Below are 144,179 nucleotides of genomic sequence, written 5' to 3'. Positions count from 1 at the left end.
ACCGAGCACTAAATAAGGTAACAATAAAAAATCGTTTTCCCCTTCCTCACATAGATGATCTTTTAGATCAATTGAAGGAAGCTATTTATTTCACCAAGTTGGATTTGCATAGTGGATACCATTAGGTCAGAGTTGCAGATCAAGATGCATGGAACACTGCTTTCAAAAAAAAGTAGGGATTGTATGAATGGTTGGTTATGCCTTTTGGCTTAACTAATGCTCCTGCTACTTTCATGAGATTAATGAATGAGGTACTCAGACCTTTTCTTGATGATTTTGTTATTGTCTATCTGGATGACATTCTAATTTTTAGTAAAACGTGGGAAGAACATTTAAAGCATGTTAAGCAGACATTAGATGTTCTGAAAAGATAAAAACTTTATGTTAAACTTCAAAATGTGAATTTGGAAAAACATCTCTAAACTACTTGGGTCATATAGTAGGGGGAGGTGAATTGAAAATAGATCCCTCTAAAGTGGCAGTCATTGTGAACTGGCCTAAACCCAGGTCTGCTATAGAAGTGAGAAGCTTCTTAGGAGTAGCACAGTATTGGAGGAAGTTCATTTCTAACTTCTCCTCGATTGCATCTCCCTTACATGCTATAATAGGATTGAAGAAGGTGTTTCAGTGGGGAGGCAAACATCAGAAAACCTTCGACACCTTGAAAGAGAAAATTAGTACAACACTTGTACTAGCACTACCAGATTTACAAAGACCATTTGAGATCCAAACTGATGCCAGTGACTATGCAAGATTTACAAAGACCATTTGAGATCCAAACTGATGCCAGTGACTATGCCATGGGAGCAGTGTTGACACAACATGGTAAACCCATATGTTATCTTTCTGAGACTTTTAATTCTACAGTAGTTAATTATCCTACATATGATAAAGAATTGTATGCATTAGTTCAGAGTGTGAAAAAGTGGAAACATTATTTAATGGGTAAAGGGACAGTAATACATACTGATCATCAGCCACTTCAATATCTACACTCCCAAACTAAGTTGCAGCAATCAAGACATTATAGGTGGATGGGTTTTCTACAATAGTTTCACTTAGTCATCGGATATAAAAAGGGCATACATAACAAGGTTGTAGACATGTTATCTAGACCCATTATAAATGCATCTACCTTACTTAAGCATAATTCAGTGCTACATGAAAGCTACATTGAATAATATGCTCAGGATGTGGACTTTAAAGATGTATATGCAACTTTGAGTCAAGGAAAAAGAGTAGAAGAATTGGACTATCACATGAAGGACCGAATCTTGTATCATTATGGGAAACTATACATTCCACAAATTGAGAGGATAAAGATAATTAGGGAAGCACACACTTCTCTGATATTAGGTCACTTTGGGGTAAGTGAAACAGTTGCACAGCTGCAAAGGTTCTGCTATTGGTCGAAAATGAATGAGACAGTTTCTAGATATGTAAGAGGGTGTGCCATGTGTGCTAAAAGCAAGCTTAGCAATAGAAAGCTAGGCTTGTACACTCCATTGCCAGTTCCTTCTCACCCTTGGGAAAGTGTTTCCATGGATTTTGTTGGAGGATTGCTTAAATCTAGGAAAGGTCATGATTATCTATATGTTGTTGTGGATAGGTTCAACAAAATGAGTATTATGATACCTTGTAGTAAACAGATTACAACTGAACAGACTACAAAATTTTTCTTTGAACATGTATGGGTTCATTTTGGATTACCCACTTCCATTGTATCTGATCGACACACCCGGTTTGTGGGGAAGTTTTGGTCTAGTCTGTGGGAATTGATGGACACCAAACTGAAGAAAAGAACAACTTTTCATCCACAAACAGATGGCCAGATAGAAGTAGTAAACAGGACAGTGATCCAGTTACTGAGAGATTATTGCAGCAAACATCCTAAGCTTTGAGATGAACACTTGTGTTATGTGCAGCATGCTTACAACAGAGCCAAACACTCTTTTACACAGAGATCTCCTTTTGAGACCTATTTTGGTTTCATACCAAGGTCTCCTTTGGATTTTGTCTTTGGTAAAGATACCATGGTTGATTGACACAGTGATGTGGACAAGGCAACTAGGTTCATTAAACAGATCTAGGAGATCGACTAGGCAGTACAGGAACAACTAGAAAAGAGTCAGGCCAAGTACAAGGATAGGCATGAAAAGCATCGGATGGAGCATAGTTTTCAAGTTGGAGACCAATTCTGGCTGTATATCAGCAAGGACAAGATGCAAGGTGAAGGTAAAAAGCTAAAGCCTATCAGGTATGGACCCTTCAGGATACTTGAGAAGATTGGTGAAAATGCTTTTCACCTTGATCTACCAGCTTACATGCACATCTACTCAGTCGTAAATGTAGATTGCTTGAGATTGTTTGAACTTTCAATGATTGAGGACCTTGAAGAGCAAAGTCAATTTCCTTCTATTGATGACCTACTACCTGAATATCTTAACGAGTTGCAGGAAGACACAGTGTTGGACAAGAAGGTGAGGATGATGCATAGGGGAGATGTTGAGTACCTCAGGATTGGGCTAAAAGGTTCGAAGCCAAGCAGTGCAAAGTGGATTGAGATTGGATAGGTGATAAACTAGTACCCTCACTTATTCGATGCTTGAAAACCAACTTTTGGTGGTCCAAAAGCTTTTTCAGTGGGGAGGCCGTGATCTGAATTAGATCCATAGAAGACTGTCAAAGAACCATGACTGTATCAGGTCGAAAAATCTCTAAAGAAATCCAAAACAACGATAAAAAACACCCTGAACTAGTGGAAATGGCATCCAATGTGGAACGACGAGGACCTCGGTCAAAGCGCACTGACTGAGGCCCATGTAGACTGCGTAGGAGGCCGAATTAGCCCCTGGGAGCCCTGGATCGGGGAATAGAGGTGATTTTTGATGCGCGATTAGTGCTAGGTACTAATCGCACATCGCTGGGCTAACAGGGCCATAATGGGAAAGCCCGAGCACTCGATCGCGTGGGGGAACGAAGGACCGTGGGAGGAAAAGGGAAAAAGCGCTAATCGTACAAGGCGGGACCTGAGCTCTCGAAACTGGCGGTTTTGATCGGGGCGCCCTTAAACGGTAAGAGGTTTTGGATGAGAGCGGAGCGATTCCATACATCGATCTACACGTGGCAAGTGAAGGTGAGAGAAAATCATCATTGATCATGTGCCATCAGTTGAACAAGTCAATCGCGTGAAACGTGTGTATGGCGTTGGATCTGGAAGGCCCAGATCAGATGGCTGAGATCGCACCCGATGGGAAGAAGCGGAATCGACAGGGAATTAAGCCACATTTTAAAGGGATTTGGAATCTGTTTGACCACCACGGTGGAGGAAGAACGCATCCATGATGTAACTGAAGAAATGAACCGACGAAGCATGCTAGTGCTATTTAGAGGAAGACAAGTGGCCACTCCCTGAGCATCCATGATGACGCCGAATAGAGAACTCCAAGCACAGTTGTAGAAGGTGAATCGATAGAGGCAGAAGAGGAACAGAATAGGAATAGGGATCAAATGGCTAAAGCCATGAACAGAGACAGTGGAATGAGAGGGGGAAAAGGTCGAAGAAGAGAGACAGAGAAAGGAACTAGAATCCTGTGAGGAGGACGGAACATAGAGAACAATAAAGCCAAGCAGAAGAGATAGAGGGTCGAGCTGACCAAAGGCAACATCAAGCACTAGATATCTTGAAGATTCAAGCCATCCCATAAAGGAATCTGTCCGGACTGAGCATCACATTTGGCTCTTTCCACTGTAGACCAGAAGGTCACAGAGCTGGTAGGAAGAAGAAGAGTCTGTGTACTCCAGTGGCTTAGGAAATCCAAGAACCACCCTGCCAAGCAAAACCTACTTCAGGTGAACTCACATTGAGTCCATGTATTGTAATTTCTCTGCTTAAAGACACAATAAAACAAGGCCACCACTGAAAGCTGGACCGGAGATGTAGGCCTGGAGAATAGGGTGAAATCCTTATTAATTTTTTTTGTGTCTTTGTGTTGCTTATTGTATTTCTCTGTTGTCTTTCCATTTTATTGTTTGTGTATTGGCAATCTGATCGATCCGTTGCTTCAATAACACAGAAGACACACCAGCACATGAGTCTGTAATACCTTAGTTTAATAAATCTTTAACTGATGTCACTCATAGGCTGAATATTAGATCATCTTCCTGTATTAATTAAGCCCCTTCACCTACTTAATTGTCTTATGTTATACTTAACAATACAAAACATTCATATAGGTTCGCATAGTAAATAAACAATATACTTGCAAATTATATCAATCATGCATTAAATCGGGAAAAGATACACAAAATTATAGCAAGTGTCTCTTTATTGATTCTTCCAACGGTTACAGACTTGACCTGCCCTATGCACTTAGTTGCAGGGGTCCACGCACTTAGCTGCGGACTACTAGGCCTCTGCGCACACAGCTGCAGAGCCTTCTCCTACTCTATGACCCACAAACACACTTTACACCTCGACTCAATCACTTAGACTTCTCATTCTTCTATAAGTTTCTTCTTTTTCCTATATGCTTAGAGCCTTGCTTTATTTATACAATCCCATGGTTTGCAGACCATGGGGGGGTCTATCCATCCGACATTACATTACAAAAACTAGAGTGGACAACCCTGTGAATCTATTATACTTTTGCGCCCCGCACCCACAATTCACAGAACTTTTACAACAAGATTCGGTCAAACTTGGGCTTTGAGCCCCAAAGCATGCCTTGCGGGGATTTCGTGCCCAACAGGCCCCCAACACAAACATTGTGACTTGCCCTTGAGTCACTCTATTGGTGTGGAGATCTTTGCGCGAAGTCCCTCCAACTACTCTCGAGCTGCGACAAGGTTAGTAGCACACTGAGCTACTGCTTTCTGGATCTGTTGCATACGTTGTTCCAAGAGCACTGTGTCAAAAGCACTTCTCTGCATCAGTGCGTGCATCCCCTACATTTATGCGAGCTTGCCTTCAATTTCTCTTGTGATGGTGAAGGCCTCGTCAATCCAAGGCTGAACGCGCACCTTCAGGACTGCTTCCTTGTGTCATGCTGCGTCCACCTATTCTTTCAGCGCTTTAGCCTGTTTCATCCATGCAAGCCTCTGAGTGAGGGCCACCATCTGCACAGTTCCTTTGATGTTGTCATACTGCTATTGGAGTTCTCGCGCCTCTGTCTCTAAGCGCTGGATGTTGGGGTCCTCCTACAGATTTGTGAGAACCTCAAATGATTCTTCCAACATGTTGGTGCAGTCTCGCACTACATTGCCAATTTCCTCCAGTCTTGTTGTGATAGCGCTAGCACGCTGTTCTCTGACTTCTGGGGGGTGGACAGTTGCGCCTTTAACCGCAGCTCGACGATCTGAGGGTTTAGCTCTAGCTGAACCTTTGTCATATCTTCCCTTTCCTCACGTACCCTTGCTATTAACCTGTGGATCCATGCCTCTACTGGCATGTCTACTGGGATGGATAGCTCGAGGATGCTTTGGCAAGTGTCGTCTATTACCTGTACTAGCTGTTGATTCTGTGACACCACTTCATTGAGTTGCAAGCTCAATTGTTTCATATTGATTTTCTGCTCGCTGAGGATTGCAGTGCACGGCTCTCCCTAGCTCGTAGCTCAGTCGTTATCCCATCTTGTAAAACATATAAGGTCTCTCACGGGAATGTAGCTATGTAAACCCTTTAGCGTGCTAACCGTAGGCCTGTCGGCCTCATTTGTTGTCACTAGTGCCCCTTCTGGCAGCAATATGGTATTCATCATGCGTGTGCACAACATCTGTTCTGCTGCCATTGAGCTGACCGCGAGGCTGGTTGAAAGGGTACCAGCCTGAGGAGGTTGCACCTGCAACTCCTGTAGCAGCGCTTTAAGGACTCCCAACACAATCTGGTTTGTAGGTTTTAACCCTGTACAGAAATTACTTGCATACGAATTCTAAAACACAGAAAATAAATAATGCAAGAGCAGAACACATAAAACACATATACACAGAGATTTTCCCCTGGATCCCAAAACCGGGACTACCATCTTGATATTTTTCATTATGTTTCTTTCAATGTTACAGTACATATTTATACATGTCGAAGCATGCAATACCATAGACCGAAAACTATCATGTCCAAAAAACATGTGCGAAAATCATGCACAAAACCATAGGTGGGTCCACCCAACCTAACATAGGGTCCAAAACCAAAATTTTCTGGGGCGTTGCCATGGACCCCATAAAGTGGGGTTACGGGTGCCCCTAAAACCCCTTGTTAACTACGTGGAAAGAATACAACACAACCCAACATTCTCGCACTTGTTGTTTTCTTTCCATAGGGGGCCACAAGAGAGCTTAGTCATTTTTCCATCACTGAAATGCCCATTGTCTCTCTACACCAAGAGAACTTCTTAGAGCTCACAGATTTTGTCAATGCATCTGCAGTATTCTTCAAAGTGTCCACCTTTACCAGCAAAACCTTTTTGTCTTCTATCATATCCCTCACAAAGTGATACTAAACATCAATGTGCTTTATCTTTGAATGATATGTAGGGTTATTTTCCAAGAAAATTGCACTTTGGTTGTCACAGTCAATCTGTATAGCTTCCTGTACTAACCCCATACTTGAACACAATCTCTGCAACCAAACTGCTTCCTTGCTTGCATGAGTGTCTGCCATGTATTCTTCCTCTGTAGTTGACAGTGCCACTACAGATTGTTTCTTAGTCATCCAACTAACTGCACCTCCAAATAGGTTAAACACATACCCACTTGTATATCTTCTTTGATCCAGATCTCCAGTCCAATCTGCATCAACAAAGCCATGAATATCTAACACTCTGTCCAATCCTGGTCTTCCTTGGTAGCACAAACCATAATCACTAGTGCCACGCAAATACCTGAAAACTCGTTTCATTGCTATCCAGTGCTCCTTCCCTGGTTTTGACATAAACCTGCTCAATACTCCCACTGCATGTGCAATGTCTGGTCTAGTACAGGCCATTGCGTACATCAGGCTACCGATTGCACTTGCATATGGAACACGGGACATGTCCTCTTCCTCTTCTTGTGTCTTGGGACACTGTTTAGCAGATAACCTCACACCTACAGGAATAGGAACCTTCATCAGTTTACTATCCTGCATATTAAACTTCTGCAATATTGTCTCGACATACTTCCTCTGGTTTAACCAAAGCTTCCTCTTTGCCTGATCTCTTTTAATTTCCATGCCCAAGATATAGTTTGCAGCACCAAGATCTTTCATGTCGAACTTGGAGGACAATTGGGTCTTCAAATCCTGAATAACTTCTTTGTCATTTCCAACCAACAACATATCATCCACATACAAGACCAGATACATAACACGGTCACCAATTAATTTAAAATACACATAGTGGTCTGCTTTGCTTCTGGTGAAGCCAAGTCCTCGTATACATGTATCAAATTTCTGATACCACATCCTTGGTGACTGTTTTAATCCATATAGAGACTTCTTTAACTTACATACCAGTTCTTTCTTACCCTTCACCACAAAGCCTTCAGGTTGCTTCGTGTAGATATCCTCTTCCAGATCCCCGTGAAGAAATGTTGTCTTCACATCCATCTGTTCTACCTCAAATTCAAAAGCAGTAGCAAAAGATAAAAGTAATCTAATAGAAAACTTGCCAACAAGAGAAAAATATCACCAAAATCAATTCCCGACACCTGGGAATAACCTTTTGCTACCAACTGAGCTTTGTATTTCACCACTTTTCCTTCTGCATTTGTCTTCTTGTTGAACACTCATTTGCTGCCAATGGGTTTCCTTCCAGCTGGCAACTCCACCAGATCCCAAGCCTCATTTTTGTGCAAAGATGCCATTTCAACAACCATGGCCTCTTTCCAGAGTTTTCCATCCTCTGAATCCACTGCTTCCTTCACAGTTCTGGGATCATCATCAGTAATAGAGAAAGCAAAATTTGAATAGAAAGCAGATGGACTATACCTTTCTGGCTGCCTTCTTTCTCGAACTGATCTTCTCATAGCCGGAGTTTGTGGCTCTTCATCTTCTGATTCCTCCTCTACTGTAGAGTCTGATTCTTCCTCCTTTAGCTGAAACTCTATCTTCTCAGGTTCCTTTGGCTGGACTTCGTGTTTAATAACATCTTTCACCTCTCTGAACACCACATCTCGGCTGTACATAACCTTCCTTGTTATTGGGTTCCAAAGCTTATAACCCTTTAAACCATCCTTATACCCAATAAAGATGCACTTTTCAGATTTACTATCCAACTTTGTTCTTTTCTCCTTTGGAACATGTACATATGCATCACATCCAAATACACTCAGATGTGAAAGAGAGGGTTTCTTACCAGTCCATACCTCTTGTGGAGTCTTATCCTCTAACGCTGATGAAGGTGACCTGTTGACCAGGTAACATGCAGTATCCACTGCCTCTGCCTAGAATTCCTACTGTAACCCAGCACCACTGAGCATGCTTCTTGACCTTTCCATGAACGTCTTGTTCATTCTTTTTGCAACTCCATTTAGCTGAGGTGTATATGGAGTAGTCTTCTACCATGCTATACCACACTTCTTGCAGAATTCTTCAAATTCCTTACCGCAAAACTCTCCACCATTATCTGTCCTCAACACCTTTATCTTCTTCTTTGTCCGGTTGTCCACTAGAGCCTTAAATTCTTTAAACCTATCAAAGACTTAAGATTTCTTCTTAAGGAAATATATCCATGTATTCCTTGAGAAGTCATCTATAAATGATACATAGTACACAGACTTACCCAGTGATGGAACCTTCACAGGTCCAAACACATCATTGTGCACCAGCTCTAATATATGTTTCGCCCTCTTACCACCAAAGGGGAAACTCACCTGATTCTGCTTTCCATATACACAAATTTCACAGAAATCAAATTCTAGAGAGCTATTACTCATACTTTCTACCATAACTTTACCATGAAGTATTCAAAGACCCTTCTCTCCAATATGTCCAAGCCTTTGATGCCACATCATGGTCTTTTCTCCAGAGACCACTAGATTTTCTGCTCCACTTTCAGGAACCACGGAACTGTTGTACCCATAAAAAACAATGCTACCTTGCAGCTTGTACATAGTTCGAATTTGAACTCCCCACATCAATACCAGTGCTCCCCGAACCATCTTGCAGGTATCCTTCTCGAACACTATTTTTGCACCTGCATCATCCAGCTTACTAACAGAAATCAGATTTCTGTCTAATGCAGGAATATGTAGAACACCCTGAAGTGTTCTAACCCTTCCACCTTGCAGCTTCAACTTTACTTTTCCACGACCAATGATTCTAGCCTTCCTATCATCCCCCAAGAATACATCACCACTATCATATTTGTCATACTCACAGAACCACTTTCTATGGGGAGTGAAGTGAAAGGATGCACCTGAGTCAATCAACCATGCCTCATGATCTACATGTGTACTTGAAGAAGCCAAGTACACATCCCCACCTTCATCTGAGGTGGTTTTCGCCTCTACAAAATGAGCCTCATCAGATCCCTTTCCTTTGTTAGGAGCTTTAGATTTACAGTCCCTTTTGAAGTGGCCTTCCTTTCTGCATTTCCAGCACACCACCTTTACAGGTTTTCCTAGAGATTTAGATCTCCCACTCGATAACTTATTTTTGTTTTTGTTCTGGGACCGTCCTCGTACAAACAAGGCATCACAATTTTGGCTCTTCATATTTTTCCGTCTCATCTCCTCCGTCAGCAAGGCTGAGACTATTTCATCAAACTGCAAGGAAGTTGCATTACTACCTATTGCAATAACCAGACTATCCCACAAATGTAGTAGAGAACACAACAAACTGATGCACTTATCTTCATCTGAAATTTTAATATCAATAGATGCTAACTGACTTACCACAGTATTAAATGCATTCAGATGCTCTGTCATCAAGTCTCCATCTTTCATCCTCAGGTTATACAGCTTTTTCCGTAGGAACAGTTTATTCACCAGAGACCTAGACTGATACAAAGTCCCTAACTTGTCTCACAAAGCCTTTGTTGTAGCTTCCCCTGATACATTTAGCAGTACTGAATCTGAGACACACAATCATATTGTGCTCTTTTCCTTCTAATCCAACTTCTTCCATTCTTCATCAGACACTCCCGTTGGTTTAGTACCCAAATCTACCATGATCCATTGATATTTATCCACCAACAGATCCTCCATCTTGAGTTTCCAAAACTCAAAAATATGACCATTAAATTTCTCGATCTCTATCTTTCCACTGCTTGCCATCTTCTTTCACCACTAGAATCGATCTCGTAGATCTCCCGCTGAATAGGGTCTACCACAGGCCCGAGTGAAACCCCTCAGCAACAAAGGCATCCCGTTGAAGCCAAGTCTGCTTTGATACCAAATGTAGGTTTTAACCCCATACAAAAATTACCTGCATACAAATTCTAAAACACAGAAAATAAATAGTGCGAGAGCAGAACACATAAAACACATATACATAGAGATTTTCCCCTGGATCCCAAAACCGGGACTACCAGCTTGATTTTTTTCATTATGTTTCTTTCAATGTTACAATACATATTTATACATGTCGAAGCATCCAATACCATGGACTGAAAACCATCGCGTCCAATACCATGGACCAAAAACCATTGCGTGCAAAAAACATGTGCAAAAATCATGCACAAAACCATAGGTGGGTCTGCCTAACCTAACATAGGGTCCAAAACCAAAATTTTCCGGGGCGCTGCCCCGGATCCCATAAAGTGGGGTTACGAGTGCCCCTCAAACCCCCTGTTAACTATGTGGAAAGAATATAACACAACCCAACATGGTTCTCCTGCATGAAATTCTTGAGGGCCTTGGAGGTGACATCACGCACTGTCTCGCCGATGTCGTGCAGATCACCCTCAGTTAGGGTGATCGGGTCAATCGACAGATTTAATTCCTTGATCTTTTTACACAACCTTGCCCGCTTAGCTGGGTGCTCGGGCTTTAACTGTGTTGATGTGGTTTGTGGGTCTATGCCTTCCTCTTCTTCCCTTGCTTCCTGCCCATGCGAAGGTGACGGTTGGCCCTCGCACACCTTCGCGACTACCTCCTGCGCTGCTGCTGCTACTGCTGTGGCTTGTTCCTGCTCAAGTGCTATCTGTGTAGCGTCTTGCGCCACACACACTTCTGCTATTGCTGCTTCGTCGCTTCGTTTTTCAGTGAACTGTGCGATGCGCAGCTTAGCCTCATCTTTCTTTCTTTGTGCCGCCAACTTCTCTATCTCCATGATGTCTGGGGCGCGTCACTCCGACGGCCATATCTCCAGTACGTTAAAAATGATGTTGTCTGTGGCTACAAAGGGTAGCTATTTCCATTGTTTGGTTAGGTCCTTGCGCACTCTGATGTAAATGTTATGGATGTCTACTTTGAATTCCACAAAATCTGCAGGCTGTTGTAGACAGTGGGTGACAACCACGGCTTGCGGTTGATCTCCATTCTGAGGTTCATCTCCATGAACACAGACAATATTTTACTCTCGTAGATCTTGTTGGCATCCTTTATGGCCCACAGCGAAGAATACTTCGCGGCCTCTAGCAAGTCCCTATCAATTATGGGGAATTGACTATCCTCTAGTAATTCCCCTGCCACGAGAACTATGGACAACAGAAGCCATGCATAGTAGAAAATTTTTCCTTGTTCCTGATCTTCGTGGAAATTCTCTAAAAAATCCTTATAGAGGAACTCAAACCAGTTAAACTAGACCCCCTCCACACACTGCTCAACTAGTGCGACCACTAGCGTGGGTACTTCATCTGTGCGGCACTTGCGCATAACCTTACTAGCCAGTATTTGGGTTGCCACTTTCACTGCTTTGTCACTGATGCTGGATATGGCATAGCCCCTTTTCTTCTTCGCTAACTTGTATTTTTTCTTCATGGCCTCCGCGATGGCCAAGTCACTTCTCTTCCCCTCCGAGATGTCCGTGGGGTCCTATCCTTTGCATGGAAGCCGGGAGATGGGGTGAATCAAGTTTGATATGATGGGGATGGGCTCCTCTAGCCACAAACACCCATCATGCACCAGGCAAAGCAGTTGCCTGATGATGAAAATGGTTATGGGGGCATCATAAAAATTGGACACCTACATCAGGTTCAGTAGTCCATCCTTTCCTACTCCGCACAACCACTTTCATGGCTCTAATTCTATAACCCCTGCCATGGTGTTCTGCTTGGGCTTCATGAGGTGTCTGGTCTCAAGGTGAGGGAACTTCTCATGGTCAGCAAGGTCCCAATCTTTGAATTTTAGGCTTGGCACCCATCCCAGGTGCGTGCCCTCAAAAATAATGTTGTTTGGGAGGAGCGGGGTCTGGAGCAAGCTCTTGGTCTCGTCCAGGTCCTTGGGCACTTTAGCCTTCCCTTTTCGCGGGGGGACATAGGCAGGCAACTTTGTTGGGGGGTGCACAGGCTGAGTTTCCTCCTCCATGCCTTCATCCTTGTCTTCTGTGATGATTAGGTCCTCCAGGTCTTCCTCTTCTTCATCGGTCTCTATGGTGATGACTTTCCCCTTCTCCTCCATTGATAGCTTGGTGCGCAGCGGGTTCCGCGGGGACACACGTATGGGAACCATTACTTGTTTGTCCTTCTTGGGTCTTGGCATGCGCGATGATTTTAGGATTTCTGCCACAATCCCGGTACCTTCCAAAGCATCCCCCACAGTCAAGGCGTGTGTGGCCTCCTTGGTGGTCATTTTTGTTATCTCCATAACATCTTCAACTATTGCCATCACATCTGTCTAAAAATATAGCACTCGCAAACTCAATGGCTCAATCAATGCTCGACACACAACAATCAGGGCTCTGCTCAATAGCTCAATTTGAAGATGACCAAGTGTTATTTGCTGGGAAGCCCTTTGTAATTTATAGCACTTTTTGAATTTAAATTTGACCGTTCGCCCCAAATCTGGTTCATTAATGCTCCCTTGGCGGCAGATTTTCCCAAATCTTTCCCATAAATAGTGTCTTAAATGCCTGCCACCCCTCCATTTGGTCTCAAGTCGAGCATCGCATCATGAATAGTGACTTCAACAGTCACTTCCTAGTCAACCCATATAGCAGTGCAGCCCCCCATGTGCGGTCGCGAACCTTGTGACTCTTTGCTTCTGCATGTAGATTCAACATCGCGCAGCTCCTGGGCAGAATAGTTTATAGTCCCGTGCTCCCTTTCAACTACCTGGAGCACTAAGACTTTTCTTCCTTCCACTAGTCAGGTGGTCGCACCACCTGTGAAAAGTTTCATCTTGTCATCCATCATGTTTCCTAGAGAATACCCCCCTTTTATTGTTATGGTCGGCATCGCGCACTTTACCATCTGCAATGCCCTACCCTGGTCATACGCTTAGTAATGTGTTGTCTAAGCGAAGGCATTAGACTTATCAATCTGCGACGATAGGCCTTAAACCCGTCATCGCGATTGTACGCATTTGGCTTTATCACCCTAGTTTTTCCCAGAAAATCTTCCTTTATCTCATCCTCTAGCTTCTTGACTTCCGCATCCACCAGAGCACTTTTCTTCCTTAATCGTATCCTTTCTTCTTCAAGTTCTTGGAGTTTGAGATTTCCCTGTTGGATTTCTGCTTCCAAGGTTCCGTGAACCGTCATATCTATTGGTGCTATCATGTGCGTTCTAAGTTCTCCAAGTATTATAGGGCTTACTGTGGTTACTTCATACTCTAGCCTTGGTAGTGCCTATGTGATCAGGTTTTTGCACGCGGCCCTATAAGCCCAGAGAACTTTTGTACATGTAGGTCCCAGTTAGTCCGCTTCAAATTGTGGACCTTGTTCAGTGCTTCGCGTACTTTGCTAAAAGCTTCTGCATGGATATTCTTCTGCGCACTTGGTCTTTCCATACTTTGTGGTCCCAATTGGAGGGTTCGTTCGCACCATTACCTTACTGGCACTTGCTTACCGATTGTGTCTCCTACCACGAGGTTGGTGTGCATTTGTACAGGTTTCGCGCCATATGCCTGTATATGCCTAGATAGGTGGGTGTGCGGGCCGGTTCATCTATCATACTTGTCTTTCAATTGCATCTAAGGCTTCCCAAACTGTATGCACATCATCCTTCAGCATTCGCGCCAGTCCTCAAAACTTATTTGGTGCCTCCCCCACCATTTTGTGGGTGTAGCTCACAGTACCCATTTTAAAGCGTCGAAAGACTATTGTTTAGGTACTTCTTTTTCAAATTTGTTAAGGAATTCATCCACCTCACTCAACCCATCATCCGTAGGTAGATCTCTTACCTCTGTTGCCATGTAGTGCAACAACCTTGTCATCATATTACAGTTGAGCGTGGTTTCCTCGTGTAACCGGTTCTTCCATCATTCTATCTCCTCGTCAGAATCTGATGTGCAGGAGCTTTCACGCTCCCAAGAGATGTCTACTATCCGTGGTTGGATTTACCTAGTCCTACTTCCCCATGGTTATTTTGTAGATATAGTCAAAGTCATCGTCGCTTTCATAGTTGCGCACTACCTCTGGGTAGCGCGATCCTTCTGCAGGGTCTAAAGGTACCACTATGTGTAGAGACTTTTTCTCAAAGATCATCTTGCACTTCTTTATATTTATCACTCCATTCATGTCAGTGGCCCAATCTATTTCCAATAGTGTGGGGTAGGGATTGATGTCATCAACAATCTCTATTACTTTGAAATATGCTAGTGCGCTTGCTCCTTTGATGTCTACTGTGATTCCCTACAACCTTCCCATAGGTAGGATCTTTTGTTGGTTCGCCATTCGCAGTTGGATAAGAGACCATTGTAGTGCAAGCCTACCCATGCGATCCCATGTCTGCTTTGGCAGGATGTTCACATCCGATCCTAGATCCAAAATCACTTGGTCCATCTCTTATTCCCTGATCTGCATGGTCAACCTCATCTCCCTTCCTGTTTGGATCGTGTGCTTCCCGAGCTTTCGGATTACGCACGATTCTCCTGGTGTGGTCCTAACACATCTAGTTATGAGTTCTTGCAATCCCTTTATAGCCTTGCTGTCGCGTAGCAGCTTCATGCATGTCTCCAAGAATGTAGTGAGCATCGATGGGTCCATTTCTGGCTCCAGTCTATCTTTACTTCCTGAAGTGGAGGCATTTAAAAATCTCCTCTTAGCTTCCATGAAGGTCTCCTTAGCATGCTCCAAATCAAATTCTGGTTCCTTCGTTGGGGCCTTACGAGCTTAGGTACTTTCTCCAGGCTACTTGCTTTTGTCATCCCCTGCCGTAATACCACTTCGAAGCATGATATTTACATTAGGGTCTTCCTTGCGTGGCTTAGACCTCATCATTTGTAGGTTCTGAGTCGAGGGAGGTTGGAGTGCTCCTTTATCACGCAACCTCACTATCAGTGTTGGACAATTCTCTATCTCATGATCAAACAATGTACAATCTAAGCATGATGGTCGCATTGGATTTGACAGTCGCGGGAATAATGTCTTGGCCCCCCGTAATTGTAGCATGTAAGTTGTCCGCGACCTCTTCCTAGTCCCCCTCCACCTTAGCCTCATCTGCGCCCCTGAAATAGGTGCGCACCATTCCTCTGTTTTGATCGAGGGCTTGTATTTTGGCCTAAACTATGTAGGTAGGAGTTTGATCCATCATCAATTCATAACTTCTATAGGTGCACTCATCATGTCCGACTGACCTATAGAAATTATAGAACAACTGCTGGGAATTCTACGTATACTTCTGTAATAGATGGCATTTATCTGTAGCATGCTTTCCTCCTATCTGAAAAATCGCGCGCCATAATGCAAGCATCGCACATGGTCCTGCTTGTGCCTCTAGTCTTAGTGGCATTGGCCCTCCTCCCGTAAGGTAATTCGTGAACACTGGGTAGTGGTCCTTGTCGTGCCCCTAGAACTTGCATTTTACACACCATACCTCATCGTGCACTTCTAGGTGAGTTGTCCTGTCTTGTTTCAAACTCTGCATCTCAAGGCACAAGTTTTTCAACTGCGTGTGAATCTGTTGAACTCCCAGGTTAGGATATTGTATCGGAGTCTCGTGCAATCTCATTGCGACCTCCAAAGCCTCAGCCTGAGTGGTTAGCCTTTGTTGCAATAGTGCATTTCGTATATGTGGTGTTAACGATGATACAAACCATTTGTGATGTTTCCCATCTATTAATGTCATGTTTGCTTCGCGAATTGTGCACTTCAGTCTTTGATCCAACTCCCACAGGGTTTCACCTGGTAGCATTGTGATTTCCTTGAATCCAATAATCGACTGTGCCTCCAATTTTGGCCTGCTAAATTCTTTGTTTAGCGTAGCTTGGATATCTACTATCCCTGCATTTAGATTGTCATTGGAATGCTTAATTTACTAGGTCAGCGCGCGATCCTGCAGAGCGCTGATCAACACTGCCTTCTTTATATTGTCGTCCTTGACACCCTGTGCTTCCCATACAACTTTTATCACAAACCAAAACTGGTCTGGATCTTCATTCCCTACTCCCTTGAAAACTGGTATCTTTATTGCACTGGCCATACTGCTTCGTGGTGGTGGCGGAGGTGGTATGGGTGAAGTCGGGGTTGAAGATGGTGAAATTGGTGGTGGTGTGGGTGGGGGTGGTATGTGCGGAATTCTCTTCCTTATCATATTGATCGCACTTCTTGGTGAAACCTTCGTGAGCTCTTCTTCTCCCCCTAACAGAGGTGAAATCAAGGGGCTAGTTTCTAGTTCTGTGCTACCTTCGTTTCTATATATTATCCCACTTTGTGTAGCCCCAAACATCAATTTATTCGCATAACCCTTTTTTCACACAGTAGCATTTTAATCCAAGTGTTCAAAGATTTAACATGCTTACCTCATGGTCCCTTGAGGAAGTGTTGTCTTGCCTCACTATAGCTGACTGAAGTATGTACCGCGAAATCAGTGATGAATCCTCCTATGATTCGATCGAGCCAGTGATCGACAGTGCGTGTGATCTTATCTTCTAATTCTTCCATTATGCGCACCAATTCTGGATTCCACATAATAGGTTTTTCGAGTTTACACCTTCCATGACTATCTACTAGCTTCACAATCCATTTGTACAAATCAGTAGGGAAGGATGCAAAGAAAATTGTGTGGATCTCTGTATACAAGTAGCAATATAACCACTCTTTCTTTGATAGTCGTGGATTTCTATTTTCCTGTGCCACAAACTTGTGAATCATTTTGTCCAACCACTCTTCAATTCCTTTCTTTATTAGATTCCAGTGATACGACATCAGACATCTCTATGTAGATCCCGGTCCCGACAACGGAACCATTTTTTTGGCTTGTTGGGGCCTAACCCAGGTTTGGAGTTAATTAGCCAAACAAATGCCTCTACTACTGGCCCTTTTGGCAACAGTCCGCGGAGCGCAGACTGAGGTCTCACCCGAATTAGTATGGGAGGGTGCTAGAACTAGGTTTTCTCACCCTTGAGATGTCTGAGAGGTTCGACTAGTCCTTTTTTTGTTCTTGCGCGCAGGTGGCTTCGCGCACCTTTTGTTCCTTGCGGCCTGATACCCTGCCTTCGCGTAGCCCTAACCAGGGGTTGTGCCATGCTTTGCGCTATTACCTGAGATCTTATTTGTCTTCCAATATTAATTAAGCCCCTTCGCCTACTTAATTGTCTTAAGTTATACTTAACAATACAAAACATTCATATAGGTTTGCACAATAAATAAACGGTATACTTGCAAATTATATCAATCATGCATTAAACCGGGAAAAGATACACAGAATTATAGCAGAGCTTCTCTTTATTGATTTTTTCAATGGTTCAGACTCGACCTGCCCTGCACACTCAGCTGCAGGGGTCCGCGGACTTAGCTGTAGACTACTAGGCCTCTGCGTACTCAGTTGCAGAGCCTTCTCCTACTCTATGACCCACAAACACACTTTACACCTCGATTCAATCACTTAGACTTCTCATTCTTCTATAAGTTTCTTATTTTTCCTCTATGCTTAGAGCCTCGCTCTATTTATACAATCCCATGGTCCACGGACCATGGGTAGGTCTATTCAACTGAAATTACATTACAAAAACTAGGGTGAACAACCCTGTGACTCTATTATACTTTCGCGCCCCGCGCCCGCAAATCGTGGAGCTTTTACAACAAGATTTGGTAAAAAATTGGGCTTTAAGCCCCAAAAGATTCCTTAGGGGGATTCCATGCCCAACATGAACTACTCCACCATCGGTAATCTCCTTGATGACATATGGCCCTAGCCAGTGCATCCTAAATTTCCCTAGAAATTTATCAAAATTACTGTCATATAACAAGACCAGATCATTTACCTTTAAGGTGCATAGTTTGATGTGTCGATCGTGCCACACCCTTTCGTGCTCCTTTTGAACATGTTGATGAATTCCAACTAGAAATTGGTCCTCCTCAAGCTTTTCTAGCTGTGCGAGCCTCTCTTCTAGGGCTCCACGATCCACCATTCCTGTGAGTGCCGCTATGCGCAAACTAGGTATAATTTATTCCATTGGCATCACAGATTCTATGCCATACACGAGTCTGAAAGGCATTTTCCCAATCAGCTTCTTGTAAGTCATTCTATAGGCCCATAGCACCATGGGTACATGCACATCCCAGTCATTTCTCTAAGCATTGCAGACCTTTTTCAGAGCCTCTCCAGTATCTTATTGAATGCTTCCACCGTCCCATTAGCTTGCAGATGATAAGGCATACTTTTCGTATGATACACCTGAAATTCTTCTGTCAACGCGCTGATTGTTTCGTTAAGAAAGTGCGTACCATGATCTCTCATTAGGATCTTTGGACAGCCAATTCTTATCAACACATATTCAAAAATAAAATTTGTTGTTGTTATGCTTATACAGTCCTTCACAGGTTGCGCCTCTACCCACTTGGTCAAGTACTCAGTTGCGGTGATGATGTATTACGCACCTGTCTTCTTTCCTTGAGGCTGAATTGGACACACAAAGTCAATTGTCCATTTCTTGAATGGTTGTAACATCGCCTACGGCATCAGAGGTATCTCATCCCTTCATGATGGTCTGCTAGTCCTTTGACATGCGTCACATGCCCTACAATATGCTTTCGAATCCTTATGCATGGTTGGCGACCACAACCCAACACGTAGAATCTTCTGCGCGGTTGATTTCTCTGCATAATGTCCTCCCACAGATCCTCCATGAGCTTCATCGAGGATGCTACTTTGTTCAAAGTTGGGCACATAACATCACAATATTTCGTCTGACCCCATTTTGTACAAGTGCCCTGCAATGATAGAAAATTATGTCGCACGCACTACCAGTTCCTTCTTCTATTGACTTGTATAACCTTCTGGAGCCGATCCTGTCATCAGGAAGTGGATAATATCTTCAAAGTGACTTTCTGTGACACACACCACAAAGAGCTGTGTGTCAGGTAGTCCTTCCTCCAAATTAGTAGGTTCCTCTCCAGTTTCCATGCACAATAGATGATCAAGTCCTGTGTTCAGTCATCTTGGCTTCACAATAAATTCAAAGTCATACTCCTGGAACAACAACAACCACCTACATATTTCCCCCCCCAACACAAGCTTGTTGACTAGGTACTTCAACGCAGAATGATTTGTATACATCTTAAAGTGTTCACCCAACAAATAGTGCTTGAACTTCTGGAGCGCGTACACCATATCTAATCCTTTGCGCTCTGTCATGGAATGTTTTTTCTCTTCTTTAGATAACTTCCTACTTACGAACGCTATAGGGTGATTCAATTCTCCCTCACCAACCTGTGTCAGCATGGCCCCCAGCACAACACATGATGCATCCACGTGCACATGAAATTCCTTCTTCTAGTCCAGGAAGACTAGGATCGGTGCAATGAGCATTTTCTATTTTATCATATCCAAGCTCTTTTTACATTCATCATTCCAACAGAACGTAGCATCCTTTTTCAACAATTTCTCCATAGGCGCAGTGATCTGGGCATATCTCTTGATGAACTTCCTATAGTATCCGGTATGCCCTAGAGTTGCGTGCAATTGTTTCACATTCCTCGACACCTCCAAGTTGATTATCACTGCAATCTTCACGGGGTCTACCATCAATCCTTGTCTGCATACCACATGACCCAGCAGGATCCCAAAAGGGACACAAAACAGACACTTCTTCAGATTAAGCGCGATCTGGTATCTCCTACATGTATCTAGCATCAAGTGCATATTCGCCACATGGTGCTTGACTAATCCAAAGACTGTCCAATCGTCAAAGTATACCTCCAGAAATTTATGAATGAAGTATTTGAATGCCGCAATGACTATGTGCGAAAAGATCACTGGCACATTCTTTAGCCCAAAAGGCATTACAGTGTACTGAAAACATCCCCATTTAGTGACAAAGGTTGTCTTGCTTCTATCCTCAAGTGCGATTTTGATATGATGGTACCTAGAGAACCCATCAGTGAAAGCGTATTCTTCTTGGCCGCCTACACTATCTAGGACCTCGTCAGTGAACGGGGTCAGGAAAGAATCATGCACACAATAGTCATTCAATTTTCGGAGATCTACACATATTCTTATTTCTTCCTTCTCTTTCTTTTCCTGAACCACTATTGGACTTACCCAATCAGATTCTTCCACTGGTTCAATAATACCTGCCGCGAGCATCTTATCTAACTTAGCGCAGACCTTTTCCTTATACTTCGAATAAAGGAAGAAGGGTCTTTGTTTCATAGGTTTCGCGTCCGGTTTCAGGGTGATCTTCATGAAACCTAGGTCTCCTATTATTCCCTTTAGATCAGAAAACTTTGTGGGGAACAAATCCTGATATTCGTAGAGGAGCTCAGTGACCTTATCTACTGTCATGTCGTCGCAATAGTCATGAATATTTGCAAATTTCGGCTCTACCTTTATGCCAATGTTGAATTGTCTAGTTTTCAGTGGTGTAGTTGTGTTTGGATCCTCTATTTGCGGTCCTTCAACCTCACGGTGACCCTCGATTTCCGTAATATTAATATTTCTGGGATCCTCGTCTTCTTCTTCAGTAGTGACGTTATAGCATTCCACCACATGGCTCATCTGGGTAGTCTAATTAGGTTGAATCAGGTTCAAAGGATCCTGTGATATCCTAAAGATCGCTTCTTTAACCTCTTGTAGTGTTGCGTTAATACAGTCAAACCCATCCTCAATGTTGAACGTCATTAAAAAATCCTGGCGCAAGATGTCTCATTCTTCGGTGCCATGGCGGAGCTCTATTTCCATGTACCAATTCATTGGTATGACATCCAGGGTATGACAAAACATATGTACCCATTCAGGCTAGGGCTCCGCTCCATAAGCCTTAATCCATTTGGTGAGGTGATCACGTGAATCATCCCTTCCATCATACTTATCTGTCATCCGTACTTTCGGTTGTCCAAAATGTATTCTCATCATTCTCCTATATTCGCACCAATCATCGAAATTATCCTTGTGCATACCCCACCATCTTGCGAGCATAGCGTGTAGTGCCCAATCCAAGGCTTGGAAGCAATGCTTCTCCGGTACTTCTCTTTCAAATGCATCCAAAAAGTGATCAATGTCAATTAGCCCATCATAGTGAGGTATATTCCTTACCTTTGATGATACACAGCGTAATGACTTCGTCACCATATTACAACGCAACATAGATACTTCATGTAGTTGGTTCTGCTAGTGTGCTAGTTCTTCTTTCTAATCTGATGTGCAGGAGCTCTCACGGTCCCATGCAATACATCTGTCTGCTGTTGGATTTACCCAATCCTAGTCTTGCACCGTTATCTTTTAAATCTGGTCCAAATCATCATCACTTTCATAATCACGGACCGGTTCTGTATAGAGTGGTCATTCTGCAGGATCCAGTGGCACCACTACATGGAGCGATTTCTTTTCAAATATCATCTTCCGCTTCTTCAGGTTGATTGCCCCATTCATGTTAGTGGCCCAATCTATCCCAAGGAGTATAGGGTAGGGATTGCTATCATCCACAATCTCTATTACTTCAAAAATCCACCAATGTGTTCGTGCCTTCGATGTCAACTATTACCCCATACAGCCTCCCCATTGGGATAATTTTCTGTTGATTTGCCATCCTTAACTAGATCGAAGACCACTGGAGTGTAGGTATCCCCATTCTTTCCCATGTTTTCTTTGGAAAAGCATTCGCGTCGGACCCTAGATCGAAGATAACTTGGCCGATTTCATATTCCCTATTTTCGTAGTGAGTCTCATCTCATGTCCAGTCCTTGCCTTATGCTTACCAAGATTTCTGACTACGTGTGGTTCGCCAGTAGCGTCATCCTTGTAGTGCACCGATTGATAAGTTCTTGTAGTCCCTTCACAACCTTACTATCGCGGAGCAGTTTCATGCAGGTCTCTAAGAACGTGGTCACCATGGATGGATCCATTTCTTCAACTGGTTTCTCCTGACCTCCTGAGGTAAAGGCCTTAGCGAATATTTTCTTTGCTTCCATAAATTTTTCTTTTGCGTGCTCCAAATCAAACCCAATCTCCTTTTCTGGTGCTTTGTGGACCCATTCACCTTCTACTAGCTGCTTTCCTCTATCCTCCATAGTCATCATTCCACTCTGTAGCATAATGTTTATCTTAGGGCCTTCCTCGCGAGGCTCAGCCCTCGTCATCTGGATGTTCTGCGGAGGCTGCAGCCCCTTTTCACGAATCTTAGCCAATAATATAGGGCAATCCTCAGTTGCATGGTCAAATTGAGTACAATAGTGACATGACAGTCGTGTCATATTCAGACAGTCTCTCGCATAGTGACCTGGTCCTCCACAATTGTAACAAATCAGCTGCCCTCGTCCTCTACCAAGCCCCCCTCCACCTCGGCCTTGGCCGTGCCCCTAATACTCACCTCGTGCTCCCCCAGCACCTTGGTCCGGAGGCCGTGTTTCTGCCTGCACCTAGTATGCAGGTGTCCTGTCCATCATTAATTCGTAACTATAGAAATTTCACTTGTCATGACCTACTGATAGATAGAAATTGTAGAAGAGTTGTTGTGGTGTTTGTACGAATTTCTGTAGTGAATGGTAGTTGCCGATTGCATGTTTCCTAGCTACTTGGCATATGGCACACCATAGCATGGGCCCTGTACTTGGCCCTACTGCAACCTTCGGCCATAGAGGCATTGGTCCCTCTATTGCAACATAGTTCGCAAATACGGGACAGTGATCCTTGTCATGCCCCCACCTTTGCATTTCAGGCACTAGACTTCTTTGCACACCTTCGGCCAAGCTATTATGTTGTTCTTCAGACTTTGCATTTCGAGTCAAAGCATCTACAACTGCACATGAATCTATTGAAACCCTAGATTAGCATCTTGCATTGGTGTCTCATGCAGTCTCATCATGATTTCCAATGCTTCTGCCTAGGTCCCAATCTTCTGTTGTGATAGTGCAACCCTTAGGTGGGGCAGGAGCAAGGCCACGAACCATTCTAAGTGTTGCCCATAAGTTAGGTTCATGTTGGCTTCACGGATCATACACTTCAATCTTTGATCCAAATCACAGGGCGTCTCCCCAGGATTCATCATTTTCTCCTTGAATCCCACAATTGATTGCGCTTGATACTTAGGTCTACTAAATTCTCTATTTAGCGTAGTCTAGATATGTGCCAATGCAGACGTTGAATTATCAATATTGTACTTAATGTACCACGTTAATGCACAATCCTGCAAATCACTAACTAGCATGGATTTCTTCATTTGGTCATCCGTGATACCCTGAGCTTCCCATACAGCCTTCGCGATGAACCAAAACTAGTCCGGATCTTCATTTCCTACGCCCTTGAATACAGGTAGCTTTATGGAGTTCACCATATTGAACAGTGGTGGAGGTGGCAGTGGTGTGGGCAATGGTGTGAGTGGTGGGGGTGAGGATGGAGGTGGTGTGGATGGATGGGACAAGTATGGAGGCGGTGTAGGTATTCACAGGTACCCTTGTCTTATCAACTGAATAGTGCTTAGTGGAGAAGACTACACTGCTCCTTCGTTGTCACTCAAAGGAGGTTCAATCAGCGGCTATACTCAAGAACTTTTCTTCCTCTGTCCCTGAAAGACCTTCCACTTCACATAGCTCCAAACATCAAGGTAACTGCATGACCTACTTTTCACACAAGAACATCTTAATCCAAGTATTTAGTGACTTCAAATACTTACCTCACGTCCTTTGAAGAAGCAGCACTCTGCTTTGCTGTAACTGACATAAGTGTTGACCATGAACTCTGTCATAAACCCTTCTATGATGCGATCGATCCAATGGTCGACAGCGCGTGCAATCTTATCTTCAGAGGCTTCTAATCTCCACATTAACTTCGGTGTCCAAACAATCAGATTGTCAAGCCTCCACCTCCCTTGGCCATCTGCCAACTTCGCGATCCACTCGTATAACTCAACCGAGAAGGAACAAAAGAAGATTTCATGTATTTCTGTGTATAAATATTTGTCCAACCACTCTTCTTTAGTCAATTGCGGATTCCTGTTTTCTTGCGCCATGAATTCATGGATCTTTCTATCCAACCAGTGTTCGATGTCTTTCTTAGTTGGATTCCAATGATGCAACATCACACATCTTGTTATGTAGCTACTGGTCCCGACAACGAAACCATTTGTTGGCTTCATGGGCCCCAACCCAGGTTCAGTGTTAGTTAGCCAAGCAAATCCCTACACTACTGGCCCTTTCAGCATAAGTCCACGGAGTGCAGATCGAAGTCTCACCCAAAGCAGTATGGGGGGATCCAGAAACCAAGTTTCTGCACCCTGAGATGGTCATGATGTCGACTTTATACCTTAAACCCTTCCTTCACACAGATCGATAAGCCTTTAGGGCTTATCGATGTGCTTTCTGTTTCATCTCTTAGAACTTCTGTGAAGGTATACCATCATCCTTCGCACAACCCTACATGATGATTCAGGTACTTACACGCCTCTGTAAGTATTTTATTGTATAGGTTCACAAATTATCTTCAGTGTTCGCCAAATTTACCATGTAGTTAAGATTATCTTCGTGTAGACATATATCATTATTTACATTCATATAATAGATAGGAACATATACATTCGCAAATCAAATTAGCATTATAACATAAACCCATAACTTAACATAACATAATCATATGCAATCCACAGAGGAAAAATACACAGTAATTTCAGAATACTTCTCTTTATTGATGTCTCAGATTCTCAATACAGACTCTATCATCCCTGCGCACACAGATGCAGGGGTCCATGCACTCAGCCGCAGACTTCTACCCTAGGCCTCTGCGCACTCAGCTGCAGAGCCTCTTCCTACGCTAAGACTCTCACTCTTAGCTCCTTACAAACTCTTCACGTACTTCTTGTTGGAAATAATACTGAGAGGGGGGGGGGGTGAATCAGTATTATCAGAACTATAAAACTTTTTCAATGCTCAGAAACATATACGCTACTTTCGTTAAGTGAACCAGCGTGTACATGCAACTATGAATAAAGAAAACAGCGTATAAATAGAAATCTTATAATTCAGTCAGTTTATCTTCAGTTAAGTGCATGAGGACATTATTCACCATATTAAGAGTAAACAGATGCAGTAGAACAGATCACACAGAAACCACACACATGAACACCAAGATATAAGGTGGAAACCCAATGTGGGTGAAAACCACCTGCTGCAAGTCATCTCTATCTTTCTTTAATATGAAACTTCAGTTTACAATCTTTTTGTACTGGTGCAGCCTTATACCAGTACGCAGGCTACAACCTGCAGAAGGCTACAACCTTCTCTCGTTCTCCAAACTTCCTTGGAAGGGAGCTCCAACCCCCTTTGCTCTTGTACTAGCTAAGATACTAGTACGTAGGTGCTGACCTACAATCTTCTTTCTTTCAGGTACCACCTTTCATACATTTTCAGACTGGATATTCCTGAAGCACAACATTACAATCTGTAGACCACAATTCATTCAACTTTCACAACAGATCATTGAAGCATAAAACAACCAATACTAGCATCATCAAACTTTGAATCACTGAACCACTGAACCCTGTCAATCACCAGTTACCAGAACACAGAGCAGACTACAGAACTCTGCAATAACAGTCAGACCCAACTGTAACTCAAAAATCAAGCTCCAAAATATATACGCTACTTCAATGAGAGAAACCCGCGTATACACGCGCTTTTACCAAAGCCAACCTGCGTACAGATCTAAAAATAAATTCTATCAACTTGCAGCTGTACCAGACATCAGTTAGACCCAGAACATAACATTGCGTCAGTATGCAGATCTAGAAATACGCATAATCAACCATATCATAATAGTGCATTTCAAATCATTAGATCCCGATCTATCCTTTAGATCTAGTCTTTCATCAACCGAAGTGATCTCTCCTTAGCTTAGATCAAGCAACCCAGAACCTGCATACCAGATCTCTTTCTTCTTCAGATATTCAAGCCTTTACAAGATGATTTGCCTAATGATCTTCTCCTCCTTATATAGCCTTAGGCCTTGCTCAATACCAAGGGCCAAACCATAGAAATCCAATACCATCAACTTAGAAACTAGGGATCAACACGTCTGTCGAGATACTTTGGTCCAAATACATAGGCTCAAGTACCGAGGACTAACTACCATGGACCAAAGGGAAGCTTCCCGACATATACGCACTTTTCTGTTCATATATCTGCGTGCATACGCGCCTCCGTATATATATAACCTGCGTATACGCGACTTAGTATGCATATAGACTGCGTGTATACGCAACTTGGACTTGATTAACCGGCGTATATTAGATTTCTCTTTATTCTGTAGTCTGAACGGAGATCTGTCATCAAAGAGAGTTGCCATCAAGGACAACACCTGTATCAAAGCGCCACACCTGTGCCAAAATGCCAACAATCTCCCCCTTTGGACTTGATGGCAACCTCAAGATCCTTAGAATCATTCTCCCCCTTTGTCATCAAGGGCAAAGGGCTATGCTCCCCCTGAGTACATGCTGATACCTCTGCTTGGCTGTGCTGAATCATGCTCCCCCTGACTGTAGGCCAGATCTGCAAAAGATGTTCTTCAACAAGAACCAAGACTTCTACACCATAAGGAACCTTCCTATCACCAAAAGACTCAATACATACATCCATACTCCCTACCAAGAGGGGACACATCAGAAACAACCAATTATATTACATCAATCATCCCAGGCATAGTGGGGAAACCAACATAGGCCGTTACATGACCTTGACATCATAAAAGAGATATCACAAAAGAGATACATGACATAGAGACAACAGATCTAGACCAAGACTTATGAAAGTCACCAGCAGCATCTGATAAACATCTTTTAGATCAGCAACCAGGATTTCTTTCTGAGCTCCTTCTCCTGAAACCAATAACCAAAACATCTAAATGCCAACAATGATTTATGAGACTTTTAAGCTGCTCCCCCTGAACCTGTGCCTGCTGCACCTCCTGAAACTGTGTCTGAAGGATTCTGACATACCCATCTTAGACCTTTTCAAACCAGAGTTTGCCCTTGCTGCTCAGAACTCCATATACGCGATTTATCCTGCACAAAACAACGTATGGACGCGGATATACTCTTTGAAACAAGCGTACACCATACACGCGACTTTCCCAGCATAAATCCGCGTGTATACGCGTATATACCTTTCGTAACTTGCGTATACCAACTTTTCTGTAGAACAGACAAGCTTCAACAGCAGGATGAAGCATCAACTACTCCCAGCTTTTGTCTGAGATATTCAAAAGTTTCCCTGGGCAGTGGTTTTGTGAGAATATCAGTAACTTGTTCCTTAGAAGGAACATACTCCAACTTGACCTTCTGCTCAAGCACTTGTTCCCGGAGAAAATGGTACTTGATTGGTATGTGCTTGGTCTTTGAGTGCATGACTGGATTCTTTGAAATGTTGATTGCACTAGTATTATCACATAAGATAGAAACTGGTGGAGTGCAAGTGATTTGAAAGTCCTGCAAGGTCTGCATCATCCAAAGAAGTTGTGTGCAACAAGATGCCGCAGCCACATATTCTGCTTCAGCTGTAGATAAGGCAATCGAACTTTGTTTCTTGCTGAACCAAGATACTAATCTGGAACCCATGAAGAAAGCACCACCACTTGTGCTTTTCCTATCATCCACACTTCCAGCCCAATCTGCATCTGTGTAAGCATGAAGAGTGAGATCTGTATTTCTAGGATACCATAAGCCATAGTTTTGGGTCCCTTGAAGATACTTGAAGATTCTTTTGACTGCCTGAAGATGAGTTTCCTTTGGGTTGGCTTGAAATCTTCCAACAATTCCTACTGCATGTGTAATATCTGGTCGGGTACCTGTCAAATAGAGCAAACTCCCAATCATGGATCTATAAGTGGGTTGGTGAACTGCTGCTGATTCATCATTTGCACTGAGGCTGCATCCTGTAACCATGGGAGTACATACTGGCTTTGACTCTTCCATGCCATACTTCTTCAAGATCTGCTTGAGGTATTTGGTTTGAGACAAGAAGATACCTCCTTCATTTTGTTGAATTTGCAATCCAAGAAAATATGTCAATTCTCCAAGTAGTGACATTTCGAATTCTTTCTGCATAACTGAGGCAAAGTTTTGACTCATAGTCTCTTCATTGCTGCCAAAGATAATATCATCTACATAAACAACAAGAATTAGCAATTTGTTATTTTCAACTTTTATATAGAGATTGCTATCTGCTGATCCTTTTGAAAAGCCTTGTTGGTGAAGATATTTGTCCAACCGATAGTACCAAGCCCTTGGAGCTTGTTTGAGTCCATAGAGAGCCTTTTTCAATCTGCATACAAGGTTTGGATCATTCCCAAGAATGAAACCATCTGGCTGCTCAATATATACTTCTTCTTCTAAGTCTCCATTCAGAAAAGCTGATTTCACATCCATTTGAAATACCTTGAAGTTTTGAAAGCTTGAGAGAGCAAGGAACATTCGGATAGCCTCAAGTCTTGCCACAGGAGCAAAGGTCTCTTCAAAATCTATTCCTTCTTGCTGTGCATACCCTTTACAAACAAGTCTGGCCTTGTTCCTAATTACTTCTCCATTTTCATTCAATTTATTCTTGAAGACCCATTTTGTTCCTATTATATTTTTATCTTTTGGTCTAGGAACTAATTCCCAAGTGTTGTTCTTTTCGATCTGCTCAAGTTCTTCATCCATTTCTTTGACCCAACATTCATCCTTGCATGCCTCTTTCACATTTTGTGGTTCAGTGGAGGAGAGTAATGCCAAATAGCTTGAAGCTTCTGCAAGTGTCCTTCTTGTTTGTACTCCTGCTTCTTTCTGCCCCACAATCTGAGATTCTGGATGATTCTTTTGAACATATCTGGATGGAGTCTTCTCTTCTATTCTTGTCTGCTCCTCTGGTTCTTCTTGAGGTTCTTCTTCTTCATCATTCCGCCTTTGGGGGTAGCCTTCATCTTCTTCAATGTCTTCATGATGAACTTGCCTAGGAATATATCCCTTCTCATCAACCACTACATCAATGCTGTCAACAATTCTGCCAAGTCTTTTATTGTAGCACTTGTATGCTTTGCTATGTGGAGAATAACCAAGAAGAATGCCCTCATCTGCTCTTGGTTCAAGTTTGCCAAGTTGCTCATCAGTATTCTTGATATAACATTTGCTCCCAAAGATTTTGAAGTGCTTCACCGAAGGAGTCTTACCACTCCAGAGCTCATGAGGTGTTTGAGTGCTGTTTACTCGGACATTTGTTTTGTTAAGAATAATAACAGCAGCATGTGCAGCTTCACCCCAGAAGGTTGCGGGAGTACCTGATTCATCAAGCATAGCACGAGCCATTTGTTGGATAGTTCTGTTCATTCTTTCCACAACCCCATTTTGCTGAGGAGTTCTAGCTGTAGAGAATTCGCTTCTTATCCCATGTTCATCACAGAAATCGAAAAATTCATTTGAGGTGAACTCCCCACCTCTGTCAGATCTGAGGCACTTAATTTTGTGTCCTGATTCATTTTCAACCAAGGCTTTGAAGGATTTGAATTTTTCGAATGCTTCATCTTTGTGCTTCATGAGCCCTAACCAAACAAATCTGGAGAAATCATCAATGAATAATATCAGATATTCTTCTCCTCGAGGTGTCCTCTTCCTAAATGGACCACATACATCTGTATGTACTAGCTCGAGAGGCATGCTAGTTGATCCTTCCTTCTCTGGAAAGTTAGTTCTGGTTTGCTTTCCAAACTGACAAGATTTGCATATGGTATTGTCTGGAATTTTGATATCTGGAAGACCACGAACTGCCTGATATTTGCATGCTTTCCTTATTTGTGAAAAGCTTAGATGCCCCAACCTTCGATGCCATAGCCAATGTTCATCATCCTTGCTTAAGTAGCATTGTTGTCCTTCCTCAAAGATATATAGATTATTTGGAGTCCTTCTTCCTTTGATCACTGTTTTACCTGTATCAAGATCGCGAACACAACATCTATTTGATCTAAATATTACCTCGGTTCCTTGATCGCACATCTGACTGACACTTAGAAGATTATGCTTCAATCCATCAACATATAACACATTTCCTGCTTTGACCTTCTCTTTCAACAGAGCAACACCTTTTCCTTTAATGGCTGCAGAGATATCGTTCCCAAAAGAAACTTTCTTCCCTTTTTCTAATGCGGTATATGACTCAAGATTTTCTTTGTCCCCTGTCATATGCTTCGAACATCCGCTGTCAATGTACCATAGACTTTCTTGACCTTCTGCATAAAAGGCTATCCCACATCTTTCTGGTTGTGATTCTTTTATTCTCCATGTTCTAACATTTGAGGTTTGTTCCTTCTGAGTTGTCTTCCGGAATCTGCTCCTGCATTCAGAGTCTTCATGACCAAAGTTATTACAAATAGAGCATTCAACTTCATTTTCAAGAACCGAAAAATTGTTATAAGTCCTTTTCATGGTTCCAGTCATTCTCCCTTGCTTTTGAGCTTCTCTAGTCATGATTGTTTTGTAGGCAACACATTGAGCTGCTTTGTGACCGAAGTTATGGCAAGAAAAGCATTGGCCATTAAAGAAACTTCTGCGATAATCAGATCTATCATCCAACCGATTGTAGCTTCTATTCATTCTTGGAGTAAATTGGGAAGATTTTACTTGTGGCTGATTGTAGCTTCTGTTTGTCCTTAAGGCTGTTTGTCCCTGAATTTCTTGATGGTCTTTATTTGTTCTTGAGGTAAACTGTCTCTGATTCACCTGATGACTTTTACTTGGCCTTTGCTCGCTTCTCCTTGCTGCATCAAGATAACTTTTAGAGGTAGAGGCTTGCGATGTTTCTCCATTATATCCAAGGCCTGTCTTGATCAGAGGAGATCGCTGCACATTGATAATCTCATCCAAGGTTTCAGATCCTTTAACAAACTTAAGATTAATTGCTTTGGTTTTCTCAATCTCCTTTCTAAGACAAACAATCTCACATTCCAATTTTTCAAGATGTTTTTCCTTTTCAGCTAGTTGACATTGTAGAGAATCAATAATAGCACTCTTCTCTTCTAAACAAACTTTGAGATCTTTCATTTCGTCATAAAAGCCTTCTACATCTATAGCATCCATGTAGTCATCATCTTCAAAAGCCATTAAAAGTTTATATCTATTTCCTTGTTCATCTTCATCACTATTTGAAAATCCATCACTATCTTCATGAGTGTAGTAGCTTTTCTTCTTTTCATATTGTTTCTTGTTCCATTTAACAGGTTCCTTTCCCTTGTCATTCTTATCTTTGTGAGGACATTTGGCAGCATAATGACCTACTCTTCCACAAGCAAAACATTTAAAAGGTAACTTACCTCTGAACCTTCCAGAACCCCTTTGAAGATTTCTGACAAAATTTGATTCTTCTTCTTCATCTTCTGGCACATGATTTGCTTCATAATAATCTTCTTTGCCTGAAGCTTTGAAGGCAGCTTCTCTTCTGTCTGATGGACCTCCCTTTCTCATTTCATAAGCGGTTAGAATTCCATGAAGCTGAGACATAGTGAGAATTCGGAGATTTTCCTTTTCTTCTATTGCAGATACTTTAGATTCAAACTTGGGAGACAATGATCTTAGAATCTTTTCAACAACTATAGCCTCTTTTATTTCTTCACCCAAATTTTTCATACAATTAACAATCTCATCTACTCGAAGAAAATAATTAGCCACACTTTCATCATTATACATCTTGAGAGTCTCATACTGAATCCTGAGAGTTTGAAGTTTAGCACGCTTTACCTGTTCATCTCCTTCATAGCTTGTGACCATTTTGTCCCATATCTCTTTTGCGGATTTGAAGTGCATTACCTTCATGAATTCCGTTTGGGATATACTTCCTAATAGAGTACTGACTGCTTTTGCATTTGTTTCATACTTCTTTTTCTCAGCTGGATCTGTAGGAGTAGCTGAAGGAAAAGCATAGCCTGTTTCTACAATGTCCCAAACTTCTGTACCAAGAGATTGAAGATATGCAGTAACTCTTACCTTCCAATAATTGAAGTTTGTCCCATCGAAAACGGGTGGCCGGATTGATGCTTCTCTCTCGTAGTTGCTCATGATGAACGATCTACCTTCAAGCGATCAAGCTTCTCTGAAGGACCTGCTCTGATCCCAATTGTTGGAAATAATACTGAGAGGGGGGGGGGGTGAATCAGTATTATCAGAACTATAAAACTTTTTCAATGCTCAGAAACATATACGCTACTTTCGTTAAGTGAACCAGCGTGTACACGCAACTGTGAATAAAGAAAACAGCGTATAACTAGAAATCTTATAATTCAGTCAGTTTATCTTCAGTTAAGTGCATGAGGACATTATTCACCATATTAAGAGTAAACAGATGCAGTAGAACAGATCACACAGAAACCACACACATGAACACCAAGATATAAGGTGGAAACCCAATGTGGGTGAAAACCACATGCTGCAAGTCGTCTCTATCTTTCTTTAATATGAAACTTCAGTTTACAATCTTTTTGTACTGGTGCAGCCTTATACCAGTACGCAGGCTACAACCTGCAGAAGGCTACAACCTTCTCTCGTTCTCCAAACTTCCTTGGAAGGGAGCTCCAACCCCCTTTGCTCTTGTACTAGCTAAGATACTAGTACGTAGGTGCTGACCTACAATCTTCTTTCTTTCAGGTACCACCTTTCATACATTTTCAAACTGGATATTCCTGAAGCACAACATTACAATCTGTAGACCACAATTCATTCAACTTTCACAACAGATCATTGAAGAATAAAACAACCAATACTAGCATCATCAAACTTTGAATCACTGAACCACTGAACCCTGTCAATCACCAGTTACCAGAACACAAAGCAGACTACAGAACTCTGCAATAACAGTCAGACCCAACTGTAACTCAAAAATCAAGCTCCAAAATATATACGCTACTTCAATGAGAGAAACCCGCGTATACACGCGCTTTTACCGAAGCCAACCTGCGTACAGATCTAAAAATAAATTCTATCAACTTGCAGCTGTACCAGACATCAGGTAGACCCAGAACATAACATTGCGTCAGTATGCAGATCTAGAAATACGCATAATCAACCATATCATAATAGTGCATTTCAAATCATTAGATCCCGATCTATCCTTTAGATCTAGTCTTTGATCAACCGAAGTGATCTCTCCTTAGCTTAGATCAAGCAACCTAGAACCTGCATACCAGATCTCTTTCTTCTTCAGATATTCAAGCCTTTACCAGATGATTTGCCTAATGATCTTCTCCTCCTTATATAGCCTTAGGCCTTGCTCAATACCAAGGGCCAAACCATAGAAATCCAATACCATCAACTTAGAAACTAGGGATCAACACGTCTGTCGAGATACTTTGGTCCAAATACATAGGCTCAAGTACCGAGGACTAACTACCATGGACCAAAGGGAAGCTTCCCGACATATACACACTTTTCTGTTCATATATCTGCGTGCATACGCGCCTCCGTATATATATAACCTGCGTATACGTGACTTAGTATGCATATAGACTGCGTGTATACGCAACTTGGACTTGATTAACTGGCGTATATTAGATTTCTCTTTATTCTGTAGTCTGAACGGAGATCTGTCATCAAAGAGAGTTGCCATCAAGGACAACACCTGTATCAAAGCACCACACCTGTGCCAAAATGCCAACACTTCTACTTTCTCTCTTTCTCCCTTAGAATCCTCTAATACCTCCTTTTTATACAATCCCATGGTCCGCGAACCAAGGGCAGATCTCTAAGACCGAAACAACCTATCTAGATTAAGGGCGGAAAACCCTTTTTGACTTTAGATGTCTTCATGCACCGCGACCAAAAAATGCAGGGACTTTACATTTCTTTATACAAACTTTGGGCCTTTTTCCCAAAAACTTGGTTTTTCAACCCGAAAATTGACTCGCGGGGACCCATTCCCAACACATATTCTAATATTCAAGTTTGATTTAAGATTTTATTAATGTTTATAAGCTTTCACGAAAACCCTGTTACATTATTTGGGTTTGTACCTGCACTCATTTATTGGCCTTAATATTGCATATATTAGAAGAATTCCCTGAGTTAAAATCATTGTTTGTATAACGTTGCAGATATAATTCAATCAATAGATAGTCATCCTAGGAAAGAGCTTGCTGATTTTTTAATTCAAAGTAGTTTCCAAGTGAGATGATTTCTTATTCCAATAGAAATTTCCTTTGGCTATGAAAGAATTTTTTATTTCCAAGCATGAGATTAGTTAATGGTTTTTTTTCTTACAGAAGTTCATTTTACAATTATGTTTTCACGTTGCATTCATTTTCCTTAGTTAACATGATTTTATTGCTTGCAACTAATTTGGAAACCAAGTACAAGAACTCTGGTTTCCTACAGGAACCTCTGTTCTAGTACAGGAACAAAGTACTCTAGTACAAAGGCTCAGAGCTCTTGTATGCAGGTTCAAATATTGAGTAAGGGCCCAATATACATACTTCCAGTATAGAAGCTTCGCTCTAGTACAGGAAGAACATTCTGGTACAGGAACCTTGTTGCGGTATAGGAACAACAACTTGGTGTAGGAAGGAAAACATGTATGTTGATTAGTTGGATTATTCTTCTTTCTTACACCCATACTGAAGAGGATCTCAAATAAACAATGTAAACTTTGAAACGGGAACTGATACTGTTACCCGTTTCGTAGAGATAGCAAAAAAGTGACCTGATTTTGAAAAGTGAGTATTCTGCATCACCCCCTTTTTTTAAAAGACCTGTTTTTTGGCTTTAAATTTTCTAATGTATAAATGTAAATAATTATTTTGTAAATTTGATCATTTTTGAAGTGGTCGTTTTCTTCACATTTTCTTGTTTTTTATTTTAATTTTAACTTTTTTTTTAGTGAGGTTTTTATTGTTTTGCATTTTTAAATTAGAAGATCGATATTTAGAATTTTCAATATTCTACATATTTATACATCCTTAATTAATTTTTCAATCCACATGAAATAATTGTTTCTAAAAAACAATATTTTTTAACAATGGACATAAAAATGACATTTTTTAACATAAATATAACTAAAAAACTAAACGTTTTGATAATTTTTTGCTAGAATTGACATGTCAAAATCACAATTTTTATACGATAATTTTAACTAAAAATGGTTAAATAATAGCTTTTTTATGAATTTCATGTCAAAAAAATAATAATAATCACTTTTTTTTCAAAAACTAATGATTAACTTAAAAATCAATGCAAAAATCACATATTACAAATATTGAACGGATAACAACCCTAATTGAGTGTTTATTCTTCTCATAAAATGTCAAAGTCAAAACATTGCAAAGCTTGATTTACAAGCATAACTTAAATTTAATCAACAATGTCATGTAATCCAAACTCTTCGTCCTCTAGAGTTTCATCATTGTCTTCTTCCACAATATTTTCTGCTTCCTTTTGCTCATTTTCCTCTTCTAATGGATCTTTGATGTCTGCAAATCTCCCAATATATGTCTTTCCAATCATTCCATGTAATGGTGGTTAGGGTTCCTTTGCCTTTTTTGCCACACGTGATTCACTAAAGTCCCCTTTCTTCAACCCAATTTCTTGCATTGGATCTGGGAGAAATTGAAGAGCATTAATTCTTTGTTGAATGAAATTTCACTGTAGTGGATCTTTTTCAATTGCAATGCAAAATCTTCCTTTTGAAGGCAACATGCTAGTGTTGTACCTAATTATCAAGCACAAAAGAAATAATGAACTAAATTTGTACAATGACATATTAATTAAAAAATAACATATTGAAATTCAATTCCATATAATAAAACTTACCTGAGCCAAAAAATAAATCCAAAACCCAATCTCCATTTGAACAAATGTCTATAAGATAGTTAATCAATAATTGTGGTTTTTGATAAATGTTAACTATCTCTCCTTTTGCTTCTTTGTCTTCATATGTTAGTTTTCTCACAACAACATCATAAGTCAGTATTTGGCTATGACTATTTCTGTCTACCCGATTAAAAATCATAGACATATGGCTATCATCTTTTGCCCAACTATTAATATAAATGAACTCATAATCATTTATAAATTGTTGATCTTCATTGTTAAGAAGATTTGACTTTTGCTTGTAACATGAAATATTAAAAGTTCAATTAACTTATACATAAATGAATTTTTCAACATTAATCAAATATACATTTTAAACGTCTTACCATGTAAGCTGCAGCTTTGAATTTGTTTTCCCCTTGAAGCTTGACAATATCATTGCCAATTGTGTGTCTGAATGAAATGTCACAAATCTCCATAATGGTGATGACGTGACTTCTACAAATCCCGCAACCACTTTACTAAGAGCTTGATAAGTATAAGGGTCACTATCATAGTCAATGTTTGGAATATTGAAACCATGGGGAATATCTGCAATGACCACCTGCCATCGCCCACGCCCGCCCCACCCGCTCATTCGCCCCCTCACCCGCCCTCGCCCACGCCCTCGCCCGCCCCACCCCTCACCCACCCTCGCCCCCCCCCCCACCCCCTCACTCGCCCCCTCACCCGCCCTCTCGCCGACCCCCTCACACACCCACCCACCCCCTCACCCACCATTGTCGTCGCCCTCTCCCACCCCTTCACCCGCCCTCACCCACGGCCACGCCTGCCACACCCCCTCAGCCGCCCTCGCCCGCACCCTCACCCGCCCTCGCCCACGTCCTCGCCCGCGCCACCCCCTCACCCGCCCTCGCCCGCCCCACCCCCTCACCCGCCCTTGCCCATGCCCACGCCCACCCTACCCCCTCACCCGCCCATGCCCACGGCTGGGGCGCGCCACCTCGGCGGCCTACCCACCCGCCCGGCAGGTCACTGGGCGATTCTGGGAATCGCCCGGCTGGTGGCTGGGTGATTCTCGGAATCACCCAGCCACCAGCCACTTGCTCAACTGGTGGCTAGGTGATTCCTGGAATCACCCAGCCACCAGCCACCCGAGGCTGGCGGTTGGTGGCTGGGTCTTTCCACTGCTCGCCATCTTCTTTAGCCACCAAAATTGATCTTGCAGATCTCCCACTGAACAGGGTTTACCACAGGCCCGAGCGAAACCCCTCAGCAACAAAGGCATCCCCTTGAAGCCAAATCTGCTCTGATTCCAAATGTAGGTTTTAGCCCCGTACAGAAATTACCTGCATACGAATTCTAAAACATAGAAAATAAACAATGCGAGAGCATAACACATATACACAGAGATTTTCCCCTCGATCCCAAAACCGGGATTACCGGCTTGATTTGTCATTATGTTCCTTTCAATGTTATAATACATATTTATACATGCTGAAGCATCCAATACCATGGACCGAAAACCATCGCGTCCAATACCATGGACCGAAAACCATCGCATCCAAAAAACATGTGCGAAAATCATGCACAAAACCATAGGTGGGTCTGCCCAACCTAACATAGGGTCCAAAACCAAAATTTTTTGGGGCCCTGCCTCGGACCCCATAAAGTGGGGTTACGGGTGCCCCTCAAACCCCCTGTTAACTACGTGGAAAGAATATAACACAACCCAACGTGAGTCATATGATTCTCTCGATCAAGCTTAATCTGATTTGGCTTTCCTTTATAGGGCAGCTACATGTGAGACCAATCGGTAGAAATGTAACCATGAAGTTTCTCAGACCAGTCTTTACTTAAAATTAAACCATAGAACTTAGGAATATCAGCAATTAATATGTCAATTCTCTGAACCACTCTAGGATCAGGTGATAACCTGATGGTAGCCGAGTTGATTTCTCCTAATACTTGGACCTTAGTTCTATCCAACTGGACAATATGCACTGCAGACTTTTGGGGTTCAATATTCAGTTTAGAACAAACCAAAGCTGGCATTATATTGGATGAGGCCCCTGAGTTTATCAAGCAATTGTGTAGATTTCTATTATAAATCTCGTAGGTCAAGAGAAAAGGAGGAGTATGGGAATTTGATCTATCTCCAATTAGAACAGTATCAGTGGCTTCCACTCTACCAGCTGGTGGTTTACTTGTATCATTAGCAGCTTTGGACAATACAACATTCGGAAGGGGAGAAGAAGGTACTGCATCTAATTCCTTGAGCAACAATTTTTGTTGATGTTTGAGTTTACTAAGCTCAAACATAGTGATATTTGCTTTCATTTTCTTCATGTCTTCAATGATGTTGTAATCCATAGAGTCTGTAACTACTAATGTTTTAGATGATGAAGGTGGATTGGAAGCTGATGGATGATTTTGAGTAGGAGTGATTGTAGACTTCTTTGTGGGGTCTTTTCCTTAGTAGTAGTACCCATGTTCTTTTTCTTCTAAGTTACTTGAATAGGTTTTGGAGTGCCTTTACTCCTGGTACTTACTGGGAAAGCTTCCTGTTCATTTTCAGTATCAGAATTGGGCAAAATGAAGTCCCACATCCCATGACATTCTACAGTTACCTCATCTTCAGCTTCTTCTGATGATAAGACTGTATCTTCTTCTTCATCATCCTTGAGGTCTGACTCTATGTTAAGTATAGCATTAGGGGGTTTTGATTCTAGTTTTTTAAAGTTTCTAAATGGCTTTTTAGTTGAAGTCTCTGCTACTTGTTTCTTGATTTCTATCATTTCATTTGACATAGTCTTTAGAACCTTTTGGAGACCTTCCATATCGTATGGATCTTTAGCTATTTTCTTTTTTGAATCATCTTTGAAGGAGAATTTTTTAGATTTTCTATCTTCAAGAGTAGCTTTCTTTTCTAAGGCGATGATACATTTTTCCATAGCAATTGCCTCTTTCATATTTTTTGCTAGAGTAGGTTTTCCAGCTTTATCTACAAAGATAGCTATGTTTGAAGGTAAAGCTATTATGTACCATTCACTTTTAACTTATTCAGTAGGTTTAGAGGCAGTAGGAATCTTATTTAAGAGTTTATTAAATCGTGAATTGAACTCTTTAATAGGTTCTCTAGATTCTACTTTAAGATTTGGAAGATCATTGATTAACATTGCTACAGATCTGTCATCACCGTATTTAGTTAAGAACTTTTATTGGAAAATATCCCAACTAGTAGTGGATCCTGTGTTGGCATTATGATTCAAGTGTTGTCCTTGATGGCAACTCACTCAGAGGTTGGTACAGGTGCTCAGAGACTGGTACAGGTGATGACAACTTAACTAATAGACAGATCTCAGTACAGCAGGACAAGAAAGAGATATACGCATGTTCAGCAAGGCGAATCAGCGTATACACGCATGTTGGCTTCAGCAAAAGCGCGTGTATGTGGAAACGTACCTTTGGTCCATGGCGGTTAGTCCTTGGAAGTTGTGCCTATGGTTTCGGACCATTGTGTCTCGACGGGCGTGTCGATCCCTAGTATTGAAGTTGATGGTATTGTGTTACTATGGTTTTGGCTCTTGGCATTGAGCAAGGCCTAAGGCTATATAAGGAAAAGATCACTAGGCCAAAAGGGTGCAAGAGTGAGAGAGTGTATGAGTGATGAAGATCTGAGGAAGTGTGTGAGCCAAGTGCTGGTTATGGGTTGGTGATCTGAACCAAGGTTTCACCCATGTGGAGGATGATGAATGATGGAACGAGATCTCAAGGCTTGGAATGATTATCTTCATATGGTTTGACTGTGGATAGATCAGATCTACTGACGCATGTTTATTATTATGATCTGGGTATGTTTTGATGTCTGATATAGCTGCAGAGCTATAAGTTAGAATTTGCAGATCTGTACGCGGGTTGGCTTTGGTAAAAGAGCGTATACACGCAGGTTGGGTTCATCCAAGTAGCGTATACAATGTGAAGTATGATATTTGAAGATGGAGTTGGATCTGGTTGTTGTTATGTTGTCTGGTTGTTGTTGACAGGGTTACAGTGATTCAGAATTGGGTGTTTCAGTGATTGATGATGCAGGTTGTACTACAATGATGATTGTCTTATGGATCTAGTATGAAAATGTATGAAACATGGTCCCGGGTAGATCGTAGGCCGGCACCTACGTATTGGTAAACATATCAGCCAGTACAAGAGCCAGGGGGGTTGTAGCTCCCTTCCAGGAGCAGCTGGAAAACGAGTGAAGGTTGTAGCCTTCTGTAGGGTTGGCACCTACGTACTAGTAAATGGATCGGCTAGTACAAAAGCTATGAGGGTTGTAGCCCTCTGCAGGTTGCAGCCTGCGTGCTGGTAAATGACTGCACCAGTGCATTGTAAAAGAAGTTTCTTATTAAAGAAGAAAGAGACGAATTGCAGCAGGTGGTTTTCACCCACATTGGGTTTCCACCTTATATCATGGTGTTCATGTGTGTGGCTCTTGTGTGATGTTCTGTTCTGTTATTCTGCACCTGTTTACTGTTAATATGCTTAATAATGATCTGATGCATTTACTGAAGATTAAGATAACTGAATTATAAGATCTCTGGATATACGCGGGTTTCATTAGACACAGTAGCGTGTACACGCGGGTTCACTTAATTGAAGTAGCGTATATGTTTCTGAGTATGAAATAGAAAAGTTTGATTGATCTGATAATACTGATTCACCCCCCCTCTCAGTATTATTTCCAACAATTGGAATCAGAGCAGGTCCTTCAGAGAAGCTTGATCGCTTGAAGGAGATTCGTAGAACAATGGGGAAGAAAGCACGTCAGAAGAAGAAGACAGCTCAAAAGAACAATGACAACCTGTCGTTGTGTGGAAGCAAGTATTCAGATCCAGAAGCACCTCAGATTGAAGATGGACAAGCAAATGAAGCGTCAGATCAAATCATAGATCAACAAGATCTACCTAGCAAAAGGGAGAATGCCCTCAAAGAAGAAATCATCAGATTAGAAGAACAGTTGGAATGTGCCTTCAAAGTTCGAGAAATGCTGCTAGCACTGAATAAAGAGCAAGAAAACGAGATCCTCAAACTAAGGCATCAGTTGGATGAAGAAAGGAAAGTTGGAGAGACCTTGAAGAAGCAATGTCTTGAAAAAGAAGAACAACATCAAGTTGAGGTAAATATCTTGAAAAGCAAATTAGAAGAAAAGGATAAGCTTTTACGATTTCAAGATAGCTCTAAAGTCTTGGATGATATTCTTAGTAGTCAAAGATCTCCTGCTATCAAGACTGGTCTTGGTTTTCATGAATATGTTGAAGGTGAATCTAGTTCACAAGGTGAGGCAAGAAACTCTAATGAGAAATCTGAAATGCCCAAAAAGGAACAACCAAGGAAAGAAATTCCTCAAGGAAGATTCTCTACTCCTAACTATGGACGTGATAGACGATTATTTCCTCCACTGAATAATGTTGAATGTTATGTGTGTCATAATCTTGGACATGTTGCAGCCATATGTAGAAGAAGACGGTTTCAAGACCATCATGCAGAAAGATCATCACATTCAAGATACTTTAATGGATATTGCTTTTCTTGCAATATGTTTGGCCACAAAGCTGCTGATTGCTACAAGAGGAATATGAAACATGTAAGATGCTATGCATGTAACAAGTTTGGACATAAAGCAAGAGATTGCAGGAACAAAGCTCATGATAAGAAGAAATCATCAACATGCGTGAAGATATGGAAGAAGAAGGAAGTTCAGTCAGAAAGATGTGGCACAGCACAGGGTACTCAGCACAGCACAGACATAACAGACTCAGGGGGAGCTGAAGGTATAGAACTTCAGTGTTCTGATTCTCATACGCAAGTTTCATGAAGACAAGTCGCGTATATACGCGAGTTACAGGCTGCAAAGTCGCGTATATGGAGAAAGGGCAGCAGAACAGACTCAGGAAATGGTTCAGACATGGTTGGCTCACACTCAGGGGGAGAATATTCTTCGAATAATGCATTGTTGGCATTATGGTTAGAAGGTGTTGATAAAGTCTATGAAGCTAAATGATACATCTTACTGTTTAGGAATGGTATTGCAGGCTGATGCTTATGGTACAGATCATGATGCTGTTGGTGGCTTTCATAAGTCTTGGTCTAGATATTTCATCACTATGTCATGTATCTCTTTTATGATGTCAAGGTCATGTAACGGCCTATGTTGGTTTCCCCACTATGCCTGGGATGAATGATGAAATGTTCATGTATTATCATGGTTAGGTGAATGAGTCAATATTGGGATATCCCCACTAGGTTGGGTGATGAATGTATGTTGAGTCTTTTGGTGATAGGAAGGTCTTCTATGATGTATAAGTCTTTGTTCTTCTGGTAGAACATCTTTTACAGATCTTGCCTACAGTCAAGGGGAGCATGAACAGCACAATTCAGCAAGAGCAGGATGGATAGATTGGTACACTTTGGCATACACAAAGGGGGAGCACATTTGGAGATTTCAGCATGTACTCAGGGGGAGTATGGACAGCAGTATGGACAGCAGAAGGTATACCAAGGAAGAGAATATCTTGGTCCACCCTTTGCCCTTGATGTCAAAGGGGGAGAGTGACTTGGTGTGGTGGTTGCCATCAAGTCCAAAGGGGGAGATTGTTGGCATTATGATTCAAGTGTTGTCCTTGATGGCAACTCACTCAGAGGTTGGTACAGGTGCTCAGAGACTGGTACAGGTGATGACAACTTAACTAATAGACAGATCTCAGTACAGCAGGACAAGAAAGAGATATACGCATGTTCAGCAAGGCGAATCAGCGTATACACGCATGTTGGCTTCAGCAAAAGCGCGTGTATGTGGAAACGTACCTTTGGTCCATGGCGGTTAGTCCTTGGAAGTTGTGCCTATGGTTTCGGACCATTGTGTCTCGACGGGCGTGTCGATCCCTAGTATTGAAGTTGATGGTATTGTGTTACTATGGTTTTGGCTCTTGGCATTGAGCAAGGCCTAAGGCTATATAAGGAAAAGATCACTAGGCCAAAAGGGTGCAAGAGTGAGAGAGTGTATGAGTGATGAAGATCTGAGGAAGTGTGTGAGCCAAGTGCTGGTTATGGGTTGGTGATCTGAACCAAGGTTTCACCCATGTGGAGGATGATGAATGATGGAACGAGATCTCAAGGCTTGGAATGATTATCTTCATATGGTTTGACTGTGGATAGATCAGATCTACTGACGCATGTTTATTATTATGATCTGGGTATGTTTTGATGTCTGATATAGCTGCAGAGCTATAAGTTAGAATTTGCAGATCTGTACGCGGGTTGGCTTTGGTAAAAGAGCGTATACACGCAGGTTGGGTTCATCCAAGTAGCGTATACAATGTGAAGTATGATATTTGAAGATGGAGTTGGATCTGGTTGTTGTTATGTTGTCTGGTTGTTGTTGACAGGGTTACAGTGATTCAGAATTGGGTGTTTCAGTGATTGATGATGCAGGTTGTACTACAATGATGATTGTCTTATGGATCTAGTATGAAAATGTATGAAACATGGTCCCGGGTAGATTGTAGGCCGACACCTACGTATTGGTAAACATATCAGCCAGTACAAGAGCCAGGGGGGTTGTAGCTCCCTTCCAGGAGCAGCTGGAAAACGAGTGAAGGTTGTAGCCTTCTGTAGGGTTGGCACCTACGTACTAGTAAATGGATCGGCTAGTACAAAAGCTATGAGGGTTGTAGCCCTCTGCAGGTTGCAGCCTGCGTGCTGGTAAATGACTGCACCAGTGCATTGTAAAAGAAGTTTCTTATTAAAGAAGAAAGAGACGAATTGCAGCAGGTGGTTTTCACCCACATTGGGTTTCCACCTTATATCATGGTGTTCATGTGTGTGGCTCTTGTGTGATGTTCTGTTCTGTTATTCTGCACCTGTTTACTGTTAATATGCTTAATAATGATCTGATGCATTTACTGAAGATTAAGATAACTGAATTATAAGATCTCTGGATATACGCGGGTTGCATTAGACACAGTAGCGTGTACACGCGGGTTCACTTAATTGAAGTAGTGTATATGTTTCTGAGTATGAAATAGAAAAGTTTGATTGATCTGATAATACTGATTCACCCCCCTCTCAGTATTATTTCCAACATCCTGATGGTAAGGAAAAGTACCAAGACCCTTCTGATCCTTGTAGGGTATAAGGGAAAAGTCTAACAACCATATCTTCCTCAGTAACTCCTTTTAAGTTGACTGACAACATAAAATTGTTTATGTGTTCGTCTGCCTGTATGCCTGCATTTGGATTAAATTTTGGTAACCATTTTTCAGGATGAGCTGGCAATGTGTTTAAAGGTGCAGGCATGGCAAATGCACCATGACTTCTCCATGGGTTCTGTGCCATTGTCGAGCTACTAATGGATGATAGCGCAGATGAAGTTCTAGATGGTTGGGAAATAGATGTTGAAGTTTGAGATGGCTAGGAAATAGATGTTGAAGTTGCAATTCCCTGTTGAACGACAATCTGGAGTGGAGGAGTGGATGGTTGACTTCGCAATGGAGAAGATGAAATGGATGATGATGATGAGAAAGTTTCACTATCAGATCCTTCAGTAGTCTTCCTTGCTCTTTTCCTTTTAGGCAAAGGTAACTCAGTAGGTTCAATACCAAGCTTTTCACTCTGAAGTCTGGTGAGGGGGTGAGAAGGAATGAATTGCGAAGTCACACTGCCTTGTGATGACTCAGATTTCTGTGGTGATATGGAGAATCCTTGAAGTTTGTGGATTAGAGACTGTACTTCAGGAGATTCTAGAGTTGATTTATCTGAGATGTTTTGGGATTGAGCAGTGGTTGTTGTTTCCTCAACTTCTCGCTTGAACACTGGAGTTTTAGCATGCAAGGGAGAAGTCGGAGGTGAGGTGGAGGGAGATTTACTCTTAGAATAGATTGTAGATTTGGATTTTCTCGCCATTCACAGTTAAGGCCCTCCTTCTAGAGCCAAAAATGTTGATGCCTCAAAAATCGCTGCATTAACATCGAGGAAAACCACCCAGTCCAGACCTTAAAAGCAGTTCCTTTTTCGTTTGATGTGGTGGCTCCGACTGGATATAATGGGACCAGTTTCCCAATGATTTATAAATGGGTTGGATAAGTGATCGATCTTCTAATATATAATGGGAATGATGGATGATTTATTCTAATATGCAACAATATAAATAACTAATCTATTCCATGAAGTCTTTCTCTTAGTGCAATTTTTGATGATTCTTATTGACAAGTAGGCATATAGATGACTCTACTTATAAACAAAAATATTCATTCATATGATAATTACTTTGCTCAAGTAGTTGAACAAAGTAATAATTAAAACTTTATCACACTAATCTTTATATATTATTAATACATATACATATAAAAAATAACATTTCTTAAACATTCAATAGTGATAAGTGAAAGAATTACTGTAAGAGCATATACATATATCAATAATAGAAAAATTAAATAAATGCTAGTTCACACAAAAGCATGAAACAAAAACATAGATAATAGTACCATATGTGTTTGAGTCTCTTCCAATATGAATTTCATTCAGATCCCTCCTTTCAACTTGGAAACACTTTCACAAGAAGCAATAGTGCATATCACATAAAAGTGTTCTTCATCAAAACTCAGAATTCAAGTCCAGTTTTCATAAAAATAAATATATTGGAAGTACAATAGTGCAACTTCCAATCCAAGTCTTAATACAAAAATTTGAGGACCCTTTCTAAAACATGAAAGTGTCTATAAATACTATCTAAACTAACAAACTATGAAATAAAAATGCTATGTGCTGGTATAACCAAATCACAGAAATTGTGACAATCTTCTTAAAATAGGCATGCTATAGTTGGTCAGAGTGGTTCACTATTTTGGCTGACTATCTTGTGGCTTGAGCTGGAAAATGGCGAGCATCGGTTGCAGTTCTGGTGGATGACTCATGCGCAAATGTAACTGGGCAGTGTATGTAGCATCAGTAATTTCGGGAATCATATAACTGATTGCATCGGTGAGGCATTTCATTGCTGTTCACTGACTATGTGGTTTAACAAGGAAGAACCAAAGGGTTTCCCATGTCAAAGTTTGAATGCCTGCGATTAATCTTTCCCTCTGCTCCAGCTCCTATTTCCATGTCTGTTCTAATGCTTTCACCGATGGAAGTTTCCCTGGAGAACACTCTGAAATTAAATTTGATAAATAAAGAGTATCATTAATCAATTCAACCAGATTACTTGTTGCCAATCTGCATCTTGATGTCGCCCTTTCTGCTTTCATTAGTTGAGATTGCCATTCAAGGAATAGGATTTCTTTATGCGATTCCAGAATTTGGGGTAGATTTGCAGCTTTTCCTTCTTTGGTTTCTTGCCAAGAGAGAAACTCTATTAATCTTTCATCTGCTTGCTCCAATTTCTGTCTCGCATCAACTGACTTATCAATCATAGATGACGAAATTTCACATAGGGGAAGAACGAGAGAGATATTATGACATAATAAGCTCAACTAATTAGATAATGCTTTGGTAATTTGGAGAGATTTCGATCTAAATTCTCCCACTTGGGGATATTCTTTGAATCTTTCTATTTGCAGTGATAGTTGAGCGATCTGTTCTTCTTTTGATTTGCTCAACTGTTCATTTAATGATCGCAACTTTCTCAATGCTTGGGATAGCTCTTGTTGCTTCTGAATTGCATGTTGATCAATCCTTTGTTTTTCTTTGAGAAATTGCTCGTTCAATTGATCATTTGACTATCTCTGGGCTGCTAACTGTTGTTCCAACTACTCTATCTTCTACTACTTCTCTTGTACCTGTGTTTCCAGCAAAACAATTGCTTGGTCCTTTTCTTTAAGCAAGTTGCTTACCTCCGATGCTTTTTCCATTGTAGCTGTTGTGTATGCTCTAGCATACTGAGAGAGTTTAGTGAGATCTTTAGAAGGGTTGACTTCTTCTCTCCATACCACGTTTGTTATCTCCATTTGTGAAGTCAAAAGAGGAGATTGATCAATTTTCCTCTTTTTCCTTTGTCTTTTGATCACAACCCTATGCTTAGGGCTATAGAAGACATCCAAGGGTGGTATTTCTTCTACATGTAAAACAATTTCATCAGTTGGATTCTCGGGAATTATTTCTACATCCTTTTGAGTTATGGGTGGGCCGGTTGTTCCTTCAGTCAGAACTGTATTGAATGCTGATTTCTGACCAGTTGTCACCTCAGGTGTGTTGAATCCTTGTAGACTTTCAGTATTGCTGATGATAGAATCAAATTGTTGCCATTCTTTGAGCAGTTTGGGATCAACATAAACACTTGAATCAATGAGTTCACTACTTTTTCCTTGTCCCTGCTCCTACTCTGGCAATTTTTCTTTTTCAGGAATCTTTTCCACTACAGGAGTTTTGTCGGCAGCTATCTATTTAGTTTGACTTGGTGGCTGAACTGTAGGGGTTGTAGCTAATAGGTCCAAAGGCAGAGTTAACAACCTCTAGGCTCTGAGCCTATTGAATGTTTCTAACTCTTCTTCTCCATATTTGATCGTAGCCAATCCGTTAACCTGAAAAAATGTATTGGCCGAAGCAAATAAATCATCAAAGTCATTCACTTCATGATCGAATTTGGCAAGTTTAGCTTGAGAGGTAACGTTATAGGAAACCTTCCTTGGGTCATATTGCCTATTCGGAATGGTGGCAAGATTCAGCATCTGAATCTTCTCTGCTTCTTTCTCTGCATGCTTGTAATCATGCAAGGTAAAAATGCCACATCGTAGGGGGAATATAGGCCACATTTGTTTCTTGGAATCCTTAAGGGTTCTTGATGTTCCTGAAATTGTTATCTGATATGCCAATTCTCGGGCTAACAATTTATCAAGGACATATAGAGGAAGAACATGAGGATTAGTGAGATTGCTAAAAAGCCTCACATAGGTAAATTTCTCCTCTCTGAACCAGCTGCCTACTACTGTCAGATCAGTTGTTGCATCCTAGGATATCCTGGGAGTAGGCTTATTGAAAATAGAATAATATACAGGTGAAACAAAACCATTGCAAATTCTGTATAGGTGATTTTTATAGTGTGCCTTCCACAACTGCTTGTGATAAATATGAATCGGGTTGGGATCTTGGGAAGTCCACTTCCATCTGAGTATCGGGAATTCAGAATTAAAACAAATAATGTCCATGATATATGCATTGTAGTAGAAAGGGGGAACGATCCAGGTAGTTGTATATGCTTTTCTTCTGTATTCTAATATCTCAGTGGCTAGTCTATCAGACAAAATATTTTCCCAATCCATAACATAACCATTAATCGCTGCTTCCATTAACGCGACCATCTCTATAGAAAATTTGGCATAATCATGTTGTCCCCACAGTCTACACATCATAGCCCCAGCATAGCAATAAGGAGAAGCTAGTGATTCGATAGAATACTTACCCAATGAATCATGCTTATGCTTTTCTAGGAAATGTCTCCATTGCTTGATCGGGTCCAATTCCAAGTCATTTTCCTTTGCAAATGTGTTATGAAACCAGCTCAAGAAAAGATAGAAAAGATAGATCAACGCCTTAGAATTCAGCCTCTTCGACGACGCAACCTCCTTTACATTACATGAATGAACAATTCTTGGATGATACAAATGACAAAACCTCCTTTCTATATATAGGAGTCTAAGGAGTCACAATATAATCTAGCCGACCTAACAATAATAATATAAGCCACAAAAATAACAATAGAGGGATTCTATGGGGCACAGAAATAACAATATGGGGGTAATAGGGGCACAACAATATAAATAAGGGTATAACTACAATAGTAATGGGGTAATCACTAGTATTATAGGGACCCAACATGCCCCTCTCCTTCAAAAAAGTGTTGTCCTCAACGCTTGAGTAGTTCTGGATACTTCTGCATAAAATTCTCATCCTCCCATGTGGAATCTTCAGCGGATAAGTTCTTCCACTTGATAAGATACTCTGAAATTGATCGATTTCGTAGCTGTCGAGTTCTTGTTTCTGTGACTGCTTTCGGTTCCAATATAATTTTTCCTTCCTCGTCAAGTTCTGGCAATATTGTTTGAACTGGGAGCTTGTCGCCTATAACCTTCTTTAAACATGAAACATGGAAAACTGGGTGCAATCGAGAAGCTGCAGGAAGCTCCAATTTGTATGCCATAGTACCAATCTTTTGCAACACCTTGTACGGACCATAATACTTTGGTGATAATTTATTATCCTTCTTAGCTTGCTTTAGGGACATTTGCTTATATGGTTGTAGCCGTAGGAATACCCAATCACCTACATCAAAACTTCTTTCACTGCGATGTTGATCTGCCTGTTGTTTCATTCTATTTTGTGCCAACACGAGGTTATCCTTTAAGAGTTGGAGGACTTGTTGTTGATGTTCGATGTGATGTTCCACTGCCTGAACCTTAGAATTTTCTCTTAAATATGATGTGATGGATGGTGGTTGATACCCATAAAGTGCCATAAATGGGGTCATTTTTGTTGCTGTATGGAAGGAAGTGTTATACCACCATTCAGCCAGAGGCAACCATTTGACCCATTGTGTCTGTTTATCAGATACAAAGCAACGAAGATATCCTTCCAAACATTTGTTTACTATCTCAGTTTGCCCATCAGATTGAGGATGATAAGATGAGCTATGAGCTAACTGAGTACCAAGACAAGAAAATAATTCTGTCCAAAAATTTCCAGTGAAAATGGGATCTCTGTCACTTACAATAATCTTTGGGTTTCCATGTAGCTTTTGAACTGTTTCCATAAATGCAGTAGAAACTGTACTGGCTTTAAATGGATGTGATAATGCACAAAAGTGTGCATACTTGGTAAGTCTGTCAACTACCACCATGATGACACTCTTTCCCTCAGACTTGGGTAAACCTGTGATAAAATCCATTGAAACCTCCTCCCAACGTTGGCTTGGAATGGATAAAGGTTGTAATAGACCCGGTGTCTTAATTGTTTCAACTTTATTTTGTTGGCAAACCAAACATTCCGCCACAAACTTTTGAATATCTGATTTAAGGCCATCCCAAAAAAATTCCTTCTTAACCCTGTGGTAAGTTTTTAAAAATCCTGAGTGCCCTCCTAAGGGAGAAGTGTGCAATTCCATAAGAATCTTTTGTTTTAGCTGGGAATTCTTACAGAGGTATAAGCGATCTTTGTACCATAACGAATCATTTTGCCAGCTAAATGTATCAGAAGTACTGGAATCTTGTTGTAGCTTTCGAATAAGTGCCCACACTTCTTCGTCATTCTTCCATTCCTCCCTTGCTTCGTTTATCCAATCTGGTTGGATAATAGAAATGGCACACAACAATGCTTCCACATCCTCATCCTTTCTTGAGAGTGCATCTGCCACCACATTTTGCTTCCCTTTTTTGTAGATGATTTCAAAGTCATAACCCAACATCTTTGTGACCCACTTTTGTTGCTCTTCAGAGGATAATCTTTGTTCTAAAAAGTATTTAAGGCTATCATGATCCGTTTTTACCTTGAAGTGTCTTCCCATTAGGTAGGGTCGCCATTTCTTAAGTGCATGGAGTATTGCCAACATTTCCTTCTCATAAATAGCTTTGCTTAAAAACTTTCCCTTGATTGGACGACTTTCAAAAGCAATGGGTCTTTCATCTTGCATTAGAACAACACCAATTCCATTTCCTGAAGCATCACATTCCACAATAAAGGTTTTTGTGAAGTCCGGTGTAGCTAAGACCGGTGCTTGGCACATTGCCTCTTTAAGATGTTCAAAGGCCTTTGTTGCTTTCGGAGTCCATGAAAATGAATCTTTCTTCAATAATGTTGTTAGAGGTGCTGCTATTCTCCCATAATTCTTAACAAACTTGCGATAATACCCTGTCAACCCAAGAAATCCTCGCAGATGCTTTATGGATGTGGGGATTTTCCATTCCTTAATGGCTTTAATTTTGCTAGGGTCTACCTTAACTCCTTCATGAGATACAATATGACCCAAATATTCCACCTCCTGGACTCCAAAGAAACATTTGGATCTTTTTGCATATAATTGTTTCTCCTCCAATAGTTGTAGCACCCTGTCAACATGTTCAACATGATCCTTCCAAGACTTGCTGTAGATTAGTATATCATCAAAAAATACTAACACAAATTTTCTAAGGAATGGTTTGAAAATTGAATTCATCAAACCTTGAAATGTTGAAGGTGCATTGGTAAGGCCAAAAGGCATGACCAAAAATTCATAATGACCCTCATGAGTTCTAAATGCCGTTTTCGGAATGTCTTCAATCTTCATTCTGATTTGATGATATCCCGAACGAAGATCCAACTTGGTGAAGTAAATTGATCCATGCAATTCATCCAGTAATTCATCAATGACAGGAATGGGGAACTTATCTTTAATAGTGAGCTTGTTGAGCTCCCTATAATCTGGACACATGCGCCATGATCCATCCTTCTTGTGCACCAATACTACTGGAGCTGAGAAAGAACTTTGACTCGGTTGAATTATACCAGCCTCTAGCATTTCTGCAACCATACGTTCAATTTCACTTTTTTGGACATAGGGATATCTGTACGGCCTGATGTTTGGAGGAACACTTCCTGGAATCAGATGAATAGCATGATCATGATCACGCATAGGTGGGAGACCTTTGGGAGTCTCAAATACCTTGGAATGATTGTCCAGGACTTTTTGGAGATCTGGAGAAATAGATGATTCCAATGTGGAAACATCTAGCGAACATAATTGTGCAATTACACCTCTTTGCTCCTTTTTTAGAAGCTTTGTCATGCCATTAGAGCTGATTATCTTTCCTGGTTTCCCTGCAATACCCCTTAATTCAACTTCCTTTCCTTCCACAGAAAATTTCATGAAAAGTTCTTGAAAATTAAAAGCTATTGTACCCAAGGATTGTAGCCATTGGACTCCTAGTACAACATCAGCACCTCCCATTGGAATGGAAAGCATTGGGCTAGTCAATACATATTCTCCCATGGATAGCTTGATATTATGGCACTTTCCAGAACAATTTATTGTTCCTCCATTTGCAATCATCACTTGACACTCTGGTGCTGGATATAGGAAGCAATTCAATTCTTTTGCTACCCTACAATGAATAAAATTGTGGGTGCTTCCTGAATCAATCAACACTATTACCTTTTTCTTCTTGATTTGTCCTTCTATCTTGATGGTTTGAGGAGTGGTAATTCCCGCCAATGCATTACAAGATATGGTCGGATTTATTTGTTCTTCATCTAGGCTTTGTTCCTGGAATATATCCTCTTCTTTTGACCTTTCTTGCTCCTTTTCTTCTTCCTCTTCACAATCTATGTAGAATAATTTCTTCTCAGCACACTTATGACCTTTTGTGTATTTGCTATCACAATTGTAACAAAGCCCTTTTGCTCTTTTTTCTTCCAATTGTTGTGGTGTCAACCTTGTAGGTTGTGGAAGACTATGGGCAACAACACTTCCGTCTTTATAGTTGTGAATGGTATGCTTCCTAGTTGCCATAATTTTGCTTTCCATTTTTCTTGCTAACCTGAATGCCTTCTCTAATGAATCAGGTTCCCAAAGGCGCACATCATGTTGGATATTATCCTTTAAAGACCCTATGAACACATCAATCCTATGCTCCTCTGGAATATCTTTTACCCTTATGTTCAATTTTTGGAACTCCTCAATGTGCTCCATTATTGAACCCTTTTGTTTGAGACTTATCAATTGGCTAAAAAAAGTGTTGCTTTTTGTATCCTCATAATGTGCTATCAATTCTTCCGTAAAAATTGCCCAAGTGATAAATTGTTTACGAGAACAAAGCCATTGATACCATACAAACTGATTTGGTTCCAAATATAAAGTTGCCATACGTACCTTTTGTGTGTTTTGCACATTATTGAGATCGAAGAATTGCTCCATCTGTAATATCCATGTGGCGGGATCCTTGCCATCAAACTTCCTCATATCGATTTTTGGAACATGGTGAGTCTTCGATCCAACATTAGCGTCTATGGTATCATGATTAACATTTCTTTTGTTCTCATCATGAGTTTCCTTTACTACCTTTTCACCATTAGTGACCCTTTCTTGTAGCAACTTCTTCAATTCTTCCATATCTGTCTTCAAATCTGCCATGTCTCTCTTCAAATCTGTCTTCGAATCATCCATCTTAGCTTCCATGCCCTTTATCTTAGATTCCACGCCACTTATCTTAGCTTCTGTTAGCTTTTGTGAGCGTGACATTTGTTGCACTTGTTCTTGTAATTTTGATATATCATGTAGCATTTCTTCTTCTTCTTCATGAGTCATGCTAGAGCTTTCAGGTTCCTTACTAGGTGTTTGCATTTTCTTTCCTCGGGGCATCAGTTACCGATAATAATGCTTTACTATGCCCTTTGAATTCCGTTAAACCAAGCTTACACAAAAATTTAAAAAAAAACTACACACCTTTTTTCACTTTATAGAAGCCTGATATTGAATCTGATGTATCTCTGTAATTTCGGATCATCCAGTTCTAAAATTGCTACCTGTAGTAGCCTCCTGCGTCCTCTTTCCAATGCCACAAGTCTGAGCCAAATTGGATTCTCCAAGGAAGAGTTATGTGAAATCTCCCACAGTGACTTTCTTTTAGACTGGTTCAGTAGAGCGAACTTGTACGACGTGCCACGAGTCACTGTTTAAACTTTTGAATTTTAAACACACGTAAAATAAACTAAAGTCCGTTCTCTTTCTGTAACCTTTTACGAAATTTCAATCCGATCCTCAGAGAGAGAGTTATGACGAATTTTCCCCAGGTCACCTGTTTTGAATGTAATTCAGGAGTCTGCAAAAATGCCAACTTCCTCAGATCATATCTCCGAAAATATCGCGCGAAACGCTCTGAATTTCGGACCCAAGGTTCAGCACCAATTCTTCTCAAATGGGTTTTTTTTGTGACTTCTGAAACGTCACAGAAAAAAAGTTATAGCGAAAATGCGACGATGACCTGTTTGGAGCAGCGAAACCCTAGAATCCAAAGCTCTGATACCAAATGTTATGAAACCAGCTCAAGAAAAGATAGAAAAGATAGATCAACGCCTTAGAATTCAGCCTCTTCGAGGGGGTAACCTCCTTTACATTACATAAATGAACAATTCTTGGATGATACAAATGATAAAACCTCCTTTCTATATATAGGAGTCTAAGGAGTCACAATATAATCCAGCCGACCTAACAATAATAATATAAGCCACAAAAATAGCAATAGAGGGATTCTATGGGGCACAGAAATAACAATATGGGGGTAATAGGGGCACAACAATATAAATAAGGGTATAACTACAATAGTAATGGGGTAATCCACTAGTATTATAGGGACCCAACAAAATGCTTCTAGGAATGCCTTGTTGTAGTACTTCTCGGGCTCTGGTAGATGGTACATTTGCCTGAGATCTTCAGGTTTGAATGACACGAATATCCTTCCATCGGGTGTGAAAAATGTTCTATCTGCAGTTGGGATTTTCTCAACAAACTATCTAACCACATCAGTGTATGGCAAAACTTTGGCCTGTGCTGTTATTCTATGAAGGTATGAACAGGCCAATTCTTTGAGAGTCCCTTCTGACTTATTGCTTGAATTAGTTGTGGCTTCCTTTGATAATTCTTCGGGCTCCTCTACTTCTATCAAATTATAAATGCTTTCCTAGCTAGTATTTCCCAGACCGAGACATGTTGTATCTGATATTAGTCCTTTCTTGCTCGGTCCTAGTTCCTTGGCTGTAGGAGTTGCTGTGGGCTTCTTTGATTTCTTCCCCATTTTCTCTGGATTTATGGATTCGGAGAGACTCTGCACAGACAATTGCAAACCGTAACACAAAGATTTCGCCGCTGAAAGCCAATATGACAATGAACAGAATTACGGTGATTGACATATGATAAATCAAATGCAGTTAAGAATTACCATGAATGAAATCTTTTTGAAGGACTTATTCTTAACTGTCAAATTTAATAGCCGTTCGAACCACCAATCGTGGTGAATTAATACCATAAATACCCATCTCGTCGATCGTATACCGAATGATTATTTCAAGCGTGTTTCAGATTTCCTCGATCGGCGATCGGCGATAAATCGCAAATCGCAATCGGGAGTTTCAAAGGGAGAGGCTTAGTGACTTGCAATGAATATCTCTGATTGCTGAAAAGTAATATTATAATGGAGTGGAGTATTATGCATGCAAACTGTTTTATCGTATGTTTACCTTTTGAGATGCGCGCCCAATTGATTGATCGCAAATCGAGGTTTGTATTACGCTTTATCCCTTTGTCATTTGATATAGTTGATTTTCGACTGCGATATCGGATTGGAGGATTGGATGAGGTCTTTTGTGTGTGTACCTTTGCCATTTGATTTCTCCAATTGCCAATTGCGGTTTCTTTATTGGATAGGGAGATTGGATGAGGTCTTTGTTTGTGAATGTTCCTTTGTTGTTGCGATATGCAATCTCCGATTACTTTATCGCAATGTAAAATTTCTTATAATATTTAAAAGGAACACTTTTATCAAAGGTTTTATAAAATGATTTATTGACCTCGGGCCTTTTAATAGAGATTTTTCTTGCAATGAGTTCAATACCATTTTTATTCATCAATTCACAAATCTAACTAAGTTTGTTTAAAAAGGGACCAATTTCTTATTAAAAATTTTGTGTAAAAGGTTTTTAGAAATGGGGGGTTGTTGTACAACACAACAGAGCCACACTAGCTAGTTCGAAATGCATCAGAAAAATTTCGTCCTTTGTGATTTCTACCAAAAAGACTCTTCTTAATAATTGAGATTTTAGATTTTTGTGCCATACCTTGTATTTTGTAGTAGTGAGGACAACCATTCCAAAAAAAAATCATTTTTTTGCCAACAAACCCTAGACCTACTCTCCAACGATCAAGCTTCAACCAAGAGCCCCGCTCCGATACCAATTGTTGGAAACCTTTGAGCACTAGTGAGAGGATGGGGTGAATCAATAGTGTGATATATATATGATTTTTACCAATTTAAACTTCAATTACTGAATCACACATATGTTAACAAAAAAATAATAAACATCATAGCATGTGCATCACATAAACATAACTGAAAACAATAAGCAACTACAAACAATAAACATGCACAACATATCAATCATACATGAGACACAAGATTTTTGGTGGAAACCCTTCCACGAGAAAAACCATCCTTTCTATTGTTGCTCTCTTTGAACTTCTATTATGTCAAGCAATTGGTCTTTTACATAGCTTACTGACTCCCATCAGCATGGAGACTTGACCTCGTATACAAATTCCAACACCGATCATCTAGAAGACTTGATACTACTGATCAGCTCGGAAGCCTTTGTTCTCTATGGATCTATGGACTACCACTCACTGAAAGCCTCCTTGATTAATTGATCCTCTCCCAACTCCGATTGGACTGTCTAACTACCATTGGATGAGAAATTGTTCTTTATGCTGAAGCTTTGATATCACTACTCATCTCTCATGAAGTCACTGCTCCTCTTCCATTATGTGGGCCTCCTTTCATCTATTTTCAAACTAGATCTAAGATGCTTTTCTCAACAAGAACTCAACTCTACATACATGCTCTTAGCAACAAGTTGTCATCATCAAATCAGATATAAACAAGACAAGAAGTATGCTCTCCAAAATAGCAAAATAATGGCCACAATAAATTTGGTACCAACATATATCAAACATTCACATTAGAATATATTTGTTGCATACTATAGTTAGCAACATACAACACCAAGGCTATGCGACAAATGTAATAGCAACTCCTGAAAAAACAAATGTGAGAGGGTCAATAACATATACTCCAATAGCATACAAAACTCTCCAAATCAATGTCTACTACAGTAGCCTCAAATATGATCTGAATACTGATGTACTGCTTCAAAAATCTACTCCACAAATTGCCATTACACTCACTTACTGAAGCATCTATGTTCTCCAATAGGTCTGAAGCATACTCACTCTATGTAGCCTTCCCTTGCTCACTCATACTCACAATCAATAGCCACAAAACTCCAATATATAAAATATAAAAAATGTAGGGCGAAATTGAGCTAGGGGCTAGGATCAAGGTTGCACAAATTGGACCAAATCACTCCACTAAGACCACTACTTGTGCACTAAATGTGTTCACATCATTGGATGACCTTTTTGAAACATTTCTGAGATTTTCAACTAATTCTGGAAGCCTCTAGGAATTTCCAAGTTAATTTCCTTCCGAACAGTGCAAGGAATGTAAAGAAAATCCCATGAAATGCCTAAGTCGCATGCATGAGAATGGCTCCATGCAAATCGAATCTACAGGCGCTCTCATAGGCCTATCTCCATGCGACTAGGACTTTTCAGTTGCTCTCATGAGCTTGTAAGGGAGCGATTAGGGAAGAGCATAGGGGAAAACCATAAACTCTCAGCTTTGAACCTATGCCACCTATTGGGTCATCTTCTCCATCTCCTATACAAGCCTCCAAACCTATGACATAGCCTCTAACACATTTGCAAGTGGATCAAGCATGTCTCCCAAGTGTCACTACCAAATTGACCTTGAAGGCCAACAAACAAGGTTGGAAAGAGTGCCAACAAGTCCTCCACTCTCCACCAATCATCACCATAAGATGCAACACATATGAATAGACCTACAATACTCTATAGAACCATCATCAAGACAACACATCACTCTAACAAGTCATCATCATAAGAATAGACTTGAAGACATAATTGACAACTCAACTAGTGTGCCATCAATCATATCCATCACATGTAGATTTGCATAAACCAAACCAATTCCATCATATGACCAACATGAGTGTGCCATCATCATAGGATCAATCATCAATGCCAACACATAACGACACACACCAACTGCTCCATTAATCTACATCATCAAGAGGTTGACATAAGTGCATGACCTCATAAGGTTTACATCAATGCTAATACAATCATCCCAATGTCAACAAAACTAGCTGCAACCATGATACAATGAATGGAATCTATACATAAGCTAGGATACAATGGTTGACATCATTGTCAACATGAGCTATCTACCATCATGAAACAATGTCAACATCATCTTGTTGGATCCATGCACACCATAATACCAAAAGTCTCCCCATGGATGCTAACAAAGAGAGTATGTTAACTTGATTATAGCAGGATAATATGTCCATGAATGAAAAATTTCATTCCCAACACAATCATCAAATATTTGGTCAATATAAGGGGTTGGATAGTTATCTTTCAAGAAATACCTATTAACATCCCTTTAAACAAATCATACTCGAATAGTTCCTTGCTTCTTGGTAACTAGAACAATGTTGGAAACCCAGCTAGTCAAAGGAACAAGATAGATAAAACCAATTGTTAGAAGTATTCAACTTTAGATTTGATGGCTACATTAGGGTATGTCTCAATTTCATGAACAACAATACTTGGATTGATTCTAGGAATTTCTTCGTATGTCCAAGAAAATATATCTTATAATTCTTGGAATAGGGCCTTGTAAGTTCAAAATTTTTCAAGATAACACAAGGCACATATATGAACGTTTTCCGTGATTCCAAGTTTCACTGAGATATTGATTGGAACAGTCGTATATATATTCCCTAAATTCTTTTCAGACGTAGATTCATAAATCAATATATGGGATTTAGGGTTAAACTATCCAAGTTGAAAACATAATACTAAAGTTATTCTCAATGGTATCGAGGATGAGAAGAAAATAATAAAGATGATGATAATCATCCCAAGGAATTTTTTCAAACGTCATAACCTCAATAATGCTCTCATCTATAAGAAACACATCATTGAAAGGGTCAAGGGATGAAATAGATGTCAACCGGGATGATTGTGAATACTCATCCATGAAAAAGTTTACTAGGTCATTTGTTTTAAAAACAGGTTCAGAGGCCAAGTGGAGAACTTCATATGCTGATTCAATTGGACTCAATTGCATTTGGTCACTATAGGTTGTCAAGTTTGATTAAGTAGGCACTATCCAAGGATCATATGATTCACAAAATTTTGAAATGCTTGGTGAAATCATATTCACTTGAGAAACCACATGAGAAATATTGGGTGGAGGGAGAGGAAAGGTTCCCATCAATGATGAATATTTAAGTATACTAACACCAACACTGTCGTAAGAAACAAGTGTTTTACCTATAAAGGGTACAATACGAGTGGTATGTGAATCATAATAATAAAAGGCCAACTAGTCTACTATAACTATTTTCCCTTGATGAGGAAATCATATCACATGAAAGAGTGAAGAAACCACTACAGACATGGTGTAATTCCAACTTCGACCTAGTAAAAGGTTATTGTATAGTTGCACATCGATGAATTCTAGTTTGAAAATAACCATTTTACTTTCTAATTCCATGAATAATTCATTTAAAACGCCGTAGGGTTTGAATTATCTTTCACCAAACGCTTTCAGAGTGGTAGGTGACTGGTTAATTGGAGGAGAGCCTAAAGATTTTCAACAAGATACAAACATGATACATGTATAAGCTCACTCATCTATCACAGTGTGAAAAACATTTTTTCCACATACAACAGCTTGAATGTGAAATGCAAGTTTATTTGAGAGTTTGGGTACGTGATTTTCAAGATTAAATACTATAAGATTTGAATCCTATGGATAATCACCACCAATGGATGATTACAATGATTTCCGTTGTGCTGGGAAACTTTGAAGCACTTCGAGTGCTGACATTGTTGAAGCAACCTAATCTAAGTCTTCAATAATATTATAACTTTGAACCTCTCTAGCATGCAGAATAGAACAAGACTTTCAAATGACACCTTTAGGAGGAGGTCAAATCATTGTTTCAGAAGGTGATCACTCGATCTGTAGAGGATTAGAAGGAGGTGGGACCGATGTGGAAGGTTGATCTATAATACTCCCATTTGAAGGATTTGGAGAACCATAATATTGATTTCTTGTACCTACCATAACTTGAGTAGGATCAACACACATCATAATTATATCCGCAAAATTTTGGGAAGAAGAAGATGGATTTTGGGGAACCATTTTGGTCTCTTTAGAGGGAAGGGTTTATTAAGACAACAGGTGTAGAGGAACCTTTTATAAATTCATAACCTCTTCAATATGCAAAAATTCCTTAGTATAATGATCTTCATTGTAGATAAGACAAGGATATTGCAATTTCTGTTTCTCTTCAGGAGACTGGGTTTTCATTGGCTTTTCCCATTGAGGGGGATTTTGATTTTATTTTCCTTTGCCCTTATTTTTATCTCCAGGTTGATGAGGTTTACCAATTAATGATTAAACTACATTAACCTTAGAAGTATTAATGAGAGAAGTAGTAACAAGAGGTGAATTTTGAATAACAACAATAGGAGTAGACTTGGAATTAGAATAACTGAAAGGTTTACTTGTAGATTTTTGACTGACAAAACCAATCACACCATCAAGAATGTGAGATCCTATAGAAGCTAAGGGAATCGTGTTCGATGGTTGAGGACCATCTGTAAATTTTTTGGTACAACATGCTAGATTGTGAATAAATTAGATCTAATTACTGAGCACAAGCAATAACTTTCTCTTCTGTAACAACTCCTCCTTTGGAAACATATTTAGTTATATAAAGAAGAAATGATTTGAAAAACCATTTAGCTAATAATTGATCTCGAATATAAGATTTTACTAAATGACGGTAAGGTCTACACTCATGTATATGATCAGAGATGTGGGTAGAATCCGTCTGCTTTAAAGAAGTCAAAATCTCAGTACTAGTTTCATATCGAATAAATAATTGAAAGTGTGTCAAAAATGTTGTTGCTAAGGCATTAAAGTTATGGAAGGATGCAAATGGTAACTCAATGCACCATTTAGCTACAAGACTAGTTAAAGTTTACTGGAAAAGAAGAAACTGAATGGAATCATCATTTAGGGAGTTTGATGAACACCATAAATGATAATTCATCACATAATTAATTGGATTTTCTCAAGGTTTGCAGTCGGTATGTCACTTGGTAACATTACAGGAATAACTTTCCAAAAAGGATAATGATAAATCATGTCATTAGTAAGTCGAGACAAGTTTGGTAAATCTAACATTACAATGAAGGGTAACTTCTTGTTGAAATCCTGTTGAGGATAATGATAACCTTGAGGATAAAGTCCAACTGTAGGAGGTGATATCCAAGATATCCTGGAATAGGCTATGCCATTGGTATTTACATTGCACTAGGATAACTAGAGTAACACATACCAGGTTGAGTTGTAAATGGAAATCCTTGAAAAGGTTTTCCTTGGAAGGGTTGACCTTGGAAAGGTTGGCCTTGGAAAGGTTGACCTTGGAAAGGTTGACCTTGATATGGCATTTGGGGTACACTTGGGACAGGTTGACCAGAAGGAATATACGAGATAGAATAGATAGTTGGACCTATAGGGACTTGAGGTATAGTGTAAATAGGTTGATAAACATATGCTTGAGGTATAGTTTGCAAATGTTATTGAATTGGTATCTGAGGTATATTTTGGAAAATATTTTATTGTGCAGTATGAATAGGTGCTTATGGTGTACTTGGAACGAGTTGTTGGAAAAGAGTTTGGGGTGTACTCTGAATGAGTTGTTGAATATATGTCTCGGGTTTAGTCTGAATAGTCGTTTGAATAGGTTGATAAGCATACACTTGAGGAGTAGTTTGAACAACTTGACCAGAGGATAACTAGGGTACACCACCAGAATTAGGTTCCAAATAATACCTCCCATTCTTGGGAATGGATCACTAATAAAAGGTTGAGATAAAACATGTTAACTCGAGGCTATTTGAGGTATTTGACCAGAGGTTGGATAAGTTCCACCAACAGACTGTCCCATGTATGGAGGAGTAAGTTCTTCCAAGAGGTTTCCCTCCTAGTGGAAAATATGGAGCATACAAAGGCTACCCTAGCCAAAAAGTAGGATCCATCTAGAGTTTGTTGAGGGATACCTACACCATTAGATAAAAAATTTAAATGCTAGTCAAATACTAATCGCATTTCAGACATATAAATTTGTGAAAATGCCATGGTTTTGGAAGTTGGTTCTAAATTAACTGATGATAAACTAGATGGGATTCCAGAAGACCAAGTGGAAATATAAGAAGAAGGAAGATCAGGTGCAACTCATAAAAAAATTCTGCTGAGTGACTAATACCCAATAGGTACGAAGGGTCCACCATATATAAATGATTATGGATGTCCTGTAAACACGAAAGTCATACTTATTTGGCTAGGTCTACTCTCAAGAGGAGATGAAGTTTTACTTTTAGTTGAATGTTTCATCATAGTTTTCCTAGGTAAGAAAGATAAAAGAGTGTGTAATCGAGGAGTTCTCCTAGGTAAATAAAATAAAGGAGTTGTATATTAAGATTATGGTAAAGAAGGGGATGGAATTTCAAAAACTACAAATGGCCCTGTAGTAAGAGGAAGATTTGTAAGAAGTTGTTGTTCAGTAATATCTTCAATGCTTAATAGGTGAGGTGATAAATCACTTGAAGTTACAAATTATTGAGACATAACCAATATAGGAGTAGAAACTAGACCAAGCGAAGGTGAAACATAAATTTCAAAAGTTACTGGTTCAGTGAACCGCTCTTCAGGTATATTAGGTTTTGAAATTTTAGACTCAATTACATAAGTTTCAAGTTCAACTATTTCTGGTTCTAAAATTTCAGTTACTTTAGGCTCAACTTGAATTATTTTCTGTTCTAAAGTTTCTGTTACTTCAGGTTCTACTGTTTTCATTTGAACTGTCTCAAATTTTGTTAATTTAGTTTGTGTAATAGTATGTCTCGTAGTAATGGATGATTCATGTGTAATTTTAGGGGCTAAACCTTGAATCCTATGAGAGCATCAAGGTGGATCTGCCACATTCAATTTTAATTAAGAATTTTAACAAGATTAATTAATCAAATTCACAATTTACACCTAAGTTATCACTAAAAAGTAAAAAAAAACAATATATGACACACAGTAAAAAATCTATGGAGTCAAAACCATGCAAACAAACTTTCCACAGTGAAATCACTAGTTGGATATGAAACCCAACATTGTAGACATCAGTGTGAAAAGTGGCTAAGGATCGAGCGGGTGGAAGCGGTTATGATGACAACCTGCTTAATGATCATGACTTAGTGCAAGTAATTTCACATATACCATCTCATATGAAGTACCCTCAAACAAGGCCCAAGTCAGTCTAGTCAATGTCTGTTCCAGGTACAAAAGGGACTTCCCGCACACCATTACCTTGGGTAAAAGCCCTAAGATTATGGTTGTTGAGGTTACCATGTACAACAACTTGACTTGGGGGGACAGTCATAAATTAGATGTGCACACAAGGGAAGAGTAACAAAGTTCAATCCCCTTGAAATATTCCTCTTAATGAGGTAGACCTTTTAAGTGATTCCCAATCACCTTTCGATATCGTTTGTAATGCATGAAAATCACACTGCTATAACCAATGAAGCAAGGTCAACTAATTCACTAGGCCTGATATAATCTTGTGCTTAACCCTTGTGTAAGAAGAGCTTCCCAGAGCAAAACTATAGTAAATGGATTTACTCCCTATTGCAAGATACTATTGCATGTTTGCAACTTTGGAAAGTTAACTCGCACTCCTATTCCAAAGCCCTACAACTAATCTAATGTAGGTGTAATGATCCCTAGAAATATAAAAAGTCTAATTTAATTTATTAGCATTGCTTCTAAGCATGTTTTTACTCAAAAGATGGATGAAGATGAAACTGATGATATTTCTATAACCCAAGTGCTAATGCAACAAATATGATAATTCAAACTCTTTTATTCAATGAACTCCTATTTATGGGAAGGAGAAATCTCTCTTTCAATTTTCAACATTGCAAATATCCTATCTTCAACAATTTTCTTTGAACCAAAATCAAATGATTCTAAAAGAACTCTTTCAAAACAAACAACACATTTTTTGTAATGTAAGAATCAATTTGTAAGAGAAAACACAACGAAACTCTGATGATCAAATTTTTCAGAATGAAAAAATCGATGCAAATCAATCCAAGTACAATTTTTTTTTTCTTCTTGTGAATTTTTATTTGATTTTATGTAATGTAATAAAACCCTTCCAAGGCATGAACAAGAAGATTTTGAAGATGATCGCTGTAGATAGAGATAGAAAGTTCCAACATACCTAATCATCTACAACATTGACTCTTTCCTTCAAAGTCAATGAAGTAATCAAATAAAAAAAATATAACAATGGAAAATTTCACAATGAAGCAATCAAATGAAACCAAAGCTAAAAATTTCATTTACCACAGTCTGACAATTAATCTAGAAATCAAACTGATCCTCTGGTTGAATATCAAACAAACAAATACTTGGAGGGATTTCAAATTTTCATTGATTATCGCAGGTCAATAGTAGACACCAAAGCAATGGTCACATTTTTTTAGAAGAAAAGCATGATGTGTTGGAAATAATGCTAAGAGGGGGGTGAATCAGTATTAGTCAAGTCAATACAATTTTTCTTTTTGTACTCAATTTCGTATACGCTACTTCAATGAAGGTAACTCGTGCACGCAACTGTGTTTAAGGAAACAAGTGTATATCCAACAAACTAATGATTTAGTTAATTCATCATATGTTGATCTTTAATCTGTGCATCAATACTTTATTAAACATTAAACAGTAACCATATGCAGTTAATAACAGAAAGAACGATCTCACATAAGCAACACACATGAACACCAAGATTTAAGGTGGAAACCCAATGCGGGTAAAAATCACCTGCTACTGTCATCTCTGTCTTCTTTTAATACTAAGAAATCTGTTTACAACACTGTACTAGTGCAGACTCATACCAGTATGCAGGCTTCTACCTGCAAAAGGTTACTACCTTCTCACATTCTCCAACTTCTACAGGAAGGGAGCTACAACCCCCTAGCTCTTGTACTAGCCGATATGTTTACTAGCACGTAGGTGCCAACCTACAAAAGGCTACAACCTTCTCTCTTCCTCCAGGTACCACGTTTCATAAATTTCCATATTGGATACTCCTGGAACACAACACCATAATCTGAAGGCCACGTTTCATCCAATTTTCATACTGGACCCATCAACAACATTGAAGCTCAAAATCAATCACCACTGTAATACAACCATCAAATACATCTGCATCAACTAATCACTAAAACTCAATCATCACTTTCTGAATCAACCACAGCTGAATCAATCAATCCATGAATCTCTGACACAACTGAATCAAACATTCATTCATACTTTAATCAACTTCAACAAATCAATTGGAACAAAGAGATCATTGTAACCAGTACGTAGATTTGTATCCAGACCACTGCATCATCATTCAGAACTAGCTGTAACCTCAAAACCATGCATCTGAGTGCGTAACATGGAAGAGCCGAACCAACGTGTATACACAACTTCATCAATTCGAACAAGCATATAGATATGAAAATACTTACTTATAACTTCGCTACTCTTCCCAACTTCAGACATACCCAAATCATCACATATAAAGGATAAAACATGTGTTAACAATAGGATCTAGCCCATTATATCACATAATGATAAGTCATTATGATCCTGCTCCATCATTAGATCTCATCCATCATCACTGAAGCAAATCACACTCAGTCAATCTCAACACTGTCACCAGAATGCAGTCACCAGAACATAAAGCAAAACCCAGAACTTTGCATTAATAACTAGAACCAACTATAACTTCCAACATCATAGTTTATAAGGTATACACTACTTCGATGTGTCGAACTTGCGTGTATACGCGTTTTTACCAAAGTCAACCAGCATATACATCTGTAAATATTCATTCATAATTTTGCAGCCATTCTAGACTTCAGTTATACCCAGATCATAACATTTACAGAGTAATACATGCGTCAGTGTTCAGATCTAGATTATACATGATCAAACCTTATAAAGATAGTTCATTTCAAGCCTTAAGATCTCGATCCATCATTAGATCTTATCCTCCATCAACTGCTAAGGTTCCTCCTTGGTTCAGATCAAGCCAAGCATCATAAACCCATAACCTACATACTGGATCTCACACTTTATCAAATATTCAATGCTTATCTACCTTGGCCTAATGATCTTCTCCTCCTTATATAGTTTTAGGCCTTTCTCAATACCATGGACCAAAACCACTTAGGACCAATACCTTGGATCAAATACCTAGGGTCAATACCTCAGACCAAATACCATGGACCAATACCATGGATCAAAATACCATGGACCAAATACTTCAGACCAAAACTTAGTTTTCCAAGGTATACGCGCTTTTCTTTCTGTGAAAGTGCGTGTGTACATTATACGCTCCTTTTGTTCTGTTAACCTATGTGTATACGCGGCTTGGTCAATGGTGAACCTGTGTATACCTCTCTTTCTTCATTCTGTGAAGACTAATCTGTAATTCTTTATTGTTTGCCTGCTATACTTTGATTCCTTGAAGCTACCCTGCATTGCATTTTGTCATATCTGATATCTCTTCTGCAAATTCATCTAGTTACCATATACAAGTGATTTGTTCTGCTACAAGAGGGTTTCCATCATGTACAACAAATACATCATAATGCCAACATGATGTCAATACACTGTCTCTCACAACAAGGCATGAAGGGTAAAAAAACCAAGAAAAACAATTCTCAAGAAATTTGACAATCCTAGGTTTTCATAATTAATGAAGGTTGACCAAAGACTCAGAACAGAGTTAAAATTTTCAAAAACAAGGGAAATTGAAGAACATATTTCTCCCAAGTGGAGTCTCCAATTTGTTTGGCAGACAAATCTCCCTAGACTCAAAAACCAAATCTAGAGACAAACAAACAAACACATGAAATCATTCCCTAATTTATCATTAAATCACATATGTAAATAGGAAATCAAATCTTATACCTTTTTCGGAAATGCTTGATGATGATCCTTGTTGCTATCCTATGTCGCTTTCAACCTTTCTTGCTTGAAGCTCTAAGAAGAGACTTACAAAGATAGAGAGAAAGAAGTGATCAACACATATAACACAACAATGATTCAACCATAAACTATGTAAGTGATCAAGGAATCTTACAATAAACATCATAACAAATGTATATGGGAAAGAAACATGTATTTGTATTAATAATGAAGAAAATGAGAATTACAACTAGGCCTTGATGTTGGAAGCCTCCTTGCAATGATCCTCAATCCAAACCCTTGCAATCAAAAGAACTCCAATGGATATTTGGGCAACATGTAAGTATAGTTCAAAAGTCTAAAATGGAAACCCAACTCTCTTTGAGTGCATTGTACTTATAGGAAGGAGTGGAGGTTAAGAGATCCATGAAGGAAGGAGAGAGATCCACAATGAATGTAATGGATCCACTATGGTAGGAAGGAGTTCTAGGATAAATGGAGCTCAAGCCCAATCTCAACCACTTCAGATTAGATACCAACCACAAGGATTATAGAAGAGGAAGATTTGTTTACTTTTTATTTTGTACCTATATAAAAATACCATCATGACCTTAACACAGGTAGACTGCAATGACATTTCTCCATGTTTATTCTACAACATGCATCATCGTAGGTTGTAAACTGACTATCAACGATGACTAAAATTAGGGCTTTTTAGGCATTTAATCCATGATTATTATACACCATAGAGATGTATTTATTCCATCTTTGAAAGGGATTTATGACAATGGTTCATCAGATAGCGAAAGATCTGGATTTGACATCATTTTCATAAGTATGCCAAATTGATGTGTAACAAAAAGCCACACAACAAGTGTGGAAATACCAACATAATGAGTTTAAATTTGACTACGTAATTAGAAAATGTAAGTAAACATACAATATTGACCTTGCATCAGAAGTCAACAATGTCTGTCAATTTATATTGACGTTAAATTTGAAAAACCATAGTTTTGTACAATTTGAAAACCATAGTTTTGTGGAGTTTGAAAACCCTAGTAATGTTGAATTTGATATTACTAGTTTTGGAATTTGAAAAGCATAGTTAGTGGCTAAGGTTTCTTATTTTGGTGGATGCCATGTCAAGGGTTTAAAGAGTCACTTTTTCCAACTTGTATCAAGCTATGGTGGCAAAGGCTACATGGAAAACCTAGTTGATGGCTAAGGTGAAGCGTGGATAACCTCATATTGTTCTGAGAGGTCAACACAAACTTTCTCTTTATGCACTTTCCTTGGTGGTGTTATCTTTGTTCATTATATTTATGATTATTATGAAGCCATGAAATGTTATATGGATGAAATTTTGTTGTTTACACCATTATGGCTAATTTATACCCAACACACCATAAGAGACTCCCATAAGTGATACACTTAAGCAACACATATATAAGTGGAATAATTTTAAGTGATGCCCCATAAGCAATGCACATATAAGTGATACTCTTTAAAGTGAGACACATAGTTAAAATTCCATGTAAGATACATACTATAAGTGAAAAAGTTAAGCATTAGTGCAATGAAGCAAAAAACACAATTTCATGATACACAAATTAATAGTCACATATATTTACATTCAATTTTTTCCAACCAAACCTTTTCATACAAAATGGAATCATGTTTCTAACATACATAATGGAATTCCATGCCCAAGAATGAGGGAATCGAAACTAGTGCCCTAGACACAAATTGAAATCCCATTCCAAAGATTCCACATCATGGCCAATGCAGATAATTGTCTAGTCAATTTAATGTCTTAAATTGCTCTACATAAATTATCAATCCGGATATCTTAAACTGATGAAGTGTGGTGCACTATATGTGCTTAGTTAACCTTTCTCTTACTTCGTTGTTTTATAGTTTATGTTGTTTTTTTGGGGTTTCGTTCTTGTTGGTTTTCTAAAGTGTTTAATGCAAATGGAAATCCTATTCTAAGGTCTTAAGAATACTTTTAAAGGACAAGTATGGATAAAGATTTCAAGACAAGGCCTATGTCCCTAATGGTAATTTCCAAAACTTAGTACTTCAAAAGAACTTAAAACATGTTATTGATGTAGTTAGTATTTAAACAAAAGTGTAAATATACAACTAGTTCAATCAAAATAAAATGCAATAACCAAATAATGAGCTAATGACTATGAGACCCAGTATCCTTGCTGCTTCAGCAAAAGGACAAGATGATTCTATCACGTCATTAGTTCATTAAAAGGCTATGTGCATCACTAATCTACAACCAACTTGAAAGCAATTTATGTACAGCTAATATACATGAGAAAAATTTAAAACAACAGTAATCAAAACAACTTGTTATGTACAGCTAATATACATGAGAAAAATGTAAAACAACAGTAATCAAAACAACTTGTTATGTACAGCTATTATACATGAGAAAAATGTAAAACAACAGTAATCAAAAAAACTTTGTTATGTACAGCTAATATACATGGTGAAATAAAATGCAAAATTAAATGACAACTATACAAGGCAGGGGCCCTCTACCACCTATGAAATCAAAGCAAAATTAAACACACTTGCATGAATTAAAATTGCATGAATGAAAAATCTAATCTACCTTACATTCTACAAAGCAATATTTACAAAATGAAATCTACTCTACCTTACATTCTACAAAGCAATATTTACAAAATGAAATCTACTCTACCTTGCATCCTAATATGCTCCAGGACATCTACTTCACATCTCCTTCCATGTTGAGAACATCAAAGCTTTATTCAATTTCTTCAAAAGTACAAAGTACAACAAATTTCTCCAAAGCTTTCAAAAGCCATCAAGGAAGAACTACAAACTTAAGTATTAGGGACTAAAAAGACTAACTAATGAAGGATAGAGATCTCCTATTTATACAAAAAGATGAGAGCCATCTCATTAATGATAATCCATGAATCTCTCCCTCTACCTCTAGAGTCCTAATCAAAATAGGAACTGATAAGACATATGTCTTTTTAGAGTTACAATACAATTAGGAGATGTGACACATATCCTCATGATCCCATGATTCTTTCCACTCAAATTCGAATTTGGCCTTGGGGTGCCACATAAGGGTCTTCTAGAAGTCTCCTTTCAACCTACACATGTCAACAACCTCAACCCATTTGTTAGGTATAAGCATATGCACATTATTTTCTAATTTTTAACCACAAATTCACTTAAAAGACTTAGAAATAATAAAGATTGGAAAAACATAAAGGTAGCCCAATGATAATGAAAGTGGGATGAATGTGGTGACATAGTAATGAAATGGAGGTGAAATGGAGGTGATATAATGGACATAATAGTGAAAGTGTAATGGAAATGAATGACATTTTCAAGACTCAACATACCCCCCAACTGAAGCTATTGCATGTCCTCATGCAATATATATTACATTAACTCTTTTGATCCTTGAGCTTTGGCTTACCTTTGCATGATATCATTTGATAACTTCATATTTCTGCAAAGTGTTTCACTTGAATTGCAACATGGTTGGTTCTTGTGTTACAACCAATTTTTTTTTTTATTGTTGCCTTCTATTTTGATCTTTGAACTTTGCATAATGATATTTTGATTATTGTTGCAAAGTATTTCTTTATTGGATTGCATGATGGTTGGTTCTTGTGTGACAACCATGATTTTGTTTGTATCCAATTTATCCTTTAAGCACATTTTTCAAAAGCCATTGTATGCTCATAATAGCAATGTAATAATTAATATATGTTGGAAGTATGTGAGATCTTGAATATGATATGGACATGGAAAGATATGAATATGAATGTATTCCCCCCCCAACTGATGGTATTGGCAATTTTATGAAATGAGGAAGAGAAATGTTTTTCCAACAATTATCATTCTAGCTTTTTATGGAATTCTATGGTCAAAAGTTAGAAAATGACATACCTTCACTTACCCTTTGGAATGGATGAGTTGTATGTGTGGTGGCTGAAAAATTCTGATCATATTCTTCTTCAAGTGGCTGAACAAGAGGAGTCATGGATAGAGAGATAAGATGACTTTTATTGCTTCTATTAAAACTTGCTAAATCTGCTCCAAAATGCTGAAAATAATAGTCTTCATGTCTTCAAAACTCATTGGCACAATTCCTACTATGTGAAAAGATGTTCTGATGTCGAACATAGTAGGAAATTGTTGGCTTAGTGGCCATTAATGGATGCCACTAGTCAACACGAGAACTCTCACCATTAATGACAATGAGAGTCAAGATGCCCAAACACATCTTGCTAGGTACGAATGAATTTGCTGAAGTCGAGTCACCTAGAAGATCTGACGAACAAGGGACATTAATGTATTCCCATTGTTTGTCAGCATGAGGACTTGCCATTAAGGCATGCAAGCCTCAAGGTGTTTTTACAAAGAACTTAGACTCAAAGGACTATGGACTCAATAATTTGCATTGAAGCAGGGCTTATTTGCTGAATGAAAATGACAGGAAATGGAAGATGAAAATGGAAGATGGCAATGGAGAGTAGAAATGACAATGGGCAATAAGCATATGAATGAGCCTCTTGCTTTTATTTGTGGGTTATGAATGGACAAAAAGAGATGGAAAGTGTATGTGAATGTAAATGGAAAATATGGAGGAAAATGAGATGAATGGTTTATTATGAAGTATGGATGTGATGGATGGATGTGATGGAGACAATAATATCTGAAATGTTTTCAAGTGTTTGGATCTGATTTTGCATCAGCATATTTCCTCTTTGTTGCTGATCATCCTCTTATGAAACAAATTGGTCTCTTAGAGAGACACCATTCTCTTGTAGTCATTTGTCCTTCCTCCTGGAACCTGCAAAAAAACTAATACTTCTTCTGCAATGGAATGTAAGATTATCAAAGGAGAGAGATGGCCAATCCCTCTAGTTATGATGTTTACACACAAAACTAAGAATTTGTATTAATGAAACAAGTTCTCAAAGGAAAAATCAAAAGAATTTATACGTGCTTTGGAATTAGTACCTCAAGTTGATGTTGCTTCTTTTCAGCAATTTATTTCATTATTTTCCATTTCAAACTCAAAGGATGGATTTCTCATTGTGTAGATCTTGTTGAGATCTTTCCAATGGTACTTAAATCATCAAAATCTGATTTTGTATGAAAAATTTAGGCTGATTTGAACAATGAGGTTTTTCTGGCTGCGGAATTGGAGAACAGCTGCGGAATTGGACTTTAGCTGCGGAATGTGCACGGTTCTGTAGCTAAAAATATTGGATACAAAGTTAGCCATTCATCTTTCATCATCAGTCCAAAATTAATCAATACCTTCATAAAAGTGAGCAAATAACTTATTCATTTCATTGATTCAAAATTATTATTTTTTCTTGACATGTAGCGACTTAGTGTGGCGACTCAGTGTGGCGACTTTGTGATAACACTCAACTTGACTTCCCTTTGACCGGGGTCTTTTTCATCAAATTTGACCGAATGAATAGGACACCATCCATGTACTGACATTCCCCTAGCTACCCATGTGGCTTGTTTTGCTTGATGACACCTGCAACCTAGAGTTTAACAAAACAGCTGCGGAAAGTTGGGCTAGCTGCGGAAAGTGGCTGAAACAGTCAACCATCAGTTTTACGCATATTTTGGATACTTTTTTTTTCATGCATAGCTTTTTATCTCTTCCGCACTTTCCTGTGGAGTTTCTGTAACCTTAAAAGTGAGTGATTCATCTTTAAAACAGAGGTTTTTAGTCGAAACAAAACCAACCAAAAAGATATTGATCCCTTCTCTAATTGAAAATGCCAGTGTTACTACACAATAAGCCCCAGGCTTCTTATACAGACAACAGATAAAATCTGATGAATAGTCAATGATACTAAGGTCGTGCTCAATAATAACATAATTGTTTGGCCTGAGCAGGGATTGGACTATTTGTGCAGCTTTATGTTGCAATAATACGTTGTTTTGAATCCAAGTATGTAATTGTAGCCCGCTGTAATTTTCCACTAGAACGGTTTGTATGACACATTGGTTTCGGGATTTTCTACATCTGCATTGTCTACAAGATCTGGTTTCAGCATGCGTATAAACATTGTCTTCTGGCTATAGGCTCTAGCCCCTCCCTGGATATCTTTGCATATGATCCTCAAAATGTATATCGACATATGTAACAAGCAAACAGCTGTTGTAAATCTTTCTTGTTGTGATGGTATCGCTAGTCTCATCTCGTCTGGCGGACTTATTTATTTCGTTAACTGGCAGTGCGGACTTATCTATCGTTTGGTGGAAACTTTGTCAACATCGATATCTCATTCGGTGTTTTGATGGATGAAATCGCTTGGGATGCCGGGTGAAACTAAGTAAACATAGTGTGCTAACTGTTGGTCACATGGGGCTATTGGTAAACGGACTGTTGGTAACATGTTCCTTCGGTTCACTGCTTTTGATGAACTGTGTTTTGGCTCTTCACTGATAAAAAAGATTCAATTTATAAGTTGCTCCACTTCTATTCCATTTTCTCCCAACATTTAACCGGAAGTATCGAAACATGTACAGATGGGTGGCAGCGACTTCATGGGATTTAATGACAGAGAGTCGTGTTCAATTGGAATACGTCTCTAAACAGGTTTGAGTTTAATAAGATGGAAGGCGTGTAATCAGGTTTTAGATGCCAGCATGCAGTTGATTCCCAATTAGAATTCCTTTCCTCAGGCACGTGGAATTGAATCACGCATTCAAACTATTAGTTAATTAACTCAAATACTGTTTTTCTTCACGCGGCGGCAAAAAAGAGGCTCCAAAGAACCGAAGATTTCTCCCAGACCGCCACAAATTTATTCAAACGGCTTCTGGGTTATCTAATTGACCCACCTGGAAAAAAAACCCATGTTTTAGTTTTTCTAAATTCATCTCCATTTGGGCAAATCGAACGTTTTAAATTTGACATTTTTCTGCTGTTTACGCATTTTTCCTGAGTTAATTTTTTTCTTTCTATATTGTTCTGCGTTCAGCCTGTGAAATTTTGGAATTAGTGGTAAGATAGTACGCCATTGTTTGATGGTGGTAGTTTCACACTGTTGATCCTTATCAGAGATCTATGTGGGAGACAAGAAATTCCAATCCAACCACAGGAAAGACACACCAATAAAGAACACACTATTTGAAGATTCACGAAGCCATTTCATAAAGAAGAGTGAGGAATCGCTGAAAGAAAACATGACTGAGTGCATTCAAGAATGGATTTTCCAGGAATTGGGTGGTCTCCCTGTTATGATCATTAGATTTCTGCCGATTTTTGTCTACACAACAAACAAACCAAAAAAACGCATGCACAGGGATAAACAGTACGCAATGTTGTTGCATACCGCTGCTCTCTCTCTAATTTCAGAGCCTACACAGAGATGAAAGAATTGATTTGATGCTGCTGTTTACAAGAGACATGAAAACAACTAAAGGAGACGTAATGCTTTTGTAGGTTCGTTTTAAGGCCAAAGCTTGATCAGGGAGGCAGATTTTTTTATTTATTGAAGCCACAATGAAAACTAGGAATGGAGATAGCCATAGATTGTTTTTCTCTTTTTTCTCTGAAATTGTGAATTTTTATATTGCTTAGTCATACCTGCATTTTCATTTTATTGAACTAACGTCTTTTTTGTAAATTTGAAAAACAGAGTGGTGGCTGCGGAAACTGATTACAGCTGCGGAAACTGATTTCAGCTGCGGAAACTTGGCACAGCAACCACTTAGCTAAATAGAGATAGTTAGGCAATCTTAATGGAAATGATCATGGGGAAATAATTTTTATTGATGAAATGGATGACATGGAGTGAAAATGGAAATGAAATGAAGTTTATTTTGTCTCTTTTTTTTTTTTTTTTTGAATCAATTGAAGTGATGAAGTTTATTTTGTCTCCTATTTTTTCTTAACAATTCTTTTTCTGATCCTCTAGATCACACAAAGTGCAGGAGGAGAGCATACTCAAGAATTATTATTTTTCTTTTTTTTTTTTTACTTAACAATCCTTTTTCTGATCCTCTAGATCACACAAAGTGCAAGAGGAGAGCATACTCAAGAATTATTAACTTTTTTTTCCAGATGTAAGAAATAAGGTCTCCTAATTACACTTCCCGGCAACGGCGCCAAAATGTCTAGTCAATTTAATGTCTTAAATTGCTCTACATAAATTATCAATCCGGGTATCGTAAACTGATGAAGTGTGGTGCACTATATGTGCTTAGTTAACCTTTCTCTTACTTCGTTGTTTTATAGTTTATGTTGTTTTTTTGGGGTTTCGTTCTTGTTGGTTTTCTAAAGTGTTTAATGCAAATGGAAATCCTATTCTAAGGTCTTAAGAATACTTTTAAAGGACAAGTATGGATAAAGATTTCAAGACAAGGCCTATGTCCCTAATGGTAATTTCCAAAACTTAGTACTTCAAAAGAACTTAAAACATGTTATTGATGGAGTTAGTATTTAAACAAAAGTGTAAATATACAACTAGTTCAGTCAAAATAAAATTCAATAACCAAATAATGAGCTAATGACTATGAGACCCAGTATCCTTGCTGCTTCAGCAAAAGGACAAGATGATTCTATCACGTCATTAGTTCATTAAAAGGCTATGTGTATCACTAATCTACAATCAACTTGAAAGCAATTTATGTACAGCTAATATACATGAGAAAAATTTAAAACAACAGTAATCAAAACAACTTGTTATGTACAACTAATATACATGAGAAAAATGTAAAACAACAGTAATCAAAACAACTTGTTATGTACAGCTATTATACATGAGAAAAATGTAAAACAACAGTAATAAAAAAAACTTTGTTATGTACAGCTAATATACATGGTGAAATAAAATGCAAAATTAAATGACAACTATACAAGGCAGGGGCCCTCTACCACCTATGAAATCAAAGCAAAATTAAACACACTTGCATGAATTAAAATTGCATGAATGAAAAATCTAATCTACCTTACATTCTACAATGCAATATTTACAAAATGAAATCTACTCTACCTTACATTCTACAAAGCAATATTTACAAAATGAAATCTACTCTACCTTACATCCTAATATGCTCCATGACATCTACTTCACATCTCCTTCCATGTTGAGAACATCAAAGCTTTATTCAATTTCTTCAAAAGTACAAAGTACAACAAAGTTCTCCAAATCTTTCAAAAGCCATCAAGGAAGAACTACAAACTTAAGAATTAGGGACTAAAAAGACTAACTAATGAAGGAGAGAGATCTCCTATTTATACAAAAAGATGAGAGCCATCTCATTAATGATAATCCATGAATCTCTCCCTCTACCTCTAGAGTCCTAATCAAAATAGGAACGGATAAGACATATGTCTTTTTAGAGTTACAATACAATTAGGAGATGTGACACATATCCTCATGATCCCATGATTCTTTCCACTCAAATTCGAATTTGGCCTTGGGGTGCCACATAAGGGTCTTCTAGAAGTCTCCTTTCAACCTACACATGTCAACAACCTCAACCCATTTGTTAGGTATAAGCATATGCACATTATTTTCTAATTTTTAACCACAAATTCACTTAAAAGACTTAGAAATAATAAAGATTGGAAAAACATAAAGGTGGCCCAATGATAATGAAAGTGGGATGAATGTGGTGACATAGTAATGAAATGGAGGTGAAATGGAGGTGATATAATGGACATAATAGTGAAAGTGTAATGGAAATGAATGACATTTTCAAGACTCAACAATAATCTCTACCTCAATCACCATTTCCACCCTTGGAACTCCTATATGAATCTCCAAAATTGATCATCCTTGTCTTCAAGATGGATGAACCTTGAGCCTTTTTTGTCTTAGAGTACTATGCCTCTCCAAGCTATGAAAAGGAAGGAACAACATATTAGTTCATTTTCCCATAATTCAATTAGTTATGACACTTAACAAATACAATTAAAATTCGCATAAAAAATCACCTTATACATGAATGTAAATGATCGAGGGGTTGTCCTGATTTCTATTCCAAACCTCTCAACACAGCTTCTCGACAATAATTACAATAATAAATTAATTGAAACACATAAATGTGTGTAAAAAATCAATTTAAATCATGTGTTTGATAATATTTTGATCAAATAATTAGTTTCACCATGAAGATCTAAGGAAATGTAGATAATTTCCCTTCTTAGCTCAAAGGTGAAGTACTTGGATAGAAAACTTGCTTCAAGGAAATGATGGGGGTTAGGGAGGATGTAGTTATGACAACATGAAACCACTATAGATGTAAGTACATTAGACACGATACTTGTTGTTACAACAAGGGACGCACTAATAATAGGTGGAGAACTAGGCTGGACAACCTACTCGAAGGAAATGATGAGGGTTGGGAGGATGTAGTTACAACAACTATAGATCCAACCACTGCAAGTGAAGCTATAGTAGATGCAATAATAGTTGTTTCAACAATAGATGTAGTGAGAAGAGGGGTTCAACAATGGAGTGATGTAGGGTGAATGTCTATAGTCATGGTGGAAGGGTGTAAAGGAAAATGTACAGGGCGTTAGAGGCAATATGCCCCCACTGGTTGTGTTAGATCCTAGATTTGCCTCAGGCTGAAAAGATAAGGTTGTAGGTCCACATCAAACCACGCTCAGCCTCGTAGCTAGCCCTATGAGGACAGGTGAGGGCTCTCTCCAGGTCGATCTTGGCAAAAGACAAGCGATGGGGCTCGAGATGACTGATTTAACAACTGATTTTAGGCTAGGTATTAAGTGCACAGGATTTGATTTGGGTTTTTGAGGGTTTTGTGTTGGAAAGAGGGAAAGGCAAATTGGGCTCAGGGATGAGGCATAGTTTCTGCAGAGTTCTGATTGGGGCAAGGAAGGCAATCGTTTTGATGCTTTAAATTGAGTGAATGAATAGATCGGACTAGTGAGGAGCTAAGGAGAGCAAGAGAGTCTCAAGAATTCTCCTTAAACAGATGAAAAATGGAAATTTAAACAAATTCAAAGGCAGAGCATAACAGTTAATGGATTCCACCTTAATCACTCATTTGTTTAAATTCAGAAGAAAAGAGAGGAAAATGATACACATAAAAATAATGAACTTACAATTACTTAGAGAAGCACACCATCAAAACATAAAGCGACATGGATCCCAAACAGTGCTGCAAAACCCTCGTCTTTCCTTAGCCAAAAATGCAGAGATAGAATGTACAATGATACGCCAAAGCAATCCCAAGTGTCCAACCCTGAAATTGACTTAGGAATTACATGATATAGACTAGCCCAACCCATTCCGTTACCTCTAGGGGTCGAGCTCATCATTCTAGGAGCTGTTTGAACTAATTCCAAACAAGGAACTGAAATCTAGGTAGTCAAACAACTTACCCCTATATGCTAGGAAACTGATTCATTCATTAAATTTTCACTTTTTAGTGAATGAATCCTCTAGAACAAGTAAATAAGTGCCAAAATTACATCATGTTTATCCAATTACATCAAGATAGATAAAAAATTACATCACAAAGCAAAACTAGTCAAACTGGCCGAATTTCTGAGCTCGAAGGTGAAAAATTGAGCAAAAATCCTCTATGCGCTGCGCCAAAATCTGTATGCGTCGCGCCACTTTGAGGCTGAGTTTGAGGCACTTCCTGAAGTCCAAATTGAGCCCAAGTGTGCTTGTTGGAAAGCCCTGTCTGTCTACTTTCCAACCTAAGAGGAATTTATGAATTTGGTGCCCATTTTTCCCTCCAAAAATTCAATCTCCCAAGACTGCTTCCTGTGTGTCAAAATAGGGGCAGTGAGGTCATTTTTTGAGTGTTTTTGACCTCCTGGGGACTCAAAACTTGCCCAAACTTCTTGGCCATGCACCAATAGTCATGATTTTTCATGAAAAATCCAAAAATATAAACTTTTTTCAGTTTGGAGCTCCCTAGAAAAAGTGCGTGCCAGGTGGCGCGGCGCGCAGGGAAGGCGCAGCGCATTGGGCTTGAGGCACGGCGCATAGAGCCTGTACGTAACACTTTTTTCAGGAGACTTTTGGAGGCCTTACCGGTGTTTAAATTGGGCGCAGGATAGCTCGTTGGAAAGGTCTTTGAGTCTAATTTCCAACCCAACTAGAATTTTTCAATTTGGAGTTCATTTTCCCTATAAAAAATCAAATCTCCCAAGACTAGTCAAAATGTGACAAATGAGGCTGCCTAAAGGCAGAGTGCTGTTACAGTCAACTTTTGAATGCCTTCATCAACTCCAAATTGAGCTCATGATAGCTCATTGGAAATATATTTGTGTCTAGTTATCATTTTACTCATCAAGAAAGTCATTTTGCTGACCAAGCTAGGAGAAAACTTGATTTTCCCAAGGTCACTTCAGAGGTGCATCAATTCTCCCAAGGCGACTGTATTTTTAAAATTTATCTAAAACCATGACACCTGTGTAAAAAGTGAAGGAGGTTTTTCTTCCTTGGCCTATTTTGGACAAACAAATCTCTCAGTTTTCCCAAATTCATCTTTTATTGCTCAGAAATATCATTGGAGTAAAACCTATCCCGATGTGTGGAACAGGGGATTTGTCGAAATGAAGCGAAATGAAGGGGATAAGGGGCTTCTAAATTCTTGGAAGTAGGGAGGGATGTTAGGAAGTAGAGGAAAGTGGAATTGCTAAGATTTACTGAGGGGAAGGGGTCCAAAAGGGCTAAACACAGGCCCAACCTAGAAAATGGCCAAGTTGTAGCAAGAAACTAGGGTTTGTGCAAAAATGAGGAATTTGGGGGATCTCAGTGATGGGAAGTGTTTAATAAGGTACATTAAGGATAGGGGAAGGTGTATGAACATCAGGATACAATTTTTGCTAATGATTTGACCATCCAAGAGAAATTACCTTTAAAACCCTAGGAGAAGGAAATGAACCTTACCCAGGCGCAACTAAAGCATGAACAAGGTGTAAAATGACCCAGTGGAACTTGACATGATAATGAAAACCCTCTGAATGATGGTACACTCAGCTAAATAGTGACATAGGCCGACATTTGGACAACTTTGACATGAGTAAAATCAAACCCTAGACCTAATGCCTAATGACCAAATTTTGCTTGAAGACTCACTGAAATGACAAAATTTGACCTTGACATCTTAAAATCACTTTGTAAGAGCATGTTTGATCACTGGAGGAAGGCTGCAAAGACTGACACTAACAGGTTGTATAATAAGAGGAATCACTCAAGAGGAAGAAATCAAAATTCCTAGTAAGGGGGGAGGGTAGATCAAATTATTGAACTTGGCATGAAATGTGGACTAACTAAGATTATTGAAGGATGAAATTGGGTGGGTCTGGAAGGGGAAGGCACTAGGAAGAATGACACCTTTTAATATCTTTAATTAGTACATAAATATCAAGTTCAATAAAACTAAGATAATGAAAGTCATATTAAAGTAGATACAATATAACATTTTCTACTTGGGTGGGAGATGATTTGGTTATCCCATTTGGATATGGAAACTGAGACTATGTAGTGGACACTTGTGGAAACAAAACAAAATTAAGATTAATATCTCCTAAGTAACTTGGACATTTACAAAAAAACAAAATTTTAAGTCCTGCTAAGTTATCATTGAGGTAGAATAGAATAAATACATTTAAATACCTATGTGTGAGGTGCGACAATATTGAATGTTGTAGCCATGGATTCAACAAAATTGGGAGAACTAACATCTTCCCAACTTAAAGGTGGCATATCCTCTTGTAGAATTTGTGCATGCCAAAAAAGAAAAATTAAATAAGAAGAAATTTAAAGTTATTTTTATTGAAAATTTATTAGTTGTATAGTCAAATTTATAACCAATAATTTATTGTTAATTAAAACCTATACTAACTTGATCCATAGATTTCTCCTAGAAATAACCCTCCATCAAGACATGGAAAGCATACTCACAATGAGAGCATAAATGTGGTGCCACTTGACTTAAACTAGGAACACCAACCCACCTATGTGGAGTCGATGGTTTATAATTAGTGTTGGAGAGGTAAATCCCCTCTGCGGACAGAGGCGATCCCACTAGCCCAAAATGGGTCTAGCAACAATCAATTCACGCTACTATGCAAGTTCCTAGTTGCATACTGAAAGTGGATTACGAGAACCAACCTGGAGTCCAACGCTAATGTCGAAGAAGAGTTGATACTCCCGTTCCCTTGCTCCGGCAGGTCACAATCCTTGCGATCCCCGCGTATGGATACCTGCACATGCAAAGAACGAAACGAGAACAAGCATAAAATCCACTAAAATACAACTATATTTCAGTCAGAAAGGAAATAGATCAAACATTATCATAATGAACAGTAAGATCGGAACCATAATAGTAGTCGTTTATTAATGAATGATGAACATAGAAAGATACAACCAAGGTTCTGACGTTGAACCTCTCCTCTGGCTGGGCGAGCAGCTATATATGTCTTGCAATAGACCTTCTCTCTCTCAGACTTCCGGTAGCATAACCTCCCTATGCTTCAAGACTCTTACTATCACTCAAGACAAGCGTTATCACGAATAGCATTACTGAAAGACTAGCTTGTCAAATGCATGAGGACATACTTTTATAGATGGAGAAGGGAGGAAGATACAATGCATCAGGACACCCATTGTGGATTGGCATTATCTCCAAAAAGCCGCTGTGGATAGATGTCAAGGATAGATGATGACTCTCGACCTCTATCAGATGAACTTTATCCTCAAAAGACTTCGTGATTTGAAGGGAAAAAACATATGGGCGCGCGTTTGTCAAAAATCATTACCAAACTTGGTTGGCGCGGGTGTTATTCTAAGATAGAGCGCCAATGGTCGCACCTTCTTTTGAGGATCTCAGTGATTGGTGCGGGTAGGACATTGTGGACCCGCGCTAATGGAAAAATGGCACTTTTCAGGGATATTTTGCAGAAGGTGTCTTCAGGGAACATAAAGTACATACTCAGGGGAACATAATGCAAGTGTTTTTAGGTTATGTCACTGTTCATAGGTCCCGGAATGCGTCGTCCCAAGTACGGAAACAGGGGTTACAGGGACGGTGACCAATGGTGACAAATTACTGTGTAACAGAAGCCCCCCTAAAGCATGAGGCCCGAGAGAGAGAGAGGGGTGAAATGCTTTACAAGAACACATGTAGCTGCCGCCGAGAGTCTGCATTGAGAGATACCACTGATAGCTCAAGTACATGATGTATGTGGTATGGTCGCAGCCATCCATAAGAGAGTACATAATAATCTAGATCCATAGTATGGACGCAGCCATCTGGTTAGGATCAATGAATCGACTCAGGTATGGTCACAGCCATCCAATGAATGAGTCATGTATCAAGAATCACGCCTGGATTACAACAGACACAATCCAGGGTCTTGCGCTCCATCTTGACCCGAACAAAAGTACAAGTTCAAGCATGCGAATATATGAGCTGAAGTCGAACATGCATGAACATCGTCTGATTACCAGTCAATATTGAAAACTGTTAACAGACGCGAGAGGTACCACCAATAATGACAATGGCCCTCAAGGTACTACAGGTACAATCTATGGCATGCGAATTAGTGATCTGACGTCGAACACCCGTAGAATCATTCGATCGGAGGCTAATGATGAAAACCTCACGTCGAACACGAAGAACCTGCCATTGAGGCATGCAAGGTCCAAGGCACCGGAAGGGAGTCTCTAGATCAGCTTCCTGGATAATGAGCTGAAGTCGACAGGAAGTGACCTTGATCGAAGGTGGGCCATAATGTTTCCCACATCATCGACACGAGACAGAGAGATAATGTTGTGAATCAAGATTGTGCGAGCTATCAGAGGGAGGTTGTTTCAACTTCTCTTGAACATATCGGCGGCACGACAGTGGAATTGGCAGTATTTGACATCAATGTATCAGAGGTCATGGTGACGAGGCAATGAGCAGATGAGAGGTCAAATAGGATTACCCAAATCCATGGAGGCAAGTGAAAAAATGAGATGAGATATCCCCACCCAGACACGAAAGCAGAGAAGTGCCATGTTCAAGAGCGACATACTGCTGACACGACGGTAATTATGGTTCCTTTTTCCCCCGCCATTTCTGGCGAGTACCCCAATTATTTTTAACAAGCTTGATGGGGATAACATATGCTTGTGGTGTGTCATTTCGACAAAATCCGATGTCATCAGGTTTTAACGAGTCTGACAAAGGAAGAACTAGGCGTCTTTTCATGTTTAGAGAGTTTGAAAAGACAGCAGAAAAGGAAACTCCAGGGGTGTCCTTTTTCGTAAAGTTGTGTCTCTCAAGCCCGAAAAAGTATAAAACAATGCTCGAAAGAACCGCCTGACCATTACGATCGAGGAGTACTTTTCATAAATAGTGATTTCAACCTGAAAAAGTAAAAAGTGATCAAAATCACGTCGTTTCGTAACCATTAACGAGTTTGAAACGACAAGAACCCGGTAATCTTTTTATGTTTTAACGGTCGACAAAAAGAACTTAAAACGACCGCCCCTTATTAACGTTTAACGAGTCAAGAGGAGTAACTCGGCAATCTTTTCCTCTTTAAATGGTCAGAAAAGAGCTGAAAGCGGACCTTAAAGTAACCTTTTCACATGTTTTACCGAGCTTGAAAAAGTAGAAAAAGGAGCTCGTTTCGTTGCTTGAGTTGCACCAACCCCTGTCATCATACAAAAAACAGCGTAAAACCCACTTCGACATAAATATATTCCAAAAATACCCAAAAAATATTATTTTTAATGTATTTTTAGGTCAAAAAATGCTATAAATAGTGAAATGGTAAAAAATAAATTTACTTTTCACTTTTTACCTTGTGAGTTTACCATTGGAGGGTTTTGGGTGCAAACTTCAACTGCTGATTGCGATCAATCCAGGAGAGCATTCGAGCCGCCGTCTGAAGCAGGTAAGAGGCCTCATCCTTAGCTTCATTTTCATTCCATTTTTTCAGTTTTTCATCCATAGATAAGTCCCCTGCCAGAGGAATTGCAAATTCTTAGGGTTGCGCCATTGGCGCGAGTTTCCCGCTCGGGATCGCGCCAATGGGATTTTTTGCCCAAAGGAGGCGCGACCTTTTAAAACAGTCGCGCCAATCGCGCGACCTAAATTTCCCACAAATTTGACCATTGAATTTGCAAATTTCTCTCAATTTTGATTTCACCAGTGATCTAATGATGGAAATTTTGACTTTATGGTTGCAGGGATTCGTCAGAATGGCTATAGAATGGAGAGAAAGAGAGCATGAGGCCATAGATGCCATGGAATTGGAGGATGATGCTTGCATGGATGCTTTGAGAGACTATGGCTTGAAGAAATTCTTCCTCACCTCCTATTTATGTGCACAACCTGAGTTGATACGATTCATCGTGGATGCTTGGGATACGGAGGATCAGGTATTCCGCTTGAAAGATCAGACATTAGAACTAGATGTTTCCGATGTCTACTTCATCACTGGACTATCGCGAAGAGGTGCACGGCCCATCTTGACTAGTAGTAGGCCCTCCGGGGAGAAGATGGGGGAGGTGATGGAACGAGTTTGTCCTGGGGCACAGTTTGGATCAAACAGTGCCAAAGTAGATATTATCACGGTTCTCGACCTGGTGCTACGAGTGATATTATTCACTATCACACGGACGGCTGGGGTACAGGTGCCCCACGAGGCCAGCAAGAATCATTTGCTGTTGGCAACCGAGTGTCTCCGACCTACACTATTTGATTGGGCCACGGCAGTGACGAAAAACATCAAGAGGCAGCTTACCAAGTGTAAGCGTGATGGAAACAAACAGTTCGGATATGGATCTATCGTGGTATCTTTCTTCCTGGAGCGACTGCCGATATTCCGGATTCAGGGAGGTATAGTGGCAGATCCAGTGCCACGGGAGCCGAGGTTGACTCGATGGGCAGAACTCATGCCCAGAGGAGGAGGGGGCCAGCAGATGGCCTGGAGGCCCGAGTTCTTCATTTGGCTCCGTCACCAGATGATCGTCATAGAGGACTAGCCCTATGCGGGCACGGATTTTACTGGAGATCCAGATCTCCCATTGCCTGCGGGAGAAGACTGGGACGAGGAGCTAGGTAAGAACTCTTTGTGTTTTTGATGTTTTTATGTATTTAAGCTTTTTTTTTTGTAATACATGCCTGTCTCTGACAACAGCTATATATATGTATGCAGATGTTGGTGCAGAGCGACCGGCTGACTTGTCTCACAACGCACGGAGGGCACAACCTGCAGCCGACCCTCAGGTAGAGGGTGGCACGGGTGATGAGTTAGTACAAAACCTTGAGGCACTCACTCGAGGGATTCCAGACTACGCCAGATTGGCAGACGTGCCCTTTGCGTACCAAAGGCACACAGTGGGAGTACCTACTCGCATCCATCATCTGTTGAGACGTTTGGTGCAAGCGGTGACATGCTATCATGAGCATCACCGTGATTAGACGCCTAGGTTTCATTTTTGCATATTTTGGAGAGACATGTTGTCAACGGCCGTATGAGATTCGGACATGTATTATTTTTTGGATTATGTAATGCGCGTGGCGCAAACATTATGACACACACGTATATATATACATATGCCTATGGTTTATTATTGTGTTTTCATGTGCTTGCTTGTATACTGTTTTGATTACAAATTACGCAAATGTCTATCTAATACATGATTGGCCAATGCATCAGATAATGTGTTTAATTGTCGTGGAATATGTTGATATGTGATAAAATCAAAGTTCCTTTCTAACAATCTCACACGTAAATACAACCTTAGAATGCGATGGTCTCTGACGGAATATTGCCCGTTGAGCTGGTGGACAACAAGTTGAGAGTCCTGGTTCACTACCAATGCACGAATGCCGAGATTAATTGCTTCAGCAAGTAGCTCGATTACAGCACAGTATTCGGCGACATTGTTAGTAGTACGACCCAAACACACACCCTGAAAATCTATCAGCTCACCATGAGGATCGTAGATCACCCACGCCGCAGAGGACAAGTTGCGAGTACTGCGGCAGGCACCATCAGCGAAACCAACATAAGGTGCATCAGACATCTGCACAAGAAGCGAAAAAACACAATAAGTGGCAGTTACGCCTTTGAAATTGACACACACACACACAATACACTTGCTAGAGTACATGTATGTACAAAATAAAATGTACCAACATCACGCATAGTAATTTTTCAGATGTAGCCCATTTCGGGGCTTCCCAAGAGGGTTCCCTTCATAATCAATTAGCTCGTAGGCCCCTTTCTGCAAAACTTTCTTGACAATGTAAGGGCCTAACCACATAGACTCGAGCTTTCCTGCTCCTAGCTTATCTTTTGCCTGATCATAGAGCAGGACTAAGTCTCCCTCAACAAAAGAACGTGGATGTACGGTCTGATCGAAGTGAGTCTTGACTCGCTTCTTTTGTGTTTCGATGGCCAAAGAGGCCAGGCGACGAGTCTCATCTAGCCGTTCTAAGTAAAGAAGGTGTTCTTCTAATGGAGTGGTGTTGGGAAGTAGCTCGACAGCTAATTTTAATGAAGGGATTTCACATTCAATTGGAAGGGTAGCCTCTAGTCCATAAACTAGTTGAAATGGAGTGAAACCAGTGGCATCCTTCACAGAGGTTCGGTAGGCCCACAAGGCAGGGAACAACATCAAATGCCAGTTAGACTTATGCATGCCAACGGTACGTTGAAGCATTGTAACCAAAATCTTATTGATAGCTTCAACTTGGCCATTGGACTGAGGGTAGTATGGAGTTGAACTATCGTGTTGCAAGCCTAGCTGGGTTGTTAATTCCGACATCATATGATTACGGAAACGCTTCCCGTGATCAGTGACGATGGCCTGAGGGACGCCGAATCGCGAAATAACATGATTAAATAAAAAATGCGCCGCTGTGTGACCGTCTTAGGTTAATGTAGGCATCGCCTCGGCCCATTTAGTAAAGTAATCGACGGCAACGATAATAAACCCATGCCCCCCGGCCGAGCGAGGGTTACAGGTCATATAATCAATGCCCCATTTTGCAAAAGGGCCGACGGTGACAACAGGGTGCAACGGAGCAGGAGGCGCTCGCATTTTCCGCTGGTATATCTGGCACTCATGACAAGAGCGGACGGCAAGGATGCAATCCTTGAAGATAGAGGGCCAAAAGTAGCCAGCACGGAGGATTTTTTGGGCAGTAGCATATCCGGACATGTGACCGCCACAGGCACCGGAGTGGCAGTCATTCAAGACCCGCTCAGCCTCCTCGAGAGTAAGACAACGGCGGAGAACAGAGTCGGCGCCGAGACGATATAATGTATCCCCAATGATACGGTATGGTTGAGATTGATGACGAATCCTTCGCCGAGCGTCTTTGGACACGCCCGGGCGAAAGGAGGACGTTTGCAGATATATAATTATATCTCCGTACCATGGATCGAGGGTGCTAATGAGGAATAAGGTCTCATCTGGAATTTGATCCTCTATGTGAGAGGTCGGGGAAGAAGATGGCAAAGAGCAAATTAACTCAGCAAATACAAGGGATTTCTTGGACTTGGCAGTGGTAAATTCCAAGTCAAACTCTTGGAGGATAATAATCCACTTTGAGTACTTGCCCCCCAGCAACTGGCGTGACAATATATACGTCATGGGGTTGCAGTCAGAAATCACAGTAGTAGTACGCAGCAGAATATAATGACGGAAACGTTGGACAGCACAAACAATGGCCAAAGCCAACTTCTCGACATAAGCATATCGAGTTTCCGTATCTAAAAGGTTGCAGCTGAGATAATAGATAACATGCTCAGTGTCATCATCGTCAGTTTGGACAAGAACCATGCCGATGGTGGTGTCGGCGGCGGCCAAATACAGAGTGTAGTCGCGATAATAATTCGGAGGACAGAGCAATGGAGCAGAAACAAGGAGGCCCTTGAGACGCTCAAAAGATTCCTGAGAAGTGGTATCCCAATGAAAAGGGACATCGCGCTTTAGTAATCGTGTAAAACCTTTGGCCACCTCAGCATAGTTTGGAACGAAACGACGTAAAAAATTTGCTTTACCCTGCAAGCTTTGCAATTGCTGTAAAGAAGCAGGGGGAGGAAGATTCACTATAGCCTCGACTTTAAGGGGATCCAAACAGATGCCCTCTCGGGAAACGACAAACCCGAGAAGTCGGCCAGATTCAACGCAGAAGACACATTTGTGAGGATTAAGCCTGATTCGGTAGTATCGACAGCGAAGAAAGATTTCGCGAAGGTGCTTGGGGTGGTCCTGACGTTTGGCTGAATGAGTAGGGAGATCATCCAGGTAAGGCTATACAATGTGTCGAATGTCATGGAACGCATAAGACATTGCACGCTGGAAGGTAGCACCGGCATTTTTAAGACTGAAAGGGAGCTTCTTATAGGCAAAAGTGCCCCATGGACAAATAAAGGCAGTTTTGTGTTGATCAGCGGGAGCAATATTGATCTGGTTATAGCCAGAAAAACCGTCCATAAAAGAATACATTTCACTTCCGGCACACTCGTCAATAATTTGATCAATGAATGGTGTGGGAAAATTATCTTTAGGACAGGCTCGATTTATATCACGATAATCGACACAAACACGGATTGTACCCTGTTTTTTAGTCACAAGTACGATATTAGAAACCCAATCTGTGAGCGGAATAGGATAAATAAAACCGGATTTAAGAAGCTTCTCTACCTCGGCCTTAATCGCTGCAGCCTTTCGGGGGTGTATAGGGCGTAAACGTTGACGAACAGGCTTAGCACCTAGGTACGTGATTATCTCATGCACCACTATGCTAGGATCAATGCCGGGCATTTCTTCATAGGACCATGCAAAAACGTCACGAAATTCGCGAAAAAGATTAGAATAAAGTTGAATCTCCTCTGGAGTACAAGTGACTCCAATATGAAGATGCTCGACAATCCCTAGTTTCACAGAGATGTCGATAGGCTGGGTTTGCGTAATATTTGCCATATTCCCTTCAGAAGACACCTGATAAATCTGAATAGGTGTTTGTAATGGGAGACAAGGAGCAAACCGCTCAAGGCAAGTAAGAATATCCTGAGGGGCAGGGAGAAACGAGGAACGATGGTGAGAATCATGCCAAGGAAGTTCCTCGAGAGACATAGTCTCAATAATGGCTTCGTCGGAAGAGAATGTTTCTTGCAAAGGATCCGAAGAAGTTTCATCTACAAGCCCTGAGGATGGATCGAATGAATGGAGAATCGTGCTCGAAGGAGCAAGTTCAGAAGAGGAAGCCGATGCAGCAATAATTTCAACGTAGTTGAGTTCGGCAGGACTCAACGGCATCTGGTCGCCCCAAGAATCTACTTGGTCGGTGGGAGGAATAATCCACGGATCAGAACAAGTAGTAATCATATTAATAGAAGCGACATTAGGAGGTGGGAGCGGAAAAACACCCATAAGGGTGGGATCTTTGAAAAGTCCGGCTCCCAGACTCTCCGATAATTTCGAGGTATGCTCCACAAAAGGGATGTTGCCTTCAGAAGAAGAAGCGAAGAAAGATAGCTGGTCTACGGTAACAATCTTCCCCTGATGAGGGAAACGGATGATACGAAACAGAGATGAAGCAACAGCTTTCATCGCGTAGATCCAGCTACGTCCGAGAAGGAGGTTGTAGGTAAGAGTAGCGTCAACGACTTCAACTTCCATTTCGACCGTCTTCCCTTCCAAAGTGATGGGCAAACGTTGGAGTATACCATAAGGACGAGAGGCTCTTCCATCAAAAGCTTCCAAGGTTGTGGGAGACTGGCTCAGCGTAGGAGATCCAATAGCTTTCCAACAGGCGACAGACATGATGCAAGTTGAAGCACCTTCATCAATGACCGTACGATGAATCATTTTGGAATCAATAATAACCTGTATAAGGAATGCGATTTAGGGAGGCAGTCTCTGCGTATGGCATTCTAAGTCAAAAGTAATTAAATCCGAATCGGCCGGGTCTATGCCACCAATAGCAGATAGCAAGGACTTCCTCTGAGAAGGGCAGCTCTGGAGAACTTCTAAAGCGGACATAGCCGATGAAGTCTGCACTAAGTCCTCAACGATATTGTAGTGCTGGGCAGCACGAGCATTTGGGTTGTAAGAAGATTTCCGGAGTACTCCTTTTGGAGGGGGTCGAAGAGGCGTCTCAGTAGTAGGTATCTCTATGTGGAGAGGACCTGAACTGAATGGTGGAGCACTAGAGGAGATCTCAGGCTCCTTCCCGGCAGATGGCGGATAATTTTTTGTTCGAGTACTGATATTGACAGGTATCGTTCCAGCCATAAACACTTGAGAACCGAAGGAAGAGGGAGGCTGAGATGGGTCAGCCACCATTTGAGTTTTTTGAGTTTTTTGTGAGGGAAAGGGTTCTTTAAGCACCGCAGGAGTCCCGGGAGCACCTTTCAACAAACGACTAACTTCGGACCGCCTCGGGCAGTCCTTGGTATAGTGATCCTCATCACAGATAAGACAAGGATACTTGGGTTTGCGTTTAGCGCCGTCCTCGGGCGGAGGTTTAGGGGAGTCCTGTTTAGGTGGATCTGGCTTATTCTTCGCTTTCCCTTTCTTCTTTCCTTTCGAGGTTTTGTCTGCCGTGGTGGATTGGACGGCATTGACCTCGGAAGTAACATTCGAAGTGGGTATTACCTGGGAAGTGGGTTCATTCGAAACAGCTGGTTTTTTCTTCCCAGGGTTCGCGGAATTTTTCTTCGAGGATGAACTAACAGAACCAATAATCCCGTCAACAGTTGGTGTTGGCGGGGGTTTAGAGGAGTCGCCAAATTGTTGGAGAGGTAAATCCCCTCTGCGGACAGAGGCGATCCCACTAGCCCAAAATGGGTCTAGCAACAATCAATTCACGCTACTATGCAAGTTCCTAGTTGCATACTGAAAGTGGATTACGAGAACCAACCTGGAGTCCAACGCTAATGTCGAAGAAGAGTTGATACTCCCGTTCCCTTGCTCCGATAGGTCACAATCCTTGCGATCCCCGCATATGGATACCTGCACATGCAAAGAACGAAACGAGAACAAGCATAAAATCCACTAAAATACAACTATATTTCAGTCAGAAAGGAAATAGATCAAACATTATCATAATGAACAGTAAGATCGGAACCATAATAGTAGTCGTTTATTAATGAATGATGAACAAAGAAAGATACAACCAAGGTTCTGACGTTGAACCTCTCCTCTGGCTGGGCGAGCAGCTATATATGTCTTGCAATAGACCTTCTCTCTCTCAGACTTCCGGTAGCATAACCTCCCTATGCTTCAAGACTCTTACTATCACTCAAGACAAGCGTTATCACGAATAGCATTACTGAAAGACTAGCTTGTCAAATGCATGAGGACATACTTTTATAGATGGAGAAGGGAGGAAGATACAATGCATCAGGACACCCATTGTGGATTGGCATTATCTCCAAAAAGCCACTGTGGATAGATGTCAAGGATAGATGATGACTCTCGACCTCTATCAGATGAACTTTATCCTCAAAAGACTTCGTGATTTGAAGGGAAAAAACATATGGGCGCGCGTTTGTCAAAAATCATTACCAAACTTGGTTGGCGCGGGTGTTGTTCTAAGACAGAGCGCCAATGGTCGCACCTTCTTTTGAGGATCTCAGTGATTGGCGCGGGTAGGACATTGTGGACCCGCGCTAATGGAAAAAGGGCACTTTTCATGGATATTTTGCAGAAGGTGTCTTCAGGGAACATAAAGTACATACTCAGGGGAACATAATGCAAGTGTTTTTAGGTTATGTCACTGTTCACAGGTCCCGGAATGAGTCCTCCAAAGTACGGAAACAGGGGTAACAGGGACGGTGACAAATTACTGTGTAACAATTAGTGTGTCTCGAAGGCTATAAAACTAGAGGTCTAGGAGACTCTTCTAATGGATCTCATTTCAAGGTTATCATAGATGTACTATGATGCACTAGACTATGTGTGAGATGCTCTATTGCATTGCCAGTGTCAGCAAGGTGATATGAAATTTGAGATGCCAATGGTGGGGAGGTGGTTGAGCATATGCCTAGGAGTAGGTGGTCCTCTCAATGGATTATGCCTAGCATTTGGTAAATCTTGTATAGAGCCAATACCAAACCCCTGAAACACACTTATTTCAAAATAGTTACATGGAGACCAATTATGAACTTGGCCACAATTTTCAAAGGAAATATAATGGCACCTCCCTAATATTACATGGAGGTTTATCAAAAAATAAATGAATGACTCATCCAATTCTCTTTCCATGGATGGAATGTGCACTAATAGATGCAAAGATGTATCTTCCTTGTATTAGGGGTTTGGTTGGTTCTAACTTCTTGGGTCAATAAATAACCCTAGAATCATTTGTTTGGTGATATTCATTTCTTTCATTTGTTCTTTTTTTTTTTTCACAAGAACGGTTATGGATTGTATTAGTTGATTGGCCTAAATGCCAGAATTCGGATTACAATGGGAGTGGACCAAATCCAAATAGAATTGACCTCCTGAAGTACTGTGGGGCTTGTATTCCACTTCCAGCTCTTTTTGGGTTCAACAATGGAGTTGATTTCTGTGATTTGCCCAAGCTTGAATATACAAACAAACTGATTTAGAATCAAACAATAAAACATATCAGCTGAAATGATTATGGAATTGGATCCCATGTTTCATCCCCCTCTCTTATCATTGCCCCGACAGGGAGAAGAACAACTTTATTAGCTTCAAGATCTACTTCTTTGTTGTTGTCTCTCAGTACATGAAAGTATTTCAGATTTTGGAACAACTTCCCCAAGCTTCTGATTCTATGTATTAGCCTTGCTAATCTTAAGTCCCGGGGGGTAGTATTGGTCACCATGAGTTTTATAATCACTTGGGAGTCCCCAAGAATGATTGCCTCCTTAATTTCCAGTTTTAAGAGCAGATTGAGACCTTGGTAGAGGGCCAATGCTTTAGCTTGAATGCTGGAGTTGATCCCCAGACCCCAGGCAAAGCCGTGGATTGATATGCCTTTAGTGTTTTTAACAGTTCCTCTTGCCCCAACCTTGCCAAGATTTCCTTTTGCTGCCCCATCAAAGAAGAGAGAATGCACCTTATGGTTGGAGATCCAGTCTTGAAATTCTTCCTTATTTTTTCCCCTTATTTTCCATTCCTTAGGAGAGAAAATGTTTCTGTCGGCTTGACAAAATTACAGTAGCTTCAAGATCTGCTTCTTTGTTGTTGTCTCTCAGTACATGAAAGTATTTCAGATTTTGGAACAACTTCCCCAAGCTTTTGATTCTATGTATCAGCCTTGCTAATCTTAAGTCTCGGGGGGTAGTATTGGTCACCATGAGTTTTATAATCACTTGGGAGTCCCAAAGAATGATTGCCTCCTTAATTTCCAGTTTCAAGAGCAGCTTGAGACCTTGGTAGAGGGCCAATGCTTTAGCTTGAATGCTAGAGTTGATCCCCAGACCCCAGGCAAAGCCGTGGATTGATATGCCTTCAGTGTTTTTAACAGTTCCTCCTGCCCCAACCTTGCCAGGATTTCCTTTTGCTGCCCCATCAAAGAAGAGAGAATACACCTTATGGTTGGAGATCCAGTCTTGAAATTCTTCCTTATTTTTTCCCCTTATTTTCCATTCCTTGGGAGAGAAAATGTTTCTGTCGGCTTGACGAAATTGCAGGTTTAAGGAGGTCCCCCAAATAGTATCTAGTTGATTGAGATTCGAGTCATCTTTTTGATCTTCCAGGCATTCTTTTAACTGTAACTTTATCTTAGCCGCTACCACCTTGACATCGTGCTGGATGTTTCTGAAAATTCTGCTATTTCGCTCTAGCCAGATCTGCCAGCAACAAATTTTGAGGAGAGAAGACCAAGCCACTTTAATCACTTTGTTTTTTGGGGGGGGGACTGGGATATCTGTTTTGCCAGTTAGCGAAAAGATCAGTTATGGAGGCAGGAAGTTCGAAATTGGGGTTCCAATGGTCCATCAGCTCTCTCCAGACCTGCACGGCGAAGTTTCATTTTAAAACAAGATGCGTGGCACATTCCGCCTTCTCTCTGCACAGGGAGCACCTGGACGGGCCATAGAATCCACGCCTCTGCAGGTTGTCGTCAGTGAGAATTTTTCTATGGCATAGGAGCCAACTGAACATGTCGATTTTGGGTAGCAAGGGGATGCCCCAAACTACCTTCCACGGAGCCGGATCAGGAGGGACGTTTGGTATTGAGGCGAGATTCGTGTAGCCATGGGCAACAGTGAAACCCGCAGTTAAAGAACCCCAGCCATGCCTGTCTTTTCTGCGGATGTGCGAGGGGGCAACTCCATTTAGCATAGCACGGAGGCAGATGGAGTCTTGAAGGAGATCCGAAGGTAGATCAAAGAAGCTCCAGCCAGCCCAACGCGTCCCTTCCCACGTGGAAATATCCCACAGCGTGGATTTACCTGAATTAGTTAGCCAATCTCTCAGCACCTTCACGGAGGGGCAGTCACCAATTGGATCGCGATCCATGATGCGATCTGTCCAAATATTAATTTTTTTCCCATTTCCAGGGATCCAATAGGCCTTGGAGCGGATTAGAGGGGCAGCTTTGGAGCAGAGTCTAGCAAATGAAGAGGTGCCTTGGGGGAGAGGCCCATCTAGACATCTTATCCTCTTGCCTTTGAAGTATTTCCTCCAAAGCGCTAGCTGGGCCTAGCCAGGCTTGGGCGCGATGATTTTCCAGAGGAGCTTGGCTCCCATGGCAATGTTCTGCAGGGGTAGTTTCTTGAAATTTAGACCTCCCTCCATCTGAGGCTTGAGGATTGTCTCCCAATTGACAAGAGGGATTTTCCTCTCGTTTTGTTTGCCCCCCTTCCAGAAGAAATTTCGAATGTGCTGGTCCATTTTCTGAAGAATGCCGACTGGAGCTAGGAGCACTGAGAACTGAAATAAGGGGAGACTGCTGAGAACGGCTTTGATAAGAACTGACTTGCCTGCAATATTTAGCCAGTTAAATCCCCATGCCTGGAGTTTGATCTTGAATTTTTCTATTTGAGGAAGCCAATCCCTGCTATAGGCATGCTTGAGAAAGATAGGTAGCCCAAGATACTTAAACGAGGTCCATACTGAGGAGGCAGCAAATCCTAAGCATCTGGCAATGGAATTAAGCAGAGAGGGCGTGGTATTCCAGCAGTAGATGTGGCACTTTCCCTTGTTGAGACTACTTCCAGACCTCATGCAAAACTCATCAAGAGCCTCTTTGAATCTGTTGGCAGAGTGGATCGAAGCAGCCCCAAGAAGCAGGGTATCGTCTGCAAACAGGGCATGGTTTATGTTCTGAACTCCCCTCGCAATGCAAATCCCTGGAATCTCCTGCTCTTGCATTTTTTTATTTAAGTGAAAGCTGAGAACGGAGGCTTGAATAACAAACAGCAGAGGGGACAGGGGGCAGCCCTGCCTTAGTCCTCTTGAAGCTTTAAAGAAACCAGCAGCTCTGCCATTAACTAGAGGAGCTATCCATGGCTCCGAGATGCAAGCCCGGATCCAGTTTATAAAGCTCTCTCCAAATCCAAATTTTTGCAAAACATTCAATAGAAAGCTATGTCTAACACGATCAAAAGCATTTGCTAAGTCCAGTTTGATGGCCATACATTTTTCCTTGCGCTGCTGGCTTGAGAGGATAGCCTCTTGAAATAAAATGAAGTTGTCCACCAACTGTCTTCCATGAATGAAGCCCCCTTGATTATCTGGCATGATTTTAGGGAGAATGTGCTTCAGCCTGTTAGCAATGATTTTGGTGATCAGTTTATAGCCAATGTTACAAAGAGATATGGGACAAAATCTATTGAAGGAGTTGGCACCCTTCTCCTTAGGGATAAGTGCAAGGAATGAGGAATTTGTGCTTCCTCCAATTTTCTGACAGGCTTGCGATTTTTGGACCATTTTATGGAGATCTTTTCCCACAATGTGCCAGCAGGAATGGAGAAACTTGGCAGAGAAACCATCAGGACCTGGGGCTTTATCTGGGTCCATGGCAAAGAGAGCGCTTTTGACCTCATCCATGGTGACTTTGGCTTCTAGATGGTGATTCATCTCAGCTGAGATTGAAGGGGGAACCCCATCCAGAAGACAAGAGTTCTGAGTCGCATTCACCTCTTCGCTGTACAGGTTTTTGAAGTGGAGAAAGGCTGCTTGCTTGATGCCTGTAAAGTCTTTGTGGATAATAGATTCTTCTTTAATTTCAGCTATGTAGTTGAAACTTTTTCTGGCTTGAGTTTGCTTGTGGAAATATGAAGAGTTTCTATCTCCTGCTTTGAGCCAAAGGCAGCGAGATTTAATCCTCCATGTTTCCTCTTCGTCCAGGCAGGCTTTATGATATTGCTGTTGGAGTTGGACCTCTTTGTCAAGAATTTCTTTAGACATGTATGCCTCCTCCGAGAGCAGATGGTGGGCATCTAGCTGACTTTGGAGCTTTTTCCTTTCAGCTGCTGGGTTAGGAAGAGTTTTGGCCCAACACTTTAGGGCAGATTTCACTCTTCTGAGTTTTTCTTCCCATATGTAAAATGGAGATCCGTTGACTGGCTGGGACCAACTTTCCTTGACTATCTGCAAAAAGCTGGGTTCCTTGATCCAAAGAGGGCTGAACTTGAAGGGGATGGGGCCAAGATCAGAGTGAGCCCGGAGAATCAGCTTGATAGGATTGTGATCAGAGGTGCTACAAGGAAGGATATGCATACTAGCGTCTAAACCAAGCAAAAGGAAGGAACTTTGAACAAAGAATCTATCCAGCCTTGCTGCAATGTGTCCAGGCCCTATTCTTTTATTTGACCACGTGTACTTACCAGAAACAGGCTTGATATCTAACAGATCCCAATCTTGAAGGAGATCCTCTGCCCATTCCCTTGCCGGGTCTCGCACAATGCTTCCTCCACGCTTTTCTGAAGAATGCAGCGTGAGGTTTAGGTCTCCTGCAATGATGGTGTTTTCTAGATTGCCCAGATCTGCTTGGTTTCTTATTGAATCCCAGCAGGTCTTTTTTTCTCCAGCATTGACCGACACATAAACATTGAAGAGGCAAAAGGTTTCTTTAGTAACTAAATGCTGCATCTTTAGCATCAACCAGTGGGTATTTGAAATCTCAGTTATTAGCGAGAACGTGCTATCATTCCAAAGAGTTCCCAACCCTCTAGAGGCTCCTCGGGCTGAGACAGCTGCTACTTTGCTCTTATTCCAGAGTTTTTTACTTGAATGAAGGAAGTCTGAATCCTCCATCTTAGTCTCCTGGAGAAGGAGTATGTCCGGGGCTTCTATTCTTATTAAATTTCTTATAGCCTCTTCTTTGATTTTGCTCCCCATACCCCTACAGTTCCAGGAGATTATTTTCATTATTTACCTTTGCTTTGCTGGGCTCCCTTGGAGCCTTGATGCTGGTTTCTTGCCATCTTCGGCTTTTTTGCTAACAACCTCTCCAAAGTTGGTTGGCTGCCCTGCAACTTGTCCTTGTACGTTTCGTACTCCCTTTTCTCCCGATCTGTTTTGCGCCCTCTTGTAGATCTCCTTACAGAGGCTTGGGAATCGCCTATTTCTCCTTCCTCCTCCGAGTCTTCCGATTCTTGGTCCTCTTCCTCAACTTCGACTGGGGTTCCTTTTGAGCTTTCTGCAACGCCTGAGTCCTTGGAAAGATTGGGCAGATTACCTTTCTCTGGAGTCACTGATTTTTGGACCACGACTTCATGGGTGTCCTCTGGTTGAGAGCTAAGAGGATCGAACCTATTTTCTGGGGCAGTCTTAGGCGGGATCTGCTGAGCAGGGGCCTGATGAGGACCTTTGCCATTAGTGCCTCCCGCCTTCTGTGTCTTGAGAGAAGTTTTAGATCGTTTGACTTGGTTCCAGCCATCCTCCTTCCCTTGCACAACTTCAATATTGGACGGGCAGCTTCTGGCGAAGTGGCCATAAACATGGCATTTCCGGCATTTGAAGGGCAACTGTTCATAGTCTAGTTTCTGCATATGTGTCCAGCTTCCTACCTTGATTTTGATGGCCTCTGGAAGTCCCACCTCCAGATCTACCTCTACGCAGATCCTGGCACAATCATATTGGTCCTTGTTATTCGCTCGATCTATGAATTTCCCCAGGGCATTTCCAATGTGCATCAAAGAATCCCAATTCCAGCAATGCACTGGGAGGTTTGGAAGCCTGACCCACACTGGGACAGCTTTGGGTACATCTACTGCTGGATCAAAGTCCGGAGTCCATTTATTCAGGTACAGACCCTGAGGGCCCATGAAGTAGGGGCCATTTTGAAAGATCAGATCTTTATTGTGGGAAATCATCATTTTCTTTTCTTGATGGTTTTCTAGTGGGCAGTCTTTTAATGCATGTTTCTTCCGGCATTTTGGGCAGAAGATAGCCATTATCTGATCTTCATCTTCTTGTTTCTTCTTAGCTTTTAAAGTGTCAATTTGGTTCCCTAGGGTGCTTAACAGATCTGTTTTAAACTCTTCTAAAAGATTCCCTATTTCAGCCCTTGTCACACTTGCAGAGGCATATTTTGTGACTTTGGATGACAGGGTTCTTTTTCCCATTTTAACTTTACTCCTTGAATACTTTTCGCACAACTCAACGATTTCTTCAAAGGGTAAGGCAGAAATGTCACCTTTGCCCATCAAGTTAAGATCATCCATGTATTCCTCTCGGATACCTTTCAAGAATATTGTGCGGATCAGATCAAGAGGCATAGTTCGGTGTTTGGATTTTTGTAAGTTGTAGACAAACCGTTCTAAATATTCCTCTAAGGTTTCATCCTCTTGCTGGCTCATTCTAAAGATATCATCTTTAGAATCTTTGGATCTGCAATAAGGCTGATATTTCCTTAGAAATATTCTCCTCATGCCATCCCAATCAACTATAGCATGCTCACCAAGCCTCATGAACCATCTTAAGGCTGATGCCTTTAATGTCACTGGGAAGAGTCTAAGCCTATGGGCATCATCTGTATAGCCATATGTTCGACATACAATGTCAAACTCGAACAAGAATGAGTCTGGATCTTCCGAAGCCATTCCATAGAAGTTTGGTAGCACGGATGGGGGTATGTTTTTCATTTTGATCTCATCATCTTCTTGTGGTTCATGTATAGGAAACTTAAAAGTTGACTCCTCTTCATCTCCCTGTCCTTGATGTGGTACTGATCCAGCTCCTTCCTCAGCCATTCTAATAGGTCTCTCTGTGTCAGTGTCACTTGTTTGATATAGGAGATTAAAGAAAGATTGTTCGGTCACTGTGCTACTTTCTCCTTGTGTGGAAGATCTAGGAAAGTGCTTCTTCTACGATTTATGTGTGAATAAAGTTTGCCTTTCAATGAGAGTAAGTCTCTATCCTGACTTTTGTTTTTCTTCTAATGCTTGGATGACTTCCTCAGCTGGTGTTGTATTCCCTAAAGAGTCTGCTCCTGATGATAATGGGTTAGTTTTTAGATGGTGGGGGGTTTTTACAAATCTACCCTGACTGTCTCTAAATCTAGGCATAAATGAACATGATTTCTAATTGTGTTTTTGTTTATTGAATTTTTTTCTTTTTAAATCCTTTAAGTACGCCTCCCTGGCAACGGCGCCAAAATGTAGTGTCCTATCTAGGGTGCTAGACTAGGCTATATTTATTATCGACCAGGATGCGTAAACTTAGAGGCATGCGTCTAAAGTATATAGACATAAAGGATTATTAGCTAAGTGGTTATGATGGTAGGTCACAGGACTTCTTTACGGAAGACTGAGGTATGTTACCTATCACCCAAACACCTAGGTCACTCAGTTAATCTACCTAATTACCACACTGTCACTCAATTCATTTATCGAATTAAAACACTGTGTATCACTTCAAACCCAGATTTCAATCTCCTTACAGAGACACCATGCACGAAACCCCTGTTTAGCAAATACTCAGCATTCACTAACATTCATGCAAGATAAAGACATATGGAAATTATAAACATACTTTGAAATGAAAGCAGAGTTCATAACATTGCTTTAGAGGACAACAGAGGATCGAATCCCTTACAGGATACGATTCACGATCCCAGTGATGAACTGTTCAAGCGATCTCATAAACATAAACCATACGCATTCGATTAAAATCAACAACCAATTCTAATTACTGTGTGTGTCATGTAATACCCTAAGTTGCAAATGAAAAGGAAATAACAGTATACCAGTTTAACGCAGGGCCCGTCCGCGTTCCAGAGGTATACTGGACTGTGTTCAACCGATTATCAAATCAACGCAACAAGACAAAGATCGTAACTGTAACTGTGTTCTTGATATTAAGTTCAAACTCTGTTTCAAACGATACAACGATTACCAATACATTGATTACACAGGACTGTATTTACATATGTTTTTACAACCCTTACATTTCGAAAACGAATGTACATTCATGATATGGATGTTGCCGCTTTTATCATGTCGATATTTTAAAAATGTTTCTATCCTAAACTGATTTCAAAAAGGAACAAAACTAAATCAATTTAGAATGCTTTGCTGTTGCTGCCTTTGTCGCCAACATGCTATACTTTGACCCTTGTTGACCGCGCATGTGGGAAGGTCGATTCTGCTGTAGGATAGGTATTCGTCCATGCTTGGACATTCTACTTTTCATCCCTACCCTTCGTTCTAGCCCAACTGTCATGCCACATGTCAAACATTGAACCAATTACAGGATGTTGGAACTTCCTGTAGCCATTTTACCAAAAATCCCTAATTCTTTAACATAAAACTCCTAAATCAATTTCAATGCATTTTAATAACTATAGGACTATTAACTAATCAATTTCCAAGGGATCTAAGAGATATATGATGGAAAGAAGTAGGCAAATGATATGTTTTAGGAGGAAACAGGAGGTCATAGGATGGTACCAACAAACACCAACCCACCTATGTGGAGTCGATGGTTTATAATTAGTGTGTCTTGAAGGCTACAAAACTAGAGGTCTAGGAGACTGTTCTAATGGATCACATTTCAAGGATATCATGGATGTACTATGATGCACTAGACTATGTGTGAGATGCTCTATTGCATCGCCAGTGTCAGCAAGGTGATATGAAATTTGAGATGCCAATGGTGGGGAGGTGGTTGGGCATATGCCTAGGAGTAGGTGGTCCTCTCAATGGATTATGCCTAGCATTTGGTAAATCTTGTATAGAGCCAAGACCAAACCCCTGAAATACAATTATTTCAAAATAGTTACATGGAGACCAATTATGAACTTGGCCACAATTTTCAAAGGAAATATAATGGCACCTCCCTAATATTACATGGAGGTTTATCAAAAAAATAAACGAATGACTCATCCAATTCTCTTTCCATGGATGGAATGTGCACTAATACATGCAAAGATGTATCTTCCTTGGATCAGGGGTTTGGTTGGTTCTAACTTCTTGGGTCAATAAATAACCCTAGAATCATTTGTTTGGTGATATTCATTTCTTTCATTTGTTCTTTACTAATACTAGTGGATTCGAATTATCTCATCCTACCCCTATATTGAACGATATTGGTTAATTAACCACAGGCATGATTAATGCATGCAATAATACTGTTAATGAATGTGGCTAATGAGAGTTGTGATGGTTCCCTTATGTGTTTGACCTCTTCAATTAATATTCTTAATTCATTTAAATCATTAATAGAGGAGATACTATTGTTAAGAAATGTGGTTAATGAGAGTTGTGATGTTTTCTACGTGCTAATGCTCTCCAATTAATATTCTTAATTCATTTAAATCATTAGTAATCTTTCTTTCTGGATTGGCATTTGCTTCCGAGTTTATGCGTTGTTGTGGGGTTCGTTTCTTGATTGGGTTCAAGGTTTTCAGCCCTAGTAATTGTGTTTAAATTAATCTGCATTAAAACAAAAAAATTCTTTAAATTTTAATTTTTTATTATATTTAAATAATAACAAAAAACAACAAAACATAGGAACTTATAGAAAAAATTTTATCCTTAGCTAGTGAGCTTGGGTTGATTGTGTGCTCTTGTCATTAGGTATTGGTTGTTGGGTCCGTAGGGTCTGCAGGGAACATTGGGACCCCACAACTCTTTTTTCTAATACACAAATGAACATGCACAATTTTTTTTAAAACATGTACACATTTTTAAAAAATAAAATGTGTGCATAGTTTTCCAAGTCACTAGTTAATGTGGAGGTTTGGAAAGCATCGAACCTAGGAAAACAAGAATGCATGTGCCTTTTTTAGGAACATGTGCATGCTTTTAGGAATACATGCACATTCCTAAAAGTTACTGCTTGCACACACTTCCGTTGCACCAAATTTAGGTAGCATCTCTGTGCTCCCTCCTAATATCCAGTGCACATTATGTTACACATGTAATTGATGAAGTGCTTTTTATACAAGATAACCACAACATCTTTCACTTCACTTTCTTTTTTTTTTTGGCAAATTATGTAACTAAGTATAGTTGTGACGAGTTTTAAAATAAAAAATAATTTGTTTATCTAGATAACATAAGCAAGTGATCTAAAATATTTAATGCATAAGCCTAAAAAAACACAAGATTCTTGAAGCAAATGAAAAAGAATACCTCATTGTGAGATGAATGACTAAGTGGGCTTGTGAACATGCTAAACATAATTGAAAAGTAGGTTATAAAATGACCAAGTATTATTGAAACTTAGGACCCAGAAATGCGAAATACTAAAAAAACAAAAAATATGTTTGGAATGGATTTACTACTTTGGTTAGAATTTAAATTTAATTCCCATTTAATATTTCGAGCCACTATGAAGTGATGCACTTGATCTTTATGGGAAGAGGTCAAATGGAAACCATACTTATTTTACAATAAGATACCCTGCAATTGCATATTTGTAGCCAAATATCTCATGGACATTTGCCACTGCTAGATTTGTAGCTTAAAGAAAGACATTTCTTGGTGATTTCCTGTCCATAACATTTGAATAATGTGGTAAGTTCTTTAGATATTAAGGGTTGATATTGGATTTATATTAACAAATACTCCAAAAATGTTATGAATAAAGATAGAAAGAAGATAATAATTCATAAAACCCACTTGTTATTAGTCATTATGAAAATTAAGTATAATTCCTTTTAAAATTAATAATAATTTGGAGTAGGAACCCTTGCAACATAGTGTTTGGTGAATGAATTAAGTGTTTGGTGAATGAATTAACCCCTGGATAAAGTTTCTATGCATTACAGACCAATGATTATTAACCTTTCTCACATAATTATTGACAATTACTAATACACTATCATGTCTCAACCATCATTATTATTCACTAAAGAGTTGCACTTAAAAAAATCATGATGGAAACTTAGTGAATTACCAATGCCAATAAGTAGCATTTTGGAAACTTAGTGAATTACCAATGCCAATGAGTAGCATTTCATTTACTTTTCCTCCTTTTGGTGGGACCTAAGAAAACTGCCCATATCATCATGTTCATATATGCTTTTTCATTGGTACACGTCATATACAAAACTACTTTCCCGTCTAAGTAGATTTTGATCCTATTTATATTGGTTTCCACGGGGTTCAATCACATGCTGCGGCGCATTCGAAATGGCTGAGGAGTTCACCTTATTGCAGGAGATGTTCGCAAAACTAGAGCCAACTCCTGTGGCACATGAGCATCCTCTTACCAGTTCTCTATCGGATTGCTTCAACTGGGCAGAACTCTTCACCAAATCACAAGTACCACGCCAGCTCAAGCTATATGGTGTTGCTTTTAGATCTGTGAGAAAATATGATGTTGTCGACGATACGCTACTGTATGCAGCAGATGCCAAAGCTTTTCAAGAAGCAATGGAGACCAGGCAATTGCTCAGAGTATACAGAAACCTTCATACTGTGAATTTACATGACAAATTTATTATTTTGTAATCTATCAAGTTTTCATATATATTAGCATAGATCCTGTTTTTTTAAGTGTGAGAGGGATCCAATTTTTTCATGTGCGAGAGGGATTTCTTCATGTGCAAAAAGGATCTAAGGGATCCAATTTCTTCACATGTAAGAAGGATCTAAGGGATCCAATTTCTTCAAGTGCGAGAAGGATCCAATTTTCTTCACGTGCGAGAAGGATCCAATTTCCTTCACGTGCTATAGGGATCCAATTTCTTCACGTGCTAGAAGGATCATTTTGATGAGAGATGGACACCCTTACACCCAAGTGATCCAATTTCTTCAAGTGCAAATTTTAATTTTAATGAGGGGTAGACATCCTTACATATCATACTGGATTTTAATTTTGATGAAGGGTGAACACCCTTACACATCATACCGGACCATAGAATAAGCATCTAGACTTAATACTTTTGTAAACTATAAAGGTACTTAAATGAACTGTAAAATGAGCATGTAGGGTTAATACTTTTGTAAACTATAAATATACTTAGATAGATGCATTGATTATTAATAATATTTATATTCTGATTGTGTTTGTGATTTCTTTGTGTGAATGAATGCAGTACTGGTATGGGAATCTGAATGAGAGAAAAGAATGCCTGGCTACCTGCATCTGGAGGTCGAGAGAAGAAGCTAGGAATGCTGTGACTGCTCCTCTCCACGCCAAGGCTGCCAGTCTTGCACCCCACTTTTACCACAAATATACTCTCGACAGATATTGGGTCAACTGTAGCCCTGATGGGTCGTTCAGCATTGAGATAATTCAATAACATTTTTGGCCTCATTTATGAGGGAGTGTTGTGTTTTGAATAATTTCCCTCTAATGTTTCTGATCTGAATCATGGCACGGTGTCCTCCAAATCATTCACTGTCAGATTTCCTAGTTGTTTCTGGAAGAATTAATCAACAACGTTTCCTATAATCTACACAGAAGAATTCATCAGTAATTTAACACAAGACATCTTGTCATTTAATTTATATTGTAGTTTAACGGTCTGATTATGTAATTTAGTTTTCCACTATGTTTCCATTAGTGGTTCTTCCTGTTGCCTGGCCGCCATATATGCAAATCTGGTGCTTGAGCTCAGAGATCCCAAATCATGTAAACATCTATTTGGCTGAATGTCATTTACATACAGAGTAGTTTAAGGAGGTGATGTTATTCCCCTGGAAAATAATGGAAAGTCAAGCAGCATGAAATCTGGAGAAATTATTTAGAAATCATGTTGCAGTTGTCAAAGTTTCAGAATTTTAAGAAGTGCCAGATTCTTGATAAAGCCAAATCCATCTCCACCCAACAAACAATTAAACACTCCCTAATCTGATTTCTTTAAAAAACATCATCAAATTCACCATCCCAAGGAAATCGATGCCTGAGATATTCAATGATTTAGACTGTTAAGTGGCCAGAACCAATGCACTTCTGGATTCAATGTATGTCTGTATATTTAATTTATCTTCTAGATTCAATGTATCTGTCCAATGTACATATCTTTATTATCCTTTACATCGACATATTCAATGCACGTAATGTACCGTCTACATTCAATGTATCACATAAAGAAATGATATACAACTTGAAAGGTTGTGTATTTAATTTATAATTAAATTTATTTTATCTTTTTATATGTAGCTATATAAAGAAATGATATACAACTTGCAAGGTTGTATTTCCAATAGCCATGTAGGCCATTCGAATTGCAGGTATGGCCACGTTGGCCATCTGAATTGCACATAGATCTATCTGTATATGTATAGGTTTATGTTTATGGTTTTGTTTCAAATGGTATGATATGTACATAAATTTAATTTTTATTTTTTATTTAATTTTTTTTCTACTTTTTCTAAGTTGACATCATTTTAGTGTGAATATAATATTTTTATTTAAAAAAATAATATATTATATTTTTTGATTTTTTTAATAAAATTATTCATTTTTAACCTCTTAAAATAAAATAAATATTTTTACTCTATCAATATAAAATCAATGAAAAAAATAACTTTAAAATAAAAATAGCTTTATAGAAAATAACTTCATAATATTAACCTATGGTATGAAAACTCATGGTATTGACCCACAATATTCATGTGGAATATAGCCTATTTAAAGGATCCATCTTAACTCTCTTCATAGTATTGATCCATGGTATGGAAACCCATCGTATTGACCCACAATATTCATGTGAAATATAGCATATTTAAAGGATCCATCTTAACTCCCTATTTACCAAGCGCTCCCTCTCGGGGCTTGGTAGATACGAAGTCAAGATGGATCTAGGCTGGTTAATAATTATCATTCAATAAAATATTTTGATTGAGGCAAATTTTGATTGATTAAAACATTTTGATTTTGAAAAAAATGAACATCGCTAGGATAAGAACTAATTCTCATGAGCTTGGAGTGAATCCAGGTAGTGGATTACAATCAAAACTCCATGGGATGAACAAATTTTTCACCTTTGCAATACTAAGAGGGTGGAAGATGAAAAACATTTCCACTTAGATTTCTTGACCCTTACTCACATCAACTCCCATTTCCCTAACATTTGACACACCTCCAATTTTCCTGACATGTTAATTCAACCCAACTTTAGTGATCTTGGAGCGCTTCTTTTCCTTATTTTTATCATAGAAATAAGGCCTCGAAGAATTGCAATTAGATTTTTATTTTCTTAAGCTCTGATAGACTGCATTCGTCTTAGTGGATGTTAATCATTATCCTCATCATCATAATTTAAAAATAAAATAAAATAAATGAATAGTCTTTAAGTGCGACTTTTTAGAAAATTTTCTGATTTTCTTTTTCCAGTTTAATTTGCCTAGAATCTGGTAGGGATTCATTGAAATCACAAGATTGACTGGTGAACTCTTCACAATCGAAGTGCCCTAGGGGTTTTTGAAGGTGTTGAATCCAAATATGAAGTTCAAAAAACTAGTTTAAACAACACTAATCAAGATTCGACCACAAATAATTTCATCAAGTTCCAGGGAAAAATCTATAGGAATCTCTAAAAAGTCGGACTTAAAGACTACTCCATAAAAAAATATAAAATAAATAGTTATATTTAATTATAATTAATAATTAAACCAGCCTTAGTTCATCTTAACTCCAAATCTACTAAAAGTGGAGAGAGATCAAATCTCTTTTCACTTTAAAAAATGTTTGTATCTTAAAATATTTGATCTCTCTCGAGGCTTGAAAGATTTGAAGCTAAGATAAATCTAGGCTAGTTTTAAGTAGATTTAATATTGAATTATAATTTTTTTGTGCCTATAGGTGCTCTCTAGCCCAATATGGTAAAGATATTGTCATGCAAGGTAATGTAATGTCTTGTAAAAAGTTAAAATAAAATAAAAACAAAATAAATATATTTAATAATTACACTGGTTCAAATTACATAAAACTAAAAATAAAATAAAATAAAATAAGAAACATAAAATTAATAATTACAATTATAACTAATAATTATTAAACCAGCCTAAATCCATCTTAACTCCAAATCACCAAGTGTTATAAGGGATCAAATTTGTTCACATGCAAGCTTCTCTTAGACTGAAAAGGGTTTTAATCCCTCTTAGCACTTGGTAGATTCAGAGTTAATATGAATCTAAGCTAGTTAAATTATATGAGAAAATATATTTTATTTGATTTTATGTATCTAATTAAATTTAGATATTATTAATCCCCGGATCCGGGTGACCAAGTGTAATTCGCCCCATTTGACTGACGAGTTTCAACACATGGAGGGCATCTGGCTTCACATGGATCCATCCCAACATATTTACTCCACACACCCCTTCGCCTTGGTTTGCGAGGACCATCTTGCGTCTTCTCTAGTCTTCTTCATCCACTGTGACTTGAATTGCATGCCATTCCTTCTTTGGTTGCTTGCCCTCTACCCAACACCAATCCTCCCAACCTTACTACTACGTCCACCAACACCTGCATTCCAACCATGAGTGAGAATACAGGGCATGGTTGTTTCCCTAGTCGTGGTCGTGGTAGAGGGAGACCCCTACGACCTTGGACAACCATTCCATTGCCACCATGTTTGACCACTCCATTCCAGAGTGTGTCTGCAAGACAGTCGTGGCCATGGAGGAACAGGAAATGTGGCATGGACACTCATCGCAATCTTCTAGCCTGACATCTGAATGATAGGGAAGAAACCAAGGACAAACCCACCCATCGGATTGTTGATCTCTCTGCACTCCTTAGCCACTTGTCTACCTCCTTGAAGCGACTAGCCTACATGGTCTTGGGCATTTACTAACCTACCAACATCCCCTCACTGATTGGCTCTCCTATGCACTCCCCTCTTGTGAGCTCTCCCCCCCCTCCTACTCGTAGAGCTCCCCTGCCTCCCACCGTGCCCAATGCTCCCCCTTCTTCCCCACCTAGGCCTAGCCCTTACGGGTGCTACATTTTGGAGGAGATCCTGGAGGAGGTCGATACATTGTAGGCTCGTGGAACTTCTCAAGTGCATGGTGGCGCAAGCTCAGCTTCTATCTAGATTCATAGCAGCTCACGTTACCTGTTGACTTCCTGAGCAAACCGAGGTCAACATTTTTCTCCTTTTGATCAATGGACTACATAATACCTTTTTGCTTTGACAATTTCTAGTGCGATAACACAGTTGCATCTCGGCCTAAGAGTTCCAATTCAGAGACTCAGGACCTTTTTGATCTACCTCAATGTGAAACTATCATTATTCATTAGTCCATTGTCCACGCATCCCGAGGCTTTCCCTCCTGTGCAATTTTTATGGTTGTATTTTTTTGAAAAATAATGTTAACTCTCATTTCCCCCTCCAAGGGTAGAGAACTTATGTCTCATCTCTCTAGTTTCCTCACTTTGAGGCAGAGATGAAACTAATGAATGTACATATCGTAAATCTGGTTCATTTAATATAATTTAGACATGCTTACGAAAAAAAGATGGATATTATTAAAAGTATATAATTTTATTTTAAATAACTTTAACAACAATTATAATGAACATAAATATTTGACAAACATTATTTAGGTTAAAAGTGCCTTTTCATTTTAGAATAAGATTTAAAATTGTTTTTGATTTACTAAAAATTTGTATTCTTAGTTAGTAAAGAAACATATTAATGACTAACATGTAAAGTAACACATAATATTAAGAAATATTTAACATACCTGAAATTCTAACATTTTATGAATCATCAATAAATTATTTAAATAATATAACTTTTATTAAATAACTATAATAAATTATTTAAATTTATAATAATTATATAATTATCTTTATTATTAATTATCATTTTTATTAATTAACAAATAAATTATGATAAATTTTATTAGTTAAGAAAAAAAAATCATAAAAACGCCTCTTAATTATAAATGTATCAGCATTATCGCAAAAAAATTCAATTAACCATGTTATCTAAATTTATAACTGTTAAATTATATGATATCTTTAAGTTGAGAATTGATGGAATCTATCTAGATTCAATGTATCTGTTCAATGTACATATCTTTATTATCCCTTACATCGACATATTCAATGCACGTAATGTACCGTCTACATTCAATGTATCACATAAAGAAATGATATACAACTTGAAAGAAATGATATACAACTTGCAAGGTTGTGTATTTAATTTATAATTAAATTCATTTTATCTTTTTATATGTGGCTATACAAAGAAATGATATACAACTTGCAAGGTTGTATTTCCAATGGCCATGTAGGCCATTCGAATTGCACGTATGGCCATGTTGGCCATCTGAATTGCACATGGATCTATATGTATATGTATATGTTTATGGTTTTGTTTCAAATGGTATGATATGTACATAGATTTATTTTTTATTTTTTATTTTATTTTTTTACTACTTTTTCTAAGTTGGCATCATTTTAGTGTGAATATAATATTTTTATTTAAAAAAATAATATATTATATTTTTTGATTTTTTTAATAAAATTCTTCATTTTTAACCTCTTAAAATAAAATAAATATTTTTACTCTATCAATATAAAATCAATGAAAAAAATAACTTTAAAATAAAAATAGCTTTATAGAAAATAACTTCATAATATTAACCTATGGTATGAAAACCCATGGTATTGACCCACAATATTCATGTGGAATATAGCCTATTCAAAGGATCCATCTTAACTCTCTTCAGAGTATTGATCCATGGTATGGAAACCCATCGTATTGACCCACAATATTCATGTGAAATATAGCATATTTAAAGGATCCATCTTAACTCCCTATTTACCAAGCGCTCCCTCTTGGGGCTTGGTAGATACGAAGTCAAGATGGATCTAGGCTGGTTAATAATTATCATTCAATAAAATATTTTGATTGAGGCAAATTTTGATTGATTAAAACATTTTGATTTTGAAAAAAATGAACATCACTAGGATAAGAACTAATTCTCATGAGCTTGGAGTGAATCCACGTAGTGGATTACAATCAAAACTCCATGGGATGAACAAATTTTTCACCTTTGCAATACTAAGAGGGTGGAAGATGAAAAACATTTCCACTTAGATTTCTTGACCCTTACTCACATCAACTCCCATTTCCCTAACATTTGACACACCTCCAATTTTCCTGACATGTTAATTCAACCCAACTTTAGTGATCTTGGAGCGCTTCTTTTCCTTATTTTTATCATAGAAATAAGGCCTCGAAGAATTGCAATTAGATTTTTATTTTCTTAAGCTCTGATAGACTGCATTCGTCTTAGTGGATGTTAATCATTATCCTCATCATCATAATTTAAAAATAAAATAAAATAAATGAATAGTCTTTAAGTGCGACTTTTTATAAAATTTTCTGATTTTCTTTTTCCAGTTTAATTTGCCTAGAATCTGGTAGGGATTCATTGAAATCACAAGATTGACTGGTGAACTCTTCACAATCGAAGTGCCCTAGGGGTTTTTGAAGGTGTTGAATCCAAATATGAAGTTCAAAAAACTAGTTTAAACAACACTAATCAAGATTCGACCACAAATAATTTCATCAAGTTCCAGGCAAAAATCTATAGGAATCTCTAAAAAGTCGGACTTAAAGACTACTCCATAAAAAAATATAAAATAAATAGTTATATTTAATTATAATTAATAATTAAACCAGCCTTAATTCATCTTAACTCCAAATCTACTAAAAGTGGAGAGAGATCAAATCTCTTTTCACTTTAAAAAATGTTTGTATCTTAAAATATTTGATCTCTCTCGAGGCTTGAAAGATTTGAAGCTAAGATAAATCTAGGCTAGTTTTAAGTAGATTTAATATTGAATTATAACATTTTTGTGCCTATAGGTGCTCTCTAGCCCAATATGGTAAAGATATTGTCATGCAAGGTAATGTAATGTCTTGTAAAAAGTTAAAATAAAATAAAAACAAAATAAATATATTTAATAATTACACTGGTTCAAATTACATAAAACTAAAAATAAAATAAAATAAAATAAGAAACATACAATTAATAATTACAATTATAACTAATAATTATTAAACCAGCCTAAATCCATCTTAACTCCAAATCACCAAGTGTCATAAGGGATCAAATTTGTTCACATGCAAGCTTCTCTTAGACTGAAAAGGGTTTTAATCCCTCTTAGCACTTGGTAGATTCAGAGTTAATATGAATCTAAGCTAGTTAAATTATATGAGAAAATATATTTTATTTGATTTTACGTATCTAATTAAATTTAGATATTATTAATCCCCGGATCCGGGTGACCAAGTGTAATTCGCCCCATCTGACTGACGGGTTTCAGCACATGGAGGGCATCTGGCTTCACATGGATCCATCCCAACATATTTACTCCACACACCTCTTCGCCTTGGTTTGCGAGGACCATCTTGCGTCTTCTCCAGTCTTCTTCATCCGCTGTGACTTGAATTGCATGCCATTCCTTCTTTGGTTGCTTGCCCTTCTACCCAACACCAATCCTCCCAACCTTACTACTACGTCCACCAACACCTGCATTCCAACCATGAGTGAGAATACAGGGCATGGTTGTTTCCCTAGTCGTGGTCGTGGTAGAGGGAGACCCCTATGACCTTGGATGACCATTCCATTGCCACCATGTTTGACCACTCCATTCCAGAGTGTGTCTGCAAGACAGTCGTGGCCATGGAGGAACAGGAAATGTGGCATGGACACTCATCGCAATCTTCTGGCCTGACATCTGAATGATAGGGAAGAAACCAAGGACAAACCCACCCATCGGATTGTTGATCTCTCTGCACTCCTTAGCCACTTGTCTACCTCCTTGAAGTGACTAGCCTACATGGTCTTGGGCATTTACTAACCTACCAACATCCCCTCACCGATTGGCTCTCCTATGCACTCCCCTCTTGTGAGCTCTCCCCCCCTCCTACTCGTAGAGCTCCCCTACCTCCCACCGTGCCCAATGCTCCCCCTTCTTCCCCACCTAGGCCTAGCCCTTACGGGTGCTACATTTTGGAGGAGATCCTGGAGGAGGCCGATACATTGTAGGCTCGTGGAACTTCTCAAGTGCATGGTGGCGCAAGCTCAGCTTCTATCTAGATTCATAGCAGCTCACGTTACCTGTTGACTTCCTGAGCAAACCGAGGTCAACATTTTTCTCCTTTTGATCAATGGACTACATAATACCTTTTTGCTTTGACAATTTCTAGTGTGATAACACAGTTGCATCTCGGCCTAAGAGTTCCAATTCAGAGACTCAGGACCTTTTTGATCTACCTCAATGTGAAACTATCATTATTCATTAGTCCATTGTCCACGCATCCCGAGGCTTTCCCTCCCGTGCAATTTTTATGGTTGTATTTTTTTGAAAAATAATGTTAACTCTCATTTCCCCCTCCAAGGGTAGAGAACTCATGTCTCATCTCTCTAGTTTCCTCACTTTGAGGCAGAGATGAAACTAATGAATGTACATATCGTAAATTTGGTTCATTTAATATAATTTAGACATGCTTACGAAAAAAAGATGGATATTATTAAAAGTATATAATTTTATTTTAAATAACTTTAACAACAATTATAATGAACATAAATATTTGACAAACATTATTTAGGTTAAAAGTGCCTTTTCATTTTAGAATAAGATTTAAAATTGTTTTTGATTTACTAAAAATTTGTATTCTTAGTTAGTAAAGAAACATATTAATGACTAACATGTAAAGTAACACATAATATTAAGAAATATTTAACATACGTGAAATTCTAACATTTTATGAATCATCAATAAATTATTTAAATAATATAACTTTTATTAAATAACTAAAATAAATTATTTAAATTTATAATAATTATATAATTATCTTTATTATTAATTATCATTTTTATTAATTAACAAATAAATTATGATAAATTTTATTAGTTAAGAAAAAAAAATCATAAAAATGCCTCTTAATTATAAATGTATCAGCATTATCGCAAAAAAAATCAATTAACCATGTTATCTAAATTTATAACTGTTAAATTATATGATATCTTTAAGTTGAGAATTGATGGAATCTATCTACAGCTATGCTCCCATCAAAGTACTTTTACAACGTGGGACAAAGTACCTTCATTTTACATAAATTTTATATTATACCATTTGATTCAATTTGGTATTTAAAGTTTTTTTTTTTCAAATTTTATAAATTTTGCAATCTATATTTTTGTTTTTTGTTTTTTTGTTTTTTCTTTTTCAATTCACAATTAGAGTGGTCTACATTATGTAGGATGTTAGAGGTTAACAAACTTACTAGGTTAGTTGGATTTGGGAGCTCTTTTAATTTTTAACATCTTTTTCTCCCATCTACTTTCACATGGCTAGTGGAAAAAATATAGTTGAAAGAGAAATTGATACATAAACTTATAAAATATTAATTTTATGTAAGTAAAACGAACAATTTTAAAAACATTTTTTACTCTATAAACTATGCATTTTTTATAAGGGACATTGAGCTTTTATATGTTTTATTATTATCTTTCAGTACCAACCATTAATAAGAAAATCCATTTTCTTCTCACCTCCTTTCCATGACAAGGCATCAAAGGGGTTCAAACAATTCACACTCTACAACAATGGTATGAAGTAGTCATTGAACTTCTATTTTGTAGCATATCATGTAAATCACCATTATTCATTCTTAGATAAACATCCAATGGTAAAGGTGAAGATTGGTCTTAAAGGTCCATAGCCCTTAACTCCTCACCACATAATTATTTGGGAGCTATTAGGAAGGTCTTCAACATAATTCCTTTGGGTCAAGTCTAGATTGGTCCATGGATCTATGTACATTATTGGAGCCTAATTTTTAAAAATTTGGAAAAAGTGAGACAAGACAAGAAAGTGGTGGAAAGGGCTTAAAGCCCTTGTGTTGTATTGTATTGATCTCAAGGTCTGAATTTATAATTGATCAATGAACATTCTAGATCTTCTAGATCTCATTTACAACACACTAGTGGATCATGAAAATACCTCATTAAGATAAGTATTACAACTCATGGTCTCAGACTTTGTGATTGTCTAGGGACTCATATTCTAATAGCCCCCCCCCCCATGGGGGGTTACTTGGGGGAGAAATACCATGCCACATGGGTTCATATTTGGGGATATATATTGAGGAAAAAATGACACAATATATTGAGAATATAATAGGGGTTAAAGGGTTTTAATATTGGCAGGTATAAAAAATAGAGCCCAAAGTTAATGTAAAAATATAAAGGGATATAAAAAATGCTAATGAAAAATTGGAAACCTACAATATCTAGTGAAAGTATGGGTTTTTAAATTCGGAAGGTGTATTGGGTTTGTATTGGTAGGGGATTAAATAATGTGATTTTTAGAGGTATTTTGAAATATGTAGTAAGATTAAGGATATTGTTTAGTATGCCACAAACACACGTTCTATGTTAGAGGTTCATTGAGTGAAGACCCCGTGCCCCCCCACATCACAAATTTGAATAATTGAATAACACATGTACTGATAAATTTTTTCATCTTCAATCTAAAACTAATGAATTGAATTTTGATGAAGATATGACTAAAAAAATAATAATATTTGAATATTGAGAAGTGAACAGCTGTTATGTCTTAACATTTCCATTGAATAGTTGAAATGATTTTTTGTTGATGAGACAAGTTTCTATGTTAGAATTCTTAATTTTTATTGATTGAAATGACTAATAAAACTTTGAAACTTGAAGTATGATATTTGAATCCCCCCATATTAGGTGCAAGGTAATAAGTTTTTCAATAGTTTATTCTTGGCAGGATCCAAGTTGGGGCTTTGGATTCTCTAGATGGCAGTTTTTATAGTTGATCACTAACCATCTTCTACGGAAACTTGTGGTTTATAATTTACCACTAATTAGACTGCTTTGAATAATATGGTGGTCTCTGGATGGCCACTAACCAAACTACTTTAATTTGAATAATGTAGTGGTTTATGGCTTACAACTAACCATCTTCAATTCATCAATTTACTCCCACCCTTAATGGTGTAGGAGAGTTTCTTTTATCATTGTGTTTACCCCATTGAGGTGTGGACAGTACCATCTCTTTTAAGGAATCATTGGTTGAATTTTTTTTGCTTTGTTCATTTCCACGGGAAGCTTTATCTTTACCTTTATCTTGACTAGGGACATAAGACTTACATAGTTTCTTTACTTCTTGATTCTATCTCCAAGGATTTATCCAGCCACAATGTATTTTTTTCTTTTCTTCTAATTTTGACATCTTTCTGATAAATGACGTGTCTTCCCATAATGAATACAATGATGTAGATCAAAACATTGACTCTCCATACAACCATCTCCTTTAACAATGCTAGAATTTTTTTAACAAAATTTTGAATACCTTCAAGGAATCTTACACTCACAAATTGAATTGGTTTGGAGTAATACATAATATAAAAGCTATCATATTTGGTGTATCCCAATCCATATTGATTTTTTTTTTTTTTAATGAGGTCTCTTCGCAAGGTCTAACAACCATCCTAGAAAGATGTTTTTCTTATTTTTTATCCTCTTCACAATTGCTTTTGCTACTAATACTGTTGTTAATTTGTGTTTCATTCATTGATTCCATCCATTTGTCTATATCAAACCAAGCATTAATCACCTATATTGCATCAATTTCTTTTATTAGTTTAGATGTATCACATTTTGCATCAAAATTTTGAATAAGGTTCTATATATCATATGTTGCATCACTTTGTGTTAATGCTCTTTTGTGCCACAACTTATATCAGCTGTATGGATGAATTCATTTATATCACAAGATGCATTAAAATTTTCTATTAGATATTCCTTATTACAAATTGTATCTACCTTGATTATAGGTTCGACATTAATCATATCATCAATATGATTATGATTTTCTCTTAATTTAGTTTGAAGTGCATCAAGTAGTTGATACTCCATATCTATTTCTTTTTTAACATATTTTGTAGTTGCTAGTGTGTCAGTCATTTGATCAATTATGATTTGGTTTTGTTGTAATTTCCACTCAAGTACTTTAATTTTATTGTGAGATTGATCGTTACACACTTGCAAATCATTAATTTCTTGAGAGGAATTTAGTTGATGTTTTCCACCTTTACCCATTTTTTACTTGACTTATCTCTTGTTACGCTCACTTGTACTCACTCACTTGATCACACTTGCTTGATTTTATGTCTATTTGTCACACTCCCTTGATTTTTGTGTTATTTTATGGTGTCGATCACTACTAAACATGAACCGTAAATTACAATTACAATAATTTGACATACTTGACTTGATGGCTCACTTGATATCCCCATTCAATTTCAGATAGGTCCACTTTATAATAGATCTTATCATAATTTTTTTGAACAACCAAGTAAAAAAATGCCTTAGATCCCCTTATTCAATTTTGGGGTTGATCTGGTACTTTTACAAGACAAAATTATCACTTCTTCTTTCAATAAATTTTTTCTCCCTTCTTAACTAAATGGAAATTTCTATATGAAAAATTAATTCATCATTTTCTTTTAAAGACCGAATAATCCACTTTCCAAAACTCTAAAAAATCATTTTTTAAATGCATCCCTCCTTTTCCTTTTTTCTTAAATTAATTATCATTTCTCAATGCCTATTTATACTAAAATCCAAACAACTTGATTTTATACCTTTTGGCATGTCACCATGAACTGAGCCATTGAGTTGGAGGCATCATAGGAAAACTAGGTCTTCAATTTACTTGGCCAAAACATGGAAGGTGATTATGTAAGTGTTGATGGTGCTGGAAATACATAAATCAAGGGGATCTCCCTAATATGAAGTCCTAACTAGACCTCATACCGTTTGGTGTAGGAGTCCCATTCGATATAAAGGCCATATACTTAGAGATCTGCCTTGGATCTAGCTATCAGCACAAGAGAGTGACATAATAGTATCTTTGAACAACAAGGTAAGTGTGCCCGGTGAGTGCACAATGTAACTGCATTAAGGTTCCCTTACTACAAAAGGGGGAGAAAAGTGAGCCTCTAAATGAGAGGTAATAGTACCACCTAGGAAGAGACACACGCGAACCAGGAAGGTTTGTCCGACATCCAGTGGAATAGTCCACGGTGGATGTGACAGTCGTTAAGACCAAAGTACAAGGGAACACTCGTCCACCATCCAGTAGAGTAGTCCAAAACATATGTGACGGTCGTTATAACCAGTAAGCAAGGAAGGTATTTCTAGTATCCTACAGAGTATTCCACAAGGATGAGACAACAGTGATAACTAATACAACACATCCCCAACAAGATAAGTACTAAAACAACCGAAATAGTTCAAATATCTTAGTACATCTAAAACAAACATGAATTACAAATGCTGAAAGAATAGTCTTACAAACATCCACAAGACATGCATGAAAATGTGCTGGCTTGAACAAGCTTCTGTATTAAGAAAAAATTCCAAGACATGTATGTACATCATACATCACTAGCCCGAGTAGTGGGACATTGGAGCCACTCCTCACTCCTCAAAGAACTGACTTAAAACTCTCTATGCTTCATGGGAGGAGATAAGGCAAAAACGTCCTTTGGTCATACAATGACTGGGTATATATAACCAAGGGTGATGCTTAACCCTTGTAACTCTTCGACTACCCTCATGATTGTTCAAATTCCTATGAATTTTCAACTGACATGACTCTTCATATTCGTGTGTATCCATTGGACTTCCATTTTACATTACATTCGATTTACAATATACAAAGCCCATATTAGTGATGTGGCCTTTGACAACTCATGAAACTACTGCCATAGACTAGCTTGCTGAGGTGGCAATGTCAAGTCGTTGTTTCTGTTGAGTGATAGATGTGTTCTTGGATGTGCTTTCTCTTCTCCTCTGCATAGCTTGATGATGCAGGGTCTTCAATGATCTTTGGTCTTGGGAGGTAGTTGCATGCATGTGTTCCCTTTACTTGTACATGATAGGATCTTTGTCCGTCCACCTGTAAGGGAGTCTTCTAGCATGTTCGCCCTTCCTTCTCCTTCTTCATCATCTTGCCATGATCTAACAATGTACCTATTCCTGCAATTCACTCATGAAGGGACGAAATCAAATCCAAAACCACCTAGTCTAAGATGATGCATTTTTATCCATGGACTGGGCCCGGGATGGATGAAAGGTTAGGAATAGGGCTCAACAACTGTGCATTGCACAGTTCCAGGTGATAGGGAGGGAGATTGGTCACTGAAACTGCCTAGAGTGCAACTCAGGCTTGACTGAGGAACTTCTGAGCACCGTCTTCACTGTAGGGAAAAATTGCGTAGAGGCCATTAGGAGACAGGATTGTGCAGTTGAGATCATTAGTGGCAGCTATAAGGTGGGACCCTAGGAGGCAGGTTTTTGCAGTTTTCTGAGGGAAGGAAAGACTGGGCATTAGAGGGAGCAGAGAGGACAGATCTGCATTGTTTCTAAGATCAGTGAGTCTCGACTGAGGGAGGACACTCAGGGACACTTCTACATAGTTCTGGGAGGTAAGGAAGACTTAGATCTCTGTGCATTGTGGGGTTCTAGTAGGCAGGGAGGAGGCTTGATGACTGATCTTACGAAATGCACAGTTTAGGTTGGGCTTGAGGAAGCTACATCGTAATTATGGGGAGGAAGGAAATTTGCCGAGCTCTGGAATTGCGCAGTGCAACTGCCCTAAGGGATGGTGAAAATGCATTGCATTGTTCTAGGTAGTAGAGTAGCATCATTAAGGGCTGATACTACATAGTGTGCAACTCAGTCGGGGTCCGGTGAAAGAGAGTTGTCCAATTGCAAGGATTATCAGGAAAATGGCTAAGTGTGGGAGGCAAGTGAACTTGTGAGGATCTTGACATTGTGCTCACACACTTAGCATACTTTGACGACACGACAACATAGACCATCAGAAATCTAAGACAAATCATTATCCTTTGTGGGACTTTCTAGAACTAAAAGTGACAAGTGCGACACTTGAGATAGAATTTAGAATGACCGTGACGACACTTGTGCGATAGTTCTTAAAAATTTGTGTATGAGTGAGGCATGTGTTTACATGGCTAGGAAAAAATATATACATAAAGAACAACCTTCGAGGTTACCAGAAAGGCTCGCAAACATGACAAAAAAACCAACATGCCAAAAGATGATAATTGATCCAACAAATGAAAGGGAGCAAGACATTTAGAGGAAACACATGGAATAACTGTTAGTGCTTGCAACCATGCATGTAATTGAAGACATAATGATATGGTAATGATAATCGGTCCTTCATGCTACCCTAAGAGGTGTATTTTAAAATATGTGCTTTGTTTTCCATACCTACCCTCCAAAGGGTTATTCATCAAATGGAGTCCCCATGCAATCCTGATCTTCTATCATATCATGGGTTCCTTCATATCCTTATCTTTCTCCTCAACACCTTGAGAGTCATCTAGCATGTCATCCTTCTTCATGGCCACTAAGAGACACAATTTCATAGTTTAAGCGGGCAGCGACTGCTACGGGATATGGCCTTGGGAGGACACATTTGTGTAGTTTTAGGATGCAAGGCAGACTCGACAGCTAAGATTCCTAAGGGACAAAACTACGCAGTTTCTGGAGACAGTGGGTTTCGGCTGAGGGAAGGGCACTGGAGGAAACTGTTGCATAGTTTTGGATTCCAAGGGAGTCTAGGAATTATGTGCATTGTGTAGTTCCAATAGGCAAGGGAAAAATCTTAAGGGTTGTAGATGCAAAGTGTGTAGTTTAGGAAAACTTGATGAGGCTGGATTGCTAGGGAAACTCTATAATTTGGTTAAGTGTGGGATCAATAGAATCGATGTCAAAAGTGGTAGAAATTGACTATGATCACACACTTGAACACTTAGTGACACAACATAGACCATCAAGAACATATAAAAAAAATACTTCCCTTAATGCAACAACCTTTGCGGAAACTTATGACAAGTGTGGCTACGATGATAGAATTTGAGAGGATAAAGGCAACACTTGTGCAAGAGTGATTGAAATGAGTGTGAAACATGTCTATGTGGTGAGGAAAACCCATTCTCATAAAGATTCCCCCATTGAAACAGAGAAAACGTCCCTTTTCATGACAAGTGATAATCCCCATGCCCAAATATGACACATACTATATAAGGATAAAAGCGTAAACAAATATTAAGATTGAAGAGGGGAGCTTGATATCATCATCTTACCAATAAGTGACTAAGGAACGAATGATCACGAGATCGACAATAGGCTCTGAACTTTAAGTGTAGGCCAAAATTTTGGAGGGTGTTGCAACCGCTGCAACACTTGGCTACACAATAGTTGAATATGAGCTTCTCTGTCTTGGTTCATTTTAGTGCATGAACTTGGTCCTTCAGAGAGTATTGATTTAGCATGAAGATTAATTTGGCTTACCCACTTACCCCATGGGTAGACATGGTCCCCTTTGTACCTTCTCAGTTTAACACAACATAAGATTCAGCTAGATCATATTGTTTCAAATTTGGAAGGGTAGTTTAGCTCGCGAGCTTAAGATTTTTAGAGTATAGTTTTTCATCTCTGGCGTTGCTCCACTACTAGCAGGCCTGGAAAGTACCTTGGCAGAGTCATGCAAGAACACAAGAATTACTCCACTGTCAGCGAGCATGGACAACACCCCGGTGGAGTTTCCTACTTCTCCTCTCTACGCGGGAACCCTTTCTCTTATTTCACCTTTGTTATTTTTAAAGAGAACTGTGCATCGAAACTTATTTATTTTTGGTGTATAAGTGGGAGCCTAACTTATTGATAACAAGAGAGGTTGTTCCTTTAGAGAAACATATAAATACCTCTGATTTAAGTTTTCTCATTTAGATTTTTCCCTTCACCATTTCTAATAGTTAGATAAGCTTGAAAACACAAAAGCAGAAACTTGAATATATGCATGAGGTTCCCAGACTAGACACATGTTCATGGTTGGACCAAATCCCTCCTTGTAGACGTATCATATTTTCCCTTAGAAATTCATCGGCCAAAAGATACAATCAATTACAAGGAAGCCAAACACAGGACTGGCCAAATGTTGAAGTGTCTCAAGACTCTTTGAATTTCAGCCACACACACACTTGGAAGCCAAAAAGGTCTAGGCACAACACTTATTTCTTTAATGGAAATGAAAGGACAAATCAGCAAGGAAGAAAACAAAGAGAAAAGAAAGAATACATAGAACCAGGAGACAAAATCAAAAGACAAGAGAACAAAATGGCTAAGCAAACATGATACAAAACTAGAATAAAAAAACCAAGATGAACTACAGGGAATGAGTGCAAGATGAGTGAAAGGAAGGCAAAACTAAGATGCAACTAATCATACCCTATTCTAATAGCTAGAAGGTTGAGTTACGTGTAATGAATTTCTAGCGAAGCCACCATAGTCGTTCCCAACCTACATCCACAAATATATGAACAGTTAAAACATATATAAAGTAATGTGCAACAGAAGATATTAAAACTTGAAAATTTTGCACAAGAAAAGTATAGTCTTACCTGTGGGAAAAATGGTGTGTCACAACCACTTCTTTCATCTAATTTACATGCTTACCTTTTCAATGAATACTATTTTTCAACAAACCTTGAAAGCCTCTTGCAAATGTGTCCTTATCTACACTAAGCTTCTTAGCAAGCACGAGGATAGATTAAAACTTGTTGTCTGCAACAGAGCTTTCCAAGTAAGATTTTTCCATCCATTCAATGATTGGATCGTAAAATTCATGATGGTCATTTTGAAAACCTTTTGATATTTGAAAGTATTAATTTTTGATTTGAGATATAGGATAACAGTGGGAATCTTGTAATGGAAAATGGATCTGATCATTCTTCGCAGTCATGCCAAGATAGAGAGGACCTGCCATAACCATCAATGAAGGTTGAGGTGCCTCACCTACTTGACAGAAATCTGAAGAAAGAGATGTTAAGCAATGAAGATCAGAGAGTGTGAAGCAATTGTCATTGGATGTGTATATGGGAAAATGATAAGATGAATGATAGTCACCCAAGATAGAGAATTGGTCAGATGAACTGATTGAAACATCATATTCCTAGTTTGCAATGAACAAAGAAAAATCCATTTGAACAATCTTGTGAATTTTTTGAACAATCGAACCAAGTTCCTTGCAAGCTAGATATGATAGATGACCTTCCTACAAATGGTGACCAATTGTACAAGCATCAAAGTTAGCAAATGGTTTCAAAAAGGATGCTTGAACCATGAATTCATGAAACCATTTAAAGCATGGTGAGTGGAGAAGAACTTGATTCCTGTGACAACTTGTAATTCATTATCATGTAGGGAGAATTATGGTGTGATGAGAGGACAAATTTGCAATACAATATTCACAAGAAGACCGAGGAGTTGAGCATTAAGGGGAAAATTCGATAAGTACAATTCTTGCAGGAAAAGATAGTCCTTGAGATGATCAACTTCACAATTCCATGATTTCATGAGAGATGGACACTCCCAACTCGAGTTTGATGTGATAGATTCGAATGAAGATGGATGGACTGCAACGGATTCGTGAATTCAATCATAAGTAAATTCCTGAAACTTTGAGAGATCACACCAAGAATACCAAACACTTTTTACATGGGAATTCACATAGAGTGAAACCATGCAGATGGATAGATTGTACAAAAGAAACCATATATGATTTAGTTCGGGGGGCTTGCCAGAATCATAAGATCCTGACATAACCATCAATGGAAGTTCACGTGCCTCGACTCCCTGGCAGGTCATAGATTTTTCCAGAATTGTAGAATCACATTTTGAATCTTGAACCATATCATGCATGGTTTAAGGGTGGTTGTTGTTGCTAATTTCAAAACTGCTCTCTGGATGGAAGCCATCTCTGTCACAGGTTTCACCAAAATTTTCAGCTTCAACAACAATCATGTTACTCAATTGAAGAGGTTCTTCTGATAATACATTCAAAGATAAATTAATTGGTGAGATCTCATGAGCAAGCTGATTTGAAGAGTTGTATTCATGCAAAAGAAGGGATGATGAGGGGTGGGAAGAGTTCTCTATGATTCGACTATTTTCAACTTCATCATGGGCATCCTCACTTCCTTGTGTCAATCGAGGAGATAACCCATCGAAGGAAGAAATAAAAGAACATGGAGTACCTCCGCCATAAGTGGATGTGTTGTGAATGGTAGGACACAAGGGATAGTGAGGTGGAGGAGAAGTTTCAATATGAGAATCTTCTTTGACTGAAGCATATTCTACATCTAAATTAGAATCTTCAAGAGAAACAGAAAGGTCATTTGATGTGTTTGGGCATTGGTCACGACATATGGAAGCACTGGAATGATTACTGCCCAAGGTTGGGGGTTGATTGAAAGAATTTATTGTACTGGATTTTCCACCGATTAGAGAGGATTGAGAATCACTCGAGAATGGAAACTAATTATTTTGATGCAGACAATTTCAAAACATAGCGGAAAGATTGATAGTTTCCTCGCCTTTCTGCTTTTTTACCTGCAAAATGTGGCTTCCTTATGCATGATCGCAATTTTCACCAGCATCTTGAGAATTAATAGAAGGCAAAAAACTGGTTGGTGAAGCAGATTGATCAAGTGAGTCATGGTACAAGGAGTCATGATGTGAAGAAATTATGATGTTGTCGACGATACGCTACTGTATGCAGCAGATGCCAATGCTTTTCAAGAAGCAATGGAGTCCAGGCAATTGCTCAAAGTATACAGAAACCTTCATACTTTGAATTTACATGACAAATTTATTATTTTGTAATCTATCAAGTTTATATATATATATAAGCATAGATCCAGTTTTTTTAAGTGTGAGAGAGATCCAATTTTTTCACATGCGAGAGGGATTTCTTCATGTGCAAAAAGGATCTAAGGGATCCAATTTCTTCACGTGCAAGAAGGATCTAAGGGATCCAATTTCTTCACGTGCAAGAAGGATCCAATTTTCTTCACGTGCTATAGGGATCCAATTTCTTCAGGTGCTAGAGGGATCATTTTGATGAGGGATGGACACCCTTACACACTCAAGTGATCCAATTTCTTCAAGTGCAAATTTTAATTTTAATGAGGGGTAGACATCCTTACATATCACACTGGATTTAATTTTGATGAAGGGTGAACACCCTTACACATCATACCAGACCATAGAATGAGCATCTAAACTTAATACTTTTGTAAACTATAAATGTACTTAAATGGACTGTAAAATGAGCATCTAGGCTTAATGCTTTTGTAAACTATAAATATACTTAGATAGATGCATTGATTATTAATAATATTTATATTCTGATTGTGTTTGTGATTTCTTTGTGTGAATGAATGCAGTACTGGTATGGGAATCTGAATGAGAGAAAAGAATGCCTGGCTACCTGCATCTGGAGGTCGAGAGAAGAAGCTAGGAATGCTGTGACTACTCCTCTCCACGCCAAGGCTGCCAGTCTTGCACCCCACTTTTACCAAAAATATACTCTCGACAGATATTGGGTCAACTGTAGCCCTGGTGGATCGTTCAGCATTGAGATAATTCAATAACATTTTTGGCCTCATTTATGAGGGAGCGTTGTGTTTTGAATAATTTCCCTGTAATGTTTCTGATCTGAATCATGGCACGGTGTCCTCCAAATCATTCACTGTCAGATTCTTTCTTAAAGAAATAAGTCTGTTGTTAAACTTTTCCTAGTTGTTTCTGGAAGAATTAATCAACAACGTTTCCTATAATCCACACAGAAGAATTCATCAATAATTTAACACAAGACATCTTGTCATTTAATATATATTGTAGTTTAACGGTCTGATTATGTAATCTAGTTTTCCACTATGTTTCCATTAGTGGTTCTTCCTGTTGCCTGGCCGCCATATATGCAAATCTGGTGCTTGAGCTCAGAGATCCCAAATCATGTAAACATCTATTTGGCTGAATGTCATTTAAATACAGATTAGTTTAAGGAGGTGATGTTATTTCCCTGGAAAATAATGGAAAGTCTAGCACCATGAAATCAGGAGAAAATATCACCATGAAATCTGGAGAAATTATTTAGAAATCATGTTGCAGTTGTCAAAGTTTCAGAATTTTAAGAAGTGGCAGATTCTTGATAAAGCCAAATCCATCTCCACCCAACAAACAATTAAACACTCCATAATCTGATTTCTTAAAAAAGCATCACCAAATTCACCATCCCAAGGAAATCGTTGCGTGAGATATTCAATGATTTAGACGGTTAAGTGGCCAGAACCAATGCACTTCTGGATTCAATGTATGTCTGTATATTTAATTTATCGTCTAGATTCAATGTATCTGTTCAATGTACACATCTTTATTATCCTTTACATCAACATATTTAATGCACGTAATGTACCGTCTACATTCATTTTATCCATATGTCTGTAGCCATGTAAAGAAATGATATATAGCTTGCAAGGTTGCATTTCCAATGGCCATGCAGCCCATCCGAATTGCACATGGATCCATATGTATATGTATATGTTTATAGTTTTGTTTCAAATGGTATGATATGTACACAGATTTATTTTTTATCCTTTTTATTTTTATTTTTTTCACTGTTTTTTCTTGAAATTAACATCACTCTAGGCAGGGAGATGGCTTGATGACTGATCTTGCGAAATGCGCAGTTTAAGTTGGGCTTGAGGAAGCTACATCATAATTATGGGGAGGAAGGCAATTTGCTGAGCTCTGGAATTGCGCAGTCCAACTGCCCTGAGGGATGGTGATAATGCATTACATTGTTCTAGGTAGTAGAGTAGCATCATTAAGGGCTAATACTACATAGTGTGCAACTCAGTCGGGGTCCGGTGAAAAAGAGTTGTCAAATTGGAAGGATTTTCAAGAAAATGGCTAAGTGTGGGAGGCAAGTGAACTTGTGAGGATCTTGACATTGTGTTCACACACTTAGCATACTTTGACGACATGAAAACATAGACCATCAGAAATCTAAGACAAATCATTATCCTTTGTGGGACTTTCTAGAACTAAAAGTGACAAGTGCGACACTTGAGATAGACTTTAGAACGACCGTGACGACACTTGTGTGATAGTTCTTAAAAATTTGTGTATGAGTGAGACATGTGTTTAGGTGGCTAGGACAACATATATACATAAATACCAACCTCGAGGTTACCAGAAAGGCTCACAAACATGACAAAAAAACCAACATGCCAAAAGATGATAATTGATCCAACAACTGAAAGGGAGCAAGACATTTAGAGGAAACACATGGAATAACTGTTAGTGCTTGCAACCATGCATGTAAGTGAAGACATAATGATATGGAAATGATAATCGGTCCTTCATGCTACCCTAAGAGGTGTATTTCAAAATATGTGCTTTATTTTCCATACCTACCCTCCAAAGGGTTATTCATCAAATGGAGTCTCCATGCAATCCTGATCTTCTATCATACCCTGGGTTCCTTCATATCCTTATGTTTCTCCTCAACACCTTGAGAGTCATCTAGCATGTCATCCTTCTTCATGGCCACTGAGAGACACAATTTCATAGTTTAAGCGGGTAGTGACTGCTATGGGATATGGCCCTGGGAGGACACATTTGTGTAGTTTTAGGATGCAAGGCAGACTGGGTAGCTAAGATGCCTAAGGGACAAAACTGCGCAGTTTCTGGAGATAGTGGATTTCGGCTGAGGGAAGGACACTAGAGGAAACTATTGCATAGTTTTGGATTCCAAGGATTCTAGGAATTATTTGCATTGTGTAGTTCTAGTAGGCAAGGGAAAAATCTTAAGGGTTGTAGATGCGAAGTGTGTAGTTCAGGAAAACTTGATGAGGCCGAATTGCTAGGGAAGCTCTAGAATTTGGTTAAGTGTGGGATCAATAGAATCGATGTAAAAAGTGGTAGAAATTGACTATGATCACACACTTGAACACTTAGTGACACAACATAGACCATCGAGTACATATAAAAAAATACTTCCCTTAATGCAACAACCTTTGCGGAAACTTATGACAAGTGTGGCTATGATGACAAAATTTGAGAGGATAAAGGCAACACTTGTGCAAGAGTGAGTGAAATGAGTGCGAAACATGTCTATGTGGTGAGGAAAACCCATTCTCATAAAGATTCCCCATAAAAACAAAGAAAAATTCCCTTTTCACGACAAGCGATAATCCCCATGCCCAAATATGACACATACTATATAAGGATAAAAGCGTAAACGAATATTAAGATTGAAGAGGGGAGCTTGATATCATCATCTTACCAATAAGAAGGAACGAACGATCACGAGATCGAAAATAGGCTCCGAACTTTAAGTGTAGGCCAAAATTTTGGAGGGTGTTGCAATGCTACAACACTTGGCTACACAATAGTTGAATACTAGCTTCTCTGTCTTGGTTCATTTTAGTGCACGAACTTGGTCCTTCAGAGAGTATTGATTTAGCATGAAGATTAATTTGGCTTACCCACTTACCCCATGGGTAGACATGGTCCCCTTTGTACCTTCTCAGTTTAACACAACATAAGATTCAGCTAGATCACATTGTTTCAAATTTGGAAGGGTAGTTTAGCTCGCGAGCTTAATATTTTCAGAGTATAGTTTTTCATCTCTGGCGTTGCTCCACTACTAGCAGGCCTGGAAAGTACCTTGGCAGAGTCATGCAAGAACACAAGAATTACTCCACTGTCAGCGAGCATGGACAACACCCCGGTGGAGTTTCCTACTTCTCCTCTCTACGCAGGAACCCTTTCTCTTATTTCACCTTTGTTATTTTTAAAGGGAACTGTGCATCGACACTTATTTATTTTTGGTGTATAGGTGGGATCCTAACTTATTGATAACAAGAGAGGTTGTTCCTTTAGAGAAACATATAAATACCTCTGATTTAAGTTTGCTCGTTTAGATTTTTCCCTTCACCATTTCTAATAGTTAGATAAGCTTGAAAACACCAAAGCAGAAACTTGAATATATGCATGAGGTTCCCAGAATGGACACATGTTCATGGTTGGACCAAATCTCTCCTTGTAGACGTATCGTATTTTCCCTTAGAAATTCATCAGCCAAAAGATACAATCAATTACAAGGAAGCCAAACATAGGACTGGCCAAATGTTGAAGTGTCTCAAGACTCTTTGAATTTCAGCCACATACACACTTGGAAGCCAAAGAGGTCTAGGCACAACACTTATTTGTGTAATGGAAATGAAAGGACAACTCAGCAAGGAAGAAAACAAAGAGAAAAGAAAGAATACATAGAACTAGGAGACAAAATCAAAAGACAAGAGAACAAAATGGCTAAGCAAACATGATGTAAAACTAGAATAAAAAAACCAAGATGAACTACAGGGAATGAGTGCAAGATGAGTGAAAGGAAGGCAAAACTAAGATGCAACTAATCATACCCTATTCTAATAGCTAGAAGGTCAGGTTACGTGTAATGAAATTTCTAACGAAGCCACCATAGTCGTTCCTGACCTGCATCCACAAATATATGAACAATTAAAACATATATAAACTAATGTGCAACATAAGATATTAAAAATTGAAAATTTTGCACAAGAAAAGTATAGTCTTACCTGTGGGCAAAAAGGTGTGTCAAAACCACTTCTTTCATCTAATTTACATGCTTACCTTTTCAATGAATACTATTTTTCAACAAACCTTGAAAGCCTCTTGCAAATGTGTCCTTATCTACACTGAGCTTCTTAGCAAGCATGAGGATAGATTGAAACTTGTTGTCTGCAACAGAGCTTTCCAAGTAAGATTTTTCCAGCCATTCAATGATTGGATCATAAAATTCATGATGGTCATTTTGAAAACCTTTTGATATTTGAAAGTATGATTTTTTTATTTGAGATATAGGATAACAGTGGGAATCTTGTAATGGAAAATGGATCTGATCATTCTCGCAGTCATGCCAAGGTAGTGAGGACCTGCCATAACCATCAGTGAAGGTTGAGGTGCCTCACCTACTTGACAGGAATATGAAGAAAGAGATGTTAAACAATGAAGATCAGAGAGTGTGAAGCAATTGTCATTGGATGTGTATATGGGAAAATGATAAGCTGAATGATAGTCACCCAAGATAGAGAATTGGTCAGATGAGCTGATTGAAACATCAGATTCCTAGTTTGCAATGAACAAAGAAAAATCCATTTGAACAATCTTGTGAATTCTTTGAACAATCGAACCAAGTTCTTTGCAAGCTAGATATGACAGATGACCTTCCTACAAATGGTGACCAATTGTACAAGCATCAAAGTTAGCAAATGGTTTCAAAAAGGATGCTTGAACCATGAATTCATGAAACCATTTAAGGCATGGTGAGTGGAGAAGAACTTGATTCTTGTGACAACTTGTAATTCATTATCATGTAGGGAGAATTATGGTGTGATGAGAGGACAAATTTGCAATACAATATTCACAAGAAGACCAAGGAGCTGAGCATTAAGGGGGAAATTCGATAAGTACTATTCTTGCAGGAAAATATAGTCCTTGAGATGATCAACTTCACAATTCCATGATTTAATGAGAGATGGACACTCCCAACTCAAGTTTGATGTGATAGATTTGAATGAAGATGGATGGACTACAACAGATTCGTGAATTCAATCATAAGTAAATTCTTGAAACATTGAGAGATCACACCAAGAATACCAAACACTTTTACATGGGAATTCACATAGAGTGAAACCATGCAGATGGATAGATTGTACAAAAGAAACCAGATATGATTTAGTTCGGGGGGCTTGCCAGAATCATAAGATCCTGACATAACCATCAATGGAAGTTCATGTGCCTCGACTCCCTGGTAGGTCATAGAATTTTCCAGAATTGTAGAATCACATTTTGAATCTTGAACCATATCATGCATGGTTTAAGGGTGGTTGTTGTTGCTAATTTCAAAACTGCTCTCTGGATGGCAGCCATCTCTGTCACAGGTTTCACCAAATTTTTCAGCTTCAACAACAATCATATTACTCAATTGAAGAGGCTCTTCTGATAATACATTCAAAGATAAATTAATTGGTGAGATCTCATGAGCAAGCTGATTTGAAGAGTTGTATTCATGCAAAAGAAGAGATGATGAGGGGTGGGAAGAGTTCTCTATGATTTGACTATTTTCAACTTCATCATGGACAACCTCACTGCCTTGTGTCAATCGAGGAGATAACCCATCGGAGGAAGAAACAAAAGAACATGGAGTATCTCCGCCATAAGTGGATGTGTTGTGAATGGTAGGACACAAGGGATAGTGAGGTGGAGGAGAAGTTTCAATATGAGAATCTTCTTTGACTGAAGCATATTCTACATCTAAATTAGAATCTTCAAGAGAAGTGGAAAGATCATTTGATGTGTTTGGGCATTGGTCGCGACATATGGAAGCACTGGAATGATTACTGCCCAAGGTTGGGGGTTGATTAAAAGAGTTGATTGTACTAGATTTTCCACCGATTAGAGAGGATTGAGAACCGCTCGAGAATGGAAACTAATTATTTTGATGCAGACAATTTCAAAACATAGCGGAAAGATTGATAGTTTCCTCACCTTTCTGCTTTTTTACCTGCAAAATGTGGCTTCCTTATGCATGATCGCAATTTTCACCAGCATCTTGAGAATTAATAGAAGGCGAAAAACTGGCTGGTGAAGCAGATTGATCAGGTGAGTCATGGTACAAGGAGTCATGATGTGAAGAAGATAGAGGATAACATAAATCTGCTTCAGTCTTGAGATTAGAGTTGTGAATGGTGACATCCTATTGCGGATTGGAGGAATGAGTTGTTTCTATAGGATTCCTAATCCATTCTAGGATTTCCTCCATTGAAGCAGGAGACGAATGAGAAGACGCACTAGAGATTTGATTTTTAGATTTTCCAGTTTCATGATCACCACAAGGAGGTGCCCACATCGGGACTGAAAATGGAGGAGGACAAGAAATGAAAGGGGTAGTAGGCTCCTCCTTTGTGATTTGAGGTGCCTCATGATTCACTAGAGTTGGGGAAGAAGAAAAATGGGGACGTTTAGGTCCACCATATGAAGAGGCAAGAACCAAGTGCTCAAACTCTTGTTTTAAGAAATCCTAGTTCAATTCTTCTTTCGAAATTTCACAGCAAAGGTGAAGGAATCAATTAGAAAAGTTCTCAACTAATTCATTAGGTTCCATTCTTAAGAGATTGATCCTTCCACAAACATCTTAGTAGTTATACTTACCGAAGTCTTTATGGATCTCCGTAAGGAAAGGACGAAGGGAATGGATGGAAGTAGGTGGTGAGGTATGACACCATTGATTATCATGAAATTCAAGGGTGAGGAAGAAAAGCATGTAAGAAGACTCTTCATTATCGATTTCGTAAGGTTCACAAAATTGAAGAAAATAGGAAATTTGCATGGTTATGGATGTTTCGTCCTCACCTTCAAACTTTAACTAGGACAAGTGATCGAGAAGCTCATCAGGGGGTGAAAATTGATCAAGGGAAAAATTGGAGAAACACCCTAGGAGTACGATTTGTGTAAGAGCCTACAAAAACCTACTTTCACTAACACAACATCATAGTTCTCTCATCCCTATGTACACTACATACAACATCACACTCTTCTCAGCGTTCTTCTTATGCATAGACACCTCTAGCCTTTCACACAATAGCATTAGATCTCTCTTGAGGTATTTTTCTTCTACTTAGGCACTCTTAGCCTCTTCTTTGTAGAACTTACTCACTCGATGTCACATGTAGCAAAGAAAACACACACAAATCTCTACAATTATATCACTCAACATTGTTGCATTCCCCCACATTGCTCAATTGTGTTCCTTTTTTTTGTTCCTCTATTGTGCACTAGTCCACGTTAGCTTCTGCTACCATCCACACCGCCCAAGAGTGTACCTCTGTAGTGCCCTACTCTAGTTGACTAAAAATGATATGACATTAACATTTATTTAGCCCTAAGGTCTGCACTTTATTCTTTGCGGACCTCAGGTTGAGGATCCGAACACGTGAATCTATTATTAGTGGTTGTGATGTTTATGTATGTTCTCCATTGATATTATGATGAAGATAGCATTAATGGTTATGTATGTTATTTATTGGTATTATTATGATTGTAGCATTAATGGTTATGCATGTTTTCTATTGATATTATAATGATTGTAGTAGAAATGGTTATGTTTGGTCTCTATTGAATTTATGATTATGATAGCAGTAAAGGATATGTATGCTCTCTATTGATATTACGATATGAAAACTTTGATGGATATGTATGTTTCCATTGATGTTATGATGATGATGATAGCCATGATGGAGGTGTCCCTATGTTAGCTACTTACATTAGTTTTGGTTCACAATGAACAATGATGCGAATCACTAGGTGATGTTGATGATGTTATTATGACAATGAATAACACTGAGAAACCTTGTTACTGATGATTATTGAGTATGGTAGGAAACCACCAGAGGCACTCGCATATGATGAGTTGAAGACAACTGGTTTGATGAAAATTTATATTTTGTCTTTGAAATTCTAAGCCAACTTTGAAACCTGCTATATGTGTATATTTATATTCTGATGATATGTTAGTGGTTGCAAGCACATATTAGTTGCTTGGCTGAATGACTCACATATGGGTGATGGGGTTGTACAATTGGATGGAACTGCATGGGAGGTGTGGGACAATGTCCTTGATCTCACCCACTAGCACTCTCGTCGTGACTTGGGTTGGAAAGGTTGAAACACCTTCGCCTTGAAGATCATGATGTCATGGGGGCAGGTCCCAAAGTTGGGTTGCTCATGAGGATTTCACTGGGGGACATGCATTAAGGTGGATTTCTTAATCCTCGACGCCATTCATCTCACTATAGCAGGAAACATAAGAGATGATAGTGGTATCTCTTGTTGCACCTATACTTTCCCCTCGTAGCCACTAAATGCTTGAAGGGCAAGTGGCGTGGCAGCCTTGGAACTTCAAGGGAATTTCTTGAAGGGCACAACCAACTTGGCAACCTTGGCATCACAAATAAACTGTTAGGCATGACACCCTTGGAACTTCAAGGGAAGTTCTTGCAGGGCACGACCAAACTTGGCACCCTTGGAATCATTCAAAATAAATAAATTAATAAATATAACCAAGATATGAAAACCATGTAAATTCACTTCAAGTGGTAAATGATGATTAGAACCGCGGTAATTAAATCAAGAATAAAACTTGGGTTAAGGGGATCATGGGAAGAAATAAAATATTTCACCTTAAAAACTCTACTGTTCCCATGTTGGAAAATATTAGGTAGATAATGTAATTTAATTAGGTAAAAAGGGGAAAGAGGAACATAAATGTAAGGATAAATATTAATCCTAAAATAGTTAAACCTAATTAAGAGAAGAGGATGGTGAATTAAAATAAGATTAATAAATTAAATTTTAAAGAAATTTAGAGAACCTCTATGTGGAAACAACCAACATAAGAATATCCATCTAAGATATAACTTGAGTTAAATTAGGGAGTAGATAGGGGATAAAATCTTGACTTATCAATTGACTTTGGTAATGAATAGAAATTAAGGAGTAAAAAGGGGGATCAAGAGATAACTAGGAGAAGAAATAGGAATCTTGTTGAGGTGAGGGAAAATATTATTTTTAAGTAAATAATTTTGGAGATCCTTGATGAGAGAGTGACACATGGGTGGGTGAATAATCAAACTATGGGATTATAAAAAATAATTAGTTATGCATGAAATGCCAAGTGTCACCTTTAAGGACTCCTATAAAATAAGGGGCAGTCCATGGGAGAAGGGAATTTTTCTTTACCCTACTGTTGGATGGATGAGACTGTGTCAGAGTAGTGACTACGAGCTATAGTGAGTTTGGTGAGGTAGAGGAATTTAGAGAGGGGACTCTTAAGCCAAAGATTGCTCTCCTCTACCAGCTAATACATTCCTCCATTGTAGAACCCCATTGCATCTTGGGGGTCAGCGGGGAAGGAGAGTACCCAAGGAGTAGGCTGGGAGGTCAACGGGTGGGTCACTACATTCGGATTAAGCATGTAGACATTCACGCTTGGAGGCGACCTACAATAAAGGAAGACAAGTAGTGCCAAGTCAAGTTTGAATCTCGTCTTCTAGTGAACAGTACCTATGTTGTTATAATATTCTTTTGTATGACTTCATTATGGCTTTAGTTAATAATATGTAAATTAGATGATATGTTCAATGAACTAAATTTCAGGGATGTGTTAAATAGTGCTTAATAAATTTTGAGTTCTCAATGCTATTTTATTATGGTTGTATTTTTATTTTTATTTAAAAAAAAAAAAAAAACTATAGGGTTGGTCCCTACAAGCTTCGCATGGATCTCCATCCTATTGTTGCATTTGACTTGGCTATTCATACCTCATTAAAATTTGAATATGGGAATCTAAGTGATATCCATAATGAGAATTAATTCTCAGTCCACCAATACACTTCAACCAGGCACTATCATCTCTGTGAAAAAATGTATGGGCCTGAGGCTCTCCATGCTTATTCATGGATAACACAACTAGACGATATTTTAAGATGGCTTCTCTGCCCTTCATTTAGTTCACTAAGGCATCCACGGGAAGATCAAGGATGGATTTCTTTCAAATTCAAGACAAGACTCAATAATATTTTATGCACAACGGGTTCCTCGATGCCTTGAATTCATCAACCAACTCCTCTGTGTGATCATGGTCCTTGATGTCGGCTCATCCATCTTCCATACACCTTTGTGCTACACTATCCGAGTTATAACTCATTGTAACTTATATTAAAAGAACATTACAAAATATCACAATGTTGATGCCTTTATCCCCTTGGTGCTTAGCCCTTATTTCTTTTTTCACTCATCATGGGACTGGGAGTTGTGAACGACGACTTCTCATACCACTATAGTGTTATATCAGAGCCCTTGCATATTGTAACTTTTATTGAACAAACCTTATTAATTTGAAAAGTCCCAATTGCTTTTAGCTATTTATTACATAGCCCCTTATCCTGTTTCCCCTTCATGGGACCATATGATGTGACTGACGGCATAAATTTTACATGTTAAGCCCTTTAGGACATGTTGGGGGCCTATCTCATTGTATTCTAGCACTGCTCCCTTCTTTCTCTAGCTTCTACAAAAAATCACTACCACATCGGAGCTCCCTATATCGGGAATTCCTCTTAGTTCAATTACGGAGAAATTCTGCAATCTCAATCCTCTGATCACAACACTTTAGGTACTATGGTCTTGCATGTCCCTTGGTTCTATCAGTTTCCTTGTGACAAAATTCCAATCACCATCGAAGCCCCTTTCATCACACCTTCCCTCAAAACATTTACACTGGACTTATGAGATGGTCAACTGCATAAATACTTCATAGCACATAGGTGCTTAGCTCTCCTCTACGTCCTTGGTCCTTTGGATCTCCCACAACCATGTACCAGTGTTGGGCGCAACCCAACGTGGCCTAGATTTTGGTAAAGACCCTGCAATTTGTGCAACGGACTGTGTAGTGGAATGCGCAATGAAATGCAAAGTGGACTGTGCAGTGGAGCAATTGGAATATACCACATGGTATAAGGGCCTTGGGGTGGGTCAAAGCCCCTCCCTTTTGTAAAAGAACACAATTTTGTAAGAGATAAATGGTTTTCAGACCATGGTAGTTTGTTTTAAGGAGTCCATGGTGTTTGGACCTTGGTATTTAATGATGTAACCCTTGATGTAATGGAATATAATAGGTAAATTAATAAAGAAGAGGATTGTATTTATGATCCATATCAGTGTTATGGTGGTATTGTTGTAATCTATACTTTGGAGAGAGGCAAGGCTTTACAACTGAGTGCGCAGAGGCATGAGTCTACAACTGAGTGAGAAAACAACCTGTAGCTTAGTGCGTAGGCCAAGAACTGTTTTTCATACAAGGTTTATTATTATAAGCAAAAATTCTTATGGACATAGCCCCACATTGGGGTGAACCATGGTAAAATTGGTGTCTTCATGTGTATATTTGCTTATTATATGTTCTAGTGTAGCAGTTTATTATAGTTACACTTTATTTCAGCATAATAATGATTTATGGCTTTATATGATACGTTTAAGTGATTAATGTAATGTGGCGAACTGATTTATGAATGATAAGAGAAAAAAACAGAACACCACATCTCTTCATCCTTCAAGGCTACAAAATCTTGGTTCTGCACTCTCCCATAGTTGCTTCAGGTGATGCCACGATCTGCTTGCAGGTTATTGCCAAAAGGGCCAAATATTGAGGGTTTTGTTGGTGCGAAATATAGATCGAACCTTGGTCAGCCAAAACCAAGCCAACAAATGGTTCTATTGTTGATACCGAGATTCGTTTGAGTGATATGTGGATGTGGCACCCATCGAGGAAATAGATTCAAGATTGGATAGAACTAAAATAGAATAAAATTGTGGATCAAGAAAATAGAAACCCTCATATGGAAGCCGAAGATTGGTTACAAAAGAATATTTTTACAGATCAATACGGAATTTTATTCACTTAATTTCCTACTGAGCTATACGAGCAGATATCAAGGTTGAATGAAATAAAGAACTATTTTAAAGGTGAAGAATCTATGGTTTGAAATCAAAAGCACTGACAATAAGATTTCAAGTGTTGATTTCTGGATTGATAGCATCTTGGGAGGATTCATTACTGAGTTCCTAGTAGACTTGATTGTGTCCTATAGTGAAGCAGAATGAAAATTCTTTAGGCGAACGTGAGGTAAGTATTCAAAATCTATGAAACTTTGGATTAATATGCTTTTGTGTAAAAAGGGAGTTTTAGAGATGCAATCATATTTCTAGTTTACTTACATTTGGAAGAAAAGGGAATAAATATGAGCAAGAGATTGGAACAATGCGAAGTGTAAAGAGATATAAAGTAGATACCAGAAAGATATCTCATGGAAAAGATCCAAAAATTTTCATAGAAATTGATTATATCCCTCTTTTGAGTTAATTTGAAAGTGAACAAAGCATCCCTGATAACCCTCAGGTAACTCTCCAGTATTCACCCTTCCAGCTTGAGGGTTCTCCAAAGGAAGAATCCAATAATAGCCAGGGTATGTTTGGCTCTCCCCCTCCCCCTCCTTCTACCCATCCTACCCCCATCCCCCTCCCCCTCCCCCTACAAGTAAAAGTATGACTAACAATATTAAGCTACTTTTTTCAAAGGAACTCAATTGGAAGATCCAAAATATTTTTGGTTTCTATGTGAAGTAATATGGACAACGAAGAAGATAAATTATGAAAATATAAAGAAAGTGCAGCTCGTTATGACGTTCCAATATAGAGAATCGACATGGTATATTAAGTATTCAAATAATCACATCAAAACACTTGCATATATTAAAACACCACTGATAAAAGAGTTTAAGAAGCGAAAGTCTGAGTCGCAGTGCATCACCGAGTTGAAAATGATAAAACAGAAACCTATCTAGTTTGTTTGGGAGTTTGATCATAGATTTAAGGCGTTATTGGATCAAGTAAGCTTCGACATAGCTCCATAGCAACATCAAGAATGGTTTATAGATGCGTTTCTATTGCATATCAGATTTCCATTAACAAAACAAAAGATAGGAACTCAAGCCAAAGCTCTAGAAATTGTGATGAAATTGGAATCTTCGCCTATATGAGATACTAATGCAAGAATGAAATAGATTCAGAGTCAGCGGACAAATCTAAGAATACAATTACAAGACATCGAGAAACGCAAAGAAGTTAGACAAGAAGTATGGTGTATGAAGTGCAGATCATAGGGCCATTCTAAAGAGCAATGCCCTATCTTCAAAAATTTTAGGGCTAGTAGGGCACAAAATCCCTTGAATGTAGGATCTAGCCTATGGTGCGAAATATGTAAGACTAGAGGAGAACATTGTTCAAAATACTATTACTTATTACAGAAATATGTATAGAATCTGAGGAATCTATACTCTAATTTTTGTAAACCGGTAGGACATGATGAGAATAATTTTCAAGCTTACGAACTAATGATGGAGTGCGGTGTTGACACTTATAGAATGAAATAAGAAGAGAATGGACAAGAGGACAATGGTGTATGTATAGGTGGGTTTTATAACTCAATTGATGGCTGATCTCTATTTTCCTCACGGGTGATGATGTGCCTTGAATTCAATCTAAGTTCATTACATTCTTTTTGTTCAATCTCATAGTCTGAGCTTTCGACAATTTGCACCAGTTGAATCGGTCTGTTATTGGGATTTGGATTCGGTTGAGCTAGCAATTGAGGACGCAGAAGGGGCTGAGGATTTTGATGTAATGGATATGGGGTTGATAATGTAGGTTGAGGTTGAGGACCTGTCCCATAGGTGTATTGGTTATCCCTAAAGGTTGCTACTAATTTAAAGACTAGTTTAGATTTTGTGAAGTAGAGGCAGGCCACTGGGATGGATATGGATTACCTTGCCAAACATGAGTAAAAGGAGAATTCGACAAGCCATTACCTGGAAAGGACTGAGTTGGCTAAGGTGTCATAGCAAATGATTGGGATTGCCAATTTGAGTAAGGTGATTGACCTTTCCATGCTGCCCCTGTATTCTGCTACTGATTAAATGATGAAGAAGGAGAGAATTGGGATGTGTCTTGTGACATACCTATGGGTTTGGTCTGCCACTGTCAACGCTGGTTCATTGAGTATATTGGTTTTGTCTCTTCTTTTGTTTCTTTGAAAACTGCTTTCAACCCTGGAAGTGATGGACATTGCTCAGTGGCATAATCCTTGGTGTAGATGGTGCATGTCTAGACCATGTCCAATGGACACTGCCATTGGTTGTGCTTCTTCCGACAACATAGGCAGCAAACATCCAAGTTCTGTTATGCTAAGGTTTGTTTTTGTTTGGCCTATAGGACATGTAACTGCATTGTAAGGGTGCCTAGGATGTCCATCTTGAAGTCTTCTAGGAGGTTACTGATTTCCATTCTTGTTACGCCTCAACTGTGTGGTTTGCTACCTTTAGTCATAGGATCTTGGCTTCCTAACCAAGTGCGTGTGCTACCTCGCGAACACCTAATACACAAGCGAATTCTTTCATCATAATCCTCTTAAGAAATATCTCCCTTCCCCATCAAATTGAGTGTTTATATCCATTCTTCTTTCATTCCTTTAATTAGGATGTCTCTCATGACTTCTTTTGGTAATGCAAAGTGAGGGGATCTATGAAAATGGTAGTGAAACCATTCGACATATTCTCCTAGAGTTTCATTATCCTTTGCAGTCATCTTAAAGATTTCATATTTAATTCCCTATTCCTACACAAGTCTTGGTATCTTGTGAGGAAGGAAGTTTTCATGTCATCCCAACAGTTAATAGTATGTCTGCCTAAATCCATGAACCACCTCAAAACTACTCCTTTCAGAGTAGAAGGGAAAAAATTTAATTTTTGAGGGTTGGTGGTATCATCGTATCCTCTGCAGAGGACACCAAACTCGAATAAGAAGGCATCCAGATCCTCTGTGAGCATCCCATGAAAGGTTGGGAGATATTGCAAGGGAATATATTTCATAGGGACATTGGCTACTGGATCGAATATGGGTTATTCCAATGTCAAGATCTAACTTTGAGGTGGTAAATTCTCCATTTGGTAAAAAGTGTGACAATATCCTTCAGGGACGTCAGGGGGTGCTACTTGAGTAAGTGGAGTATTCTCAACCCGAGATGGCTTTGCAGCACTACCTAGATCTGGGATTGTAGGAGATCCTAGTTTAGAAAACTATGGCCATGCCTTAGTAGTCCCACTGGCTTCCCCCTCTCCTTCTCTTAAATTGCACGATTCTCCCTCTTGTAAAGAATTGGAATGTAAATTTTTTGTACCTTGAAAGTTTTTTTTAGATCTTCCAATTTGGTTATGAATCTTATCATAAGTTGCAGATGGTGATCCCTCTGCTTGAGGGATTACAGTATGGATTTTTCCAGATATATTCTGGGGTCCTACTCATGCTTGAGACTCTTCTTTTCTTACAATTTTGTCTATAAAAGTTTTTCTCCCAAGGTTCAGCGATCCCTTGGGTTTTGTGGATTTAAGTGGGGGATTCTAATATTTTTCTATCTTTTTATTCCTAGTCATTCATAAAAAAAACTATTCCTATTTAACCTCTATGCTTTTGCTGAAAAGCGGGCTGGTGAGGAAGCACTTTACTTGCTAGTTACGCAGGTCCTTATCTCCCATTTTTAAAACCCAATTATTTTACAACAAAATAAAAAGAAATCACTTTGAAACACTCTTCCTGGAAATGACGCCAAAATGTTGGTGCACTAAGATGTCTTATTAAAAGAAATATTAATACCTACATTAATCATCAACCCTGGGCAAGTCTTTTTATTTCAAGTGTGTCAACACTATATATGTAGTGAATTCAAAGGTCAATTCATAATGAAAGGAGTTGGAATCATTGCAATCACTAATGTCTATTTCTCTAAGTTCAATCTAAACAATTCTGAAAGAAATATCTAAAGCACTTTCAAATCTACGTAAACTATTTTGTAAGAAACTGAATCAAAATGAAAATAGAAAGAATCACTCTCAACAATCTAACTGGTATTGGAACTAGTGTATTTAACATGAAGGAAAGCTACAACAATTGAACAACAAATAACTATGTAAACATCTCATGGAAAGCAATAAACTATAGCTTTGAAATCTATGATAATGTTACTTTAGAATGAACATCAATCTAATGCTTAAATTAACATAACCAATTCAATAAAGAGTATCACGATTACGTAACACACATCTAGATCTATAATCTCGTATAAACAACAAACACAAACTAGAATCACCAATCCTCAGAGTAATCAGAATAGTACTAACTTTATAAACTAATAATAATAAATAGTTATAAGAATAAATAGAAATAATTATAACACAATTGAAGTAGTAGATCTCCTATCGACTGGGCCCAAAGTCTCCAGAAGTCCCCACTGTTAGATATTCAGAATATGATTATGGATGAAACACAATCTTCTTCATTAAAATCAATAATAGAGTTACAACAACATCGTGATGAAAGTATTATAGGTCCAAAAAGAATAGCTGCAATTTGAGAATTCCTAACTAGTTGTTCAATTCGCCTCAGGGGTTTATATAACTTTTGGAAAAATAAATGGATAGAAGTGAATCCTTAGGATTAGGAGATCCTGAAGATTTCACGACCCTCGATTTGATTTCATCATAGAATAGAATTGGTCCTCCTGGTCTTTCGCTGTCTTCCATACTCAAGACGCTGCCTTTTTCCTTTCCTGGCTTCTGTTGTTCTGTGGATTGAACAACAATCGTCCAATCCACGTCCTTGTATGTAAAGATAGCAAAAGTTAGTTTTTCGTGCCCAGATTTATCCAATTTGTTAATAATCGATTTTACCCAGCCTCTTCTATTGTTTCTTCTATTTTTTTTCCTAAAACGAAGATAAACATCCGAAGACAAATTCTTAATTAAGTTATTTACGAGGAGAAAACATACCTTTTCCTCGGCCCAACACAATTCTCTTACCACTTTTGAGAGGGCAGTCCTGAGTATCTGATCCGAATGGAAAATGGCATCAACGCATGGTACTCATCCACCCATATTATTCATCGACCCATGGAATTTACCCATGGTATTGTAAATGGCATCCGCCCGTGGTATTGTAAAATCCACCCATGGTATTCATTCACCCATGGAATTGACCCGTGGTATTGTAACGGAAAAACACTATAAGTAACAAGTCACATTTTGTAAAAGGACAGATTGTTCGCCACAATGTAGCCTTTACAGTTCAGAGGCATGTAGCCACCACATCTCTTCTCATAGATAAGCTACCATCGCCCTAGCTAGTTTATTTTCATTACTATTTTAAATAAGAGTTTCTTTGTGGTTTTGTTTATTGGGCATTCTCCTATTTTTCTTCTGGCAATTCAAGTTCTCAGATCTTGGGGGTCTCTCCTCACAAGATCCATTTCAATCTTTTAGATCTTGGGGGCCTCCTCCCAAGATCCGGATCAGTGGTATCAGAGCAGGTTATGATTCCATGGGAACGAGGGTTTGATGCATATTTCAGTTTCAAATTTTGCAACAATATTCAACAAACTTCAGGCATGTGCTACAACCTCCATAGAGCACTTTCTTGGGTCAAGCAGGAAGAAATTTTTTTTTCATTTTCTTGCAGGAATTTTTTTGGGCGGTGACTTTTCAGATCAGATCTGAAACATTTGGTACAAAATTTACAAAAACAAATACCAGATCTAGATTCCTCTCGAAAAATCACCCAATTTCAAAAAAAAATGGGTCAAATCGGAATTCGGATGTGGGAGATATCGCTGATTTAAAATCAGCGATTTTATTAGAATTTTTGTGACGGCAGAACTGTTGTAGCATGAATCTGAGATCTCAGAGTGTCCAGATAAGGATTTTCAACTCATGGAAAGATGAAAAATGTTCCTTCTACTTCTAAAAACAAGCTATAATAAATATTCTGAGTTATATTGGCTGAGTTATGTCCATTTTAATTTTGGAGCAGCATTCGGAGTGGGTTTCCATTGGAGACGTGCCCTCCCACCGAACTTTAGTTGGCACCTGCTTCACATTCATCAATTTCAACATAGCAGCATTCGGCTTGGGTTATTTGGAGACGTGCCCTCCACCCTAGGCTATGTAGGCACTTGCTACTTCACCAGCAACCAACATCATGGTTATGGGGTCAACCGCATAAAATCCTTGTCATCGAAATCCATTTGCTAGGTCGCACACTGTCAGAATCACAGTTGGTCACAAGCATTATAGGGTATCTCTATCCTCGGATCTTCGTTTATCAGGGTTTTGGGTTAACCACATAAAACCCTTATCTTCATTGGCTCTTCATATTCCACAAAGGCTTTGTAGGAGAGAACTTTACACAATGGGGACCATTGCTTCTTAAGGAGGGAGGAATGATCCGAATGGAAAATGGCATCAACGCATGGTACTCATCCACCCATATTATTTATCGACCCATGGAATTTACCCATGGTATTGTAAATGGCATCTGCCCGTGGTATTGTAAAATCCACCCATGGTATTCATTCACCCATGGAATTGACTCGTGGTATTGTAACGGAAAAATACTATAAGTAACAAGTCACATTTTGTAAAAGGACAGATTTTCCGCCACATTGTAGCCTTTACAGTTTAGAGGCATGTAGCCACCACATCTCTTCTCATAGATAAGCTACCATCGCCCTAGCTAGTTTATTTTCATTACTATTTTAAATAAAAGTTTCTTTGTGGTTTTGTTTATTGGGCATTCTCCTATTTTTCTTCTGGCAATTCAAGTTCTCAGATCTTGGGGGTCTCTCCTCACAAGATCCATTTCAATCTTTTAGATCTTGGGGGCCTCCTCCCAAGATCCGGATCAGTATCTTTACTGAGCTAGTCCATGATGTAGTGGAAATTTATATGGGTGACTTTACACCCTATGGGTGTGATTTCTAGGAATCTATCTCCAACATGTGTAAGGTGGTGAACAAATGCATTGAAATGAACCTATCCCTTAGTCCCAAAAAATGTGAGTTGTTGATGACTGTAGGATTGTTCTAGGTCATCCAATGT

At 39.0% G+C, this 144,179-nt stretch overlaps 1 protein-coding gene across 2 annotated transcripts; it reads left to right on the top strand.

Moving 5' to 3' along the window:
* Nucleotides 1-103,786: 103,786 nt before the first annotated feature.
* LOC149266412 (UPF0643 protein PB2B2.08-like) lies at nucleotides 103,787-105,482 on the top strand. Of its 2 annotated transcripts, none has more exons than XM_089396200.1 (2): nucleotides 103,787-104,079; nucleotides 104,700-105,482. In XM_089396200.1, exons 1-2 carry the CDS (start codon nucleotides 103,792-103,794, stop codon nucleotides 104,904-104,906), a joined length of 495 nt encoding a protein of 164 aa, XP_089252326.1. In that variant the 5' UTR covers nucleotides 103,787-103,791; the 3' UTR covers nucleotides 104,907-105,482. The 2 variants fall into 2 exon arrangements, with proteins under 2 accessions (XP_089252326.1, XP_089252333.1); XM_089396207.1 differs by having other exon boundaries at nucleotides 103,787-104,058; nucleotides 104,700-105,471.
* The last annotated feature ends 38,697 nt before the right edge of the window (nucleotides 105,483-144,179 follow it).

The sequence above is a fragment of the Pinus tabuliformis genome, chromosome 6 (assembly GCF_031772625.1).
Source record: "Pinus tabuliformis cultivar Carrire ecotype Pingquan chromosome 6, CPIR1, whole genome shotgun sequence".
NCBI classification, from domain to species: Eukaryota; Viridiplantae; Streptophyta; class Pinopsida; order Pinales; family Pinaceae; genus Pinus; species Pinus tabuliformis.
This window is presented reverse-complemented; position numbering and strand designations above follow the sequence as displayed.

Excerpts from the sequence above, each read along its gene's own strand:
- LOC149266412 (XM_089396200.1), top strand. The coding sequence starts at position 103,792 with ATGGCTGAGGAGTTCACCTTATTGCAGGAGATGTTCGCAAAACTAGAG. Across the intron at positions 104,080-104,699 it reads TATACAGAAACCTTCATACT|TACTGGTATGGGAATCTGAA; the intron begins GTGAATTTACAT and ends GAATGAATGCAG.